The sequence below is a fragment of the Perna viridis genome, chromosome 13 (genome assembly GCF_037379345.1).
Source record: "Perna viridis isolate PV_CMFRI_1.1 ecotype Kerala chromosome 13, ASM3737934v1, whole genome shotgun sequence".
NCBI lineage: Eukaryota > Metazoa > Mollusca > Bivalvia > Mytilida > Mytilidae > Perna > Perna viridis.
This window is the reverse complement of record NC_142457.1, coordinates 3,339,767-3,454,152: the sequence shown is the minus strand read 5'-3', so window position 1 is coordinate 3,454,152 and position 114,386 is coordinate 3,339,767. Positions and strand designations below refer to the sequence as shown.

The window sequence follows — 114,386 nt, the reverse complement described above, 5'->3', positions numbered from 1 at the left end:
GTATTCTATTCAATTAGTTACATGGAGCACCGAAACTTTAAAATTAAAATAGAATATATAACAGAAAAAAATAAACCCAACACAATTGACGAAGAGAAACCAATTAAAAATGAAACAAATCAATATAAACTACCAAAAAAAAAAGCAAAACAAAACATCAATTGAAAATAAAATTGTAATCAAATTCTGATTTTTGTAACAAGAGAAGTTTCTTGCCTTGTTAGTACGGTATATATATGTTCAAATTTCGGGGAGGCTCAAAATTGCGAAAATGGCAAAATTGTCGTCAGAACTTGCTAATAACAGTTTGAAACATATATTTTCTCTTAAAAAATTAAAATTAAAAAAAAAAATTGTGGACCCAAGTGCCTGTGTTAATAATATGTGCTTTGTGTACATTGCTTTGGTGCCAACCGCCTTTATCGAATTCGTGAAGACTTTGCAATTGTACGCGGTGGTTTATGAAGTACAGTGATATACAGTGGCAGATCCAGGATTCAAGTTTAGGATGGGCGTTAATTGAATCAAATGCCGTGCAAAGCAAGGCAAAAAAATATTACGGGGTGAAACTTGTGGTGAATTTTTTTTCTTACAAATTTAGAGGGCGGACGCCCGACACGTCTGTCCTTGGATCCGCGCCTGTATATATAGCAAAACAATAACAGCTAAATATTCTTCTTTCTTCAATAAAATGACTTATCATCCAATATCAGAAAATTGTTACTGACTTTCCGTGCGACTCTCCGTAAAAGATATGCACACTACCCTTTATATACTTCTTTCAAGATCAAGCCGCAATACTTGATATATTCAAACCATTGTAGACAGTGTTTTTTTTTCAGTACGCTATTATCATTTCCTTGACTCTGCACTGATATTTCGTGGGAATACTTTAGATTTGGTGAGTTGGATCAATTATATTATGCTCAATTTTATTGCCTTGGAACGAAATAATGTTATCATTATGCGAGTCACGCATTTTTGATAAATTCAACTTGACATTAATCGTAGATATGAACAATTTTGCGTTATAAACCCCATCTTTCTTGATACGTTTTAGCCACGTGACTGTCATGTGATCAGTGTGCTTTTTATAGCCGTCAATAGTATGGCCTATTTACTCAATATTTGGCTTCAAACGATTCAGTGATAGTTTTAAGGGTTTTCTAAAGGAGATTTATATTTCTTTGGTGTTATATATTATATTATCTAAGATGCCTGACAAAGTAAAACTAACAGTTGGCGGTAAGGACCACAGTTTAATTTATACAAATCAATATTCAATTAAAATATCAAAATCAACTCGATCAAAGTCATTATCAATCAATATCAAATATCTACAAATCGCAAGATGAAAATGTCCAAATGGTTACCGCAAAATGCTGGTACGGCAACCAATTCAAATAAATATTGATCACCAAAAATCCTGGTAATGTGCAAATAAGATTTTGATCACTGTGGGAAACACAGGTGAGATATCTTATCACCATGGGAAACACAGGTGAGATATCCAAACCCCTTACACAAGCTGTTAGCACAGCACGAAGTCTATAACATGCAGCAAATGTGCCAAATTGACAGCAACATACTATGTTGTAGCTGTCAACCGCCATAAAATGGGGGTTTGCTGCATGCCCTATGGATCCTTACCATCCAAAAATACTAAAATCTAAATTAAAAAGCGAAAACATATATACAATAGAATAATGAATACAAATGCAATTGTGTCAATGATATAAGTCAAATCGACTGAATGTTATTTAATATTGATCTGGAAAAGTGACGGACATATTAAGAAGACTGTAACTTCTTTGAAATGTTTCAATAGCTCCCTGAATGTTATTCAAAAACAATTCATTGCCCAAATCAGTTAAATGGACACCGTCGTCCTTAAATAGAGCAGGATGTGTTAGTTCCGGATGTCGGATATAACAACCCCCAGTTTTCAGAATAAATGATGCAATACAGTCTACATCTTTCCATCGCTTCGACATTGTCTGAATACCTCCAAGAAAAGCAAGGTAAAATTTGGGACCAAACAAGTACTGTATGTGACATAATTCTTAAAAGGCCACGTAATATAAATTTTATTTCATTTCTTAAATAACCGACCTTTTTATTGTCAAGATAATTGACACCTACATGAATAACCAGGTATTTAGGTGGATCCCAAATCTCAAGCATGGAGTGGGTATGACCTGTAAAGTGATGTACTACCATGCCACTCCGCCCGTTCCACCAAACTTTTAAGTTTCTCCTGTCCAGTCCAAGATGAACCCCACCAGGACGGTCCCTCGATTGGTAATATGCATACTTAACTAAGGAGCTACCAACAATCAAAACCTGCTCCAAACCACCTACAGATATACAAGATGAAGTAGTACTACTTAAGTTACCAAGATAAGGGTCTGATATAAGAATTTGATTTCCATCGACCGAGCAACATTATATCAGAATCAGACACGCCCTCTGCCGACAAATCTGTTGCCCTACCAATACGAAATGAATGAGAGCCGTAAGATGTTGAGTCTAAACCCGATACGGGCAAAGCTTTCTTTAATACAGAGGTAAACTGATAACGAGTTAAAGGGGACCCATCAAAATGACAAAAAAATTGACCAGTAAATTTCGATCTTTGATTCTTAAATGCAAGGTTATTAAGAAAAGGACATATTTCGACCTCTAATTGACTAGTAATTATAACATCAGTCCCTCTACCATTTTGATCAGTTTTTGAGCAAGAAAGGTGTACTTTTAGAAACTTTTTACCAAAGTCAATGTCATAAAATGAAACAACATGTTTATCCGAATTAGAAATAGCTATTTCACTAATTCTAAACAAGCCAAAATAAGTTAACGAAAAGGCGGCACAGAATAGCAAAACTTTATATCTGGTACAACACACTGTGTGTAGCCGACTTAATACAATTTCTAACAATTTTTTCGTTAGTGGTAAACGTGGATCTTTTGTTATCGTTCGGGAGCGTTTAACACCTTCTAGCATTTTCCTAACCACAAATTTTTGTGTTGGATCGTCTATGTTATTGATTTTACAATAAAAATTGACGCCCGATAAATAACAATTGATCGAGGAATGTGAAAAATGGGCCTCGAAAAGATAAGCAATAAAATTACAAATATCAGCTAAGGGTATTGGCCAGATTTCATGCAATCCATGTCTCTGTCTAAATTCATTAAACGCAATTAACCCTCTTTGATACGTTTGATTTGTGCTAGGGGCCACTGATTTGAACAACAGATTATTTGTGGTATTGTCGAAATCAAGTCCAGAAAATCGGATGGAATTTGAGCTGGGTTCTTGTCTGCATCCGGAACCAAAGCACGGAATCTGTTTTCCTGCAAACGTGAGAGAGCATCAGAAATACAATTAAATGCAGTCGGGATAAAAATGGCCTTAAATTGAACATTATGAACCATGTTTGTTAAAACAAATGGTCGGACAAGTTTTATGACATATTTGTCTTTAGAAGACTTTTTATTCAATATACTAACAAGAGCTTGATCATCAATATGAAAAATAACTTTTTTATTGTCAAGCAGGTGGACCCATAAATAAGTCACAAGAACAACCGGAACTAGCTCTAGAAAGGCAATGTTTTTCATTAACTCAGTTTTTGTCCAATGCTGTGGCCATCTTAATTGAAACCATTTCCCAGACATGTAGGCCCCGCATCCCAATTCTGGGTTTCCAGAACTATCAGTAAAAAGTTTTAAAATTTCAGTTGATGTCCAAAGTTGTTCCGGGAAAAATATTTTGCCATTGAATTTATCTATAAATTCTAACCACAATCTGATGTCTGCTTTAACTTCACATTTTAAACGAATTCTATGAAAAGGTTGTCTCACCTGCGACATTAGTTCATAAAAACGCATTAAAAAATGCTCTGGAAGAGGGGATGGCCCTTGCACAAAAAGACATCAAGCCTACAACCGATTGTAAATTCTTCAACATTACTTTTTTTCAATTTCATTAAGCATTTTAATTGTTTGTGCAATTTCTTGAGTTTTTCTTGGGGTATGATAACCATCATTAATTCAGTATCAATAATAAATCCTAAAAACGTTCAAACAGTAGTGGGACCAGAGGTTTTATCATGAGCTATAGGGACACCAAGCTTGTTACAAGTATCCTCAAACATATACATCAGGTACTCGCAGTCCCCGATATTACTTCCCCCTATGAAAATAAAATTCAAAACCTTTATAAAGCTCTCTTGCTTCTAAATGATTCGGATAATTTTCCAAAAACTCCTTCAATTTAATCAATTTAATAGGAGTTTTGCCTATTTGCCGCAATACCCCACGAAGCTCTTGGTGTTGGGAATCGTTGCTGCTGAACCCTAGAATTTGATGAAAGAGAAGTGGTATTGACAGCATGTCTTAAGTGTGTATGTTGTGGTTGGAATGGTTGATAAAATCTTGTATTTGAATTAGTAATATTTGTATTTTTTGGTTTTACTTTGCATTGTGTGATTGGATGACCTCCATTGCAAAATAAACAACAATGTACAAATTGACATGGAACTCTATAGCAGGTATCTTGATAATTAAATGTATGATACTTTAATCTTGAATTATTCGAATTTGGGGTGCTTTTTAACTCAACCATATTAGTCCTAGACATATACACTAACCATAGCTCAGTGTCAAATGTATCCCAAGAACTATTTGGATCTGTAGCTTTGCGTAACCTATATTGCTCATCATAGAGCTTCCAGCTCATACCATGACATCTGTGAGTTCCCAAACGAACATTTGTCATATATTTTAAAAGTTCCTGGAAACGAAGTGGGTGGACTGAACAAAATATACTTGTAAAAAATAATGAACGCATTGGTCCACTGTTCAATCGATGCAATTTTTATTGAACTACTTTGATCATACTGCAAGACCAGTTGGCCACCTTCTAACGAGAGTTTCTGTGTTTTTGATTTATGCTGGTTGTTTGACAATAGGGTACTTAGATCAATATCATCGCCCCTTTGAATTTTTTCCTTGATATTTTGAGGTACATGAATATTTAAATTTGAATAAACACTTGGTATTTGAGCAGGATTTAGTTCAGGATGTGTGTTTGATATGGGTAGGGAATTATTAACCACGCTATTACCTGAAGGCCTGAATACTTGATGACAGAATCAGAACTGTAGGATTAGGCGTCACCGACTGGTAGGCCAAAGTTGCTAGTACTGTGACTGTAGGCTCACTAGGATATGTCACTGGTAAAGGAGCCGTCATCGGCATGGCTGCTGTGGCATACGATACTTGTATGGATTGTTGAGTTACAGGTAAAATCGGTGCAGATGATGATGGAACCATTTCATCCACGTAACGTCTTGTAGTTGATTTTGGCTGCTTTTTTCGAGATGAAACACTGGATAAAGCCAATGAAGTAGACGTTCTCTTACGTTTTGACACCCGGTACATTTTGATGTAAGATGAATCACAGCTGCTTCAAGCGGTGATGTCGATAGATTCGACTTCAAAAATCGTCAGACCAACACTATCTTTTTGATCAGGAAATTGAATTTAAGCTAAATCTTAAATTCTATTATATTCAAGATATAGAAAAAATTAGCTTGTTGTATTTTCGAAAACGCTTTCATCTTTCACAATATTCTACGGCTATCAAAAAAAAAAAAAAATAACAAATTATCAACCACAATTAATGTCATTTAAAACAGAATTTAAAGCTCTCTATCGAACGTCGGTTACAAGACTATTTCAGAGACAGGGTGATGACCCATACAGCATTCATATTTTGGGCCAACGTTGGTTCAACGGAGTCATTTACGTATGGGTACCCAATGTTGGCCCAACGTTGTGCAAAGAGAGACAACGTTGGCCCAACGGAGGCAAACAATAGTTGGCCCAACGTATTGCCAACATTGACCCAACGAATTCCCAATGTTAGCCCAACATAAGCCCAACATTAACCCAATTATGATAATTGTATTCCTTAAAATATTAGAACATACTTTTATAATGTATTTCCTGGCGTCGTTTTCACAAAAAGTCGTAAGTGTGAAATTGATCGTAAATCATGACGTCACGATGCTGTTTTAGTTTATGACGTCATTACTTACGATCAACTTCACACTTACGAATTTTTGTGAAATCGAGACCTGGGCCTGCCATAGAGTGCTGATGCTGTGCACTCCTTCTGAGTAAGCGCTCAAATTTTCCCTAAGTTTATCATATAAATTCTTTACAATGACAAGCTGGTTGTAGGTTACAAGATTAAAACAAGAAAATCTACTATATCATTAGCAGATGAACATTGGTATACTGGATATTGGTATACTGGATATTGAAAATTAACATTTTTTTGCATTGAATAGACATATCATAATACCTGTCATAGTTTTGTGTTTAGGTTGAATTTACATTGAAAATATATATACATTTGTTAAAAATGATATACAGCTTTTGTTTTGTAAAAGGTGTATTAATATGCTCCCAGTTACAAAGCTACATAAGGGGGATATAATCGTGCACACTTTTGTTATTATAAATTAGATTTGGTTATTCATAATATTTTTTGTGTTATTAAGTTCTGAATATTAAACGCGAATACTATTAAGTTCTGAATATTAAACGCGAATACTATTAAGTTCTGAATATTAAACGTGCAGTTAACAGAACTAGTGAAAATGGCCAACAATACTGTTTTGAAAGAATTAAAATATAAATTAAAAAAATATATATTTTGGTGTTTCAACGTTTGGCCAACGTTGGCCCAACTTAATATCGCAGTTTAGATGCAACACAATATTTGCTTTCATACATCCGGATTTGCTTCCTAGTTTTACTTTTCTTGAGACAGACATACAGTTTTGTGTCAAGAATAAAATTAAATCTTTTTTAACATGTTTGTTACCAAAGTCGTTTCGACGTTGGTTCAATGTTGGTTCAGTGTTGGCTCACGGTATGCTCCGGATTGAACAAATGTAGAATAATGCAAATCATGTAATTATGGTTTTCATTTAAACATTAAAATTTAACAATACTCTCACGTAGAATTCGCTTCTAAAACAAGTTATTTAAGAGAAACATGAAATGAAATGGCTGTTGTGAATATAGTAGGGCCAACGTTGGACCAACGTTGGGCCAACATAGAACCGTTTCATAATATGAAAGTATTTAAAATTTCAAAATGTCGTGTTTAACCATTTGGTTGTCAAGTAAAAACAGTTTTTGGTCAAAAATAAATCAAGAAGAAATATTTCCATAACTACGGACTACTACATTGGGCTAACGTTGTCTTGCCAACGCCAACTAAAATCCAACGAACCAACCATCAGCCAACATTGGCCCAACGGAGGCATGCTGTCTGGGGAATAGCTCTCTGTGAACCGTCGACTTAAAAAGTACATGCATACCACCAATGCAATATTTTTTTATACTATCCGAAATTAAGGGAAAACTAAATATGTAATACGCGATATTTGATAATCAGACGTATATTTGTCAAATACTACATGTAGTACGATGACTCAAAAGAGCCATACTATCACGTTTTCAATATTTGATGACTAATTTTATATCCTCATAAATGATATCATCATGCCGCCTCAATTTGTTGCTGGATTCCACAAATCTCCGACATTAAACAACCTTTGGACAATAAATGGAAATTATCACCATCCAACGTTAATTAACAATTTAGCATTCGCCTCCTTCCCATCAAAACAATTTACTGTCTACAACTGAACTGAACACAATAGACATTACTTGATACATGTAAAAACATTTATTCTTTCTGTCGAAAATTAAAAGGTCAAGAACTAAAAAGGTCTGTTTGATTGATCAAAGGTTTTCAACCTTAAAAAAAACATTTTGTATTTGCTACTGGGTTTGACACAAATAAAACTATTTAACCTTATCATCACAATACGAAAATGCAATAACTATAACAACAAAATCTTGTAGAAACTTAATTTTTAGTTATACATCCGTTACATTGGATGTTAATATTAAAGGTAATACTCCTTTATCATCAGACTCTACAACGTCAAACTCAGATAATTCCTGTGACCATGTTGTTAACGGTTATTTTAACATCGCCGAAGACAGAGAGGTTATATTTTGTTTGAAAAGGGAACTAAATATCGTCCACCTTCAAAAATAGACTGGGCGGAGTGTCAACATGTCATATATGACTCTTTTTTTATCTTATTGTAAAAATTGCGAGAGAAAGTGCAGTGCGTTATGGTAGTGTAGCATATCGTACAATGTAACTGCCGATTTTTATCAGATTGAATTGTTATGAAGCCAGACATAATAAAGATCCTTTCAAATCAAAACAAATTTGATGATTCTTATCACTACCGTGGTGATAATTGTACGCTGAATAGGCGAGCGCCAATTTGGACAAAAAGCCTCCAGTTAAGGTTTATAATGCACCTACCTAACATATGGCTAATTTTGGTATTGATTGATTGATTGATTGATTATTGGGGTATAACGTCCGGGCAGCAATATTTCAGCTATATTCAGACGATGAACATGAAATGACGATGAAATGAAAAATGGAATGGGACACAAGGACAGTAGGGTCGACAAATTTTGATTGCCACTAGAAAAAGGAAGGGATGGGTAAGGTCGGGCAATTAAGCCTCCTGTGGCGGAGCGCAATGGTTCCTACTCCTATCGAATACCACAGGAGGGTTCTTTAACGTGCTTATTTCGATTACATTTAAGCGATTTATTCACTTAATGTAAATCGATGATGCTACTTAATATTTTTACAAGCCTCTAAAATAAATAGCCGTGGAGCCGTCTTCCGGATTGTTTTTCGTGTTTATCCCGGCCTCGTTTTATTCATTGTGTAAATTGAAATATTCCTTAAAAAGACAGAATATTTGCGTATCATGATCGAGTTTCAGTCCCGTTGAATGCATACCTTGCCTCTGAGACGTATACAAGCCAATAAATTGGCATCGTTGTATTATATGCCAAACTGTCATACAGCAGAAACTAACCGCTGATCAACCGATGAAACATTTCCGACTTTTATAAATGCTTTAAGGCAGAAAGGTGATGTATATAGAATGTTACTTATTGAATTTGATCCATTCGATGACATTCCTTCAAACAAAATTGGGCATCACAAAAGTTATTACCAGACTCATACAAGTAAAAGACACCTTACATTCTTTGTTGTGATTTTCTGTTTTCCATATCTGGTCTGTGTCCCTGGAATACATTCTTTTGATTATATCTCTTTGCAATTGCACTATATCGAAGGTCATGATATTCAATTGAGCACTTATACTTTCATAGATTCCTTGCTTCATACTACGAGGTTTGATTGTACATTGTAGCTGACAACCTTTGCATGCTTAATATATACCTACTGTTTTCTGCCATTACGATATCAAAGTTGGCATGAATGCTGAAACAGTAGATGGAACGGATCATTTTTATTCAATACATGTAGGTAGTGCCGCATTTCATCTTTGTGAGGAGGTAAGGGGCAATAAAAATTGAATACTTGGCAACACAATCAGAGAATCAAAAGCCCAGCCAATAGGCTTTTTATACTGGTGCAACTAAAGCATAGAGCTGATACTGTTCAGAACAACTATGCTTTTTCTAAGCTATTTGAATGTTTCCTTTCCATGCCGAAACCTCTCATTACTTAGTACTTCTTTAGAAATTTACCCCGTACTATTGTTGAGCTACCATGAAAATTGCCTAAAATTGACAGACAGCATATTCTTTTGTTTACTATGTTCAACAAGCAGAAATACAATATCAGTGGTGTGCTGATATATGTGAGCAGACATATCGACCATTTTCTGTGCATACCTGAGCGTCTGTTTCCAGTTACACATTCTGCGGTTTGATGGCGTTTATACTCTGTCGTGTTTTAACTCATCATTAGGAAAAATATTGGGAAATGGGAGTCTTTGATATCTGTTGGTAGATACAGATTTATACGCAGTCACTCCTATTTACAAAATGCTTTCGGGAAAACAACGCAACTGTGCCGTACGAAATTTCATACTTCTGTGTAAGACATATAGGTTGTATTAGGTAACAAGAATGTCTCGAAATACCTAAAGTGTTTTGGCATGCCGCATACAACATTTGACAGTTTTATGAGCCGCTCTCTCACATTGGGCAATCATCAAAATTAAAATCATCAAAAAGCAATAAAAGTAACCTCGGGTAAAAAATGAAGAAATTTTACGAATGGGCATTTATAATTAGCCTCCAACTTCTTAAAGCTTCATACGTTTTGCTAATTGATAGTGAAGAGTGAAAAAGATGTATGGCTTTCATTTGCCTTCATTATTCTCATTGTTGCCTTACTTTTCTGTCTCTAATAAAATATACCTCTCAGGCCCATAATGGCCCGTGTCGTGTTACACAACATGCTTATTGCGTTTAGCAAGCACGCTCACAATACCTAACACGAAAACATTTGCACGCTTAAGTACATTGTTTCCTTTACATATACGGTCCCCACTGACCAATGAACGTGAAAATAAACGTCTAAGATAATATTGTTACTAATCATTCACTAAAGTTTGAAGTAAATCGGTAAAAAAACGGAGGCGTTACCTAGGCAACAAGACGGTATGACGGACGTACGGACAGACAGACGGACGCAAGGACACAGATACTTGAACGGACCAAAACATCAAATATCCGCAAATTTTCGTTGCATGTTAACGCTTTAAAACCTTTTCCTGCGTTTTTGCGTTTTTGCCTTTTTTGTTTTGTTTTTTTAATAAAAAACAGCATTTCGAGAAATAAAGGGGCGAATAAACCACGATCTTAGGTTTACAGAAATAGATAAATATGTTCTTGTGACGAAAACATAAGTTTTTTTTTATGTTTATTAGGCAAGAAAAAAAATGCCTGTCGTTTAACAGGGAAACCCCAAACAATTTTGTTTTTGTACAAAATAATGCATTTTTTCCTAATTTCTAAAGAATTACTAGAAGGTAATTTAAAAATGAATAAAGCTAAGATTTAAATTGATTAAAAAACAATTTTGATATAATTCTAAAATATGGTTTATTTTAAACGACGTTTTTTATTTAAATGTTATATGATTTTGAAATATTCTTTTTTTGCTGTTTTTGCAGTTAAAAAAATTTGTGACCACTTCCCATTTTTACGACCAAGCAGTTCAAGCAATTCTGAAAGTACGATTAAAGGCCTTTCCAAAGATATATAATATAGCCGTGTGTTTGGTAGGTGCATTAAAAACCTCAAAATCCCTTGTTCGGTACTCGCCTAGAATAATCATTACTTTTTCATATACACTGTTGAAATTTACCCGAAGAAATTGACTTTAAATAAAGCCAATAAGGACATATTTTATAAACGCAATACTCAAATGGAAAAAAAAAAATCAAGACTGACAATGTAGTCTATAACTGATTCTAAATAGTAAATAAAGTTAAGTTAGTGTGTTGTTTGAATCACCTTCTGTCTGATTTTTATACAAACTGCTATTTAAGGCTTATAGACATGTAAAGTATCAGTGATATCTACTTTTCTCTGAAAATAATATTTTATTCGTCCCATCTTGTTAAGTAAAATTTATCTAAACACACCATTTCTTGATTGGGTGTTATGATCAATTTAAGCAGGCTGACATAAACAGTCTGCCGATAAAAGGGGTTACATACATGTATGTTTCTGGGTTAGAGTTCACTTCAACCATTGATTTACAATTTTATTGATCCTTTAAAGAATTTTGTTCAACAATCCACACAAGATATGACGTCTAAAGATGCATTTGCCTCGTAACAATATTTCATTCGGGAAAAATAAATTCTTATCTATGTAACACAAGGAGTAATCAATGGAACCAAATGGAATCAAAATTGTTTTTTAATCAATTTAAGTCTTAGCTTTATTTATTTTTAAATTTACCTTCTAGTAATTGTTTAGAATTTAGGAAAAAATGAATTATTTTGTACAAAAACAAATTTTTTGGGGTTTCCATATTAAACGAACGGCATTTTTTTCTTGCCTTATAAACATAAAAAACTTTCGTCACAAGAACATATTTATCTATTTCTGTAAACCTAAGATCGTGGTTGATTCGCCCCTTTATTTCTCGAAATGCTGTTTTTTATTAAAAAAACAAAACAAAACAAAACAAAAAAGGCAAAAACGCAAAAACGCAGGAAAAGGTTTTAAAGCGTTAACATGCAACGAAAATTTGCGGATATTTGATGTTTTGGTCCGTTCAAGTATCTGTGTCCTTGCGTCCGTCTGTCTGTCCGTACGTCCGTCATACCGTCTTGTTGCCTAGGTAACGCCTCCGTTTTTTTACCGATTTACTTCAAACTTTAGTGAATGATTAGTAACAATGTTATTACGGTCCAGTCACTCGATCGTCATTCAAAAATCATCGTTTACATGTATACTTTTTTTACATTCTGTCATACACATGTGATATTAATTAAATTCAATTTAATTATAAAATTATAGGTCTTTGTTTCCGTTTTAAGTGTAAAAGTGGTAATCGATGACTTTCAGATGTTTGGTAATTCTCAAAAAGTTCAAGATTGACAGAGTACTTTTTGATTGAAAGCTAATTTTAATGATATTAGGGTCACAAATAATTCTGAAAAATGTTAAAATTGACAATTTTTGCAGTAAATGGGTGACTGATACCTAAATATTTCGGTCAAAATTCTTGGCAATGCCACTTTTAGCAACGAATATGAGTGTGAACACTTCATATATTTACCTACATGGTTTCATATGTGGAAAAATGTAGAAATCATTATGTTAGTTTCATATTAGGGACTGTGATACCTCTATTTAAGTATAAATTCTAAACATTCTGCAAAATGTATGAGAGTGAGCAGTTTTATTTTTCAAAATGGTCTAAAACTAAAATGCTTATTGTTTCAATATAACTTTCATGTGGGTGACTGTGACACATATACTTCTGTCAAAATTCTTCAAAAATGTCATATTGCAGCATATATTAGGGGGCCTACACTTTTAATTTTTATGATGGTCTAAAATTAATTGTCTAAAATGCCAAATTTTTAAATATAAGTATCATGTGGTGACTGCGACACATTAGTTTGAGTTAAACTTCTTTATAAATATCATATTCTTGCAAAATGTATGGGTGCAAGCACTTTCAACTTCCAGGAGAGTCTGAATTTAATGACTAAAATGCTAAATATTTAAATATAATATCATTCGGTGGCTGCGACACATTAGTTTGAGTCAGAATTCTTCATACATATCATATTCTTGCAAAATGTATTAGTGCGAGCACTTTGAATTTCCATGAAAGTCTAAAATTAATGACTAAAATGCTAAATTTTTCAATAAAACTATCATATAGTGGCTGTGACATATCAATTTTAGTCAACATCTTTCCACAATGTCATATTCGTGCGAAATCTATGAGTGTGAGCACTTTTAATTTCCATGAGGGTCTTAAATTAATGACTAAAATGCTATTTTTTCAATATAACCATCATATTGTGGCTGTGACATATCAATTTAAGTCACAATTCTTCAAAAATGTCATATTCTTGCAAAATGTATGAGTGCGAGCACTTTTGATTTCCATGAGATTCTAAAATATCACTAAAATGCTATTTTCTTGTAATATAACTACCGTGTGGGTGACTGTGAATTATATATTTAAGTCAAAATTCTTCAAAGAGGTATATATATATATGCACAAGTCAAAATTCTTCAAAAATGTCATATTCTTTCAAACTGTATGAGTGTGAACACTTTGTATTTCCATAAAGGTTTAAAATTCTGTATAAACTGTTTAAAATTGTCAATATATATATGTACTCTGTATCATACTGGTGTCTCGATCTACAACCAAAAGAATTCAGTGTAATATATTTCAAGTCAAGGGCGTGGCAGGTACGCCAGACAATAATTTTTGTTGGTACTGCATGCCATACATAAAAGTCGGGTAAAAAATTAAAAATAAAATCAAGTATAAACATTGCAAGGCTTCCTTCCCGTCGTTCGAATCGGGATTCGGGTGCTACACCTTTTTTCGGAATCATGTACATTTACTGTATGTAATTCAGTCACAGAAGTATTCTCGAGCTAATGACTGTCAGAAACTGACAGGAGAGTGTCAGGACCCGTGATAGATTATGACAGAGCTTGTCCAGAGCCCTGACAGACTCTGACAAGGTGGGTCGCGGGTCAGAAGAGTTTCCGACAGTTTAGAACTGTTCAATGACAGCGAATCCTGACAGGTACGAAGAGATGTTAGAGCTGAGTAATCGGCAACTGTATGTTGTGAAAATACACGCAGTATGTGCGATTAATAACTAACAAACTGTCAGAATGTTAATTATTGGAGGTGAAGAGTTATAAGTCATAATGTGGGTGTACACTATCTGTTGTTTATATATTAAGTATTGTCATGTTTAAATAATTGAAAATATATTAATGACTAGAGGTGAATCACAAGAAAAAGGCGCAGCCGCCATTTTCGTCTTTTAAGATACAATAAATCATACAGGTTATAAGAGCTTTATTTACTTTTGTTTCTTTGTGCATGCTATGGTCGTCATAATAAACTCGTGGATCTTTAGGGACCAGGCAATATTTATCATCTAGGTGGGACCGGTACAAATGGACATGGGACAACATTTTGTGTTCATGACTATGGGACGCGTACTTGTTTTAATTGTATTTGTGTATGCTATTCACTCTGTATAGAGATGTATGAATAAGAAGAAAAATGTTAAGGGGTGTTAATACCATACATGGCATATGATCAAAGTGGCACTAGTGGCCTATTATAATTACTTTTTTATTTGTATTTAAAATGTTGCATTTATATTGTTGCGTTTTGTTGTGTTTTTTTTTTAACGTCTGTCTTACTCTCTTTCCTTGATACATCATATACCAGTAGAAAAATGTGCATTACTGCAACAATTTTAAAAGAATCCTATCCAAATATTCTGTAATAAATACCAGGAATAGACTATAGAGTAAAACCATTTTATTTTCTAAATTTGAAAAAATGAACATTATGATAATATGAGATGTATGTTATATTAATCGCCATCTCACATCACTAACTAGCACATTTGTTTTCCTATCTTTTTATGTGACGTGGATCGTGGATGTGAATTTACAAATTACAATGGCATTGCAACAACTAACAAGATGACGAATAGGAACATGTAACAAGATGACGAATAGGAACATGTAACAAGAGCAAACATATATAATATGTTATCAAGGAGTGGGGTTTGTATTATTGGCCTTCATCTTGAGAGTTGTTGGGAGACATTTATTATGTTCTAAATTCACTTGTTCAACCGAACACAAATTAGTTATGTGCACAACTACTATTCAAACCCAAGTTACGTCTCTATCACTTTTAATAAAATAACAAAACACATTTCTGATTTCGTCAGGTACGGTGACCATGTCGATGCACAGAGAAAGCAGCGATTATAAACCAAAATTTTGTGTAACAGATAAACGTTTTTTTCAAACCTTCAAACGTAACCATCTTTTGCCTGGTCGGATTTCCAACGACCGTGTATCTTAAAAAGCCTGTCTGATATACCATTTCTAGCTGCCATAGTCGCTCCACCTAAACGAAAGCTATGTAAGACGAAATCTTTTCCGCAACATCCTATATTATGAAGAGCCTCTCTTATCACTTCTCTGGCTCGTGTATATGATAATTTGTCATTCTTAGAGCGTAATAAATATGAATTTGATTTTCTAAGAAATGTTAAAGACCTAACATGTACATATCAGAACTCGTATCTATCTTTGCTTCTGCTAAAATAAGACTGTAAAATGTTTACGGGACACATAGGACTATCTAATCTAGAAGTATAAACATCTTTCTCTTTTCTTTAACAATCAATCTTACTCTTTTCAATAAAAAATGATTGCATTTTCATCAGTGAAAGAAATATTTTTAGCCTTTATATTACATAATTCATTATATCTGAGAAACCTGGTGAAAGTTAAATCACGCATACAATGGAGATGCAAATCTTTTAAAGACCTAGTATTTCCATTATATAACTTAAAAATTTTCTCATTACATCTGGATCTACTGGTCTCTTTTTCTAAATCGGTCTAGATAGTTTACGTTTAGATGCTTCAAGTACACTCTTTACAATATCTGATTCGCATGGATTCTTCACACCATGATGCGCCCTCCTGACGACGTAAAATGCTGCTTCAACAAACACTGAAATGACTACTCGTATCCAATAGATATTGCAAATATAAGCTAACGTATAACTCATTACAAGGTAGTATCGAAGTTATCACTGAATAAGTTCTTGTCCATTGTATAAATCTTTTAAAATACCCGATGTATTTTGACACTGTCGATTTAGCTCTCGAACCTAATTTAAGTAATTAAATTCAGACTCTCCTGGAAGTTGAAAGTGCTTGCACTCATACATTTTGCAAGAATATGATATTTGTAAAGAATTTTGACTCAAACTAATGTGTCGCAGCCACCACATGATAATTATATTTAAAAATGTTGCATTTTATACAATTAATTTTAGACCATAATAGAAATTAAAAGTGTAGGCACTCATACATATGCTGCAATATGACATTTTTGAAGAGTTTTGACAGAAGTATATGTGTCACAGTCACCCACATGATAGTTATATTGAAACAATAAGCATTTTAGTTTTAGACCATTTTGAAAAATAAAACTGCTCGCACTCATACATTTTGCAGAATGTTTAGAATTTATACTTAAATAGAGGTATCACAGTCCCTAATATGAAACTAACATAATGATTTTTAAATTTTTCCACATATAAAACCATGTAGGTAAATATATGAAGTGTTCACACTCATATTCGTTGCTAAAAGTGGCATTGCGAAATATTTAGGTATCAGTCACCCATTTATTACAAAAATTGTCAATTTTAACATTTTTCAGAATGATTTGTGACCCCAATTTCATTTAAATTAGCTTTCAATCAAAAAGTACTCTGTCAATCTTGAACTTCGTGAGAATTACCAAACATCTGAAAGTTATCGATTACCACTTTTAAACTTAAAACGGAAACAAAGACCTATAATTTTATAATTAAATTGACTTTAATTAATATCACATGTGTATGACAGAATGTAAAAAAAGTATACATGTAAACGATGATTTTTGAACGACGATCGAGTGACTGGACCGTGATCGACGAAAATTTGAACATGAACGTACAATGATCGAGTGATTGTGGGATGATGATCATGATGAGCTCTACATACATTATATATACAATTGGAAATTCAAGACTTTTTTTCCATATCGGATTAGGTTATTTACATTAGTCACTCAGTTTCATTTATTAATCGCGGACTTCCTGTTCTAAATTATGTCACACAGAATAGAAAGATTTAGTGTCAGGAACTGTCCAGGGGTATGACACTTTAGAACAGCTTTAGGTATTTTCTTTGTCACGACCCACGACAGTTTCTGTCAGGACCTGTCAGGGAATAGGGCAAAATGTGTCCTAACCTAGGATAGCTTCTGTCAGGATCTATCAGGATTTCTGTTCTATCTGCTGTGGTGGAAAAGAAATCCTGACAGACAGATTCTGACAGAATCTAAGAGATGTTAGAAGTGATCGCAAGTGTACGTATAACCAATTATCAGACAAGGACATTGCTTATGTTGTAAGTTTAGCGACCTTATAAAGAAATATAATAGCATCTGCCTGAATAACATGTTGAGTTGGACGGAATTGAAAGCAGTATTGAGTGAATTTTATTATGTTTTTCTTTGTTGCTCCATTTCGTTTTTGAAGTTAGATTTAAAAAAGATTTAGGGATGCCTAAAGCATTGTAAAACTTGTTTCAATTAACTGCAGGTTTCATGTGCCTGTAAACGGCCAGTGATTATTCATTCGTAGAACACGTCCTAGAGGTTCCAAAGAAGTCTTTTATTGCTGGAAAAAATAGTAACAGGATGAATGGAATATTTAAAATATTTTTCATTAATCAACGCTATTTATTGATTTTAACATTTGTTATACTTATATAGTTGTATGTAGTAGAAACCCCGACTCAAAAGCAATACATGTATGGTTGTTACTATAAGAAAAACTAGATACAAATACGTAAAACTTAATAAAAATTCTCCATACTTTGTAAAAACAAAATAGAATCCAAATCATCTTCAAATTATACATCGTTAAGGATAATAATGAGTACGAAGATCCGGGGACAAAGACGAGACATGAAAACAGAAACACGTAACAAAGACCATAAAATAACTAAAATAATACGTAAAATGCAACAAAAGTATATGAGCAACCTAGACTCCACTAAAACCTGGGAGCATGGACCAAGTACACCTTTTTTAGAAACAGTCGTCTAGCTACTCATAAAAAAAGTCATGTTCCGAATTTCCGAAGCATTTTATAGACGAAAGAGGATATTAAACTATGACACTTTGAACAAATCAGTTTTCATAGTGCAGATGGATACAAAGTAATGATCCACGAGTTCATGATGACGACCATCAAAAATATGTAGTGATGTATTCAAGATCGTAGGAACATAACGTTGTTCCAGGAGCCTAATGGTAAGAAGTCTAGCGCAGTGCAAAAACGTCTGCATAGATACGGCAAGATCTCGCATAACGTAATTTGTGATATGAAAGCATCATACTCAGGTGCTGAAGGGACTTCACAGTGTAGATGCTATGTATAAATTCCCCGAATGTAGGATTGTTTAATGATAATATGTCATTATGTTATATGTATAGCGTAAACTGCGATAAGAGTAATCAAGGGAACCAAGGTTATAGCGGTAATCAAAAGAATGTAACCCGGGGACAAAGACCAGACATATAAGACAGACATACACAACAAAGAACATAAAGTAACTAAAATCATACATACAAAGTAACAAAAACAAATAAGCAACTCGGACTCCACTGAAAACTGGGAGCATGGACCAGGTGCACCGGTAGGGTAAGCGTCCTCTGAAACACCCGCCGAGTTGCTCATGAAAAGTAAAGTCGGGGAAGACAAACGAGGCAAGGAAAACTATGACCCGTTGAATAAATCAGTTTTCATGGTGCAGATGGATACACCATAGCGATCCACGAGTTCATGATGACGACCATAAAACTTCTGTAGTGATGACTTCAATCTTGTAGCAACATAACCCTGTTCCAGAAGCCTATATGTTAGAGTTCTAGCGCGATACAAAAAGTCTGCTTGGTTTCGGAAAGCTCTGGTATAAAGTATGAGTTGTGATATGAACACTTCATACGCAGGTGCTGAAGGGATGTTGCTACAGATGAAAGGAACGTTGACAATACTGAATGAAAAGTCATCACGTTTGTCGTAAAGTTTGGTCAATAGTTTTCCTTTACCGTCGATTTCTAAATGTAGGTCAAGATATGTGGCTGACTTCACAGTGTCTGTAATATCCTTTATCTCAAGTTCTTTTGGGTAGATGCGATGTATCAAATCCCCGAAATTAGGATTAATTGAAGATATTACGTCATTTATATAGCGGAAACTGAGATTGAAGGATCTAGCTAAACGATATTTGTTGTTTTTGATCAGATCAGCTATAAAGTCAGCCTCATAAGAGTGAAGGAATAGGTCAGCAAGTAAAGGAGCACAATTTGTTCCCATGGGAATGCCGACCGTTTGTTGGAAAACACGTCCACCACACTGGACAAATATGTTGTTGATTGAAAATTCCAGCATTTTGTAAACATCTTCCTCTGTATATTTGGAAGATGATTTGGAATTATTTCTTACAAAGTATGAGGAATCTCTACCAAGAACTACATATTTGTATCTAGGTAAACGTTGTTCCTTCTGTTCGATTAGATCATCTATAAATTCAGCCTCAACGAGTAGGTCAACGAGTAAAGGAGTACAATTCTTTATCTCAAGTTCTCTGGGATAGATGCAATGTATCAAATCCTCGAAATTAGGATTGTTTAAAGATAATATGTCATCTATATAGCAGAAACTGAGATTAAAGGATCTAGCTAAACATTATTCTTTATTTTGGATCAGATCAGCTATAAAGTCAGCCTCAAAAGAGTGAAGGAAAAGGTCAGCAAGTAAAGGAGCACAATTTCTTCCCATTGGAATGCCGACCTTTGTTGAAAAACGCGTCCACCACACTTGAAAGAAGTATTGTCGATTTAAGATTTTAGCATTTTGAAAATATTTTCTACGGTGTATTTGAAAGATGATTTCGATTTTTTACAGCTATATCTGTATCTAGGTGTACCGTCTTTTTGGAGAAACAACGATGTATATTTTTGAGTTTCAGTTGACATATTGAGTATGGGATTTAGAAGTAAAATAATGCTAAAAATCATGGGTTTTAATGACAATAATCTTGAATTGGGGGTTTTGAGAAGATCTTTCGATTTATTTAAGAATCCACATTGAATAGCAACCGCTAAAGGAGTAACCGGTGCCGTGGTAGGACTGTAGACCAACTTTTACAGCTGTAAATAAAGTAATCAAATATCTTGAAAGCGGTTTGATGGTACAGTTTGCAGATCCAGCTATGTAGCGTTGTTTGTATGGATTTGTGTAGAGTTTAGGAATCCAGTACATAGACGGTAGACCTTAATCATCGTCTTTGAGACCGATAGAAAGCAGTAAAGAATTATGGTTTTCTACTATCTCTTCTTTGGAAAGTGTGGTAGCAGTCTTGTTACTTCTATTATTTTTACGCCTACCCTGGAAATAAACATTGAATGTAATGTGTTTTTCGGACAAAAAAACAATAGCGTTTTGGGTTTTGTCTGTTGGTACGACAACATATTTTTCATGTGCAAGAGACAATGCTTTGATACGTCAAGGTCTTTGAAAACTGATGCAGCATTAAAACTTTTTGACGTACTTAAAACTTTCATACGTTTCAAAATAAAAGACCTCACAGCCTTTACCCACTCTGACAGTGAATCGTTGTCTTCTAAATCTCGTTTTATCCTTTTTTTTGCACAAGGCATATCCCAAGGCATTGATCACAGCTTCCAATATAGAAATGGCGTTTTGTCGTAAAATAATTATAAAGTCGAAGTTTTTATACAATACATCTACTTGGGATAAAGGACCTTACAGACACAAAAAAGTCAGCCACTTATCTTCACCTTGAGGAAACACTAATGACCTAACAATACAACAGTTGCCATGACGCCTCATTATGTACTCTTTTATTTTCTGTTGATATGTTGCAAAATCACATGGGATATTGTGTATTGAACTTTCATACAGCAGCTCATACGTAATAACGGAGCTTTAAACCTTACTAGACTCCTTATAATTCTAGGCTTCTGGAAATGGCATTTTCTTTGCTATATTATTAGAGTCATCACTACAAAAGTTTTTTAGGTCGTCAGCATGAACTCGTGGATCGTTTTCCCATTAAATTTCAAGTACGGGGTAGACGAAAGAGGAAAAGAAACGTATGACACTTTGAACAAATTAGCATTCATAGTGCACTTCGTAACGATGCACGAGTTCATAAAGACGACCATAAAACTTCCGTAGTGAACACATTAATCTTGTAGGAACATACTCCTGTTCCAAAAGTCTTTTTGTAAGAAATCTAGCCCAGTACAAAATAGTCTGTGGCATAAGGAATGAGTTTTGGTAGGCACACTCCATATGCAGGTGCCTAAGGTATGTTGCCACAGAAGAAAGGAATGAAAAGTCGATAGTTTTCCTTTACCATCGATCTCTAGGTGTTGGTCAAGATATGAGGAGGACTTCACTTATCAACTGTTCTAAATCAATTCAGTTATGAAAATAATTCACTCGAACTAGTCCAATACAGTAAGATCTTGAAAATTACATCTTCAGCTATGTTTTCTTGGAACTTATCTGGTTTTTTAATTTTGCATTATTTATGTTCATCCACTGATTATTACGTCCATCATAAGACAATTTACTGTATTATAAAAAGTTCGTTCAACAATAATAAAAAGACCATGATCATATATGTTATATTTTTGAAGTTCAGATGATTTCATATTCGTGATGCATAACCTTTTTAATGTCATTTTGTTGTAAAAGTGAACAATTTTATTTGCTTGTTTATTTCTCATCTGGGTTATTTATCTCTTGGTACTCTGAAATCATTAACGTCAATCGGTCCTCAGTCCGCAATTCAAATAGTTCCAAACTAGATAAGACATTGATGCATCTTAAATTTGACTTAGACTAGTTATGCCTGTGTTCAAAAACCCTAGGCATTTCCTCAATGTGCTCCATATTGTCCATGAAAGTTTATTTTTTATGGCTGAAGCAAATTTGAATTTCTCAAGTAAACAATTTTCCATCTTGGAATATATGTCTGGTCTTGGTTCCTTGATTACTTTCTTTTGATTACCGCTATATCCTTGGTTCCCTTGGTTACTCTTTCAATAATAGCCACACGAGTTTAGGTGTAGGTTTATGTTGTGTAATCAGGTGTCAGAATTGGTAAACAGTACTCAACTGTTGCCTATCCCTAGTTATGAAACTTTTGCAGCACCCACTATAATATCAGTGAATTTAGAATTTACCAAAGAAATATTGTCGATATATATGTCGCATGGATCAAAGGATCAAAAGAAGTGTAGCCCTTTTGCTTTCTTAAATAACAGAATCATCTATGAAACGCTACCTTCACGTTCATCATTAGCGATGTACATGTGTTTTTATCACGTGGACTTTGCGAAGCTAGAAAACAATCCTGTTTAGAACATATCAAAAATCAAAATACAGAACAATGCATGTCAACATGTAACCACCAAAACAAATCCTGAATGCAATCTGAAATTAGATATTATTTTACACTTACAAGTATATATATATATGTTTATTATTCCTATGTAAATGGGTAAAATCTGGAACGTAGCATTATATAGTAAATTCTATCATTAAATAAATATAAAGATATAGCAAAACCCTATCTGTATTTCAAAATTAATTATTTGACAATACAGCAAAGTGCTGAACATAAAACCTACACATACATTACTGATTTTTTTTGCAAATTTGTAATAATTGGCCTCATTACGCCTCTTCAATATTAATCAGAAGATCACTTGGAATCAGTATTCTGCGGCATTTAACGACCTTGACGTGCCTTTAATAACATTGTTCTATAACCTTGGTTACTCATAAAAGACCTGCAAGGGCCTTTAACGACCTTCATGTATTTTACAGTTATCATTACTATCCTACATTTAACAGTTTTAGGAATAAAGTTATTAAACGAATGTAATGCCCACACAAACCATACCGTATAACTGTATTAGAAATGTAGAATACGTTAACAATCACCACTTAACAATTGGTTCAAAGACTTTTCCTTTTTCTATTTTTCAAATCATAAGAAAATACGAACAAGCTCGTTCACAATATTATGGTTATATTGAAAAAATAGCATTTTAGTCATTAATTTAAGACCCTCATGGAAATTAAAAGTATGTGCACTCATAGATTTAACAAGAATATGACATTTTAAAAGAATGTTTACTTAAACTAATGTGTCGCAGCCACCACATGATAGCTATATTGAAAAAAAAATAGCATTTTAGTTATTAATTTAACACCTGCATGGAAATTAAAAGTGCTCACACTCATAGATTTTGCACGAATATGACATTTTTGAAAAAATTGACTCAAATTGATATGTCAGAGCCACTATATGACAGTTATATTGAAAAAAAACAGCATTTTAGTTATTAATTTTAGACTTTCATGGAAATTCAAAGTGCTCGCACTTTAACATTTTGCAAGAATATGATATGTATAAAGAATTTTGACTCAAACTAATGTGTCGCAGCCACCACATGATAATTATATTTAAAAATTTAGCATTTTAGTCAATTAATTTTAGACCATCATAGAAATTAAAAGTGTAGGCACTCATACATATTCTGCAATATAATATTTTTGAAGATTTTTGACAGAAGTATATGTGTCACAGTCACCCACATGATAGTTATATTGAAACAATAAGCATTTTAGTTTTAGACCATTTTGAAAAATAAAACTGCTCACTCTCATACATTTTGCAGAATGTTTAGAATTTATACTTAAATAGAGGTATCACAGTCCCTAATATGAAACTAACATAATGATTTCTACATTTTGCCACATATGAAACCATGTAGGTATATATATGAAGTGTTCGCACTCATATTCGTTGCTAAAATTGGCATTGCGAAGAATTTTGACCGAAATATTTAGGTATCAGTCACCCATTTACTGCGAAAATTGTCATCTTTAACATTTTTTAGAATTATTTGTGACCCTAATTTCATGAAAAGTAGCTTTCAATCAAAAAGTACTCTGTCAATCTTGAACTTCGTAAGAATTACCAAACACCTGAAAGTTATCGATTACCACTTTTACACTTAAAGCGGAAACAAAGACCTATAATTTTATAATTAAATTGAATTTAATTAATATCACATGTGTATGACAGAATGTAAAAAAGTATACATATAAGAGTAATCAATGGAACGAAAGTTATAGCGGTAATCAAAAGAATGTAATCCAGAGACAAAGACCAGACATGGAAAACAGACACACACAACAAAGAACAAATTTGTTCCCATTGGAATGCCGACCGTTTGTTGAAAAACACGTCCACCACACTGGACAAATATGTTGTCGATTAAAAATTCCAGCATTGTGTAAGATAAGATGACCATGAAATGATGATGAAATGAAAAAGGGATGGGACACAAGGACAATGGGGTCGACAAATTTTGATTGCCACTGGGAATAGGGAGAGGTGGGTAGGGTTGGGCAATTTAGACTCCTGTGGCGGAGCCCTATGATTCCTACTCCGGGAGATTACCACAGTAGGGTTCTTTAACGTGCAAGAAACCTGGCATCTTTCCCAACACGGTGCACCACTATGGTTTGCAGTCAGGTTTTCCGCATTATAGCCTGACAACCCCAGCATGTAACACGCCAGGGGTACCCCATTCCACCACCTGGGGCACACATCCCAGTTGCTCTGTGGGCAGAGCGTCCTAGCCCCCGGCTAGGGTTCTGAGCACTATTTAATCGCCTTTTACGACAAGCTTAGCGCTGCTGCAGGCCTATTCTTGTTACACCCGGACCTGCACGGGGGTAAAAGTATGAGGAATCTCTACCAAGAACTATATATTTATATCTAGGTGTACCATCTTTTTTGGAAAAAACAACGATGTATAATGTTTTTAAGTCGGGATTTTAACTGAGTATGGGGAATACAAATATACAGTGTTGAAAAATCATAGGTTTTAATGCTATTATATTCAGATAATAGTCTTGAACTGATTGTCTCCAAAAGATCTTTCGACTTTTTCTGGATCCACATTGAATTAATACTACTACGGGAGTAACAAGTATTGTGGTAGGACTGTAGACCCTCTTTGACAGTTGTGAGTATAGAAGTTAAAAGTTTTGAAAGAGGTTTGGTGGTACATTTTGGAGATTCAGATATGAAACGTTGTTTGTATGGATTCTTGTGAAGTTTAGGAATCTAGTACATAGACGGTAAATCACAATCATCGTCCATGGTAGGGAGACCAAAAGAGGATAGAACAAATTTATGGTTTTCCACAATCTCTTCTTTGGAAAGAGTGGTAGCAGTGTAGGTCTTATCACTGCTATTATTTTCTACGTCTACCTCTGATAATAAACATTGGATATAAAACGATTTGCAGACAAAAACAATGTTGTTTTAGGCTTTGTCTGCTGGTACGACAACATACTTGTCATGTATAGTAGACAATGTTTTTGCTACATCGGGGTCTTTGAAAACTGATGTAGCCTTGGCACACATTGACCTACTTAAAACTTACATTCGTTTCAAAATTAAAGACCTCACGGGCTTCAACCACTTTGACAGAGAATCAATGTCTTCTTGTTCTCGTTTTATCCATTTTCTTGCATAGTCCTCGACGGCATCCATAAGAACTTTTAAGTTATAATTCCATTTTATTGAGCGTGGTTAACGGTACTTTGGACCTTTAGAAAGGATATTACGCAGAGATTCGTTTTCGATAATGGTTAAATCTCCCGTAACGACGTGACCAGAAGGACCATACTTGAATGGAGAAGTTTTACAAGAAACGTCAGGTGGTTTAGCCTTGAAATCCTGAATCTCGAGGTTCTGCAATAGCTTTTTATAATTGAAAATTTTGGATGCGATGGGTGAAGTATAGGAATATGAAATAATTGGTATGGATTTATCTTTGAAATGTGGGGGAATTTTGTTGGTAACGTTTTTGTGATGGAGGTTGTTAGCCAAATTAATTGCATCTATACCTTTGTTGACAAACGGTAGTGGAAGAAATGATCGTTCTTCTTCATCTTGACTTTTCACACAAACTGGTTTAAAGAGTCTGTGGAATCCAATATCCAAAATGATGGCAACAAGTCTGTATAATGATGAGATGGGGTCAGAAACAGGAGTGTCAGGACTTGTTTTGTGAAGGGAGTGTAGTAGATTGAGAGGTATAAAATAAAGTTTGGTTCTAATGTGATGAAGTTCAAGAGGTTTTTGTATGAAAGGAAGGAGACCATCTATGGAGACATCATGTAACTTAGGTGACGTATAGTGGCGATGGCCATGACTCGTTTCCCGTTTTGGATTTTTGTCAAAGGTTTCCTATACTTTTAATGTTGTCGTTGCATCCGTAAGGTATTGCAGTACCTAGTCTGCGTATCCAGTACTCCTCTCTTTCCCTACGATAGTTTTTTGCTTAGAACGGGACTGTTTGTAGGATGGTAATTTCTTTTATTTAATCGTTCTTGTGTTTCTCCGACATATATTAAACCACATAAGTTGCATTCTAATCCATATATCAAGTTTGTTGATTTGCAACTTAAGTCATCGTGACTTCTTGTATGGAAGGTTTTGTTTGTAAGGGAACTGGAGAAGTAAGGGTCGGTTATAAGAATGTTGCATGTTTTGCAATTTTTTATACCACATTTTGATATGGTGCAATGTGGTTCATCATCGTTGTAGTCAAATATATCGTTTAAAGTGATGGAACATGGTTAGATAACTTTAAAATAGTCAAAATTGTTTGTACTGGAATAGATGGTCTGCAGCCTGAACGTGTGATTGGGTACTTTTAGTTGAATTGGTCGGTGCACTTTCCATACCAGATGTGAGTGTGCTAAGATTCCCATCTGGGGACACCACATACTTACAACACAACAGAGTGTCCGATCTGCTGTCAGGTTCGGACCTTTTTATACTGGGCGACGTCCGAGCCAGTTTTTCTTTCATTCCTCTTGTTAAAACCATTAATTTTAAAAATTGTATTACTGGGTTGATGATACCCTCGGGGACAACATCCACCAGTAGAGGTATCGACCCAGTGGTGTGAAAGAGTAATCAAGGAAACCAAGGTTATAGCGGTAATCAAAAGAATGTAATCCAGGGACAAAGACCAGACATGGAAAACAGACATACACAACAAAGAACATAAAGTAACTAAAATCATACATACAAAGTAACAAAAGCAAATGAGCATCTCGGACTCCACTGAAAACTGGGAGCATGGACCAGGTGCACCGGTAGGGTAAGCGTCCTCTGCTTTTCTAGAAAAACCCACCGAGTTGCTCATAAAAAGTCAAGTCCGGGGTAGACAAACGAGGAAAGGAAAACTATGACCCGTTGAATAAATCAGTTTTCATGGTGCAGATGGATACACCATAGCGATCCACGAGTTCATGATGACGACCATAAAACTTCTGTAGTGATGACTTCAATCTTGTAGCAACATAACCCTGTTCCAGAAGCCTATTTGTTAGAGTTCTAGCGCGATACAAAAAGTCTGCGTAGTTTCGGAAAGCTCTGGCATAACGTATGAGTTGTGATATGAACACTCCATACGCAAGGGCTGAAGGGATGTTGCCACAGATGAAAGGAAAGTTGACAATTCTGAATGAAAATTCATCACGTAAAGTTTGGTCAATAGTTTTCCTAGAACATCGATTTCTAGGTGTAGGTCAAGATATGAGGCTGACTTCACAGTGTCTGTACTATCCTTTATCTCAAGTTCTTTTGGGTAGATGCGATGTATCAAATCCCCGAAATTAGGATTGTTTAAAGATAACACGTCATCTATATAGCGTAAACTGAGATTAAAGGATCTAGACAACTGATAATCTTTCTTTCTGATCAGATCAGCTATAAAGTCAGCCTTATAAGGGTGAAGGAATAGGTCAGAAAGTAAAGGAGCACAATTTGTTCCCTTTGGAATGCCGACCACACTGGACAAATATGTTGTCGATTGAAATTTCAGCATTTTATAAACATCTTCCTCTGTATAGTGGAAGATGATTTGGAATTATTTCTTTAGTATTAGGAATCTCTACCAAGAGTATGCATTGTCACTTCAACGCTCAACTATCTGGAACATTTAATTTTTAAAGTTCTAAAACGTTTTTAACTGATTGAAATGCTGCATTTATAGATATGCTTATCCTACCGGTGCACCTGGTCCATGCTCCCAGTTTTTAGTGAAGTCCGAGTTGCTCATTTACTTTTGTTACTTTGTATGTATGATTTTAGTTACTTTATGTTCTTTGTTGTGTATGTCTATTTTCCATATCTGGTCTTTGTCCCTGGATTACATTCTTTTGATTACCGCTATAACCTTGGTTCCCTTGATTACTCTTTGGTAATATTTGCATAGTACAAATTATTGTATCGTTACAAATAAAGTAGGTATCACAATTGACACGTACAACTAATGATTATTGTAAAAACACAAGAACAAGGTAAAATAAATGCAACAATCTTATATCTTTCATGGATGTTTAAATTTTAAGTAGCAATCTTTGTAAGAATCATGCAAAATCTGTAAAATGTGATACACCCTAAAAAAGGCAACACATTTTTACTTTTGAATTAAGTTGTGTTATGGGTCTTCATTATGAAATGTGTAATTATTCACTCCAATCTGTCAGTTCTTAGAAGATAATCAACATCGAAAATCCAATAGATGCTTTTTGAGTGTCATTTGCAGAGTTATATCCCTTAATTTCGAAATCTACAATGCATTCTTTATAAGTGTTATCTCCTAAGAACACGAGTTTTATGAAAAACTGAATGTTTATTTTTGTTTACTATGGCCATTTAATAACAAACAAAATATCAAAAATAAAGATTTGTAGGCTTTTCACCCATGAATCGCATTTTGCATGATTCTTCGGTTGAGTTCTGCTTAAATGTTTAAAATTTAAAACTGCGATTATTCTCCGGTATCCGTTGTAAAAGGTCACCAAGGTCACCTCTCCTGATATGACATAAAGTAATATGTAAAACACGAAACGAATAACATGGCATTGTTGTCATTTGTCTCCTGTTCAGGATTTGGTCACAAATTTATAAATGTTTTAACTAAAATATTATGAAATGAATGTCATTCATAGGAAATCTCCCCTTCGATGTTCTTTAAATACCACGTACATAAAACATGTAAGTGATATTTTAACGTTTTTGGATTAGGTTGTTACTGTGTACACTCGTTATTGCAGACTGGCATGTAATCATTCATAGTTTTTGCACTATTCATGTCATTGATAATGACTGTCAGCCAATGCGTTGACTTAGACATTTATTTATTGTTGTATATTGTATTTATTGTATTGTATGTGGGAAAGTTGTTTAGAGCATCTTTCGTCCTAACTGTTTTTCATACCCTGCTTTAGTTCGGCCCGATTCCTATTTCTTGACCCCTCATATTTCTTTATACGCTGGCAATAAGGGATTTATTTTTACCCTTGTACCTACTAAATGTGTTGAGGCCCTTTACCCCTATTCATAGTAGTAGTTATTTAGTTTATTTACATTCAGCGCCAATTATCCGAATACCGGAAGTGAAATCCATAGTGTTCGGCCCTGTAATCAAACAAATGTTTACTCAGCCAATCAATGATACGCCATCACACCACAGTGAAGGTATGGAATCTCATATAAATAAGGTTTACGCCGACAAAAGAGGGATTGATCAGGATTCGATCACCAAGGAACCATACCGTGTCTGGTCGTTGTCCCTGGATTACATTCTTTTGATTACCGCTATAACCTTGGTTTCATCCGTACCTGTGTGCACCCCAGTGAATTATCGTGTTTAGATGTCCGCCCACTGATTTACATATATTGATGATTCCATAACGTAGTAACCTGAATATTAACCTTACTACTAAAAAAGTTTGCAGAATATTTGACTTCATCACCAGAAGAGTTTCCGGTGTATTGTTTTACTCTGTAAGAAGGACCATCATAGCAACTGATACTACACGGTGTCCATCTACTCATGTTGAAAAACGACAGACGAAAGACTTTACAATTCTGGGGATTGGTACGGGAAACAAATTATTGGTAAGGTCAAAAATTTTAAAAAAACTCGAAATGCTCACAAAAATCGACCCTATACATCCACACAATTTTGGGGTAATAATAATTGTCGAAAACAATTAATGTTCACCAATTTTCGGTCAGTTATCATAGCAGACTGGAAGGTAAGTGTATTATGATGAACTAACTGGTACACATGCGAGCTTGTAAAGGTTACAAAAGTGTGATGCAAAAATTATCCCCCCGCCAAGCATCTTTTGCTACAAGAGTTCTAACTTTCATCATTTTGTCATTGAAACACGACATTGTAGATGTGACTTATTATGTTCTTTTAATCAGGTTAATGAACTTTTAATTTTTTTGTAGTGGAACCAGCTTCAGATTTGAATAAACGACGATTGGATTCTAATTAATAAACCATTTTTTTCATATGTTGATTACGATGATTTTCCTAAATCATTTGTACACTTCGTAACTCAAGAACCATTAGGTACCACGCAATGAAGTGTTATGATGATATGTCTAATCTGATCAATTCAATTTAAACAGGAGAATATGATGCTTAAATGAAATTGTAAATCAGGTGCATAAATTGAAAACTTTCAAGCATTCAAGCACAATTGCTAAATTTAAAAAAAAAACATCTCAGCTGCAAAAACATAGAACAGAAAAAAAAATGTTGTGTGATATATCTTACATTTTAAAAACGTACTAATCAAAAAAGTAAATGCGTTTTTGCCTGGTTGTTGTGTTTCTGCACCTGGCGTTTTCTTATGCATTAAAAAATAAGTTGTTGTTCCAGTAATGACTGTGGCCATTAGCACAGCAACAAAATATATCAAAACTACACGAACATATCTTTTATCTGTTCGAGTTGGGACTTTTAGTTCATTTGTAAATGGTTCAAATCGTTGTTGATTCGACTGATGCTTTCCAATGGCTTCATATTCAGTTGTTTGGTGAACAGAATCACTTAGGACATCATCAATATGAGTTCAATGAGTGTGCTAATTCATCCGAACCCGCACATAAACTCCTATCAAAACTGTTATTCGTATAAACATTTGAATGTGCAGTTGCCATTTTGAAGATTTTAATAAGTTTAATAGCGATGCGCACGCACACTAAAACTCACGTTGACTTCGAAAAGATATAACATTATAGGCATATTAGCAAAGAAAGTCATATTTAAAAGGATCACTCCCGCCAAGTTGTTAGACGTCAGGCGCGAAAATATTATTATTTTTAAAGTTACATAAAGAATGTTCAATTCCTTGTAAAAGGACAAATGCTATTTAAAGGTTCTGCAATAAAGCTCCCTTTTCCGTAGAATCATTTGGTGGCATTTGTTTGGAGTCAAAGTGCCGTGATTGGAGGATTGGATGGGTTAAATGTGTTATTTTTTAAATAGGGTAATAATGTCAACAAATCTATTAATTTTGTATCTTTTACTTGTATCTAATTATTTTCATCTTGAACTTGACACATCTTTCCAACAAAGTACAAGGCTTATTTTTATGTTGTTGTCTTCTTTGTTGACTTTTATTTTAATTGTATTTAGATATTGCTATTTTCATTTATGAATTGGGCACATCGTCTGTACTGATTTGACTAATGGCTTTACCGATTTGACCGATGACAGTTTTATGCGCTCTATGCTACTTATCTTTAATACAGAATACAGTAATAGAAGCGGGAGGTTTGAAGTGCTATAAAATCAAGTTTAACCCGTCATTTCTATCTGATATGCCTGTACTAAGTCAGGATCATTGTAGAAGATTTCAACTTTCCCGCTTTTATTTGTTTTTTTTTTACTTTGTTTTTGATTATTCAATTTGACTACTGCCTAGATTTTATCATTTCTGTTATTTTGTTGTTACCTTTCATAGATGCTTGAGTTATTTATTATTACTTTTTTTTTTATTTTTAAAGAAAGCCTTTATTTGTTCTATGGTTTCAATTTGTTGGACGACGCAAAAATGTACTAAATGAAATTATTATTCACAAAATCTTAAACGGTCGGCATTCCAAAGGGAACAAATTGTGCTCCTTTATTTGCTGACCTATTCCTTCACTCTTATGAGGCTGACTTTATAGCTGATCTGATCAGAAAGAAAGACTATCGTTTGGCTAGATCCTTGAATCTCAGTTTCCGCTATATAGATGACGTATTATCTTTAAACAAACCTAATTTCGGGGATTTGATACATCGCATCTACCCAAAACTAGAGATAAAGGACATTTGAAGTTAGCCTCATATCTTGACCTACACTTAGAAATCGATGGTAAAGGAAAACTATTGACCAAACTTTACGACAAACATGATGACTTTTCATTCAGAATTGTCAACTTTCCTTTCATCTGTGGCAATATCCCTTCGGCACCTTCGTATGGAGTGTTCATATCACAACTCATACTTTATGCCAGAGCTTGCCGAAACTACCCAGACTTTTTGTATTGCGCTAGATCTGTAACAAATAGACTTCTGGAACAGGGTTATGTTGCTACAAGATTGAAATCACCACTACAGAAGATTTATGGTCGTCATCATGAACTCGTGGATCGTTATGGTGTATCCATCTACACCATGAAAACTGATTTATTCAACGGGTAATTGTTTTCCTTCCCTCGTTTGTGTACCCCGGACTTGACTTTTTATGAGGAACTCGGCGGGTGTTTCTAGAAAAGCAGAGGACGCTTACCCTACCGGTGTACCTGGTCTATGCTCCCAGATTTTAGTGGAGTCCGAGTTGCTCATGTACTTTTGTTACTTTGTATGTATGATTTTAGTTTATGTTCTTTGTTGTGTATGTCTGTTTTACATATCTGGTCTTTGTCCCTGGATTACATTCTTTTGATTACCGCTATAATCTTGGTTCCCTTGATTATTTTTTAAAGTACCAATCGATATACAATTCAGACACTGGCAATTGTATAGTGATTCATGGTGTAGAAAAACCCGGCGAACAAACGATGGTTTTTCAGTGTGCATATGTTTCATTTTTGCATAAAAATAATCATTTCCATATTCAGATCTGCACTTTTGAGAAAATCATACATTCAACTCCAACTAAAATGGAACCAAATCAAGAACGACAACTCTTGTAAAGTTTTAATTTTATGTACAATACATATAATTTTTTCCTCAAACGCGCAACAACCAAATGAAAAACTAAGACTGCTTATGTTACCAGTAACTGTTTCTGAACAAGAAATAAAACTGAACTTGGTGGGTTTTTGACATGCATTATGGCCGCTATATATATATACCATACATCGTGTACTAAGTTACAGCCCTAGATTAATCCTACGAGGAGGAATGACCCGGCCAGCAAAAGCTGTATTTTATATAGCCTAGCTGGCCGAGTGGTCTAGGGCGCTGGACTTTGTGCAGGCGGTGTTGCCATAGATGTCACAGCGATACGAGTTCGAGTCCCGCGGAGGGAACGACCAAAAATTTGCTTAGCAAATTTGACAGTTGTAACATCGTTGGGAATTTTTCAGACCCTTCTATAAGTTAACGTCATCTTCCCTGTATCAATTTGATCCGATGGAGCAGTGTAGCGAATGGAGGCGTCACATTCTGAGACTATATATATATATATATATATTATTTCATACATAATGCTAAGGCTTTTCTGGTCGTACATCAAACATCAAGTCTTTGCTTCGTTATCAGACCATGTGGCCGTGTGTTCTTGTAATTATTGTTTTGAGAAGAACACCATTTAAACGTATATTCTACAGTCATTCTTATTTATAAACTATATTAACAAATTACAAAAATGCTACATACCAGGAAGATCACTATATCACTATAACACAAATGTTAATAACGAACTTCAAATGAAAACCACATTTAGAATGCCTCCTGCCAGATGTTTAGTACGATTATGTAAGACGTGAATTTAACGTTTTCACAATATCGGGAATATGAACACACTGAGCACAATTGTTCTTTCATAAACCGTTTTTGTATGGTGATTTGTTCTGTTTATATCCGATGATATATTCACAAAGGTAATTTGAAGACGAATTGTTTGTCCTGATTTAACTACAATTTATAGGGAAATAAAGAAAGATATACGTAGATTCTAAAAATAAATCTTTAATTTGAACATGTATGTTCAAGCTTTAATTTGTTGAATTAACGATTGTGTGACTTAAGTGCCACGAATTCACAAAATAATGTTTTGACTAGTCACACTTAATCATTTAAATATAATATATTGATTCAAGAGTACCTACGTCATTTAAAAAAAAAAACGATAGGCTATCTATAATATACCAAAGTTTTTTTTTGTCATAGATTATTTAAGAAAAAAAACTAAGTTCAAGTATTCTTGTTTTTACCCAATGGGTTCTTGTTTTAGTTCGATGATTGTGAATGTTTAAATATGACATAATATCAGAAAGTGATATTTTTGTTTGTTTTAATAATCCGTAATTTACGTCAAATGTTTATTTCATATAAGCTTTTCATTTCTTATGAATATCCATACTTGTCCAGAACAACGATTTCTCTTCATGGACAAAACTATATAGTATTGACACAAATCAGTAAAATATATTGAAGGCACTACATTCTCCGTCAGTTGTACAATAAAATGCTAACAGATACATAAAGAAACCAATTTAATATCATTTCCACATACCATTGTTTTACACGTCACAAATAAAAACTCAAGCGGTCATTGTCGATTTAGTAAGTGCGAATCTCGTTCCCCGCCATCCAAACTGCAAATGTTCCAGAGATTAGAAAAGTGTCTGATCTTGAACTTTAATATAATCCAATCTAGCAAATTTTACTATTTTCTAACATTTATCCTTTCTGCTTGAGAATTTGAGAGCTTAATAAAAAAAAAAAACAAAAACAAAAAACAAAAAACAAAAAAAAAAAAAAAAAAAAAACGATTCTCTAGTTCTTCTGTACATGACATAATTTTTCGACTTTTCTATCCCAACGAATTTGAGATGCTTTAAATCAAGATGTTTCGTATTAAAATGAATTGCTACGGGCTTCATGCACGATTTTCCTTTTCTAATAACAGTCAGATTACAGAACCATGTGATGGCACTACCATCGTTTGTCTAAGATACAACAGATTTCCTAAACAAGATAGAAACGATATTAAATTCTCTAATTTAGTCATCTCTATTCACCTTACTAAGATATTGTAGTGAAGGATGGTCAGCAAACTAGTTGCAATGCCACCCACTCTCGTAATGGCATTATTCATATGAGGATACTTAAAAATTCTTAAGATTTACTTCAAAACCTAAAACCCGGCAACTTTTCGGAAATTAATGCTCTCTAAACTGTTGACTTCTCAACTCTTTACACTAAGTGGCCACATGATAAATAGAAATCTCGTTTGAAAGGACTCATTCGTAAATCTGTTGCTGATTCTAAAAACTATAATGTCCCTCGTTACAAATCCACATATTTTTCTAAACACCGTAGAAGGGTAAAGTGTGCTACACAGAAAAACAGGTCTGTGACATACTTGATTTCCTCATTGATAATATTTTTGTCTAATTTGGAGGTGATATTTTTCAACAACAATTTATTTTCATCGTCTACATATGGTGTTTACATTTCACATTTGTTCGCTACGCTGGAGCAAGCACTTACTACTCTAATTTCCGGGAACGCCATAAATATCAGCGTAACAGACTACTGAATCAGGGTTTGAAGGAAAAGCGTCTCAAAAGATTTTACCAAATTCTGTTTTTTAGATATTAGCTCTTGGTTGAAAAATACTAAATTTCTTCTAAAGTAATGAGTAAAGATTGTTTTTTGTCAATTGTTATTTGGGCTAACGTGACCGCTGATTTACCGATTATGATGCAATAGCATGCAAATGTTTTTTAGTCACCACCGGTATATTGACACCGCAATGGAGGAGGGAAATTTAGTGCGATATAAAACCTAGATTTTACCATACATTTCGTTTGAAATGCCTGTACCAAGTCAGGAACATTGCGGTACAAGCTACGTTGGTGTTGTAATATCTATTTTGCCAGATTTATTTTAGACTTGACTTGATGATGGATCGGTTAAGTGTTCGGTTATTTTGTTGTTACCGTTATTTACTATTAAACGAAGTATGTTTACTTCCAAAAGAAATTTAATCACAGACATTGTGAAACTAGTCATTTTTTGGTTTATTGTTACATTATTAACTCAACTGGCTGAAATAGGAACACATCGGATGAAACAAGAACAAAATATTTCTTCATCGGGAAAATCCGACAACAGATGTTAACGTCTTCTATGGTGAAGAACTTCAAAATGGTTCTTTCGTTTACACACCGACGTATTGCTAAATGAATTGTAAAACAAAATTGAACTATTTGGAAGATAACATGATAGTTATTGCATCAAATGGACAAAAAAAATCATCGTACAAAACAGAACAAATAATAGTACAAAAACGGCTGATTGAAGACCAATATCTACAATTTCTACCTTCATTTAAATGTTTTAAGGTTTAAATTTTCTACCAAGGAGTTAATATTTAATGAGCAATTCGATGGGTGTTTCTAGAAAAAACATAGGCCCGTGCTCCCAGTTTTAGTGGAGAATTTATATTGATTGTGTGGTCAAATAAGATTTAAAAAACCGGGCTTCATTAAATAGCGTATGAAAATAAGTTACCTGAACTTGAGATCCTATCTGGTTTGCAATTGATATGTTAAAGATGAAATGGATACTAGTAATTGTATGTTAACTTGTTGGGTTTATTTACAAAATATGATATGATTGACTTTGTTTTGAAGATAAACACACACCCTTAAATATCGTGTAACCTTTTATGAGTCACTTTGCGGCTAAGTCTAGAAATGCAGAGGACGCTTAACCTATCGATGTACATGGCGTCTGCTCTCGGCTTTTAGTAAACTACAAGTTGCTCATTTTCTTTGTTTCTATGTATGTGATATATTGACTATTTAATTTTCTTTTTTGTTGTGTATCAATTTACTCTCTGGTCGTTATGCCTTAAATATGTTCATTTTGATTATCTAAACCTGCATTCCTTGATTTTCCTTTATACTTATACGTATCTCCTTCATGTCAGTTGTGATATATTGTGAGTGTACATGCAAAAACCGGGCAGTGGGTGGTACATTGCAAATTTTTATTTTCAAAAATAGTTTATCCCTTTCATACCACAAATGCATCCTTTCTCAAAGTTGAATGTTTGTTTGTTGAAATAAATTACATAGAATATATTGAAATTCATTGAAAAAAGGGGGAAAACTCTTTAATTTGAACAAAATTTGTTTGCTTAGTTAAGGAATTTTAAAATCATTTTCTGAGACACCCATTGTCGGTCTGAAACAATCTAAATGTTATCTGACATACATATTATACACATGTTCACCATTTCCATCCTCGTTATAAATATTATATATACATTCGTTGGGACACAAAATTCAGTGTGCGACCTATATCATAAGATCTGCCTAATCTTTACATAAACAACCTCTTTATACTCACACATTTGAAACAGATTCATTGCCCCAAAACCACCTTGGAAGAATATATTTCCTTAAGACCCCATTGCACATTTGTTACTTGATGATTTTAATTATGTTTAATTTATTAAGATATCATGTATATGGATACAAAAGTGTTTTATAATTAATCTCGTTCATATCTTCCGCCCTTCTACATTTCACAATAACCCTTCTAAATTCCCAATGCTAAACATGCAATTTCAAAATGTAAGAATTTATAATGTATGAGTAAACTCTAATATTTCATTTCTTTTACATCAACTAGTCGATGTGCCTATCTAGTGTAGAATGCCAACAAATGTGATTGTTTACTGTTGTGTATACCTAAATAATGTTAAAACTGTACGGTTACAGTTTTAATGATCGGTTTAGAATAATGTGTCCCATTGTGGTGACATGGATACCTGCGGACTATTGCTTCTTTGAACTAGCACAAGAAATACCCAACTTAACTCCGCATATCTGACTAATAAAAAAATAGGTCAACTAGATTGGGAAAACATTTTTGCCCTGAAATACATGAGTTGTGGGCAACTAGACATGAACCCTCAAAAATGAATTAATTAACAAAATCAATGTATCTTAAAACTGTGGTTTTTTAATAATATGAATTACACATGTATGGTTTTCTTATTTACATATGTGTACTAGTTATAATGATATGATATTTCATACTGCTTACGAAAACTGATTACGTAATACTTCATGACCGTAAATACAAGTACAAATAAAGCCTAAGGCAATTTTAAACAGGTAGAGTAGTACATAATAATTTTAAAGTATTTAAACAATAAAAAATAATGATAACGTGACAGTATAATAAAAGAAATAACAGCAGGTGAGTTTTGAAATATCGTAAATTTGACGACCAATACTAGTTAAAAATGTCTTCTATTTTAAGAACAGTTTTGGAACAGGAAATGTCATCTAACAATAGTAAGCCGTTTGTTTGGCATTTTTTTAAATCTTTACGTATTTTTTTTCCATTTGTTTTTGTATTTATACATTGGGTTAAAACAACATGTCTTTACACGATTTTATGGCATTAACATAATGAAATCCGCATAGTTTTTGGGCGTAATATTGTTAAAATTTTGTTTTGTATTGCTTTTTAGGTTTTTTTCCATTAAAAGTACCTCATTCAACGTACAATAACGAATAGATGACAGGTTCGCTTATATATATATATATCTACAGTATAACATAAACGAATTTCAATAGATAGAATGACTAGAGTTCCTGCATGTTTATTGCCATCTGTTATGACCTAATACCCGGAGTCCAAAATTAAGTCGTCAATATCATAATCGACACTTCTTTTGACGTTCGTGTAGGTAGATTGTGTATTTCGGAAGTCAACACCGGAACTCACGAATGGATGAATAATAAGGAACTTATTACTGTATAAAAAGATGGGATGTTCTTTTTTCTTTACTAATTTGTTTTGCAGCCTACGAAGATCTACCCGAAATGAAAATGCAGACCTTTCTTGCCACCGTTTTCGTTACATGCATTGTAATGTCATCTGCTTTGCCATATGGATTCAATAACTTCCGGTCATACAGAGGAGGATACGGCTTTGGAGACATTGGAGGAGCATATAGTCAGTTTCCCGGATTTGGAGGAGCAGTATCAGCTTTTCCCACATACCATCCTGTGCAACAATCAGTGAATTATCATCATCATGTCCGTCCATATGGTTACAGTGGTAGAGGATTTCTCGACAATCTTCTTTCTGGGTCTACTTTACCATCATGTAAGTGAATTATCATCTAAAATCATTATTGTATGCATTGAATTTTTATGACAATTGATATCATAATCTAATAAACTTCTATTAAATCACCGGTTGCAGTTTTATGCTGACCGTTTTGTGCTGAATTATACCGGTAACAATGAACCGTAATTGAAGGACGTTCAGCGCTATAACCCACCATTCCTATCGGAAATGCCTGTACCAAGTCAGTACTAATGATTTTCAACCCTCCAGTTTTTAACCTTAAAATTGCAATTTGTTATACGGACTTTCCTTTGACTATTTCCTAATTTTTATCAGTAGTTCGGTGATTTTGTTATTACTCATCATAAATAATTTCAAAGGTAAAGGTATCTTTGCCTAAACTTCAAATAACTTGAAACAAACAGCTATTTTCCCATATTTCTATTGACCATATGGTGTAGATATATGTTGTTTCTACAATGTGTTAAACACCTATACGCAGCTAATGAAAGGTCTTAAACATGTGGTATGTTTATAAGCATATCATGTATATATCTATTTTACTTTATCACAAACAATGATCGACCCAGGGATCTCGTTTGGTAAGTGTTATGACAAACACACGTAATACATTTTACTTGTTTAATATAACCACTTTTTATTAACCTTTTTATTCACCTGCTAACAGTGAGTGGTGCCGTATTTAATATATTCTAATGTTTTAGTCCTGGAAATATCAAAGAATTTCTACGAATGAAAATACTCAGGGCGGCTACTTACTATTTGTTTTTATTTTTTGATAAATGTTAATAATCATGTTGTAACTGTAGCAATCCAAAAAAGGCTAAGATATTCTGTTGTTCTGTGAAAAAGGAGATGACGATAGATTCATTGCCTACATGTATATTGTTTTCACCACGGTTGTTACGAGATATTTCTAACATGTGACTTTTATAGTTAATAATTATTGTCTTGTTTGTTTTTAGTGGCTCTAGGATTCCTGGTAGGAAACGCTATCTAAGTTTGCTTTAAATTTTGAAGTAACATGTAGTAGCAATAGTTTCAAGAAAGTGACGTAACATAACGATAACAGTGACGACGACGATGATAATGACAACGACTACTATACTTACAATAGAGACGAAAAATCATTCACGTTGTGGATAAATATGTAACTGAAAATGAACAGAATTTAATAGATGACGGATGTAAAAAAGAGGTTTAAATAAAAATATGCCAAAGAATGTGTTTGTCCTTATTCAATGCACTAAGCAAAACATATGATTGTATCTTTATACAGTATGGAATGATAATTGCATGTCCAAAACAAAATACTTAAGCCTGTGCATTTGTATGCACAAAATCAAACGTATTAACTACAAACATAAGTATAGTAATATCAAGGTATTCGTACAATATTTATTGTTTACGTACTTTATAATGTTATAAATAACACCACAGATTAATGCAAACTACCATTTTATACATTGATCATGATGTTCCTTAGACTGTCCATCCGTCCGTTTTGAATTTAAGGGCATTATAAGTGGAACATTGACACGCAGTTATCACAAGTTGACGTGGTGTTCAAATTTAATTTCAACTCTTCAATAAAAACTACGGTGATGTTTTTGAAACTTTCTTAAATTGTTCTAGATAATATCAATTGACACAAGGTGTTTATTTTCCAAAGTACTTTTTTTTTCAAATTACAAAAGCATAATATGTATTGACCTTGACGAATAAAAGGGTGTTCATTGTATAGCACACCTCCACATTAACCACGTGATGAATATTTATGAATCTTTCAAGGATTGATCTGAAATGCCACTGTACACCTGCATTTTTTTTTATTTTTGCTCTGAATGAATTCGGGTTTCCATTCGCTTGCTGCGTTTATTTTTTTTCTCAAATCTACTCTTTTGCAGACACTTATCATTCAATGCAGAAGATTTAAGTTTTCGTTCAGTTGTGTATATATATAAATGTTTAATGAAATATTTGACAACATTTCAAAAGTTATATGTTCAACACCTTTCATTACAATAAAAGACTCTCATTGTCAAGATGAGATTACAAAAATGATAATGAACGAATGCAAACAAATCATATTATTCAAATGTCGATGTGTTGTAAAAAGGAAAATACCGAGACTTATTACAATTTACTTATTACAAACAAAAATGTTTTCCCATGGTTTGTGGTAACGGTATTCATACATCAGACTTGACAGAAGTGATACAAGCGACATCTCACTAATACATATTTATCTTTTCTTTTCTTTTCGTTTTTTTTTTTTTTTTTTTTTTTTTTTTTTTTTTTTTTTTTTTTTTTTGGGGGGGGGGCACATGGATGTACTTTCAGTCTAGCCATGTTTAGATACCTAATTATTTTCAATGATAATACATTATTTAATGGAATTTTTTTTTCCTGGCAGAATCACAACAAAGTCTTTAAAACTTTTTTTCTCCGCAAAACCACACATATAAGAAATTATGCAACAACTGGTTGCCTCGTGGTCAATATAATATGTTGATTTTCCTGCCTAAAGGCTATCGAGTCTGTTAGCTGGCATGTTTAAAATCCTGTCAAGCGTGTCGGCTTAGATCAAAGATATTTCTGAGCGATTGACAAAAATTCAAATTGTCCTTAAATACATGAACAATATGTTCCATATGAGGCAAAACTATAATTTATCAACATAGCAACACCAAATGATTTTTTAATAAAAAATGATTTTTGTTGTTTTTTGTTTGTCGTTATTTTTTTTCTGATTACCCAATAGTTAAGAAATTATATTAGAGATTATTTTGTAGTGTTTTCTTGTGAAAGATTATTTTTGCTGAGATACTTAATTGGTCAATCTCATATGCCAACGCATTTTTATAATGAGTTATCATTTTCCACTCTGTATTGTTTTTAAATTTCATAAACAGAAATGAAGTCTTGAAACTTTCACAGGTGAAAGTTGACAGTTTGTGTTTTTTTTTCTCACGGCAACGGCAAAAGACAAACAAAATGGCTTCCCGTTCTTCTATTTTGCCTCTTATTGCATATGTACAGTTTACTAAGCAACTACAAAATTTAACCACAAATTTTCATTCCACCATGCATACAATATCACTGAACAAAAAAATATACACGTTTTGTCTTGACGATTACCTAACCATTAATTGAACTTTAATGTGATAAATATCAGTTATCACATTCATATCGAGTTGTTTTTGTTTATGTCTGTATTCAATTTAACAAACTATGCTAAAGATAAAGTCTTGATATATAGAATCGATGTAATTTTATTTAAAATGCCATTTTTAAGCATTTGAGATATGATATTGTGCCCATGATTCAAACGAATCGTCATGATTCATTTTATATACATATTTTCAAATTGACTCATTTAACATGCAAAATTTTCTAAGAACCAGCAAATATCCTTATATCAAGATTTTTTAAAATGAGACAAGGTACTTGTTTGAAAAATTTGGTATGTTATTTAGTTTTCGAAACGTTCTTTTAATAAATCAAGCATTTTAGATGTGTTAAGGGTTTAAACAAATGAAGGGATGTTTAAAGGGTAAGCTATTTTGCTTATCAAATGAAAAAAAAATGTATCCAGGTTAGTTCGCGTTCTCGTCAAACGGAGAAATGTGTTAGGGTAGGCTTGCTTGCTCACCAAATGAAGAAACGTTATAGGGTCAGTTCACTTCCTCATCAAATGAAGAAATGGCTTAGGGTAAGCTTGATTTTTTGCTAAATGAAGAAATATTATAAGGTCAGTTCACTTCCTTACCAAATGAAGGATGTTTTAGGCAGCTTGCTTGCCTATGAAATGAAGGAATATCAACTTAGTGAGAAAATCGAAAATAAATGAGAGACGCCAATAAGGGTAAACCCAAGGACAAAACACATCAGATGAGCTTGATACAAGAACAAAAGAACTTAAAACATGAAAACTTACGAAAAGAGCACCACGTACCCAACAACTCTTCATGGTTAATGCGTGTGTTCCGTAATGGACACCCTCAGTCCTCGCCGATGAATTGTATATCCACTTACATGGAACAAACTCGAGTAAATATGTTGCATTAGATTTTCCGGAATCATATACTCTAAAACTACCGACTAAGCTATGGTGACGACAACTTTGTCCGAATTGCTGATCACCAAACTGGTTTGCCTGCGTCATTCATTTGTTGCACATTAGACAAGTGAGAAAGATTTAACCTGGAAGCCCAGGTAATATTTTTGTTCCACAAGTTTCTCTCAAATATAACCCCGGGTCACCAGTGACATCGCAGGGGGGTTCGGGAAAATTCCGGAAAAAAATATGATGGAATTTACGGATCACTTTAAACCTCTCTTATTTCTTCTACATGATAAATATGTTTCAGTAAAAGTTATGATGTAAGAAAACAAGCGATCAAAAATACTTTATTTATCGTTTCTATATTTAGAATCGAAAGTAAGCATGTAAAATGACACTTAAAGACATATGGACGAACTTCACATAAAACCGAAAAGTCCTGCGTGATAATCCCAACAGATCCATATAACCAATACCTTAAAAAATGCGGCGTTAAATGTAGTTTTTGAATAGTGCTATGCCAACGATTATTACAAGCTTTAATATTTTAGTTCACTGAAAAAAATCGAAAATTTTTACTTTCCCGCTGTTCAATTCGCTCTGCAAACTTCATACTTGGTTGATTTTTGAAACACGAGGAAGGAGTTAATCTGTAGGTTTACTACCCAGGACTTTTTACTTTTATGCATCAAGGTGGCAAAAAAAATCGTCCCTCCATATTTTACCAAGCGCACAGGTGATCAGTTTCTAATATCGGATCTCGTTATGGAATAACTACGGTACATGACACAGTAGCATATCCGGCGTATTTCTTCAATATGTTGAAATAAATGTTCACTTTTTTAAATACCTAATTTTTAATACAAACTCATTAAAACACGAAGGCAGAAATGGGTAATAATTAAGTTCTTACTGAAATCAAAGTACTCATGTACTGAATCAACTTATGTTGAAAATTTAATTTAGAATAAAAAGGGGATAAGATATACATAAAAAGCCGGGATCAACAAATCAAAACGCAAATTTGTTGTATTAATTCATTAACATTAAACCCACTATTTAAATTTCACCATGATGCTCAGCAAAAATGACACTAATTTAGTCTTTAAAATAGTACGCAAAAAGTTCACGTGGCATCGAAACAGTGCACAAATTTGTGTTTTATTCAATTTCGAGATTTTTTTTTTGCAATTTGAAATTCAGTTTCGCAAACAACAAGTCGAGACTGCAGGTACACATACAGCCCTATGAAAACAAACAAGCACGAGTACTATATAACTCGTCACTGTGATTTAATTGTGATTATCAAAGTCCCCAGACCTCCGGCGGATTAGGTTTAATTGTCCCCCTTAGAAAAATCCTGTGCTCTGGTCTGAATTATATGTCAATGCAATCAAACTTGAGCAGCAATTTTTGAAATCAACCCTAGCCTAAGATACATTTACCACATAATATTTATATGTCATCTCTCAGTTGATAATACATACATACAGAGCTCAAATGCTACAAATTGGCACAACATACCCGAAGTCTTACAATATGATTTCAACAACAGGGTCAGATGAAGGAAACACAAGTTATACATTTTAAATCTCTTTACACACGTGTACAGCTCTATTATCACATATAATCCAAGTCACACCTAGTTTTGAAATAACATAACGTTTCTTAAAATGTGGCCAAATAACGAAATAGAATCATAATAGTTACAAATTACAATAACACAAGACCGCAGACTTACACAATTCGTGGAAAAAATGCATTATTAAAATAACCAAGCCACTCGTTTTATTATTTTTAAATGAATATCATTATGCTGGTGTATTGATGAAATTTTTCTCTCTACAAAAACTCAAGACAGTCTGTATGGTTATAGGTGAGCTTTGTCGTAAAACGACATACATTTTTTATAATCCAACATTATGATAAGGGTTGGGTACTAGATCTGACAGCTACTCACCACTACATGAATTTATGAACCAAAGTAACTCCAAGAAATATGTTTCATGGGTTTCATGTTTTTCTAAATAGTTGAATTTTACTCTACGAAAATTACAAATGTATTCACATTCATATTTACATATTTGTTAAAACATTTCTATTACGAGTTACATGTATACTGTACATGATCATACACTGCAAACAGCAAACTAGTTTGCAATACATGCTCATGCAATACATACATGTAGAACAAACCTTTTATTTAATCTAAGATATATATGAAATTTCATTGAAACAACAAAACAGAGAGGTCCTATGGAACACTATTTAGTCATCAACATAAAACATGACTCGCACTGAAGTCCCAATAAAAAGGGTTTTAAAGGCTGGGCGAAAAGTCAACAGAAAACACAGAAACATGAAATTACAAAGAAGAACAAGACTAAGTTTGATTTCTTCATAGTCTGTGTGAACCATATCTTTAGTTAATTAGAAACATTCACGTAGTATTATGGACTTGTATATTCCATTTTTGCAGGGCACTGTTAGCATGCTTACCTAGTAACATGTATAATTTGTACAGTTACTGTAACTACTGTTCCCTTTTACATTTACATACATACATGTAACTATTAAACCAACTAATGACCATTACATGCCATCCTTGAGCATCTGACAATTATATGGAGAGAAAACGGCTTTATTAATTTGTAGTGGTAATAGTGATTGAACAAGTATACAAATAAAAAAGGTCATACATCATGTACATAGAAAATTAAAATAAATTAGTTCATCATTATAACTTAGCTATACGTGTATATAAAGGAATCATACATATACATCTGAACTTATTCAAGAAGTACAAAGTACTATAACAAAGAACTTATGTTTTTTGCACAAGTGCAAAGTTAAGTCCTTTTTTTAAAGCTAGCACTAAAATATATGAATATGTTTATGATAAATTAGTATACAATATATACTAATACATATACGGGTATATGTATATGATAAAGTAGTATGCAATAATGATATTACTTCTGGAAATCTTTCCTGTACTTGTTTGACCTCTAGTAAATCTTTCTTTTGCCCAATTGTTTATTTTGTTTGTTTGTTGGGGTTTAACGTCCGAGCAGCAATATTTCAGCTATATTCAGACGATGAACATGAAATTGATGAGAAAATGATCATGCAATGATGAAATGAAAAGGGGATGGGACAAAAGGACAATGGGGTCGACAATTGCCACTGGAAATAGGGAGAGGTGGGTAGGGTCGGGCAATTTAGCCTCCTTTGGCGGAGCCCTATGGTTCCTACTCCGGGAGAATACCACAGTAGGGTTCTTTAACGTGCGAGGAACGTGGCATCTTTCCCAACACGGTGCACCACTATGGTTTGCGGTCAGGTTTTCCGTATTATAGCCTGACAACCCCAGCATGTAACACGTCAGGGGTACCCCATTCCACCATCTGAGGCACACATCCCAGTTGTTCTGTGGGCAGAGCGCCCCAACCCCCGGCTAGGGTTCTGAGCACTATTTAGTCGCCTTTTACCACAAGCTTAGTGCTGCTGCAGGCCTATTCTTTTAACACCCGGGCCTGCACGGGGCTTGCCCAATTGTAAGACACACATTCTGTTTTTTTTTTTGTTTTTTTGTAAGTACACGCAGTGAATTAGACATAATTGTGTTGTTGTCTATAAACAAGTGCACGTGTCTTCTCTAAAATTGCCTCTTTAAGCTTCATTCCTCCTCATACTTTGTTCTATTATCAAAACATGAAAATTTCACTTCCTGTTCATCAACAAACAACACTTTGAAAATTATCTAGCATCTTTTGTTACATTAATTTATACATGTATATATATATACATATTTGCATATATATTCCTAATACCATGTTATTCCATGTGGCCAAGACAGCTCTCCAGAGTCAATGTAAGCAAATTGTTATTTTATTGACGTATTCAACATCATTGCATGACATAATAAATGGTACGAGGTATCAGCTTGACCTCAACAATTTACTTTGGTGCATCCTGAAATATATAAATATACACAATATTGTTATATATCTATACCATACTTTAACTGTACTGGATTACATGTTATGATTGGCATGTCATCTAATATACATCTTATTACAAGACACCTAATATCAGGGTCCCCAATAGGTCATTACAATCCTTATATAAAGATATTAACTATTTTCACTTCATAAACCCATGTCCATCATAATAAGAAAATGGAAAAAAATATTAAACACATCATGTTATAACTATGGACCAAATATGTAACAATAAGTCAAGCTAAGAAAATTGCAAGCAACACTATTACTAGTCAGAAAAGATGATTGTGATTGTGCTTGTATATTTGTAAGACGGGTATACATGCCTTATAAACGTGGTAGCCAGTACATCACACTATTTACAGATTTGCTAAAATTAAAAATGAAACAATTGAAGGCACAGCTAACAATTTAAAAAAAAATCATTGTATATTTCTTCATCAGGTATTTATATGTACATTGTACATGTTAGTTGTAGTCTCAGTTACTACTGGTACTTAGATACATGTATTAGGAAGACAATTCATCATCACCCATATGCACTTGTGTGTGTCAATGTACATTTGTACTTTGAAGTATGAAATATATTAAATCACCTGGTTGTACTGGCAAATGTCTTTCATATTTGGTCATCTTCTACATCACATGGATAATACATACATACACACATACATACATTTATGTATATTAAATACATGTACATATTTAGGTTACAGACCACCAATGCAACCAATGAGCATTTGGAACGTACGCAAAAATAGTCTTACGCAGAAAATTACCCATGTTCCTCATAGTGCTGTGAAAAAAGTTCTCATTTTATTTAAAACATTTAAACAGTTTCTGAAAGGGAAAAAAATCTGTACATTTTATAGGTGCGTTTTGCTCCTTGTGATGTGAAGCCTAATCTCCATAATGATTTCTAAATATACCCCTATCTTGTGAAATCACAGGGATTTTCCATGCTATTTATAGACCTTTCACTTCCTGTGACCAGTACTGCACTGCAAGTCTGCTAACCCCACATGCCATTCTGAGGATTGTGAGCTGACATATGTAGAATCAGGTTGATATATAGTCCTCTGCAGTTTAAAGTTAAGGTAAAGTTCAGAGAAGCCATTGAATATTGTGAAATTAGCATAGAAGCCTATGGGAAGTGGAATTAGTGGTTTCTAGTCTATAATCCTTGTTCAAACTGTTCAGGTAGGAAGAAGAGAGAGTCCTAAAATTATAAATGCAAACTGAGTCCCATGTGTTTCTTTAAATTTTATATTTGTGAACTGATTATACAATTTGCTGGTAAATAACAAAAATGTATGAAATGGGTTTTCATAGTATTATCTTGTGTTCACAACAGTTATGTTTTGGTAAAAATCATGCAGACATATTGCTCTTTTGACCAGAAATGATTTTTACCAAAATATAACTGTTGTGAATACAAGAGTTTTTTTGGTCAAAAGTTTTAATGCCTTTGTAATTATAAGAAATCATTTAAAAAGAAAATACACTCCTGATGCTAAAAAATTATTATGAAATCTCATAGTGCATTTATTCCTGAATTCATACACATACATGTACTGCTCAATTACCCATTTAATCTAAACTGCTGTTCAGTGCAGAATGAAATTATATTCATTTTAGATGCAAAATATTGTAAGAATTTTCCCAAAGTTTCAAAACCATTGGTAGTGAAATTTCAATTTCACAGGCAATATCCTGTAACTATGATTAAGGGTTTTCATACTAAAGAGTTTTTAGTCTGCATGTTTCCATGTATGTATCAGATCACTAGCAGATCAAACACCAATGTCAAAAATTACTATTATAGACTAGCGCTGAGTTGTACACAAGTAATAGTCACAGAGAACAAATCAGAATGCAGCGTGACACAAGGATATACATGTATGTGTGTCATACATGTTATCCTAAATACCATATTTCTATGATAATTTCGAATATGGAAATAACTTTGACTATAAACTACAAAGATATGCATGGTTATAATCAATTTCGACTCTAGTGGCAAACCTTGATATTGAAAATGAAAATATTGGAAAAAACGTAACATTACGTTCTGTAACGTAATTTTCTTCTCGCTAGTTGAAAGAATGTGCGATCAGCTGACAGAAATAATATCTCAAGCTTCTCAGTAACGTCGTTTCCATATAAGGTAAAAAGCTCCGCCCACGACTAATGATATGCACATTCACAAAATGACATATTTCCTCTAATAAATATTGTGTTCTATCGTCTTGCAATACAATTTTGAGGGAAAACATTTATTTCTTCCTCATACAAGCATAATCTGTGTACGTTTTTAATACGATTGATGTATGAGGAACATGAATATATCTTTCCATTGAAAACAGAAATGACCATCATTACGTAAAACAATTTTGACGAAAACATTATTCATACGGTGGATGTTCTTTAACTTGTATAACCTCTTACATAAGTAGTGTTCTTTAATGTTGAGAAAACCACACTTTAACCTCCCTATAACATCAACCAAATCAAATCAAATTGCAAACGCTAACTCTTGCATAGTGCCAATTTCATAAACAATCTACATTTTTCTCTCAAAAGCACAACACCCGAATGAAAACCCTAAAGAAAAGTAGTTCAATCGCGAAAACCTGGATTGATAAGTTGTTCTATTTAACTAATACTTACGAATCTTATTAATCGAATCCGATTTACACCTCTCCTTTGATGGAACTATACTTACCAATATTCTGTATATGAAAAAAAATGCGTCTTTTTCAACTTTAAGTGTTGAAAACCAAATATTAGGTACAATCAGTAGACCATGTTTCTAATAAATTCGAACCAAAGGACGTATTTTATCATCTAGAACTAAAAAAGCTTGTAAAACGTTGACGTGATCATAAGTTACTTCTATACTAGACTACGGAAATTCCGTATTATATTTTTTTTATTTTTGGCTCCTTAAGTTGCAAGTCGACAAAGATAATATACGGAAAAGAATGCAACTTATAAATCTGGTATATATCGGTGAAACACAAGAATGATTATACAAACACACGTGCGGTCATTGTACGGAATTATTACCACAAAATTTCCGAGAATTTATCAGTATGTTAATCAACAGGATCATCCAATCCTCTCGATGAAGGCTTGTATTCTTAATAAAATTTATCATCCAAGGAACACTCCTGTCCGAATAAAACCTATCGTATAGAATGACAGGTCAAACAGGAGAACTGCCTCCGCTCAACTTAACAAATGTGATGAATATAAATTACATAAACCCTCTTTCTGACCTGAAGGTATCTTCATGAAGAATTGGCTTCCTTGGGATGTTTTTTCGAAATGAAAAATTAGGACATGAATAACTACACAGATATACAGTAACTAGACAATGAAACTTAATATTGCTTGTTGGAACTGTAAAGGCATTATGTCAGCTGTTCCCTATCTTTTAAACTTTTTACAGAAGAACAACATTGATAGTATCGCATTGTCCGAACACTGGTTACGTAAATCACAATTTCATTTTCTTGCGACTATTGACAGTCGTCGTTATAAAGCTATGGGAAAGGCGTTGATGATTTTTTTCCCGAGAATTATAGATGCAATGCCCGTAGTGGAGTGAGTTTTCTAGTTTAAAAACATTTATGTCCTTTTATATACGACACAGAAATAGACAGTAGCAGAATATGTGATATAGAACTGAAAATTCCAAATGAACCAAGCATTGTCTTTTTGTCTGTGTACCTACCTGCTGTCACTCAACCACATGATCTATTTATCCGCGAACTCGAATACCTTTTCGATATTTACAGTACATTCTGTAATCATGGGACAGTTTTCATTCTTGGCGATTTCAATTGTAAAGTGTCTTGGCACCGTATATCATCTTTTTCTCCAGACAAACGGAGCAGCCTATTAGATGAGTTATTGCTTCAAAACAATTGAGTGTCCCTTATGCATTTTTATTTTTTATGCAAATTTATGGTGTGTTCAAGCTCCAGCTCTGCTTCCCCGGATGATATAGAGGTGTACTATAAAACTATAGTTGACGCAATCGAGTCCGCTGATAACGACACTCTGCCTTATTCAACATTATACTTGAATCATGCTATATTCCCTTGTACTGGAATACTAGTGCAGTTATTCCACTTTTTAAACGCGGTATTAAAAAGAAAAGCGATCCAATTCGTACCCTGGAATATCATAATATGCTCAAAAGTTTTTGAAAAAGCCGTAGTAACACATCTTAATTCTCTGAAAAGAAACTTTCCACACCCTTCACTAATAGCTTACCAGAAACGACTTTCAAGTATGTTTGCTTCTTTCAACTTATAAGAGGTCGTTTATCACTACATCGAATGTCATAGTAAAGTTTTTGTCGTCCTCCTAGATGGCATAAAAGCATTTGACACAGTGTGGCACTCCGCCTTGTTACTGAAACTTTATAGACATGGTATACACGGGAACATGTGGACTTTGATCGATAGCGTGTACAGTGGCATGAACAGTTGTGTGCTGTTTCAAAACAACATGTCTTTTTGCTTTCCTCTTGAACGTGGTGTACGACAAAGCGTTGTTTTGTTAGCTCTATTTTACCTTGTTTACATTAATGGTCTACTTTATGGTATTAAATTTGGCTAACATCCTCCATCACAAAAACGTTACCAACAAAATTCCCCCATATTTCAAAGACAAATCCATACCAATTATTTCATATTCCTATACTTCACCCATTGCATCCAAACTTTTCAATTATAAAAGGCTATTGCATTCAAGTATGGTCCTTCTGGTCACGTCGTTACGGGAGATTTAACCATTATCGAAAACGAATCTCTACGTAATATCCTTTCTAAAGGTCCCAAGTACCGTGAACCACGCTCCACAAAATGGAATTATAACATTAAAGTTCTGATGGATGCTGTCGAGGACTATGCAAGAAAATGGATAGAACGAGATCAAGAAGACATTGATTCTCTGTCAGAGTGGTTAAAGGCCGTGAGGTTTTTAATTTTGAAACGAATGAAAGCTTTAAGTAGGTCAATGAGTGCCAAGGCTACATCAGTTTTCAAAGACCCCGATGTAGCACAAACATTGTCAACTATATGTGACAAATATGTGGTCGTACCAGCAGACAAAGCCCAAAACAACATTGTTTTTGTCTGCAAAACGTTTTACACCCAATGTTTATTATCAGAGGTAGACGTATAAAATAATAGCAGTGATGCGACCTATACTGCTACCACCCTCTCCAAAGAAGAGATTGTGGAAAACCATAAATCTGTGCTATCCCCTTTTGGTCTCTACCAAGGACGATGATTGTGATTTACCGTCTATGTACTGGATTCCTAAACTTCACAAGAATCCATACAAACAACGTTTCATAGCTGGATCTGCAAAATGTACCACCAAACCTCTTTCAACACTTTTAACTTCTATACTCACAACTGTCAAAGAGGGTCTGCAGTTCTACCACAACACTTGTTACTTCCGTAGTGGTATTAATTCAATGTGGATCCTGAAAATTTCGAAAGATCTTTTGGAGACAATCAGTTCAAGACTATCATCTGAATATAATAGCATTAAAACCTATGATTTTTCAACACTGTATACTTCTATTCCCCATACTCAGTTAAAATACCGATTTAAAAACATTATACATCGTTGTTTTTCCAAAAAAGATGGTACACCTAGATACAAATATATAGTTCTTGGTAGAGATTCCTCATACTTGAAGATGTTTACAAAATGCTGGAATTTTTAATCGACAACATATTTGTCCAGTGTGGTGGACGTGTTTTTCACCAAACGGTCGGCATTCTAATGGGAACAAATTGTGCTCCTTTACTTGCTGGCCTATTTCTTCACTCTTATGAGGCTGACTTTATAGCTGATTTGATCAGAAAAAAGAATATCGTTTGGCTAGATCCTTGAATCTCAGTTTCCGCTATATATATGACGTATTATCTTTAAACAATCCTAATTTCGGGGATTTGATACATCGCATCTACCCAAAAGAACTTGAGATAAGGGATACTACAGACACTGTGAAATTATCCTCATATCTTGACCTACAATTAGAAATCGATGGTAAGGGAAAACTATTGACCAAACTTTACGACAAACGTGATGACTTTTCATTCAGAATTGTAAACTTTCCTTTCATCTGTGGCAACATCCCTTCGGCTCCTGCGTATGGAGTGTTCATGTCACAACTCATACGTCATGCCAGAGTTTGCCGAAACTACGCAGACTTTTTGTATCGCGCTAGAACTCTAACAAATAGGCTTCTGGAACAGGGTTATACTGCTACAAGATTGAAGTCATCACTACAGAAGTTTTATGGTTGTCATAATGAACTCGTGGATCGTTATGATGTATCCATCAGCACCATGAAAACTGATTTATTCAACGGGTCATAGTTCACCTTTCCTCGTTTGTCTACCCCGGACATGACTTTTTATGAGCAACTCGGCGGGTGTTTCTAGAAAAGCAGAGGACGCTTACCCTACCTGTGCACCTGGTCCATGCTCCCAGTTTTTAGTGGAGTCCGAGTTGCTCATTTACTTTTGTTACTTTGTATGTATGATTTTAGTTACTTAATGTTCTTTATTGTGTATGTCTGTTTTCCATGTCTGGTCTTTGTCCCTCGATTACATTCTTTTGATTACCGCTATAACCTAGGTTTCCTTGATTACTTTCATGATATTGACCGGTCAAAAAGCGGTGCTATGTTACTCGACATTTGTGTCAGCACCCTATAGCTCTGTAATCATCAAATGAATACGAAATGCAAAATCTCATAGATTTATGTGAACATTATAGCACCTCATGGGCGTTTAAATTCTATCCCTCGAGAAGTCAAGTTTTAAATTATGGTGTTAATCCCCGCAATGCTTCAAACAAACTAACATTGCATGGCGACACAATACCCTAAGTTACTTCTTCTAAACATGGTGGGATACTTTTGGAGAGTTCTTTAAAATCAACGAACAAAACTTTCAATGCCTGTCGGTCTTTACGCTCATCCTTGTTGTCTGTTATAAACTCTGGAATTCACCTGTCAATTTGTAAACCCACTGATTTGTTCAAAGACAGTACAACAGTTGTGTAACACAAAAGCCCTGTATGGTTGTGAACTTTGGAGTAGCTGAAACTGAGATGCTTGAACGGTCACATAAATTCGCATGTAAAACTTTACAAGGACTACCGAAACAAACACGTTTGGACAAGTGTACAAGTCTGTTAGGTTGATTCAGCATCGAGTTTTACATTGATAAATGCAAGCTATTATTCTTTGGCAGAATATGTAGACTAAACTCGAGTGCATTGCCTAGAAGGATTATGGTGACTAGGCTATTCGAATTCAAATATAAATGCTCTAAAACTCAATTTGGTTTTATTCCTGACGTGTTTAGACTAGCTTATCAATACGAGATGACAGATCACCTTTTTACATTTATGGACTCTGGTAAATTTCCATCAAAGAAAGCATGGTCAGCTATTGTCAGGGGTCAGTTAAAAGAGACATTCTGAATGGTATTCGAGGCTATCAAGCGGCGAGGATTTTAACCTATTCATACGTATACACAGGATAATTAAACCACACCGTGCCTGGACTATAGCAAAAGTTCACCCAGAACTACGAGAATCAGCTAAATATGTTATTGACTTATGTTCCGTTATTAAACAAGACGATAGCGCATTACTATGTGATCGATGTTGGATGTTCTTTTCAAATATCGTAGAGCACATCTTAGTCTCATGTAGTACATTGAAAGACGAACGTGATGATCTTTGGAAAGACATTACTAACATTCATCCAACTCAGTTTAGCGTATACCTAGACAGTCTAGCACCTATTAACTTTACTGTTACTGTCTTATCATGCAATACTGATTTCGAACTAGGAAGTGATGAACTCGACTTTTTCAGTAAAATTTGCATACAGTATACCTTCAGTATGTGCAAAACTTTTCATAAAAGGACATTGTTGACCACCTGCTGTGTAACTTTCAGCGATTCTTTTTTCTGATAATGAGTACATTGTTATGTAATTCATATAATAATAATCGCTTTTCTCTTTCATTATACATGTGAAAATCTCTGCATAAGACGAAATAAACTAAATGCATATTTTTAATGTATAAATTTGCTTATTAATATATAATTTAAGCTTTTTTTGCCTCATTTTTTATTAATTAATTTATATGTTTTTCATACCTTTTGTCAAATATAAATCTTATTTCAAATAGTTTCAGTCAATCTAAAACTGATTTAAAATTCACTACATTGTAGGTTTACGTAATATTCATCGACATATTCAATACATTTTAATAATTTAACTTTTTTTTGCCTCCGGTAAAAAGTTGTACTTATTGTGGCTTTTCATTTGTTTATTTTCAATTTTTATACGATTAATGATTATTACCTATGTAATTGTGCTCAACATTATATATATTTGAAATATATTCATCTTTATATATTGAAATATTGTGAATGCAATTGTATATGTTTTAACATGTTAAGCGCTTAGAGTAATTGTATGATTAGATAATGCGCTATACAAATGTTATATAATAATAAAAATACTCACTGAGTGTTTACCACCTAGTTTACAGAATGAAGAGAAAAACAGATGGCACACTAGTCTTCGCAAATAAATCTGTATCTAATTGATAAAGTTTCCTTTTTGAAAGTTACTTTCAGACGAATAATTTTGTTCTTCTAATTCATTTTTTTTAATCATCCTATCTTGTAAAATATTTTTTTTTTTAATTTAGGCATAAATTTTGCATTCAGAAGACGATGGGTAACGGGTTAGTAAAAACAAATGTAATGTTGTCTTATTTTTGACCCAAAGTCAATTATATATGTATTTATATGTAGTGAATAAAAGATATAAATATGATTAAAATTATGTAAATCCAAAATAACTCTTAACTTCTTGGGAAAGAAGCGCGTCAAATTTAAAATGAAAATGCAAATTTAAAATTTAAAAAAAATGAAAAAAATCTCTATCTTTCCTTCATCCTTCTTTTCTACAGATAGGGATTAAGAAGGAGGAATAGGGTGTATTGTTTGTATTTGTTCTCTACTCTCCTTCCTAATTTTTTTTTTTATATTTCTGTTACTCCCCCTCCCCATACTTGACATTTTCCCTACAAACAAACTTTAGATCTTTCCCCCAGCTTCTCCATGCTTGCAGTTTTTGTGTTGAGAGTTTTTTTTAAGAAAAGCCTGCTACATTCTTGACACATGCATCCAAAATTAGAGTGCTGCTCATCCATGTGTCGCCCCACCTTAAATGGTCTGTCAAAGTCATGGTTGAGACATAGCCCACACCTATATAAAGTTACCTACAAGAACAATTATCAAACCATATAATTTAGCAATTACTTATTGTTATTGTTTAACGGGTTAATGCTGCTGTGCAATCTCAATGCATTGTAATATTTTTTTTTTATTTTATAAATACTGCTAACTCTATATTCTAACCCTGGATGGTTCCCCAACATATGATTTTAATCGATCATGGTGAAAAATTTTAATTGTGGACCTGAGGCCTTTTCTTATTTTATGAATAACATCATTTATTCTCTCCAAGACTTCAAAAGGTCCTTGCCACGGTCTCTGCAAATTAGGATTCAACCCTCTTGTTCGAGCTGGACTATACAGCCAAACAGATTCTCCGGCATTATATCTTTTAAAATTCATACTCCTGTCATATAAACGCTTCATATTATTGCTTAAAAGCATTATATGTTCTCTGGCAAATTTATGAATTTTCTCTACTTTCTGAGAAAGCTCATAAGCATATTCACTATGTAATTACTGATACATATAATTATTTTCAGGGTGTCCTATCAAATCAATAGGTAATTTCATATTGCGACCAAACATCATTTCATAAGGGGAGACTTTGGTGGTCTCATTGGCAGAAGCTCTATACGCCATTATTAATAGATAAATATATTATTCCCAATCCTTTTGGTTTTCAGCAACAAAGCTTGCCAACATATTTAAAATTGTAGAATTTACTTTTTCAACCATACCATCACTTTGAGGTCTTAGTCCCGTGGTTCTGGTTTTATGCAAACTTAAAAGTTTACACATTTCTTTAAAGACTTGTGATTCAAAATTTGTTCCCTGATCAGAATGAATCTCCATTGGGACTCCTAATATAGTTATGACCCTCTCAACTAGTTTATTTGCAACTGTTTGTGCTTCTTGATCCCTAATGGAAATTGCATCAGCCCATTTTGAAAAATAATCACCTACAACCAGCAAATATTTATTCCCTTTGTTTGATCTTGGGAGGGGACCCAAAATATCAACTGCAATTCGTTCAAGGGGAGCCCCAACATTATATTGCTGTAGAGGTGCTTCCAGCTTCTTAATTAGAGGTTTCTTCGAAGCACATATATCACATTGCCTACACCAAGTTTCCATATCATCTCGCTGTTTATAACAGGAATATCTTTCCCTAACTTTAATAAGGTTTTCTTAACCCCTAAATATCCCCCAGTAATGCTATTATGTAAATGTGTTAAAACCAAATTTCTCAAATTGCTGAGCAAAACAATTAAAAACTTCCTTCCACATCCATTGATGGTCTCCCATCTATAATATAAAATTCCTTGCTTTATACACAAAGAATCCCAGCGAGTCCAATAACATTTTATGGCAGCACTACAAGGAGATACAATTTCCCAAGGGGGGGTTTTCTCCCCTTCTCCAGCCATAATAACAATAAACTGATTTCAAAATCATTCTTTTGACTTTTCATTAAATCATGATTATCTTCAGAAGTTGCAGGAAAGCTTTGCAAATCTAAAGATTCCTGATTACTAAAAGAAGAAGATTCCCCCAAAATCTTTCCAGATCGGGTAGTTATCTTAACAGCAACTATTTCTTCTTTTGAGAAACTTTTTGATAATTTTTTTTGAGTTATTCCCCTTAATCTCTTTACAAATATTGACATCAGCTGTTTCACAGTGTTGGTTTTCACATTTTTGTTCATAACGATTACAATGACTACAACTATCATTGCAGGGACGTCGTGATAAAGCGTCAGCATTAGAGTGAGATCGACCTGCTCGGTGCTCAATTTCAAAGTCTTATGCTTATAATATTTCAAACCAGCGAGCTATATGACCTGATCTGGATTTTTAAAATTTAATAACCAGCGTAAAGCACCATGATCACTGCGAACAATAAAGTGTCGACCATTTAAATAATGATGAAAGCGTTTTATAGAAGTTACCACCGCCAATACTTCTCTGCGAGTAACACAATATTTTCTTTCTACTCTGCTAAAAAATTTGCTAAAGTAAGCAATAACTTGTTCTTCCCCTCTTGGATTTTGGGGAGTGCAGATCTTTGACATGTATTGCTTGCATCTGTATCAATTATGAATAAACCCTCATTTTTAGGGTAAAATGGGTGCATTTATTAAGTGCTACTTTAGAGTATGTTATTTTGACGATTGGTTTTTCTCTGTTAATTTGTGCAACTCTCTCGCAATATCTGCAAAAGGAAAAATATATTTGCGATAATAAGAGCAAAGGCCTAAAAATGATCTGATTTCTTAAACATTCTTAGGAACCGCCACTCTGAAACAGCTTTTGTCTTTTCCGGATCTGTAGCCACCCCATTTTTACTAACAACATGACCCAGAAAGGTAACACATTTTTTGAAAGAAATGGCATTTCTTAGGATTTAAACTTGCCCCTTTTAATCGATCAAGGACCTCATCAAAAATTTTGGAGAAAACAATTATGTCATCCATATATACTAAGCGGATTTTTCAAGTAAGCCCGCTTAAAATCTTCAGCATTAATCGTTCAAAGACTGCAGGAGCATTACATAATCCAAAAGCTAAAATTGCCACAAACCGCTACAGGGTAAGAGAAAGCTGTTTTTGGTATATCTTCTGGTGCAATAGCTACCTGGTATCATCTATCCGGGGTAAAGGGTGTGAATCTTTATCTGTATAGTGATTCAACATCCTATAATCAATAACAAAACGGATAGACCCATCCTTTTTGCGTAATATTACAACTGGTGAGCACCAAGAACTAATACAAGGCTCTATAATATTTTGAGCTGCATTTTCTCAATTTCAGCATCTGCTTCTTGAATTTTAGCTAAAGGCACCTGTCAAGGCTGTTGTCGTATTGGAGGAGTTTTTCCTGTATTGATAGTATGTTCAATCAATTCTGAACGACCAATATCAGTAGCTGATTTTGAAAAAGAATTCTGATATCTGACAAATATTTTTAAACTGTAATTTTTCATCCTCTGACAACTCCTTATTATTTTTATCAAATACAGTTTGAACATGTTCAGGCAAAACATTCATAGAATTTTGAGCACAATTAACTGCATTTACTGTTTGATATTCCTGAACTGTTTTAGTATCAATAGGTTCCAAAATGGCAGCCAATGTGTTTTTTTCTGCAAGACATGTTCTCGGTCAGTGACATTTAAACTTTTCACCCCACCCACCCCCGCAAAAATACAAACAAACAAACAAACAAACAAAAACCAAACAATTCTTTACACTTAAAGATAAAAAAAATCATTGTGCGGTTGCATTTTCTACATTTTGAATCTCCTTTGACAATAACAGATTTTGAATTTTGTATGGATTTGTACAAATTACATGAAGGAAAAAAACATAAGCAAACCTAAAACAGAACAAAACAAAAGATGAACCAGAGTAATCAATGGAACCAACGTTTTAGTGGTAATCAAAACTGGGGCCAGGTTCACCGGTAGGGTAAGCGTCCTCTACTTTTCTAGAAACACCCGCCGAGTTGCTCATAAAAAGTCAAGTCCGGGTTAGACGAAAGAGTAAAGGAAAACAATGAGTTGTTGTGAAAGCGACAACGACCCACTGAGACAAAAAATGTCAGCTCCAAATCAATATTATACACAGGTACAGCGAAAAAGCTTATTTTATAGACTCCAGCATCATAAAACAAAACTGAAAGGCAAAACGAAACAAGACAAACACAGGCCAGTAATTCATTACCTGGGACAGGCTAAAAAAATGCAGCGGGTTTCAGTACATTACAACCCTCCCCTTTTCTAAACCTTTTAATATTATACAATTAAACATACCTAAAAATCAGTTCAAAAAGGTATGAGTCCCTTCTTAAAAAAGAAATAAACAAACTATAAGTTAAACAAACTTATAAGTTACACAAATGCACAAACAAAGGACTACTAGCAGTTAAATGATATGCCAGGTATAGACCAGTTTAAACACACAAAAAGTTATGACCTCATCGAATGCAACATCAATCCGAATTATAGTATAAAAACAAATTTATTTAAGATTATTATTTAAATAAAAATACCAGTTATTAGTTTTTTCTCCAAATAAGTAAATTGACAATTTAACAATGGTGTTATAAAAATTCGTTGTTTCGTGTCTTAGTAACACATCCAATTCTCTCCGTGGTATTCCTCAACATGCATGCACCATTTGGATAAAATGAAATACCATTTAAACGAAAACACGTATATACTGGAAACTGGACCAGAATATATTGATGAATGACAACACCATAAAAACACCAGCATTATAAATAATCTGTTACTAGAATTCCAGTGGACTGGATTTTAAGTGGTAACGAGAATTACCTAAATAGGCAAGTTAATATGTAGTGCAATACTAAAATAATGACTTAGGTTTTGTGCAGGGATGCAACTAGGGGTCGAATAATTCTATTCACGAAAACAACGTTAAAATAATAGATAATAAGGTACGAACGCTCTACTACCCATAATCAATATTCCGACCATTTTTCAATTTTTATTTTATATTGGTTCAACTAAGTTAGATCGCATCTGTATAGTGTATCCTTAAAAAAACGTTGGTTTCTTTTTGAAAAATCAATTTTGTTTTCAATGTAAGGTGCAAAATATATATACCTGTCATAAAGTTGTAGTCTTTTAATAGGTCACTGCAAGTCAGTCTATGCCAATTATAAATTGGTAATTATAAAACTATATCAATATACTCAAAAGGCAAATCCAATAATTTGTTCCTATAATAAGAAAACGTTGTGGAGATCACTGAAAATGACACATTTTGTCAAAAAAAAACAAAAAAACTGTAGTTTGTTAATTTGATACGAAAACAGTGTTTAAGACAAAATGTGGTTGCCTAAACAGAGTAAAATATCAAAAGACAGGTTTTCTGAAATATAAGGCTCTTTAAAATTGACATTATATTATTAATAAAAAGCAAAAAAGAAAAAAAGAAAAAAGAAAAATTGTACCGGTTTCTGCTAATTTTTTCATCGTTTTATTCATAAAAGTTATGCACTTTTAAGAAAAAGTCAGCGAGTATAGAGGAGGGAACCAAATACATTGAGGACCTGACTTTGTCCCAGATATCTTTAAGTATGCATTTCACACATGTAGAAATGGTCTGTTTCTCACAATCAATATAATATGTCCTTTATTTCATTAAACCGGGTCAAATTTGAGTACGAAACAGTGCATGATAATCGCATGTGTATAGTTAAACCTGAAGGAACTTTAAAATGTGTCTGGTGTATGCAGGTGTTCGCACCTGGAAAATTAAAATTAAAATGGAAATAGTTTGTTGTTAAGAAGCAGTCCTTGTAAGAATCATACAAATTCTGTAATATGTGATACACCCTCAAAATGGCTACACATTTTTTTTTGTTATTACTTGCTTTATAGGTCTGTACGATGAAGTGTATAATCAGTCATTCCAATCTGTCTGCTCTTAGGAGAGTATATCTTATATAATTAAGAACAAGGGATACATGGAAAGCAATATGTTACTTTCAGTTACTTTCTGTTTACTATAACATTTCAAAAAAAATATATCAAAAACACTAACTGTACACGCTAAACAATCAGGTTATCAAGCATGTTTATATTTGGGTTATCGTTTGGAAATATCTGCTTAAACCGGAATCCAGGTGAAAGATATAGGTAAAAAGACAAATAAAATATGCTAGTACCATTAAGACCCAGCTAGAAACAAGCATCAGAATGTTGCATTGAACCGATGAAGTGAGTCAATAACTATGATAATTGAAGACGATTAAAAAGTATAAAGGCAATGTTTTTACATCTATTTACTTGGTTATGCGACTGTGAGGGACTTTGATAGAGACAAGTCCATTTTTTATTGGCATGTTGTTGCAGGGCAGGGAAAGACAATTACATTGTCTACAACATTGTTTCTGTGTATGTCATTTTTACAGAATCCCTTTGATATTTCGCAAATATACTAATTTATCAATGAAAATTCTGTCGTAAGGATTATTTTTGACAGTGAATGATTTCCTATACTATGATCGCCACTTCCTGCAATGTTTCATTCTGTGAGAATAACGTGTGAGACTTTCTTCTGGTAAGCGTAATACATTTCCAAATTATTATTAAATAAATAAATAAATATATGATCTTATCGATCGACGTTTAGAAGACGAAACAGCACCTTTGCAATAATTCCGCAATCGTCTACTTCCGTATAGAAGTGTTATTTTTACTATGATATTTTACTTCAAATAGATGTGAATGGCTTTTAATTAAAAATTTCAACTTTAAAATGGAAAAACTCAAATCCATATTCAAAGTATTGAAAACCATGATTTTAAAAAATATATGCTAAAAAAGAGAAACTCAAATGTCACAGAGTTTAAGTTGGGAACGAGTTTCTGCGCAAGAGATGTACACATTCGAAACTGCGCTTCCGGTCAGATCCTTTATTTAAACCTATTGGCCTTAAAAAACAATTTCCTCCGCAGACCTATAACCGCTTAAATTCCTGATTTACTACGTATCAATACGCTAGCTTATAGGCTCTGCTGTACAGGATGTGATTTTTTACAAAACATGATACTACTCTTTACCTATACGCAAAGCTGTTGTACTGTACATTTTTACGTAAAGAGGCGGGCTTTAGTGCTGACTGTAGCAAAGGTATAAACGCCTTGAAATTACGTATATAGGCTTTGTGCAGGAGATTAGAAGAACTGCTGGTTCTATCTTGAGGTTATTTTTCTCATCTTTAAGCAATGTTCTGGCACTGAGTTCTTAAATAAGTCATTTTTAGGCAACGTTAGCAACAAATAAAATATTTTGAAGCAAATTTCTATGCCGAGCCTAAATTTAATTTTCATAGTATAATAAGGAATGTATCGAAAGAGTAATCAAGGGAACCAAGGTTATAGCGGTAATCAACAGAATGTAATCCAGGGGCAAAGACCAGACATGGGAAACAGACATACATAAACATAAAGAACATAAAGTAACTAAAATCATACATACAAAGTAACAAAAATAAATGACCAACTCGGACTCTACTAAAAACTGGGAGCATGGACCAGGTGCACCGGTAGGGTAAGCGTCCTCTGCTTTTCCAGAAACACCCGCCGAGTTGCTCATAAAAAGTCAAGTCCGGGGTAGACAAATGAGGAAAGGAAAACTGTGATCTGTTGAATAAATCAGTGTTCATGGTGCAGATGGATACACCATAACGATCCACGAGTTCATGATGACGACCATAAAACTTTTGAGTTCTAGGGCGATACAAAAAGCAAATGTAGTACATAAAACAATGGATTTCCTCAATCTACGCATGTCAATTGTTTATTTCAATGAGGTACTATTCAAATCGCTTTAGCGTATAGTGATTTCATTTCAAGCTCATACATTTTGTAAAAAAATGTCAGTATGCATAGTTTCTAATATGGTCTAAACGGCTTGCACAGAAACTATTAAACAATGGTATGTTTTTCAAAGACGTGGATAATCGCTCCCAACGCTCTACGATCGACCACAAAATCAATTTAAAATGTATGGCCTGTCTGTTTTAGGAATGGCAAATTATCTACATTTGTCAATATTTGTTTTCCCCTTCACAGGAAATGACATTCATAGGGTATCACTGTTGGTGTCGTGTAGGAAGCAGCCGCCCTTTTTGAACACATGTGTTCACACTGACTATTTTGATGGGACTCCTGCTGTTCGTCTCTGTGTGATTGTTATGGTTGTCTCTCTTGTTCCGTGCCCTTAACAGTTTATATATCCCTGAGTGCATTTTGTCCATTGATTAAGCCTCTATGAAATCTTCCATTTTTTTCACACTTCCTTATTTCTTATTTGTCTTTCTTAGGTTGCACTATACAAATGGAATTTAGGTGCACTGTTTCGTACACAAAATTGGCCCGGTCTAATTTTGTAAAACTTAAAAATAAGAGGTGAAACTTGCTGGAAATATTGATTGTGGGTAGTGGAGCAATCGTACATAAATAGATGCAAAACTTGTGAAGGTAAAGAGGTGTAAAATGCATGCTTTAAGCTATCCGGAAAGATTCAGGTCCTCACCGGATTGGATTCTTTTCCCTGCACCGACAGGCTGTTTTTCAAAATTGCAAAATTTCGCACGAACTCTAAGAATTAAAATCATGAACAAATGAGCAGAAAAAGGTACATTTTTTAAACTGTTTATTTGTTACAATAATACTATGCTAACTTACTTTTTCTGGCAGTTTTTAACCGCCTGATACTTTAGAAAAACCTTTTTTTTTTAATTTTGGGAAGGCACCCAAAAGTTGTAATGAAAACTGATGTATATTTTTATTCTGATACCATGGCTACAGATTTTCATAACAAAATAGAAAAGAATATCTTTTTTTATGGATCTCCATAATGTAAGGTTTTGAAAAATATATACATTTTACAGGAAAAAAGGCTTGGATTTGCTTGTTTAAGTGCCTCAATATAGCTTTATTTTCACAAATTGTTATATAATTATCTGCAGTGACCTATCTATATAATGGAACCTTAGAACTGATTTCTCTTTTTCCGACGCTGTCGGTACAATGTATAGTTCCGCTTTTCACCATTTCACCTTAAAGACGCTCTTCCATGGAAACGCAAGTCACCTGTTTCCCGATTGGCCAAATATTCTTTGTTTAGTGGCGTTCGAAAAAAAAAAAGCTGTATCGAAAAATTAAATTGCGTGGCATGTATTATTTTCCTGAATGAAATTTAGAAAATTTTAAGTAAAAAGAACAAACATTTTACTTAGTCGGCTATCTTTTTTTAAAGATAGTAAAGATAGTACTTGTTTCTCATACCGTTCCTTTACATATCTATCAACACAATGAAGTTGCTTCACAATCAATTGCATGATCGTGCGTTTTTTTCCAGATTTTGTTAAGTACGATTTGTTTTAATACGCATCGCATCATATTAAAGATTGGTCAATGACGAACCTTTGAAAGTTCTTTTTTTTTTACCAATGATCGAAATATTGATATACAAAATATACTACATCCGACACTAAAGTAATTCATAAATCATGGCGACGTCTGTATATCATCCGTCAGCATACGTTTTCTTTAAATCATGATTTTTGTGTTTCTTTTCTTTCCTTTATTATTATTTTTTTGGTTTTTTATTTTTGTTTTTTGTTTTGTTTTTTATTTTGGTTTGTTTTATTTTTGTTTTTGTTTTGTTTTGTTAAGTTTTGTTTTGTTTCCTTTTGTTTTAATATTACTGAATTGAAAATATTGTATGAAAATGCAACATGGCATATCAATCACATGAATTGAAATCATGGTTCCTGCTGTTCTCAAGTATCAATCATCTATCTCCTACTCTGTGTGTGAGGGGTGTATGGGTTTGTGTATGTGTGGTGAAGATAAGTAAAGGTTGTGTGTTTGGGGGGTGTATGGGTATGTGTATGTGTGGTGAAGATAAGTAAAGGTTGTCTGTGTGTGGGGGTGTATGGGTATGTGTATGTGTGGTGAAGATAAGTAAAGGTTGTGAGTGATGGGTGTATGGGTATGTGTATGTGTGGTGAAGAGAGTAAAAATTGTGTGTATGGGTATGTGTATGGGTGGTGACGATAAGTAAATGTTGTGTGTGAGGGGTGTATGGGTATGTGTGGTGAAGATAAGTAAACGTTGCTTATTCGCATCTTTTCAAAGTGTATATTCTGTCTTCTTTTTTTTTGTATTTATAATGTTTAAGTAACGTCTTTTTCTGTTTCTTTCCATTGATAAAGACATGTAGATATATCACACATAAAAAAAACCAGATAATGAAAAGAGTTTTTATAATCTTTAATCAACATCTGTCTGAGACGAACATAATCATATGTTTATTAAGCTTTGCTCAAACCATTGATGGATACTATATAAAAGTGCTAAATAATGGGGGCACAACATTTCATGTGTGTTATATACAGACTTCGGAATTCGGATTCGAGCAATACATAGACATTAACATTCCAATAAATGTTATATCACAGATAATTTGTGATCGACGATTCATGCCTCTCTGTAGCATTTAATCCGAGATGGCATTTCGATTAACAGGGAAAGAAATAATTTAACAGTTTACTTAGATGTTTAAGAAAAATGATCAATAATGTTGTCGTTTGGTCCGCTGACTAAAAGCAATAAATAAAAAGATATCAAAGCATTCAATGCACTAAAGTAAAAAAAAAATATGCACCAAATTTCCTATAAACCAATAAGATGTATATGTACCATAAACAAAATAGCACAATTCTAAAATACAGTAGCACATATTTTGGTATTACCCCAAAAAAAGTAATATCAAGTATTATTATATTTATCAAAGATTCTACAAAACAAACAAGCACTATATTGCACTAATTAAAAATGGCACAGTACAATTTAAAGAAGACAAAACAATCACTTCCTGCCTTGCAAGCATTGATAAGCAAACCATTAAGCTAAATAATGTTTAGGATGCATTGACACAACCTGTGAAAGAAATTCGCAATGTTTCAGTTGGGTAAGGGTAAAACAATGTCACTTAATGAATCATGATAAGTGTTATGTTCGTTTCTTAAATGCCGTTTTCAATAACATCGTTCAGGCATTTGCATGATTTTAATGTTGGAATATAAGGAGATAATACGCTACTAAATTAACTCCTCTTCATTTGTTTAAACTAAATTGAACTACATGTACATAAGGCATACATCACCGGGATAATCATTCAAGGTAGATCATGCTTATTACAAATCGGAAAACTTAACTATGAAACGATTTTAACGAAAAGAAAATGTCTGAATATTTGTAATTTTGCAGCTGTATTGCGCAATAATAAGTACAGTCTGAATTAACGGAATCGCTAGTGAACTACAGATTCATCTAATAATCATGCAGAGGGTGACACGTCCATATCTTTGTCAACTTTCCTATCAATATTTTTTTTTTCATTAAGGGGTCAGTTTGGAACAGTGATCCGTACTTCTTAATCATAATGACAAGTTTTCTTTCCTCATCTTAGATACAAATTGTTATTTGACATAAGGTTGTAGTACGTAGAAAGTTGACAATTTTCTTGCCTGATTTTTAGTTAAACATGTAGAAAAATATAAAAATGTGCTTCATAATATTTTGGTGCTACGTTGTAACTTTACTAGTAGTCTTAGTATTCTTCTTTGTAAGAATCAGGCAGTGGGTCAATAAATCAGATTGAAAAATACTACCATGACGGTTTAGTTTACTACTTACATGTATATCTTCAGTGGCAAGTATCATCTTATTATCTGAATCTTCCACAAATAAATAATATCTAAATGGTATGTACTTTTAACGAATCATTGTTTGATTTTGCTGGTTTTTCTAGAAAAACAGAGGACGCTTACCCTACCGGTGCACCTGGTCCATGCTCCTAGTTGTTAATGGAGTCCGGGTTGCTCATTTGCTTTTGTTACTTTGTATGTATGATTTTAGTTTCTTTATGTTCTTTGTTGTGTATGTCTGTTTTCCATGTCTGGTCTCTGTCCCTGGATTATATTATTTTGATTACCGCTATAACCTTGGTTCCCTTGATTGCTCTGACTTATTTTTTTTATCTATACATCATTGATGTATTAGTATGATCCGTATTGTAAATTTCAAAATGATGTTGAGATTTTATGATTTAGGTAGTTTGCCCGATTCTTACACATATTAGTATTTTTAAAATAATCGTCATTGTATAATCACAACCAAATATTAGTTAAGACTTATACTATGTAAAATAATGAATTGTAACAATTTAGATAATCACAATTTCAAAAAAAAAAAAGAAATTTAACAATTAATCAAATATTTACCACAACACCAAAAATATCTAAGGTAAAAAAAATAATTAAAATAAGAATCATTAAAATTACACCAATTGCCTATGAGTGTTGAGAATAAATACATAATTACAATATTCTTACGACATTTTTGTAAACTTCAATTAAATCTATGTACAAACACAGCAATACATATGAGAAGTGATTTGAATCTCTTCATATACATGTCACATGTTTAATTACTTCAGACATTTAATAAAAACTTTTTTTCATATTGTAACAACAGCAAAAAATAATTAGTAAAAAAGGAATGCTAAAGATTTGTAAAATAAATATCCTTATCTAGAATTCAAAATCAAATTGAACTGGACAATACATGTTTAAATATGAAATTTGTGAAGTTGCCTAAATGAGGATACTGTATATGGCCCTACATATTATGAATTGGCGTCAAATTGAAAAAAATTACAATTATAAAGCCGAATTTTCCAAATGCTTCCCAAAATATAGCTGTAAACAAGAAGTGTTATACTCATTGAAAAAAAAAAACAGACAGTGTTGACAATCACACAGAACAATTGTTTCTTGTATAAACTTTTCTGTATTTCAAAACGGATCATTTTTAATTTATGCAATACAATTCCACCATCAATAATGCGTTGTTCAAATAATTTACATCTTGATGACATGCCTAATGCATATGTAAACAAACACATATAACAGATAAAATAAATAATAGAATATTTTAATATGATTTGAATCAGAGACTAGAAAATCCAACAACAACAAAAGATAACAACAAACGTAACCATTAAAACGGTAAAGCACTTGACAAATAAGTGTCTTCAATTATAGGGGGCGCTTGAAACAAGTCCTCAAGTTTGAAAAACAACATCCGCTGGAGACCTTCACGACTGAGACTTCGAAGTTCTGCCTCTGTGCTCAGGATGTAAGAAAATAAATGGGGCTTCTTCTGGGCCTCGCTATTATAAGTACAGTGATCTCGTAAACAGTCTATGATTTTCATTTGCAATTCTTCCATTTTCTTTTGATCTTTAACCCCGTGGCGTGCTGAAAGAGAGAGTAAAGAAAAGTGACTCTTTTTAGTTTTTTTTTTTTTAATTAAAGTTACACAATCATATATAATTCTAATCTAATTAACATATGCATTATTCGTGCATTATGATTCGTTATTTATTGTTAACAACATGGCTACCATCGCTTCAACAAAAGATAGAACCGATAAAAGGTTTTATTCCATTCATTTTCGACATCTACAATTTGAAAGAATATGATTATCAGTAGCCCGTATTTACCTTAAATATTGAAAATGACAGTCGTTTGAATGGAGCCGTTTGCAATGTCAATATCGGTTGTCAATTTCATTGAATGAGAGGAATGAGAGTCTTATCAATTTATGATTTATGAATGAATGAAAACCGGACCATTTACTCACAAAATGTAAAGGTTCTTTGTGAGTGAATGGTCAAATTTAACATATCGATATTTTTTTAAGAACAGTCCATTGTTCTTTTAATGTAATAGTGTAATAATAATGCTCTTTAATCTAAAAATGTTCTTGTGGTTCGTATTACATGTAATGTGTGTTACGCGTAACTACTGTTACACGTAGTAATGTTACATACTTATAGCTGGGTTAATGATGTAGTGTAATTTAAATGTGACTAGTATGATTTCTTAATGGTAACTATGGTATATTTAACTTACACGTGACTAGTGTGATTTCTTACTGGTGTAGTGTAACTATGGTTTATTTAACTTACTTGTGACTAGTGTTAAAGCTGCCATGCAAGCTAATGAAGAGATATCAAGATTGTTCCTGTGTAAAGAAAGTCCAAAGTCCACTATAGAATCTATCCACTCCCCAAAAACGCTTCTTAGTTCTTCTCTGTGAAACACTTGTCCATTGTCAAAAATTATTTGGTCATCATTTTGGTGAACTCTGAAACACAAGCAATTTATTTGAGGATAACACTTACAGTCATTAAGGGGGAAGTGTAAGCATATTTACGTTCGTTTGATATAAAAAATAATTGAAGTCAAAATTTCTTATACTGAATTCTTTTGTTTACAGGTAGATGTATTTGTTTAGATTGGAAATGTTCAATAAAATCGAGTTTAAAGTTGAAAATTCCTGGCCATAAATATCACCCAATCAATTTAAAGTAAATTAATTCGTTAAATTTACTGCTGCTCACATTAACAGATTGCTATTTGTCTTACCTGTAGGCTATCCGAAGTACAAAAAGTTCCAGCGATGCAGATTTAAATAGAAGCTCCTGATCATCTTTGCAGAGGTCGCAAAATCCTGGTATTTTTTCTGCCCATGATTTAAGGATATCCATCGACGCTAATATAATATCATAGAAGAGCTTTATCTTTTGTTCATGGGAAGTTGGGCTTTGTGAACCGGAAGGCACTTTAAACTAAAAATAGAAGACAGTCAATCATTAGCATACATGTACCGATACATATGTATTACGTATAACAAAAAAAAATTATAATAAACTGCCTAATGTTTTCCCCCCCAAAAGCCTTTAGTCGCATTAGATATCTGAAATAATGAATATGCCTTTCCTCGAGTTTCTCTCAAATCTTCTAAATTGATTGTTCGAAATAAAAGTTGAGGAAGAAAATCCTCAAAGTGAGATCCGGCCTTGGTTGATACTGTTGCAGTAATATAGAAATGATTTGTCACATTTAAACCTTATACGCGTAGATAAAGGAATTCAAACATATGGTTCCGACACAGATTTCTTCAAGTAAACGTTTAGATTTTATCGAAAACTTAAACAGTCCTGTACAAAAAATGCACTTCGTTAGATTCTCTTACCTTACTGAAGTCTAGGTTTGGAATGTCAGGGGATGAATCAACATGTGCTCTGACTAGGGCGGTGATTAAACTGACTGGAGGACTTGGTGGTGATTCCTGGGGGCTTTTTGGCTTCGATGGTAGTCTTCCACGTCTACCTTTAAGACTGTCTGTTCTTACAACTGCAATAAAAATGGTTGATAAGTTTCTTAATCACTAGGATATTGCAGGAATTTTGTACATTTGAACTTAATGAAAGTTTAATAATAAAAAAATAGAAAAAGTAAATGGTGCATAATTTTGGTAACCGCCCAATAATTATATGGAATTGATTAACCGCTCCATTATGGGTAAACCGTCCCATAACTCATGTTTATACATAATTAACCGCTTCGTAATACATGTATAGAAATGGTTTACCGCTCCGTTACACATGGATAGATTATGGAACAAACGGAGGATTGGGACTGTATATGAGAGATTTACACATTGTTTATGTAAGGCTTACAACGTGTTTATGTAAGTTTGAAATATACCTTCTTTGACCATTCCAACAGCCAAACATTTTTGGAATCTACAAAACTGACATCTATTTCTCCGTCGTTTGTCCACGGGACAGTTCTTTTCCGCCAAACAAACGTACTTGGCATTTTTCTGTACTGTTCTCTGAAAGGCAAGAAAATGTGGTTGATGTAATGTTGATATAACCTACAAACATATACATGTATATGTACATAAAATGATATAAATAAGGTCTGTCGATGCATGTACATATTCTGTGAGTCGTAATAATTATGATCCGACGTGCAGACATCATTGTATGTCTAAACTTTATTTCAGTTTTTACAGAACTACAGTATACAGGATATTTGGTTTGCTGATAAAACGATAATTCATTACATTCAAATGTACTTAACAGTCACCTGGCCTACTCTTGATTTTCTAGGATATCTTGTTCATTACTCCATTATCATTGATTTAAATTGATATAGATTAATGAACAAAAATAATGATCATCCTTTTAAAAAAATTAAAAAAAAACAGGATTTTTCAGGATGATGGCCTATAACCACTTAATTGTAAAGGTATTTTAAACAATAATTTACCCTCCGGTTGATCAGAAATTCGTACTTTAACGGTGTCAGTTAGCCATTAATTAGTAAATGACATGCCTTGAAATAATGTATTATTCAGGTATCATGTAATTTAAAGTACATGTATTTCAACTAATAATAAAAATGTTGATACTTCAATTTAAACTCATACGCGGTTTGCAGTCCTTGTTGAAATTTGTCTTTTTCCGATTCGAATCTGAATTTCGTCCTAGTAAATATCTTCAAAGTTTTTTTTGTTTTTTTTTTTTTATTTCTTTAATACATGTAATTAGGTGTTGCAGTTCTTTAGTGCCTTCACGCATTTAGATAAAACGCTTGATGTGCAGCAAACATCTTTCCCTGGAGAACTACATACGGAGCAGTAGAGAATCTGTACATCTATACCTTGTCATTTATGTTATCGATTAAAAAATCCGTTTTATTCGTGATTGCCGAATTATTACAGTATATATAGCATAATAATACGAAAATATAGCGGTTACCATGCCAACGGATTACTCTCCAACCCAATTATACATTTATAACTACCTTGAAGAAACCTTTGCAACCTTCGCATGTCCGCACACCATAGTGTTGGCAAGCAGCGTTATCGCCACAAACTGCGCATAACAAACTTTCCTTCTGTGATTGTTCCCTACCGGGCGATGACCTCGTCGAGCTCGGCGTTGAGGGAGTGGTGGGGGATTTGATATGAAATTTTTGAATTTCCATTCTGAAAAAAAAAAAAAAACTGGAACGGTCACATAATGCAAAAAGTGAAGGCGTCAAAATATTTTTGAATAACGAATAGCTTATAAAATCTTAACTATAGCAAAGAAATAATTCTCATTTTTCTTTTTGATAGAAACAGCAAGCTGGAGTAGCAGATGACGGCGTTATAAACGCTTACAACCAACTTGCTTTAAAGCCTTTCCCAACAGTGGTCCTAGTTGAATGTTATTGCTATTGAAAAATAAATATATTGACGACAAAGTATGAAACATATATATCCTCTGTTGAATTGTTGTGTCAAAATCCTTTGGAATTTTCACGGCTTTTCAATAAAAAAAAAACTTGAATAATTCTAAAGTGATTTTATAGGAAAGTATCATTTGGCGAAATTGACTTACCCTTCTGGCGTTCCTGGTGGCATGGGTATTGTCAGTGGTGGTCTGCGCGTGAATCCTTGACGACCAGCACTGAGGTCACTTTGACGGAAATGGCCTCTATCACTAATACTCTCTGTATGAGGTATATTTCGGTTGTCATAGAAACCCTGACTGTAACTTGGGAAGCTTGATCTTTCCCGACAAAAAATGCTCGAAGCTTCACTGTAGCTAGAATGAGATGGAAACGACTGATGCTTTTGATCTAAATCTGAAAATCCTGGATGATGAGTTTGAAAAAGTTCATGAGTCGATGGATAGGTGAATTTCTGTTTACTGTCGCTACTATATCTTTGTGGTATTAGATCACATTCCTGTGCCGGAAATGCCTGAAAACTCCCTTCATATGACATCATAGCGTCAGTATATTTTGATTGTGAACCAGAAAAACTTTGACTCTCAGCTGAGTACATTGCACCAAGCTGTTTTGCGGATTCTTTTTCTACCATAAACGCTCCTTCATAACTGTACGACTCAGGATAAGTTTGTTGAATGTTCTGGAACGAGGAGGCATCAAATCCTCCCTGAAAAATGTCAGATGGGATATCGTCTGTTGAATAAGACGTGTCAGAAGGCATAGCGCCTTGAAACCCTGAACTACTTGGAAAAATTCCTATATCAGAAGTCCCGGATTGAGACCCACAGGAACCGAACGGGCCTGGAAAATCTCCAAGAAATCCAGCCGGCGAGCTGAACGCAGCCTGCAAATTAATAACGTTCTCATTAACACTGTTCATGCAAATTTAACTTAAACTAATTCTAGATTTTTTAGTAATATGAGTTTTATCGATTTTTTTTTGTTTAGTTTAGTTTAGTTTTGTTTTGTTTTGAATTCATTCGTATTTCAATAGCACACTTTAATAAAAAGGAATCGCCTTAGTGAAATACAGTTTTTAGAAAAATTATATACATATTTATATGTAATTGGTTTATTTATAAACTTTATTTTGCTGTGTTATCTTAAAGAACGTAATTAGCGTTTGAATCATTTCTGTTATTTATAATGTAGAAGCTTTGTATGTTTCACAAATTAATGAAGAACAACATAACACGTGTTTAAATGATACACTATTGTTTTAATTTGTCTCATTTGTGGTTAAAACAGAACAAACCGTTATCTCTTTTTTCACTTTTTTTATTAAAGTAAATATTGCGGTGTATTCCCAGTTTGTCACTTTTAATATTGTGAAAGTACACGTGTTATCAGAAAATGCGATCCTTATTTTATCGGATGCGCGTGCAAACACAGAAAGCGTATTAATTTATCAATTAATCTTATTGATATCATAATGTTATGATATCACTTAAATCATGTAGACGTGTGTGAGAGCTTAAACGCTAGGGTTTTTCATTTTGCACCATATGGTCACCAACCGAAATGACATTTTGGCAAAAAGCATGTTGAGTGGTTTAACAAATTATCAAAATAATATCTCAAGCATTTTAATTTTAATTTCACAGACTATTTGTAATCAAAATGTTTGACATTATTAGGAACTCAAATACTCTAATAATAACAGTCAAAATAAATCCTCGTAATTAGTTGTGTAACAAACAGTCAATGAGCTGGAACTTCTGTTTGTGTTCAGATATAAGCTCACCTGTGGCTGTAGAAGTAACATTTGTTCCGAAGTAGAAGTAATGGTTGGTGATGTTTGGTCAGAAGACACACTAGTTAGGCGGCGTGGTGCTGGGATAGACACTCTCTGGGCTGAATCTGGAACGAGAAGAATACATGTACATTTACATTAAAATCTAAATGGATCTGCCAATTGTATCAACTATCGTCTGTTTCAAAACAGGTGAATCGTTTTTACACTCTAAATCATTTGGTAGACCTATGTATACATATACAATTTGATCGACAATAATCAGTTCTAGTACCTTAATTCGTTAGCTAAAGCATGTTATTCTAGAATGTGTCTAAAGATGGTGATGGATGATAGCAGCGTGACGAATCCTAGAGAATATGGTCCAATTCGAACCAAGATTTAGAACTCTAAATGTTGTACGTTCTTTTTAGTGTATAACTGTAATTATGCTGATTGTACTACAGATATTAACTGAAAGTGATAATATTAATATTTGTCTGAAGTACAAATCGAGCCATTAACGAGAGTTAATTAACTAATTCATGCGGTTTATGTTATTATAATAAATATCCGAAACTTGTCATCGGCAGACGACTCCTAGCTATAGAGCGGACTGTTTGCACGTGCCTGCAATTCTGCTAACATATGTTACCGTTTTTATAAACTGAATTTGGCAACTAAGTTAATGTCATATTGAGGCCCAGGATTCTCTTTCTCGAAGGAACAAAAGTTATGTTTGTAATTGAACTTAAATCAATTGGTATGTTCAAATTTATAACATTTTTGCTAACAGTTTAGTTTCGATCTATTTTCAAGTAGTATCATATGTTATTGAATCATTTAATAAAGGTGCTAGATTGCTCCTCTTCAACAAAGAAAAAAAATCAAAAACAATGTTAAAAGTATAAGTTTTGAATCGGAAAAGATATGCTAACTTACCAAGATTATATAGCACTGGGCTTATATGTGGTTGTTCCTTTTTAATTATAGCCCGTCTATAATAATTCCCAATCATAACGGTATCGACTGAGACATTTGCAAAATTGATGCTTTAATTTAATGCTTAGCTTTTAAAGTAATTTCAGAATTACCAACTAAGCTCGGTGGGTTGAACAGCGATTTCTTATTGGTCAATCGCTTTGCATATATGGAACCGACCTATATTTCTTGTGGTGGCCAATGCAGAGATTCGACCTATATAGTCACAGACATGAGCAAGAGATCTAAGCGTGTTTGTTATTTGCGCATGTTTATGACAACATTTCTAACCATAAGGCTATTAACACCTAGTCTTTTTATACTAGAAATAAATCCATATGATGTATTCTTCCATAGAATCTGTTGCGAGGATACCTACGGAACACTGGTACGTAACACCTGACTACGGAAAGAATCTGTGTACCATTCATATCTAAGAGAGTGTGGCAGGGTTGTAATAGTCACCACCAACAGGACCAGCCCGATGAACAGTACATACATGTATCGTTAGACCGGTGCCAATTGAACCAAATCTCTTTAACTAAGTTTTATTTTACAACAGACTTTGAATTATGCAATAAACGAAATATCTATGTTTGGGACATGTCTAAATCTTGCAAATTATTAAAAAACTAGAGTTATCTTTCTTTATTTACTTGCAAAGAACGTCGGTTATCGAACATTTAATCATATTTATAGAGACACAGGTTTTTTTTTTACATTTAAGTACTAGTCCACATAAAATTCAGACACTGCCAATGGTAAAGTGATTCATAGTGAAGAAAAACCCACCACACAAAAGATGCTTTTTCAGCCTACATATGCTATTCTTTCACATAACAACAATCCTTCATTCAGATCTGCGTCTTTAAGAAAATCATACATTCATCTCCCACTGAAATCAACCAAATGAAGCCAAATCAAGTACATGTGCAATCTATATGATTTTTATCTCAAAGGCGCTACAACCTAATGAAAAACTAAGACTGGTTATGTGACCAATAACGGTTTCAGAACATGAAAAAGAATGAATTCAGTGGGGTTGTAACATGCATGAATCACCTTCTGTCTGAATTTTAGAAGACTGCTACTTAAATGATGAAATTATCAAATAAAAAAATCAACGCGTGTTTGTATTACTTGTTGGACTCAAAACCTCATGGAAATTGTACTAGACAAGAACACAGTGCAGGAATGCACCCCCAGTCGCCTTAATACAGAATTACATCACATAATTGACACATTTTTCACGTAGTGACCCTTTTCAAAAACACGGAATTAAATTTTCATGACATTATTGCAGAGTGTTGACAAATATATTGTTATAAATATTGCTGCTATAAGTTTATACGGAGATTAATACGGAGTTCATTTCGTCCGTTAAGTATTTTCGTCTCGGAACTTTAATTTTTACTGTCACATATCATTACCTTTAAATCTTTGAGCATTTATCTTTTTCGGTCAAATTAATGGCAAATCACACCTTAGAACTCATCAACGATGTATAATAACAGGAAAATTGTAAATATATTTCACTTTTACTAGTTGTTGCAAATGGTATACGATTGACCAATTATAAGTAATATTCTTTTTTGAGAATCAGGCAGTGGATGAATCATGGTAAAACAAATACATACAAATATTGCAGAATGAAAATATGAAAACGCAAAGAAAAAGATAGACAGGAACACCAATGACACCCTAGATATGCGAACCCGATAAGCTGTACCCTACGTGTACATTTCTTTGGGGGATGGTAGGGGTTCATTGGAGAAGGTCGTTTTCAATCGACTTGCTGCTTTTTTATTTTCAATATTCCTTATTCGGTTGTTTACCACATCATGCGTCAATGGAACTTGAAATGATAAATGATGTTCTGAAGATTCATTATCACATTCAAATCACACATTAGCCTCTAAGTGGTCAAATATTTTTGAAAATCTTATTACATGAAATGAAACACGTAACTGCCTCGAGGCCAAGGCCGTTATTTGAAGAATAAAAAATACAAATTAAGGGCTAAAATTGAAATTGATGAAGTTTGTTTCCCCTTACCCTAACTACTAACAAAAACTGGCCTCATCCCAAGAAAAAAATGTTGCTATTCCCCGACAAGATTTTTTTAACAAAGCAACATTTTTCACTTCTTTGACTATGGGTTTTTACAGAATCAGGTAAAATTAGGGGAAGATATTTTCCCTACCTACCTACCTGCCAGGGGGTAAAGTCGGGTAAGGGGATACAAATTTTATTTCAAGTGTGGCGACATGACTGAGAGGTCTTATGATGAGGTATAAAATGCAAGTAACATGTAATGTTATGAACTTAATATGTTCTTATAAACAAAGTTCACGTGTTCGATGCGAGAATTATTGTATTATTTAAAAGACGAAAAAATTTTTTTTCAGTAATTCTAGAATTCGTTAAAAATTTCCATCATTTTATTTAAATATAGACACGATCTATGAAACCTCCTGCAAGCCGATCATTAGGAAAATAAAGAAAAGTTTTTTACCCATAAACAACAAAAGCTACAATATTTATTTTATTCTTTACTGGAATAAAAAGAATACCAGAAGTCACAGATTCACTTTCGTCAAAATGAAAAAAAAAAGATAATAAAGAAATTACTCACTGATCATGGAAGAAGCATATTTTTTTTATCTATATCGGTGATAATCCAACCCCAGATCTCTTTTCAAATGTGGGGTTGGGGTGGGGTCAATACTTTCGTTTATATTAAGGGCAAAATTTAGCAAGCAATAGCCTGGATCCCCCTTTTTTCGAAACCTATCTTGAATCCCTTTTTTTTTCAAAATCTCTTAATTCTTCCCCGTCTTAAATGACACAATTTAATGGTAAGGCAGCATCTGGTCTCCTTTTAGGGGAGAATAAAAATCGGAGTACATCCTTTGATCTGTTTAATTATCATAATAAGAAGAGAATTTGTTTAAAATAGATAAATCACAGTATCTGTAATCTGGGAAAAGTTACTGTCCAATTTTATCTGGAGATAGATTTATAGATAAATTTGTACAAACGCATGTGCAATTTTCATATTCGCTTACGTCATATATATGCATTTTGCACGTGCAAATAAAAATATGCCGTCCATCTGTAGAACGTTTATTATAAACAGATACTATGCTTATCGCTAGGTATAAGATACCAAGAAATATATTAATTTGATAATTATTTTCTATACTTGCTTTTGTTTTATATCAAATGTTTATATTGTTCCTTACATTTATACTACAGTAACTGTAAAATACAAACAGAATATTTCTCTGATTTCGACATGAACCGGTCTTAATAAGGAGTCCTTTACGAAACGTTTAGATGGAAGCTCAAATAGTTTTAATGGGATAAAATACTTCATACAAAGTTACAAGATCCTAAAGACCATTTCTGAAAGACCTTAAAAATTACAAATCAAATCTTTCATTATTTACAGCTATAGAAAAAACATGAACAAAGAAGTGCTATAACTAACTAAACATTCTAAGCCCCGCCTTTATACGTATACAACTTCAAGCAGTTAATTTCTTTTGTTCAATTCTTTTCTTTTTAAATCACCATTTTAAACAATAAAGAGAAAGTCAGTCTACGGGCCATACTTAACGTTATCTTTAACGTCAATCAAAGATGAAAAAAGAGAAACTGCTTCAAAAAAATATTAAACCATTCGTTCAAAAGAATAAATTACATAAATAAGACTATAACTATAGATATAGAAATATTATTCAGATCGTTTTGTTTTCTATCTTCTTTCAGTTTAGACATTAAAAGTTTCAGCCGTACATCTATTTGCAAGTAAAAAAAAACCTAACATTTTTTTAAAAAGAATCCTTTAAAATATAATCTTCTGTCTTCTGAACTTGCATTATTATCAAGTAAATTAAATTGTTTAGGTAATATTTTTCAAAGTAAAGAATTGTACAGCATTTTCGTGAATTTCTAAACATAAGTTAAAGCACTGCGCAACTCCTACAAAATAAATACACATTTTTATCTCAAACGGCAGCGGAAGTCTCGTTAAACAATCAATAAAGATAGAAGATGAAACTTTTACCCGTCATGTGAATACAAATCCCGGATAACTTTCCTTTCCGCCCAATACATAATTTCATTATTCTGAATCCAACGCTGTACTCCCCCGTTAAATCAATAAACATGAGTTATCGTTCTTACAACATCTGGCGGGAAAGGTGAACATATCAATGTTATGGGGAAAAAATACACACGTCTACATCAACTGGGTAAATATTGAAGAAACTTTCAACAAAAAGTATTCCAAATGCAATTTTAATGCTTTCCGCACTTGTGTAGTACATGAGTAATATTGTCTGTATTTATTTAGTCTAATTATTTTCGAAATTACAGTTTTTTAGCTCGGATACCGGCCAGTTTCCTTTCAATATGTCACAAGTGACAGCCAGTTTTTTTTTGTTTTTTTTTTTCACTTTGAAAACAAATCCATATAAGGTGTCCATTGTGATAACCTACATGTATAATTGGAAGTGTGAATATAACAGGAAAATGTGGAACGAAATAATTATCACATAAGTAGCAGGAAGATCGGACAATCATCAACAATGACCAACAAATATAGGTCAGTCACGACCGTGTATAAATAGTTACACTTCTGACATTCGGACTTATTTGTATCAAAAACATAATCTGCTAGTATGAGATAACCTTTTTATTGGTAGATATTAATTTTTTGGCGATTAGTCAAATTTGTTTATCTCTTCCGAGTGTGACCATGTATAAAGGTGATAATATTGTAATAATCAATTTAAAAATACCCTCGTTTTGTAAAATTTAAATTTAAGATTAAGATAGAATAATTCATAAATTATTAAAATAAAAACTAAAATACTGAGAATTAAACACTTAATAAATTTTCGAAAGTTAGATAAATTAATGAATCAACAAGAAACATTATTCTTCATCAAAAACAATACAAATAAAGCTAACGCATGGTATATTACTAAATAAGTGTGTAATTCTTTTTACTAAAAATGCAAGAAGTCGAAGAAATCAACGACAAAAATATTGTATTTGATGTTGACCCATCAGAAGATTTAACAGTAACGTCACATGACGTAAACAAAAAATCAAAATTTCTGATGTACATATTCCTTGCCAAGTCAATGCCCATTTTAGATTTAGCAAAATATCAATGGAATTTGCCATTCAGATGTATGAATAGAACATGAATAAAATCAATACAATGGAAGACATTTCCTTGATTAGCGAAAACCTATACTGTTGAAATATGGCTGATGCAGGGAAATGTATTTCTTTGGTTTTAAAATAAGCCACAATTTCCTATAATTTATAAAAAAAAAAGAAAAAAAGAAAGATTAAGATACAATGAAAGCTGCAGTGTCTGTCTTGTGAATCAATTTGTGTATAAGTTCTGGTTGTTAGATTGCCATGTGCTAGTTGAATGCAAAATACTAAATTATTTTTTTTTAAATTTTTTACATCAACAACCTCGATGAACATGCCGATGAATATGAAAAGAAATTATATAGTTTTAACATATAAGAGTATTGGACAAAAATGTTATTTATTCCCGTAACATATGATAAAACAACGAAATAAAATTTATATTATACATGTAGGACAAACACAATCAGAGTCTGTCAAATAAATATACACAAATACATACAAATAACAAATGAACAATATCAATTCGACTGTCGTAAACAAATAATTTTTATATATTAGGAATATATTTAGACAGTCAACCCTTACCATAAACCATAGTTTAGCGGGGGGGGGGGTGGGGGGCATTTAATCAAAGAAGTGAGAGTGTGATAATCTTCATTGATGGGTACATGTATGTGTATAAGATTTTAACATTTGAGTGTTATATTAAGGCACACGGTTATTAATACAAACCTATTTTATCCTATTTCCAACATTTACAAACAACGAAAATAAAACTGTTAAATGATTTTCTCAGATTAGAAAATGGATACGTAAATATCATGAAATTTCACACTATCTTAAAAGATTCTCAATATTACCCTGGTGTAAATTATAGTCCATACAATAAGCTGCAGGTAGCCTGCATACTCCAAAACGAATCACCGTAGTTCATCTTTGGAAGATGTGGACAGTATTACTCACTAATATTTCATCATTTTAATTGTTGGTCAAAATTGACATTGAAACCAAAAATCAAAAACACTGAAACACTTGACACTATGTTGTTATCCTATACCACTGGATGTAAAGGACATAATGTGTATGTAAAAACTATGACAAAGTAGCGACAATACAAACTATGTGAGAAAATATAAACTAAATGTGATAAAAAATGAAACTTCATATAATCAATTATCATGCAATAGTAAATGACATTTAACTTCATACAATTTATTTAAATGTTTGATGAAACATTTAAAATGCATACCCGTAACAACAGTTTGTCTCTTTGAGCTGTTCAAATGACCACAGACATGTGTGAATAGATAGGGTATATATTTATTGGTTAGTAAAATATGTTACATTTTGAAGTATATGTGCACATGCAAAGCGGTATTCCATACGCCCAATAAAGCATTAAAAGAAAACTTTTTAAATTAAGTAAGAAGGTGCAAAACGAAGTTATAAACAATACATTTGTGAATTAATTTCCTCGAGACGACAACGTTCGTATAAGGCGATAAACAAATACTGTAAACAAGCTTTTTTCTGGCAATTTCCGAAATTTCTTTGCGTTTTTTCACTAGTACTTATGTTGTTAAGTTCAACAAAAATAAAATATAAAAGCGCCTTACCTTGAGATGAATTCTGCTGATTATTATCCGATGTAGTAATTGCAGGTAGATTCCCAATAAAACCTCGGAAATACTCCAGATTGTTATGTGCAAGTCCAGTCCTTCATAGAATATACCCTCCATGCAACAAGAACTCTCTAACAATAATGAGAACTGGGCCAGTGTATGTATATATTTCAACATCATCGTAGCAAGGTCTTGGGGAACAACCAGTGACGTCACCAGCATCTGAATATACGTCATCACCATTCAATACACATTCCAGGTAATTGGCATCGATGTAACAGGACCTGCGATTGGTCGATCGTTAATATTCTACATGGTTGGTTAGAGGTTGTTGATGTCAGTAGAAGCTGTGTGAAGCTCATTAAGCGATCGATACAGCCTCTGACGCAGACGAATCTATCTATAGAACCGAACGTACATATTAAACAATAATAAACTACACAGCCTAACCTATAGGACTCGTGATACCGGTATTCTTTAATCATTTAACTATAGTAGCGAACTCAGAATGCTTACGTTTATCATAATCTCTTTTTCGCAAGCAATGATGCTAAAAATAGAATCAATGAAGCAATTATAGAAAAGGAGGTTTCTCCATTATGACTGCGGAATATTGATGGATTTTGGATCGATCAGGGGTGATATTATACGTTTTAAGATGTAAAACGGCCTTATTTGGATGTAGTAGGAATAAATTGTCAAAAATCTTACTGATATGTGGTATTTTTAGCGCATGAATGGCCACCGATAATGTATTTCTGTTATAGTGCGGTAAAATGGGTCACAGAATATGTTAACTAAAAAGGGGGGAATTCTAAGCGGCAATTACAATGGAATATTGTTCTTTAAGTTTCAAGTGCAATCAGGAATGAAAAATGAATTCACTGGGTAATATGGATGGGAGTCACTTAGATTTAAATCATTCAAACAGATAAACGTTAATGATCAGAAGAACACAAATGTTTAAAGTGCATATAAATTGCATTTCAAAATTAATACGTATTACGAAAAATGGCTGTTGTTTGCAAATGAACTCGATTATTTTCTAATCATATTAAACAAACAAGATGTTGCTTTGAACATTGTCGATTTATATTATGCAATATTGCAAGCCCTGTAAGGCTAAAAGTATATTAAAAACAACATGATATACAAATTTGTAAAGCGAAAACACCGAGTGTTGAACATTTATTTGGACAGAAAAATGCTGACTTAGAATTTACATTAATCTATTGATGTGCATCCTTTCATTATTAATTATGGCGCAAGCTATGAAAACAGTTTAGTTATAAAAATTTTTAATTTCCAAATACACAAATACATATGTCACAATGTGTTTACCAGAATAAGCATGTAAAATGTTAGTAAATAAAACTTTTATCTATTTTTAACATGTACCTTTTGCCCTCGGCATAGTTTGTCAACGATAAATACGCTGTAGACGGTCACGTGACAGCTTTCACTGCGACAAGGTTAGTGGCCTCACCTGAGGATAGAGAAATGATAAATTTCGTTATTCGGAGTGATGAAAATCAGGCTAGAGATTAATGTTATTACAATATATTCACTACAGTGAATCGGTACAAATTATTTAAACCGAGACGTAGCAAGCTGTATGTCTGGTTTACCGTTTATAATAATGTCTACAGGAAAAAATATTTCAAAATTTTAATGATAGTACTTAAAGAAGAGGGACTTATAATAACCTGCTTAATTTGAAAGTTGCCAATAGTCTAAAAATGATATTTTTCGTTACATATCTTAACAATGGATTTCATTTACAAAAAGTAATGAGATACTACTATAAATTTTCAGTTGTAAAATAAAGAATTCAAAGATTAATATTTTACTATTAAAGACTTCCACTAAACATTTAATGGTTTAAAATGCGCTACCCCTCGAAACAGATATATGTTTCACCAAGAGACGGTACCAATAGAAGACATTTATAAATAAATTTGAGAAAAAAAAACAAAGCGTCCCCAATTAATTGAACGCATAGTTTCTATTGATGCTTTACTATTTCATTGAATCGGTACAAATTACCTGGTCTATGTCCCTGGATTATATTCTTTTGATTACCGCTATAATCTTGGTTCCCTTGACTATTCTTTTTTAAAAGGGAGCATTTGCTTTTTGAAATTCTATTTGCAACCAAACATTTGCTATCTCTCGAATACATTGGCCATAAGACATTTCTACGCATGTTGTATGCAGGTAAGTTTACCTATGTATTTACACTATGTGGAAAGAACCTATTTCTGATATCCGTTCTTGGAAAGTAAAAGTACTTAACAGAGAGTAGTGCTCGCATTATCTTGCAGTTGATAGAACCATGACATAGTTATGTAACTTAACACGAGGACGATCAATTCCGTGAAGTTTGAATTCAAAAGCAAAGATTTCTAAGAAAGAACATTTAAATGAATGGAACGAATAAGATAGATGATGATGGAAACTGTGAAATGCAAGGAACTAAAACTCATAGACTTTGATATAATATATATCCTAACATTCTACGAAATAAAAGACTCACAATTAGAATTCTAAGAAGTTGCTCATATGAACATGTATAAATGTACAATCGAAAGACATAAAACATGATTTATTGTTAGGGTTCTGTATATACATCACACTAGAAGTTTATTTGAATTGTTTTGTGACGTGTGAGGTACTTCAGTATATGTTTGAAACAAATCTAAATATTTCTAGTCATAATGTTAAATAAAAGCATGTGTAATGAATTATCACTGTTCAAATATTACGTGAGTTGCATGGTTGATGTTAAACTGGTAGACAATTTCCAGTATTAACAACTGATTCTTTATTAAGTGAAGACAGGAGTTTTTCAACGTCAGCTAAAAAGAGATTTAAGAAAAGTTAAACGAGTTTCATTACGGATAAATCGTTTAAGTAAACAAGACATAAGGAAATTAGCCATATAATACAACGAAAGCGAAAATAATTAAACAAACAAAACGATGCTAAAGAACTTCACACGAATATTGATTCCTCTCGGGAACGCCAAGTACACTGTTATATATTTACAGGAAAACTGAACTTTAAGACCGGACAATTCAGAAAAAACTTGTATCAAAAGACATATGCATTGTCAAAGCGTTGAAACGTGAAACAGAGACTATCCGCATACACAATATATACAACAGAATAGATTACAAAAACATGTCAGAACTAAAGATAAGAAAAATATGACAGCGCATAAAAGCTTAAACACGGGAAATATGAATTCCCACAAAAGTTAAATTGACATAACGTGCTCCGAAAGCTTAAGCAAAGTTTGACAGTTGTATTACAAATAAGTAAAAGCTGGTAGTAGTGAGATAGAATCTTCAAGTCGCGAAATAGAGTTGCGATGACGACCTTTCAACAATTGTAATGGTTAAATAAATTAAGAGTTTAGGAATCGTAACTTTTCTTAACACAAAACCAGAATAATTCGAGAAAAAAAGCTATGATTAATCTATAGATAATATGAATAAAGATGCATCTATCTAAATGTGGTGGGATTAGGAAAAAGGTCTAAGATCGAAAATCAAAAGACAAAAATCAAAAAATGAAACAGAAACACTTAGAACAGACAGCTGCAATTACAACAGAGACAACAACCAGCTGAAATAACACAGGAACAGCAATGAGCTGCGATGGCAGCAAAAACAACAACCAGCTGCAATTACAACAGAGACAACAACCAGCTGCAATAACAACATAAACAACAACCAAATACCATGGCAACAAAAACAACAACCAACTACAATGACAACAGAGACAACAACCAGCTGTAATAACATTAACAACAACTAATAAAACAATAAAAAACAACAACCATCTACAATGAATACAGAAATAAAAATCAGCTCAATGACAACGAAAGTAACACACATTTTCCACTAAAATATTTCCCCTATAAAATAAAACAATAGCCAGCTGCCATGACAAAAGAAATAAGTTCAATAGTTTCAATAACAATAGAGATCACAACTAGCTCCCAGAAAACAGAAAAAAATTATCATTTTAATAACAATAGAAACTGCAACCAGCTTCTAACAAAATAGAAACACCAACTAACAAACGAAGACAACAAATATCCTAATCAGCTTGCATTAGAAGACTTCTACGTATGAATTCTAATTGTGTCATTCTATCATTAACAGAAAAGTACATGTATTACACATGTTCAAGATGGTACTTAAATATGCCTTAAATAATTTATAGTAAACTATATTTCGTAGTTTTGCATCTTTGTTTATATCTTGTTAAAAGCTCATGCAGCATGTTTTAAATCCCTAGTATTACCCACATGTTTTTAAAACTACGGATATTAGTTAAATTTTGTAAACTACGTGTAAACTTCGATTTGGTCTCAAACAAACATTCTATTTCACTGGTCAGACCGTTGTTGTTTATAGTGCACTTATAAATGACCTTGACTTCTATTTTGATCTTAATGACATTTAATTTTGTAGTTAAATGGACAAAAATAGAAATACCTTCAATAAAAAAATACAAAGGAAGAAATTATAGGTTTTTTTTATTTATTTATTTATTTTTAGAATCCCAGTGGTGAGGAAACAAGTAGATCAGATCAATATAAATTCTAAGAAAGATTAATTGGAGATTTTGCGCATGCGTACCCGTTTAAGTAATCTATATATTACACACAAGAGACGGCTGTTGCGTCAATATCAGTCGCAAAAGGTGTTATTGATTGTTTAATGAAGAAAATGAAGACGTCATAACAGTTTGATATCATAGGGGCTTTGACGTCAATTCGAACCACCATATATGGAAGAAAAGAGTTTTGTCAGAGGGGTTTTGACGTCAGTATCGGACTGACGTAACAAAATAATGCCTTATTTGGAGTCTTAACTATTTTTGAAGACAAAACATCATCAGATGTGACTTTCACGCAGAAACGGTCAATGGCTTAAGGGAACAGAATATACATTAAAGACTCTTGAGAGTATAATTAGTAGCACATCACAGTTTGCATTCAATCTCTTCATCTTGGTTGACCAAACAGGATATAAGCAACTTCAGAAAGGTATTTAGAATCAATATGGATGTTCATTGCTGAGAAACAAATTCTAAATTGTTAAACCATTAATATGAAGGTTACAATGATTGTGATTATAAATACTATTCTTTTTACAAAAGCGCTGAGCTTAACCTTCAATCGGCACCATTTTTTTTCTTTCGTACAATTTTATATGTTAAAGGGTAATTAAAGGAACTAAATTAAAGGATTCTAGCGGAAATGAAACAAAATGTAATCTAGGGACAGATACAATACATTGGAAATAGACACACACAACAAAGAATATAAAATAACCAAAATAGTAAGTACAAAGCAACAAAAGTAAAGAGGTGAGTCATTTCCTGCTATTGCATGGTCATTGCTTGTCTTATATATTTGGTGCCAGTCCATATAAAATTCAGACAATTCCTAAGGTAAGGTGATTCATCGTGTAGCGCGTAGAAAAACCCAACGAACAATGTATTTTTTTCTGTCTTCAGATTCTATATTTTAAGATGAAATTAGTCTTTTCTGTATTCAGATCTGCACTTTTGAGAAAATCATACATTCATCTCGCATTAAAATCAAACAAATCAAGACCGATAACTCTTGCAAGGTGCTAATTACATGGCCAATCTATATAAATTTTATCTCAAAAGCGCAACATCCATATGAAAAACCTGGTTATGTGGTATATAACTGATTCTAAAAAGGAAATACAAGAAATGTTGGTGGGTTTTTTGACATGCATGAATTACTTCCTGCCTGATTTTTATAACGAGTGCTACTCAAGTTGTTATTTTGATTTATTTTTGACATTTCATGTTTTCCACGGCCAAGAACAGTCAAGAACAGTCAAGAGCAGACAGTCATTTCTGGACAAGTGATAATCATGTTTGTTTCTTCATATCCTTAAATTGAATCCGACTGTTTATCAGATGGTGATGGCAAAAGCATTTTGAACTTTGGCATACTCTCAACATAATCTTGTATGCTAGTGTATGGATGAAGAATGTTTTAACACTAAACACGACCTCAACAAAATACAAGCCATGACAAAGCATGGTTTGTATCAGCTTTGAACACCAAAATATAATGTCTTCAGAATTTAGCGTTAGAAAGTTATGTTGCAAATGTATTCGTACGTCAAACATGTGTCTAAAGAATATATCATGAAATTATTTACTACAGAATCGAACGGTTTAGCCGAATCCATATGCTCTTCTCAAATGTAACAACATAGCAGTCTATGGCTGCAAACAAATTTGAATATCTCTATGATCATCAAAGAAACTTAGAATTCAATATTCCATACTTCTTTCTCATTCCACATGCAGAGGTATTTTCTTTTTCTTTTTCTAGACTACTAAAGTAGCAGTCCGTACAACAATCAGACAGGGAGAATTTAATTTATGCTAAAACTCACCGAATTCATTTTTATTTCTTATTCAGAAACAGAAAAGTCTAAGCTTGCTATTTGGTTTTTATACCTTCGAGATAAAAATATATATTTATATAAATTGTGTATGAAATTCGCGCTTTGCAAGAGTTTTCATTTGTGATTTGCTTAGATTTGATTGTCTTAAGTGGGAGATGAAAGTATGGTAGTCTCAAAAGTACAGATCTGAATGCAAAAAAGAATATCTTACGAAAGTATAGTATATCTAGACCAAAAAAGCATCGTTTGCTCGAAGAGTGTTTCTCATCATAAATCACATCTATCATTAGCAGTGTCTGAGTTTTAAATATAAGAAATGTAAAAGTGAAATCAAGGAATCTACGATTCTACCGGAAATCAAAATTATGTAATCTAGAGACAGAGACCAGATTTGGGAAACACCACAACGAACATGAAATAACCAATACAGTGCGTACAACGGAACTAAAAGGAAGACGTGAGTCATATCCTGGACTTGTACTTAAGTGTTTAAATAAGTGATGTACATGTACACTGTATAGAATTTCGCTGTGTACAGAAACTTCTGAAACAAATATCGTCTGTTGGTTGCAAATTGTGGTTTAATAGTTCAGTAAAATCACAAAATTACGTTCCCATAAGCTGAACAATTTGCTTAGTATGTTCTTTCCTGACATTCACGAATAGGCATTCAAAATCAACAATCACGATCATTGATGCCCAAGAATAAAGTAGTAACCGATATAAGGCACATAAACCTAAAAGCGACTTTTCAAATCAAACTTTTATTATGCTTTGTTTCTGTACAAGGTAGACAGCACATTCTTATTATTAGTATGTGTTTTGATAAACTTTTAATAATAAAGATAATTATATTTTTTTTCCTTTTTAGCATGTTTGGTCGATATCAGTAGAAACAAAACAAACTTTGCATCAAATTTCATATCAAACTATGACGTAACAAAATTAAACCCCTTGAAGCCTTTTCTCGGAACGAAAACTACTTCCATTTCAAGATGTAGGATGAATAAACCTTTCTGTCATTCAATTTGTTCCTTGTCTTTTGGAAAATAAAAAAATAAACATATACACCTAGATGACGTGAATCATTGTCCTAAAATGGGGATAACTTGATAATTTGTGACCTTGGAATACAAGTGCGTTTTCATTTGATGGATTTGTTTAATTGTAATGTATGTATGCAAATAGGCGGAGGTCAATAGACCATGATGTTTGATAGGTGTGCATAGGTAATTATTTCCTTTACACTAAAACTACACTCTTTAAAAGGCGTTCCCAGGTCTATTTATTTCCGCTAAATCTGTAACAATTATTTTGATTAGTTTGCGTAGTTAATTTCCAAGAAATGTCTCCAGCTGGATACTGATTTGATTGGTTGATATATTTGAAATGACAGATCATTGGTGAACTATTAACAATGTACTTTTAGCTGAATTTGCATAAAATAAACATGTCAAGTTGACATGACATGACAAATGTATCAATGAGGTCTTCATTTTTGCATTTCAAAGTGTGTTATTACACAATACGCGTAGCACATATATTTTCATTGAACCAATCCAATTCATTTAAACATTTGTAACGGAAACATAAGACTTTGGTGGATAAAATATTTTTTTTTTAAATATGGAAATTCCGAAGGAAACTTCTTTTGTCTATCAGATTTAGATTGGTCCTAATGGTATTTTGACAATAGTTAAAACGAAGTAGGCGTCATATATTTTAAATGATAATTTGGAAATAACTCATATTTTTAATAAAATATGATTATCTTTTGTTGATATAATTAAAATTTCTTTTTGTTGATATTATTAAAAATTATTTCCCGGAAAGGATATAAGGTGTGTAACTACTGTTTTTATTTTACTTGTAACTTGTATTTTAGTGGGAAAAACGTTTTTGATAGTCACGAAATTGTAAGGCTAGTTATGTAATGTTGTTTGTTTTGTTTAATAATTAAAAGAAAAAATGATCTAAAATAAATGAAACTGAATTATATATAAGAATAAAATAGAATTAAAATGGAATAAAATGCATTTAGAGCCTCGTCAGTTCTTTGTATATCTCTGTTTATCAATGATCAGCCTTAAAAAGTGAATATATCTATACTCGGCGTCACAGAAATAACATACTGTTAAAATTTGAATAAAAATATTTTCTACGACTTTATTGACACCTACCGTCGTTTAAATTGTCTTAAATGACTTGCTCATTCGTTTAGCCAAACGGCTTCTCCCTAAACATTGAATCGTTAAATTCCGGTCAGATTTTAATTCTAGGTGGCAATATTTACATTGTAAAAAGTCGGCCATGTTTACAGTGATCGGGTTGCTAGGAGATGTTGTTTACGTTTAAATGGTTTGTCCAAAAACCGAAGAACCCAGAATGCAATTCGGCGTTATTTCGGATATCTCGGATTTATTTTACGCGAACAACGTATAATACCGAGAAGTTGATCAAGCAGACGATTGTCACCGGAGTTCGACGGGAACTTACGCACTTCGTTTGTAAACAAATCGTCCCGTAAAAACCAACATGGCGGATATTAGTATGGGATTTTCCCGTAAGGATTTGTTACGCATGATTTAAGCTAATAAGCGACTTGTTTTTGAGAAGCTGTTTGGCTAAACGAATGAGCAAGTCATTTAAGACAATTTAAACGACGGTTGGTGTCAATAAAGTCGAAGAAAATATTTTTATTCAAATTTTAACAGTATGTTATTTATGTGACGCCGAGTATAAGTGAAATGACAAATTTAAAAAGCTTTCAATGAGTGTAGCTATTGGAAGATATTATAGTAGTTATCATCCCCAGTGTTCTGATCCCATTAAAATATAGTAGTTATCATCCCCAGTGTTCTGATCCCATTAAAATATAGTAGTTATCATCCCCAGTGTTCTGATCCCATTAAAATATAGTAGTTATCATCCCCAGTGTTCTGATCCCATTAAAATATAGTAGTTATCATCCCCAGTGTTCTGATCCCATTAAAATATAGTAGTTATCATCCCCAGTGTTCTGATCCCATTAAAATATAGTAGTTATCATCCCCAGTGTTCTGATCCCATTAAAATATAGTAGTTATCATCCCCAGTGTTCTGATCCCATTAAAATATAGTAGTTATCATCCCCAGTGTTCTGATCCCATTAAAATATAGTAGTTATCATCCCCAGTGTTCTGATCCCATTAAAATACAAGTTATCATCCCCAGTGTTCTGATCCCATTAAAATACAAGTTCTGTTTAATTACTAAAAGAAAAAATGAATGATTTCATTTTTTCTTTTACGTTTTCCCCACTAAAATACAAGTCTCATTTTTTTCTTTTAATAATTAAACAAAACAAACATTACATAACTAGCCTTACTATTTCGTGAGTATCAAAAACGTTTTTTCCCACTAAAATACAAGTTACAAGTAAAATAAAAACAGTAGTTACGCACTTTATATACTTTCCGGGAAATAAATTTTAATTATATCAACAAAAGATAATCACAAATAAAAATGCGACACAACACTCAGGAGACTTTTATAAATGTCAATGCTCTGTAATTTCAATGAACATACCGACACAAAACGTATATAGTATAGTGAAATAAAATTTAAAAAGCGCCTTTTAGTTTTCAAAAAGTGTAGCTATTGGAAGGTATTATCCAATACAATATGGTAGTTATCATCCCCACTGTTCTTATCCAATTATATTCCTTTTTTGATAATTATATTATTCAAGGAAAAATATATACTTAAATTAATATTGTGAACAATAATACATAAGTGTATTTAATAAATTCTGTTTTGACAAAAATTACAAATATGTTTTTTTAATTTTCAAAATTTAATTACAAAAAGTACTTTTTATTACTCGCCCTATCGGACTAATACATGCAAATGATTCATTTATATTGGTACCCATTATTAGACAAATGCGACACAACACTCAGAAGACTTTTATAAATTTCAATGCTCTGTAATTTCAATGAACATACCGACACAAAACATATATAGAAAGACTAGTACTTTCCAAGCTAAGGTTAAGTTACAATATTAAATTATTACGTGAATTCACGACAATGTTAAATGCTAATCTTTGTAAGAATCGGGCATTGGGTAAATCGTGATGAAAAAACACACGCATACAAGTCTTCCATGAAATATTAATCAAACTTTTATCAGAAATGTAAATTCATTTCGTTTGTTAGAGTTAATAATTCGAGGTATAAGTCATATAAAATGAATTGGAATTTAATCATCAAAGGGAGATAATTAACTTATCCCCTATCGTTTTTGTAATTTTGAATTCAATTTGCTGCATTCTATGAAACTTCTCAGACGAAAATTCGTCTTCAATAAACCTTACACTATGTACCAAATTGTCAATTTTTATTTATCTTCTGACTGATAATACTTTTTTTTTCAATGTTGCTGAATATTTTGCAAATTCCTGTACTTACAAAACACGCGATATTCAGATAGTCGCACAATCATCGGTCAGTTTCATGAAATCACAAATTCATGAAGCAACAAGAAGATAATTTAGATATATACGGAACATTGTATACATCAATTATGAAACTTGATTTTATTTCATAAACAATCCATATACAAGATGCGCTGTCCATTGGAATGGAAGTTTCGGATGGGACGATGAGATTTTTAATTAACGCAAAAGAAGACATTTTGTTTAACAATTTTAGTATTCATTTAAATTTCAAGCAAGCTCAAAGTAGAGTGATTTGTTTAGTTGAAACATGTAACTAAATGATATACTAATGCAATATACAATAATGAATTCGTAGCATTTTGGGTATTGAACGATGGCAAAAAAGGGTGAATGGTGTGTTATGTGAATTGACATTTATACAAGGCATACTAAAGCTATTTATACTACTGAGAATAAACAATAGGATTCAGATTGAAGGGCGCCATATATGAATATATGAAATTCAGGACAAATCAAATAGGTTTTACTTTAAAGACTACGTGCTATCCGGTGAACAACTTTATTATACTGAAGACGTATAAAACGAAAGAATTTTGGATTTTGGTTCCTGGAACCAAAACAAAGTTGGGAGTGTTTTCTATCATATTACATTTCTAACATTTACAGGAATATTTCAAGGATTTCTTGAATGAGATTTAATAAAGTTAGTCCAACTCTTCCTCCTTGGAAGCCTGAAGAGTGAAGCGGTCGTAAAAAATTGAATTAAGGCATGAGTACGGTAAGCTAATAAAAACTCGGAAAGGGTTTTCACGAGTTTAGATTGGATTGTTCCTAATAGAATACGTAAAAGATATAATAGGTTATGTAGACGAGGAGTAAAAAATATCTCACTGCTTTTTACTGAATGATCTCATTGTATCATGAAATGGGCAGTTATGGCATCGAAAGCTGATTTTTATGAAAACCATTAGATTCTGTTGTTCTTCGTCATTTAAGTACTTATCATAGAATGGTAACATCTTTATTTTTTATGGCTGGTGTTGCTTCACAATATTTCAGGTAAGACACTTAATTATATCCAATATGTGTGTATATTTTCACTTTATATGTCTTACGGGTACATGCATCGAAAGGTTGTTTGTTTGTTTGGTTGGTTTTCTTTTCGTTTGGTTTGTCCCCACTTTCTCAACTGTATATCTAGTGCAGGGCCTAACTCTCATATAGCTAATGTTTTACTTTTCTAAGAAATTCTTGTATATTTAAACTAAGAAAATCATTAGGACACTATATAAAAAACAACTTTTTAGCAATATTTCAAGTAAGGATATTCATTATTTTGTCAAAGAGTAATCAAGGGAACCAAGGTTATAGCGGTAATCAAAAGAATGTAATCCAGGAACAAAGACCAGACATGGAAAACAGACATACACAACAAAGAACATAAAGTAACTAAAATCATACATATAAAGTACAAAAGTAAATGAGCAACTCGGACTCCACAAAAACTGGGAGCATGGACGAAGTGCACCGGTAGGGTACGCGTCCTCTGCTTTTCCAGAAACACCCGCCGAGTTGCTCATAAAAAGTCGAGCAAGTCCGGGGTAGACAAACGAGGAAAGGAAAACTATGACCCGTTGAATAAATCAGTTTTCATGGTGCTGATGGATACACCATAACGATCCACTAATCAAATAATGACACATAATCAGATCTGAAAACATCGCAAAGTGATGACAATGTCTTGTTCTCCTTTTTTCGCAGTACGATGATAAGACCCATAAAAAATTATCTTACAAATGTATCTGTATAAATAATAATGCCACATTTATCAAGGCAATATAGACAAGATACTTTATAATCCTTAAACACATATATGTACGTGTACCATATGGTATCAACGATATACAAACACAAGAAATCAATAGCAACAGTGTAATTAAATTACATTCCAATAAGGTCAATCAAGCATTTTACTATACAATACTAAGCCGCATGATTTTCATTCACAAGAATATAAACACATGGTTGGATTATCAGTAATTAATATTCTCATAATGTGTTTAATAAAACTTACTCTTGAATAAAGTTTGACACAACAGTAAAAAGGCATATATCTTTTCTTCTAGGGATGAATTGATTTCTCAACTCAAAGTTTTTCAGGCTAAACGGAATTCATATCATATATGATTTTGTATCTAATGTCAACAGAGACACATTAATATGCATTTTGCAGGTTTTTTGTGTGAACATTTTTGCGATTACAACACTTTTGCAATTGAATAAAATTGAATTGAAATCTGAAAATTACACTCGGCTGCATCTTTGTGTTCGTTGCATATTTAATTAGTAAATATCATTTGTATTAGAAGAATATGGACGTATATGATATTTCTGAAGGCCGTCTAAACAGTATAGCTATTACAATTACTGTTATGGCTCTCCATAGACCTCTGCATTTACTAGGCCTATTTCTATTTGCTTGATGTTCTATATTACTATAGTTTGCATAATATATTTTCGATGACATATGTGTGACTTCTGTCTTTACAATAAGACCTAGTAAAATGGTTTCGCCCTTCTGTTAAGTGTATATTGCATATGGTCCTCAAATGATAGTGTTCGACATAATAACCCGATATATTTCCCATATGTAACAGAACCATATGGTCTAAATTTAGTAATAACGACTCTTAATGTCAACAATTACTTGCAACCCACTAAAACACCACGGGAAAGACAAGCGATGGTGAGATTCATACGGTCCTTTCCGATACCGGATTTTCTTTGTCCAAATCAGGGGAGTAAATTTGAAATGCTTATTAGTAAAAATCTGCCCCAGCGAGCGTGAGGACATAATATGCATATCAGGAATAGCAATAGATATCCCGCTTTACCTGTGTTTAATGTTGTTTTTGGGCCAATTGCGGCCTTCCAAGTGGTGTGAGGTTTTCTTCGCCGTTCATTGAAGACCCCTTTGTAGTTTTTAGCTGACATTTTTCGTTCCGGTGGGTTTGTTATCTCCTCGACATTTTCACTATATCCATTCTTATTATTGTAAAAGAATTTACTCTTTTGATACTAAGGACTTTGATAGTTTTACAATAATACAAAACAGATATTTAAATTATTGGACCTATTTCTGCCCACTGTGATGATAACAGATGAAATTGAGCCTACGTTATAAAACAAAATAGAATTGTGTTATGATTGATAAAGTAACGCAGGAAATAATGTAAATAAAGCAGAAAATATTGTTTGATTGATTTGTTGTAATGGAAATCTATTCTTAACGGAACGGAACAACTTGGAAAAATTGCATTAATGTAAAGTCAATATTGAGATTACTGACGCGACTTTTCTTTCGGTTGTTATAACTGAACTAATATTTGGTCTTACTTTAAAATTAATTAAGTTCGGCATAATATACTGAGTCATAGATCACAATTCAATCACCCATATCAACTTCACCTACAAATTACGAAGACAACAGTTTCTTCTAACCTCATGTCTATTTGCATCTGTTTAGAAAGATAGTCACTTGCTATATTGTTAAGTTACGGGGTGGGGCATGGTAAAGTATAAATTGGACATGGAACACAGCGATGGGTCCATTAGGTGGTTCCTGTATTTGAACTACCCCCTTATTTCAGAAAAAATTGTTAATTTCGAGGGAAGTGTGCGCAAAATGATCAAATAGTAACTTAGATACTAGAATCGGATCCTGGAATAACCTGGTGGTGACGACGGGTTTTGTTATTAAACAGTAGATTGAATAACTAATTACCAACTACCATCATTTAAAAAAATATATATCTATGCAATTTACTTTACTTTGTGGTTTTGTGTAGGTTCTTTTGTTTGCATGTTTATATCTCTCCTTAGTGTTATCAATAAAAGAATCTCCGCTTCTTCCGAAGATGTTTCATTGTGTATACACTGAACTTTATTCCTACCATGCAAATAGAAAAACATGCCAACAATTAAATCATTAGAACGCATAACAATTCTCTCTCTGATAACTAGGACATTGGACCACATGCATATGCACATCGTTAAGTAGAATATTACATGTTTGTCATATTTCATCAAAACTAACTAGGACAAGTGGATCATGATACTACACAATAAAAAGATGAAGTATAGTCGAAGAGAACGGTTTTTAATTCTTTCCATTTTATACAATGTGATACCACCGTTTATGGTAGTACGATTGACGTGAAGTCAGCTTAATGTTTATATTGGAATTTTGTTATACTCACCATATTTAACAGTTCAGCACAACAAATGAGTAGAAGTGGAAAATTAACTAGTGATATCCCATTACATGTTTTATCCTTGGGTCCCTCAACATGTTTTGAAAAGGTGCAAATACCTTTATGGCTATTTTTAGAACATATACATGATAATTTCACAAATGTCAACGGGTTATTATCACATTTTCCTTGAATTTTATAATATATCATTCCTTCTATACCAGAGCTTTATCACATTATTCCGTCTAGAAATTCCTTTGCAGCATCTTAGTCTATCCATGACTATTCGGAAATCGGTTATATATATATATACATATACAGACTTCAAAAGGAATAAGACATTCAATTGAATTGTATTGAATAATGTACGTGTGTTTCTGAAAAGATTTATTTTGGAAAAGTTTCATTGATAAAACGTTAATCTTTATATATAGCAAAACCGTTACGTAAAAGAAACAATTACTTTTCAGTCTGCTTACACACAAACGAATTACTATGACGCACGAAATGACAGCATCGTTACTTAGCAACGCCGCCATTCCAGAGCCTATTACGTTTCTTCTATCGATTCGAAGGAAAACACAGGAAATTGCTTTGCCGTGAACACTTCGTTTGATGTTTTAAATATAGCATCGATCGGCTGCTATCTTTAGCAGTTTTTCGTCAGCAGACGATGATGATAGGAAAAGCTATGACGTAGAAGAAACTGTTATAAATAGCGCCATTAAGTACTTGAACGTAAAGGCATTAATTGAGGTCAGAATACAAAACCGTAACGACCTGGTTGAGGAAAGCATGAGTACACCCACCCTACGGTCGTTGTGGTAATGATAAAGTATGTTGTGTGCCTAATAATTTATTTTGAATTTAATTATAACGAATGATAAAGACCTTACTCTATAATCATTGAATAATAAGTCTTTATCGAACTAGCCTTAGCAGATAGCCAACACGTGATTAAAATCGCTTAAAACAAAGGACTAAAAATTTACACTTTGTTAATGTTTTATACCTTCAGGTCATGATAAATTTGAAACACAATAAAACTTTGCATTTACTTAAGTTCTGTTTTACTTTAATATACTAAAATAAAACGAACAAGATTGATATCGCAATAAGTACATTTATTGTTTTCGTTGAATTCACGATTCGTAAGAAATAGATTCAGTTTAAGTGTATGCCTTAAAATATAAGGTATTCAAAAATTTGTAATTATATTCTTTTCCAGTATCGTTCACATATACAATTATAGATCTTAATTAACATCTACTAAATGTATTCTATATAGCTGCCCATATAGTCTTGTATTGGACTGCTTCCGTAATGTACTTCCCGACATCCGTTTTGTCTCTGTAATATAGAAAATTTATCTCAGATGTTTTTTTTATTTTTTATAGTGATTTGACTAATATAAGAATCTATTTTGTAATAATAGTAGGATTGAGTATAGTAACAAGTGTTTAAGAACAAAAATACTGAGTTTTCGGTTGAAAAATAATCAAATACAACTTCGTGTGACGCGATCAAGTCCGGTAACTCCACCGATTCTTCATCAATGCTTTTAAAATAAAGAATTATATCTTCCTTTCTAAATAGGCTTAAATCATTGTAATATTTTTTTCAGTACAAACATATAGCATTATATGTAAAAGATTAATATTTCGAATACATTGCATTTCCATAACACAACCTCTTGAATCCTTAGTAGCGAGAGCATGTAAACTTTCAAATTGTATTGTAGGATGACGTCAAACTGAGTTGACACTTACACGACAACATTTTTAATTAACGATTTAGAAAAATATCTATATACATTAAATTATATCAAATTCAATTCAGATTAATAGTTCAATTATTGAAGAATTCATAATAATATGGATTATTTATTGCCTATAAGCAAGCACAGCATTTCTTCTTAATAAGTATAAGGTTTTACTGTAAATTGCAAATACTTGAAAGCAAATGCATGTGCAGATCATGCACTTATAATACAGAGAATGTTGATAATTCAGGCATATTTATTTGAAATACACTTGTCATTAAAATATATGAATTATTATCAACATATATAAAATATTAAAATAAAGGTACTTGATGCGTTTGTTCATTTACCTAAAATTCTGTTATATTAATATTTGTTTTCGGAACTGAGTTTAGGAACGAATGACATCGACAACATTATCACGTCCTCATAATGTTAACATTGTACGTACTACGATCCAACCCGCCTATGCTTATATTTTTTTTGTGGACACATATTGTTATTTTACATTCATTCCGCAACATATCACTTCCAGACGATAATTATTTGTTCTTTGGTCTTATCATTCTGTAGCCCGCGAACTTGCACGTGAATGTTACCTTAGAGCTCTCTGCTCTCGTTGCAATGCTCACTAAAACAATTAAATTTATTTGAAAACATAATATATACATGCAATGTGCATTTTATCGGACGTGGTGATTTTTCTATGAAAAATGGGAAATTATCCACGAAGTATGGAGATGGGGTCAATAGGACATATGAGATGGTATATTGTGTCAATCAAAAAAATTCAAGAAATTAAAATTTCTGAAGAATTAACTCCACCTTTCCCAACAAGACGTCGACCTATTCAACGATTATTATATCTTACATATGTCTTCAAACATCCCTATTTTCTAGGCTGAATATACATATATCGATAACTTAAATGATTTTCCTATGATAATTGGCATATTTCAAAACAAATATGTATGTAAAGAAAAAAAAAACATCAGTAAGATGCAGATTTAAAAATAGTAAAACTAAACATATGTCTGATTGCTATTTTTGTGTGTTTCTTACGTGCTTGTGTGAATAATAAACACAAATCTATAAAAGTTACCGAGTATGTAAAGCTTGTAAAATTAGATGTGACCTAAGAGTTTTACACTGTAGACATTTTAACCGAAGAGGCAGGGTTTAGTGCATGTAGTTATATGATTATAATCCGGGTTATCATTTGCGTTATAAACATTCGGTATTATTTGTGTATAAGTCCTTCTTTTGACTATAGGTGCATTATTGTTCCAAGATTATTTTCGGATTATAGTCACTTGCAATATGGCGGATGTCTCTGGTAGATCAGGACACATGCTTACCCTTCCGGAGCACCTGATGTCAATCTAGGTTTTTTGTGGCAGTTCATATTGCTGGTGGCTAATATTGTGCTTCCCTTGTCTTCAGTTCGTATGTGTAATTTTATTTATCAAATTCGCTATATGCGTATGATGATGATGTTGATGGTGATAATAATAATAATAATAATAATGATAATAATAATAATAATAATAATAATAATAATAATAAATTATTTTATTAAAGTGTCACGCATTGATCTTACAGAACACTCATTCATATACAATCACATAAAATAAAAGATCAACACCCAGCCTACGAACACTTATGAGGCACTTCTAGGCTTCTGGAACAGGGTTATGTTGCTACAAGAAGTAATCACTACAGACGTTTTATGGTCGTCATCATGAACTCGTGGATCGTTATGGTGTATCCAACCACACCATGAAAACTGATTTATTCAACGGGTCATAGTTTTCCTTTCCTTGTTTGTCTACCCCGGACTTGACCTTTTATGAGCAACTCGGCGGGTGTTTCTAGAAAAGCAGAGGACGCTTACCCTACCGGTGCACCTGGTCCATGCTCCCAGTTTTTAGTGGAGTCCGAGTTGCTCATTTACTTTTGTTACTTTGTATGTATGATTTTAGTTACTTTATGTTCTTTGTTGTGTATGTCTGTTTTCCATGTCTGGTCTTTGTCCCTGGATTACATTCTTTTGATAACCGCTATAACCTTGGTTCACTTGATTACTCTTTTATATATATTTAAAAATTCATCCATACCAACAATATGACAATATATAAAGCGTTAAAGGCGATGGATCCTGTAATAATGTGAACTTTAAATAAAATAAATAAATTTATGTATAAGTTAACAAAAATCATATTTAGATAAAATACTTTACTTGAATTAGAATTATTAATGTGTTTAATAAGGTCTCACTAACCACTTCTAACGTTTCCATTATGTTAAAAAGTAATTTTCAAAGTCTTACTGTGAATTCCCAGGACAAATGACATCTTAAAGTTGCATACCGTTGCGAAGCTTGGAAAATAAGGCTTCCAAAATCATTATGCTAATGGTACGATGATAGTAGAAATTCTTCACAAAATTTACTTGAATAAATAATACTGAAAATCCACATTTTTACCTGTTCTGCTAACTGACAGCATGGAGGCAAATTACTCAAACATGTAAACAATATTCATACACTTTTGTAGTTAATTACATATATGATTTTAAAGTACACATTCTCAGCTTCATTTTGACTACTTTTAATCATAATACACACAAATAATGCACTTACAATGCATATGTCTAGGTTCAGTGTGTTTTTGGTACTACATAGTGGGGTGGCCATCTTATTCTAAGATAAAGACAGACGAAATAGAATGTTTTGCTTTTCTAGAAACACCCACTGAGTTACTCGTTAAAGGTCACGTCCGGGCTGAGCGAAAGAGGAAATGTAAACTATGATACGGTCGTGGTGCTAGTAGATACACCATAACGATCCATGCCGGGCGTACAATTTATTTTATAAGCCCTTGTGCGGGTGTGTTTTTTTTTAAAGAAGAGGACACTAACCTTACGATGATCCTGGTCCATTGTCGTTAGTGGAGTTCGGGTAGCTCATTTTGGCACTTTTATGTTCTTTGTTGTGTGGGCCTTATTTCCTGTCTAGTTTTTATACTTTGTTAATATATCTTTGATTATAGAACGAAGTTTGGTCCCCTCGATTATCCTATCATATAGAATTTCGCTTTCAATATTTTGTTGTATGCTACGTATTCGATTCTTCTGTAGATATAAGTGGGATACATGCTCGATTTTAGCTCGTTGGAAATATCACTTCTTCATCTGACATATTTTTTATTGAAATCGCTCCACTCAATTCGTTATGGTCTAAGAGAGTCTTTAGATCAATGATGCTTTCCGCATGTTCACAGATGACATTTTATAAACATTTTAGTAAACAGAACGATGATCATGGAACAGGAACAAAAACAAAGAAAGCCCAGATTGAAACATAAATGCAATTTTAAAAAAATGCAAGAACGAAAAAAAAAAAAGAATTAAAACTCACATATCGTATCATTAGCATCTGCGTTACATCCCATTGTTGTATTCAAAACGTATCAACAAACAGTTCTTTTCCTCTACACATCTAGCTGGGGATCCCCGTTACAACACAACTTATAACAATATTGAAGTTTCAGGCGTTTGTTTCACCAAAAGTCGTAAGTGTGAAATTGATCGTAAATCATGACGTCAGAATGCTATTTTAGTTTATGACGTCATTACTTACGATCAACTTTACACTTACGACTTTTTTGTGAAATCGAGACCTGAGTTGTCTCAAGTATTTGAGATGTCATAAAATATCATGTCTTGCAGTTCCAAGGTCGTTCAGAATATTCACAGACTAAAGTGCAATTTAGGTGTTATGATGTCGGGACTGTTTTCGGACGAATTTACGTGTCATATAGTATATATTTGATTTAAAATTGTATGTATACTTTATAGTCTTTAATTATGTTTTCTTTCTTCTTTCAATTCATTTAGAGTTGCTTTATATAACAGTCCATTGCATAATCTTATTTATGAAGAAATTGGTATACGAATGAATGAACGTATGTATGGACTATCTAAGAATTCTTTTACGCAATAACATTGTGCGACAATCTTAGTTGTATAAAAATAATGTGTACATATATGGGTACAGGTAATGTATTACTATTGTTTTAGAATCGAAATTGAAATAAAGCAAAAACACTAAATAGAATAGCTTATATATCTTAACTATAAATATCGTGGCAACAAAAAAAATACAAAAAAGTCTTTGATCTTATGTTGAAGTTAGCATTTAATTTCAATACAACCCTAATTTTCTATTTAATCTTGATTTTACAGTGATTTTGTATCATTGTAGCTTTTTATGTAAACAATGAAAATTATCAACATTAAACAACCGAAACATCAGTCGATACAACAATAAGAATTAACTTTATTTAATGCTTTAAATTAGCCACTACATACACACTAGACATGTATCTCTACATACACATATTAAATGTATTAAAATAAAAGGCAGCCAACAAGGAGTTTCATGTAAGTACTTTTCCATCTAAGAATCATGTATAATGTGTGGCACATGAAGAAAATATACACAGAGATTTTATTGCATTATCCAAGTATTTATACCTCATAATATCAAGAAATTTATAAAGTTTACCTTTTGAAGATAGTGATTGGTCGAATTTAGTTGAAATGCAATATGAAAAAATGGCGGGAAAATTTTTTCCTTACATAAGCAGTTAAAAAATATATATGTCACCAATGCTTCAGTATAAATCTAAATAGCATTTCAGTTTTCTAGATGTATTGAATATATTTGTGGCCAAAAAAAAAATATGAGAAATTGTGAAGTGCCACCAATTGCCTGATTATTACACATAATGGTACTTAAGATCACATTATATACCAATGTTAAAGAAACTGTGCACACCATTCCAGTGTAATTATTTCGACACGGCAGAATTTTCGTTGAAAATTTAAACAAATTGATGTCTTTTTCCTAAAAAAAACATTCCAATTCAAGTTTTAGATGATTGGGGATCGAAAAAAAACTCTTTCTTAACAAAGAAAGAAAAAAAATGAATTCACATATCTGATCTATAAAACAAGAGTACATTTTCAAATATCGGATTGTGATTATGATCCCCGACGAAAACGTTTGATCTTCATTCCATGTTTATTAATTTGGCAATAATGTCGACTTTTTCAGGTTTTAAGGTGAAAAAAGTGTTGTTTTTTAATCTTAGAAATTGGACTTTTACCGAAAAATGATCTACACTATTGCCTTGGCACTGTGTAAAAATGCAAATATCTGCAATTTTTAGGATTGTATGCGCTTTAAAGTTTTGAAGTTTTGTTACTATTGAGTTTAAACGGGAATGCAAAATTTCGTTTTTTATTAGTATATAAAAATAGAAGTGGTGTGTTTGCCAATGAGATAGTCATCCCCCAAATGCCATGCAACGAACAATGGAACTTCTGCTGGTCACCGCACGGTCTTCTATGTGGGGCAAAACCCATACCATAAAGCAAGCTGTAAAAGATCCCACAGTATGTGAAACTTTTCATAATAGAACAAAAATCGACCTAGTCTATATAAAAATACCATAGTTTGCAAAACAATGATGTCAATATATCATGACTATGGTTCTCTTAAGATTATTCTCTAGTTTTGAATTTTGATATATTCTTTATTTAAGGAGGTAGACCTATGATAAGGGATATAACTCTTGAAATCAGTGATATGTTTGTATCATATTCAATATCACCAAAGCCTCTCAAGATTTCGTTTGAAGCTGAATAAAATCAAAGTTAATTAGATGTTTGCATAATATTGATATAAAATACTGAATACAAACGTTCCAATTATTTGTAGGAGTTGTGTCCCTTACCCTAGGTCTACCTCCTAAGACTTCGAAAACACAACAGGAGACTCCTCCGTGTTATTTCTGGTAGTGTTCTAATACTTGTCGCTTCCTGGAAGGTATCATATATTTTTTTTTATTTGAGGGTCAAAACCTCCGGCTTTTAAAAATTTCTTTATTTATCATTTCAAGAATTCAATAAAGATATCCCTTAAATTTCGACTACTGATTCTGAATACAGTTTCCTACGCATAAAGATAATATTTCATTTTTTTAAAGAAAAACCTTATGTTTTTGCTTCTGGACTGAGTATTCTATGTATAAAAATGATTCATATTTATAGAAAAATCTATTTCTTTTTATGTTTTGCTTCTGGATACAGTATTCTACACATATTTTTTTAAGTTTCTATGAAAAACCATCTTTTAAAAACAAATTGCAACAAACACGTGGAAACATTAAGTCTTACATATTTTTTTCTGAAAATGCAAATATTATATCGTTTATATCTTGTGCGATGAAAGCTTCAGCTATATTTTATTACCGACTTTGATATTTTTTTTATTATTAATTGTGTTGCTATTTAGCTTGAACACATAATAAGATATCTTAATTTACATTAACTTAAAGAAAAGACAATGTGTTCAACTGAAACAATGTCACTTATCTGGGTTTATTTTTTACAGCTGCAGACTTATTTCAAAATATTTTGTTTATAACTTGGGTTAAGTATAGAAGGTATAACACATTTCCTAGAAATATGGCATGTACTTTTGTGGAAAAAGGAAGAATATTGGAAAAGGCAACAAATACACCAGTGTATATCCTAAATCCAAAATTGATTACCAAAAGGCTTCAAACAAGTGAAAATAACTCGAAGTAAGCTTTGGAAGGCCATGGCAACAAAAGTAATAAAATCCGCGGTACAGAACGATGCTTATTCTTTAAAATAAAATTAAGAAGAAATATGGCGGAACAAAGTCACATTAATGACCAAACATCTCCCTATTGTGGACAGGTACATGAAATCTGTGATGGTGCTAAACTAGCTTTATTAGTCTTCAGCCCCCCCCCCCCTTAAATGTGAGGTCAAAATTGAAATTAAACACACACATCCACTACATAATACAATTCATTCTCTTCATGGAATACCACAACATTGAAGAGATAGATTAGAACATATTATAGGGGGACACAATCATCTATACTACCAGCATCAGAATTAATAGGTCAGTACACACTCAGTGGAATGGAAAAGAATTAGCAAGAGCAAGCGCCAAGTATGCATGCACGAGTCAGTGTAGTGTAATGGTCCAAAGCAAAGCTTCAGAGCTATATTTAAAAAATAATTAAAAATTATGACTAAAGAAATTTGAACAAAAACAACATAAGAAATGTCTAAATTGTTTTGCCTTCTCTTGAATTTAATCAATATCATATAACATGGCTTTTACAAAGAACCTGATTGCATTCAAAACAAACCCAAACAAAAACAAACAAACAAACAACAAAACGAAACAAAACGAAATCATCAGTACCAGATGTCAAAGAACGCCAGAAAAATTGTACAGTGTAAATACAAAACATTTTGTTGAAGATAAATGTTCCCGATAAATTTATATACTTGTTTTTGGAATTGTAAATGAAGGTTACTTCATCCAGTATTAAAATTTGATTAAAATGTTACTATTTCTTCTTAAGACAGACGAGATACTATTGAAATATTTAACACAAATAACTATATAAATATTCATGTTTGTACCGATAGTGTATAATGCATTTTGACACGAATCAGCATTGGTGGCATTAATATCTACCTGATATTGTCCTTATTTTATATATTTTGGGCGGAAGAGCTGACTCTTTTGTCGAATATTTATATCCACCAGATTATTATCCTGATTTCATATTTTGGGAGAAGTAGTTGACTCTGTCGAATATTTATATCCATCTAGTATAATCCTTTCTTTATATTTTGGGAGGAAGAGTTGACTTTTTAGATATTTTAATCCACCTAATATTTCCCTTACTTTATATTTTGGGAGGATGAGCTGATTTTGACTAATATTTATTTCCACCTGATATCATCCTTACTTTATATTTTGGAAGGAAGAGTTGACTACGTCGAATATTTATATCCACCTGATATAATTCTTTCTTTATTTTGGGAGGAAGAGCTGATTCGTAATATATTTTAATCCATCTGATATTTTCCTTACTTTATATTTTGGGAGGAAGAAGAGTTGACTACGTCGAATATATATATCCACCTGATCTTATTCTTTCTTTATATTTTGTGAGGAAGGGCTGACTCTTAATATATTTTATTCCACCTAATATTTTCCTTACTTTATATTTTGGGAGAAAGAGTTGACTTTGACGAATATTTATATCCACCAGATATCATCACTACTTTCCAAACACATTTTAGAGGTATTTTTCATATCTATATTGTATAGTTTTGTTTTAATTATGAATTCATACACATATTCAAATTAAAGAACTCGCTCTTTGGTTGCTTTGTTCATAGTTTTGACTTTATGACTTTCATGACTATATGCTTGTTGCCATCTACAACATGGTAAGTTTTGTATAGCAAACTGGAATATGTTGTACATGTTGCGCTGTTCGTTGAAAACTTACATGGTACCATCACATTTATTAGTTTTAGACTGAGATTCGTTGAAAACTTACATGGTACCATCACATTTATTAGTTTTAGACTGAGATCCGGACCTTTGTTTATTTTAAATGCAATGTTTCTTCGGCATGTTCGGTTTTTACAATACATGCATTTTACCGAACCATCACCCTACATGTAATTTCAATCAATATAAACTGTCGACCAGGTAAAACATTATACATTGAATTAAAACCTGATGTTTTAACTTCATGACATGTAAATATACGTAAACAATAAACACAACAATACTGGGTTCGATTTTGAATGTAATTGACACGGAAACTCGCGTCAATTCATTATAAATGAGGTGAAAACAACTCCATCAGAGACCCAACCCGTTACATCTGGTCCCGAGAAATTTTTTTCTTTATCCCGGGACATGAACAATAGAAACACATGTTTGCCCACAAGTCCAATTTTGTATACAAAGATTACACTATGAAATATGATTTTTAATTACGTCTATATATGTAATTTGACCTGATATTGTGTTTCAAGTCTCTGGTGGGCTTTTCATCAGGTATACATTATAAAACTATCCTTATCTAGTTGTGACGTCAGTGAGGGGGTTAATTCCCCTGTTATTATACTTTACTAATTGCATTTTATTTTCAACAATGTGTAAACACTTTGTTTCAGCAAAAATATTAAATATAAAGAGAATGGTATGGTTAATGTGTCAAAGAAGTAACAAACCCCATCGCGATAGAAAATGTCAGCTAGTTCCTTTGTACGCTAATAAAAACGCAGTACCTTTCTTTTTCGCCAACAATTTGTTTATGATACAAGATGAGCATGCTAGTACTTTGTAAAAACTTTTTAGTGTCTTATCTCCAATCCTAAAATCAGCAGTTCAAAACGTATTTGTGTTATTCAATTAGCCAACAGTGCACAATTTTTATTCTTTAATGTATTTACATGTGCAGGCCATCGTCACATAAAACTTGATAAAGCCTTAATTGAAATTAATTGTCGACGAGCAATCTTTTACAAGTCTTTCTTAACTACAATATATAGCCACAGGGACTGATATCAATCTATCATTTCCATATTAACTTATTGTAATTATCTACGCTATATTCATCAAAAGTTCGAGAAATGAGGTGTATGTTAACCAAACTAAACTTAAAAGAATTTGTTGTTATACGTCTTAAATGTTACTCTAAAATATTGACCTGAGATGAATCCAGGGGAAAAATTGCAGGATTTATCACCCCTCCTTTTTGTTATTTTTTTTCTTTCATTTGACAAAAAATGGCAAATAATATCGTAGCACCCCCTTTTCTGTGGAACCCCGGCTGGCACCTCTCCTTTTCCAAGTGTCTCGATCCACTTCTGTTGATGTAGATTATGTACTATCAGAATCTACTTGGTGTTACAATATTATTATTCGTTCGTACAGTGTAGTTGTGAACAATAATCGATACGACAATGCGATACATTTTAAAGATGTATTTATCATCCTTTCACCTTGATTTTCATCAAGGTCACTTTGGAATGGTTTTGTAACTGTAAACGTATCATTTCATGTTCATTTTATCATCCACTTTATGTCCATCGCCTGAATATAGCTGAAATATTACTGCTCGGGCGTTAAACCACAACAAACAAACAAACAAACTAACCGCAAACTTTGATTCTCACTAAAGTAACTTTAGAATGGTTTTCTAACCCTAAACTTTGATTCTCACTAAGGTAACTTTAGGGTGGTTCTATTTCCATTAACTTTGAGAGCATTGTTTATTGTCGTTAAAGAATTCAACAAATAGCAAACCAAATTGATAAGGTGATAATTAATGGCCCATTTCTAATCCTGTAAATTTCACAACAACTGGAGTCAAAGTAGTGAGAATTATTTTCTGAGACTTTTTCACACAATTTAAGACCTAAGTTTTAGTACACTCCAGAAAACCAAGGTTATGACAACAAATGGTTATAATATTCCAAACGTTTAATCCACTTTGGCCATGTATCCCTGTTAACTTGGGGTACATTGTAACTCCTTTTATCCACACGGAGAGACAATTAGGGAAGACATAAGTTATTTTAAGATATCCAGAATAATCACTGTTGCTCGTGTATTTGAAGTAAAGTTGGCACCTCTATTAATTCCAAAGCAAAACAACGGCAAATCACAACATTCCATTTTTTAGCCGAAAATTTCTCTGAGGGCAAAGATAATTTTTTATTTAAATTTGCTGATAGCCCATCAATGATTGAATTCATCAGGAACGAGACAGAAATGAAATACAACTAAAACAGTACAGAACTCGAGCCTGGCTTTTATACAAAGATGAGAAGAATTTTGACATTTTGGGGAACATGTTTCCAAATAACGTGACCTTATACTTTGAGTAAAGATTACTTGGCAGACTGATAGAGAAAGGTTACCGTGTATTGAACCAGAGCCTGACATTCAGAATTCTGTGTGTTTGAAATATCATGACCTTTTCTGCAATAGTTCTGTGCGGGACGTTATCGAGGTTACGTGATGTTGAATAATTGTACGGAAAGATTGGGACAGGGGATCAGGAGTTATGCAGTAGTTTCGCTACTCACCGTTTTACTGTAAATACTCTTCTATTTGACTGATATCATTCGGAAGTCGACTGATATCATTCGGGTTTGGTTCGGTCTCGCGTATTTTGAATTGTGTATGTATTTGAATTCCAATAAATTGAATCTATTGTTATTATAACAAATAATAGAATAAGAAATTACATCATGTTGAAAATTGTATTATTTTTAAATTTGAAAAGAAGGATGTGGCATGTATGCTAAAAAGTACACGTACATGTGTCATCCCTGTTTTTTCTCTGTTTCATTTATAGTGCTTGACGAAAAAACACGATGACTTCTTTCATATAAAAATATGACTTCTCCACTAGTACAAAATACAGTAATTTATTTCGAGGAATGTCATGAATTTTCGTGCAGAATGCTGTGATTTCTTCTGCAGGATGCCATTACTTCATGTGCAGAATGCTGTGGATTCTCATGTAGTAGAAAATGTCATAATTTGTCATGTAGAGGTCTTGACACATGTTTGTTCTAAAATAGTATACTAGTAACTAAAACATGGTTTGTCCCATTCTAAACGAATGAATAAATCAATATTTGATTATCACCAACAAAAGGCAGATTTTCAAATGAAAATACATAATGTATTTAGCCAATAGAAAATTTAGAACCAGTCTGCGGCGGTTCGATTCCCCTTTCCACCTGATATTCTGCAAAGACGGTTGCAAAAAATGTACTATATTCAATGAACAGTGAATAAATAAGAACGGGCTCAAAAACTCTTTTCATTTAGTAGCATAGATAAATCACACATGCTCTACGAAATGAGAAATTGAACGAATATCTGCAGGTTGCATTATCTGTTGTGATTGATTGTCTCACTTAAAGTGTGTGCATAACTTTTACAATTGACTACGTACATGTATGTTCATGCATTCAAAAAAGACATGTTACATTTACATGTATGCTGATACATATCATCTGAAAAAAATCTAATATTTCTATAACAATGTCATGTAACCCATCATCTACGTATATTTGGTAAGTTGAATGGAATTTTGATAAATGTGTAAAAACACAGATCTGAAGCAAATGACAAATGATAGATTCAATTAATCTGTTGAAATAATACCTGTGGCAGTCTTTGTAAAAAAAAAATCAGGCAAGTGTTGTCAACAAGGTCATCTTTTGCATGTAGAGAGGTTGACACATAATTTGAAGACCAACTAGCAAATATTTCTAAAACACTCCGCTACATACTCGTATCTTAAATTCGACCTAAAGACTACGTTTTGTTAATTTCTAAGATTTCTCTGATCTGAGTTGGAATGACTACGGAAAAACTTGTGTATGCGCCGAATTATTTGTTCCTTATTCAATGATTTCCCAAAAGGAGAGCACCCCGTGTTTATCACACGTAAGTAAATATGATACATGTACTTTTGTAAAAGGACCGTGACAATTGTGTCAATAACATGTATGATTTATATATGTATGACCTTTGATTTTAATTATCACCGGCTGACAGTAAGACCACATGAAGAGAAACCGTCCGGTGATATCAGGCACATCGTCGTAATGAATAAAGATAACGCTTATGCACACATATACGCTAGTCAAGTGGGTCATTTTGTTGTGAGTCAGACGTGCTTCTCGGGGGGGGGGGCAATTTTGTGTTAGTCTAGTCCGATTGTCGGAGATCCATTTTATTGTAACTCTGACACGCTTCTTAGGGGATTTTTTGTTGTTAGTCTGACATACTGATGGAGCAGACATTCTTTTGTAAGTCTGACAGGCTTGTCGGGGAAGTTATTACTGTTAGTCTAACACGCTAGTCTGGGTAGCCATTTTGTTGCTATTCTTATATGCTTGTCGGGTTATCCATTTTGTTGTTATCTAACATGCTTGTCGGGGGAACCTTTTTCGTGATCGTTTAGATCTGATACGCTAGTTTGGGAGCCTTTTCGTTGTTAGTTTGACATGCTTGTCGATGTAGCCATTTTGTTGTCAGTTTGACACGTTTGCCGGGGTAATCATTTTAGTCAGTTAGTTCTCCAGCATGTACTTATCCATGTTACATGTAGGCTATAATGTTATCTGGGTTGTTTTGTTCTTTCGCTTAATTTTTTGCTATTTTTTATTCCTTTCTGTCTAAACCTGCTCAAAATGCTCAAAGCGATATTACACAAGAGGAAATTGTTAATTTCAATATTAATACAATAAAAAGGATAATGAATGTATCCAATTTTCGAATAAACGCTTTCAATTGTCCAATAACCACAAATTACTCTATTATCGTATTAATATTACATTTCATTTGGTAAATTAGAGTCAATCATCGTATTGACACTTAGACATTTAGACAAAATGTCACACGATCAACCGGGGACCCTAGCCAACATTATTGTAATAAGCTAAAACAATGAAATCTCCCCTGTGAAAATTTGGCAGTTTTCGTATTAAACGAATAATTTGTCTAAATAGCTTCCAACACATACAGTATGCATGCATCCGCCGTGATCAGGAGAGAGATAAGTGTATGAAGTGTTAGGAATAAACCATAATGACAGATGTTAAGCCTGGTGTGTTATGTGGCCCCGTTTCGTCAAGTAGCAATTAGCTTTAAATGAGTCAGTCCCAAATAAAAATATAATGTAACTCATTACGGTAATTATAATACATGTAATTTATGGTAGCTACAGAAATGATAATAAAAATGATAATATTACAGATTCTAATTGGTATTAAATGGCACAAATAAAATAAGTACACATGTACCACTCTTTATATTCTATGGTCTCTTTTCAAAAAGAAAATAAAAAGAAAATAAATTTTATTATGGTTTTTAGCCACCATTTAAAAAAAAAAACTAAGTTGTCAGCTTCATGTAGTCAATTTACGTAAAACACATTTTCTCGAATTTTCCTAAAATTCTGATAACATCATATGCAGTGATCATATCAAAAGCATTAGTATCAACCTATTAAATGCAGATGTCCACCCTATTAAAAATATGGCAGACAGTAGAAATCGCATCAACTACACTCAGGTATTTTGGGGGTATAATTAATGAACGGTGAACAATAATCTACAAAAAATTCTTTCAAATTTGATTGATCAGCTTCTGTCTACCTAGCGTCTCATTTACATGTACAAAATATAGTTACCCGACAAAATATATTTATATACATGTAAATAAACATTGTGAGTACTGCATTGGCTAGG

At 33.0% G+C, this 114,386-nt stretch overlaps 2 protein-coding genes and 1 long non-coding RNA gene across 7 annotated transcripts; 1 reads left to right on the top strand and 2 right to left on the bottom strand.

The window, feature by feature from the left end:
- Positions 1 to 20,343: 20,343 nt before the first annotated feature.
- Positions 20,344 to 34,431, bottom strand: LOC148599267 (uncharacterized). The gene is made up of 2 exons (XR_015917828.1): positions 34,151 to 34,431; positions 20,344 to 20,723 (listed from the first exon to the last, which is right to left on the bottom strand). It is a non-coding gene; the product is annotated as an uncharacterized LOC148599267 (long non-coding RNA).
- Positions 34,432 to 39,348: 4,917 nt separating this feature from the next.
- On the top strand, positions 39,349 to 40,798 carry LOC148599266 (uncharacterized). The gene is made up of 2 exons (XM_088558430.1): positions 39,349 to 39,634; positions 40,585 to 40,798. Exons 1-2 carry the CDS (start codon positions 39,349 to 39,351, stop codon positions 40,617 to 40,619), a joined length of 321 nt encoding a protein of 106 aa, XP_088414556.1. The 3' UTR covers positions 40,620 to 40,798.
- A 25,994-nt stretch (positions 40,799 to 66,792) lies between these two features.
- Positions 66,793 to 98,865, bottom strand: LOC148599265 (putative nuclear hormone receptor HR38). Of its 5 annotated transcripts, XM_088557650.1 has the most exons (11): positions 98,429 to 98,865; positions 84,654 to 84,741; positions 83,250 to 83,655; positions 75,484 to 75,599; positions 73,847 to 74,583; positions 73,266 to 73,449; positions 72,159 to 72,288; positions 71,644 to 71,804; positions 71,034 to 71,236; positions 70,574 to 70,752; positions 66,793 to 69,860 (listed from the first exon to the last, which is right to left on the bottom strand). In XM_088557650.1, exons 4-11 carry the CDS (start codon positions 75,502 to 75,504, stop codon positions 69,601 to 69,603), a joined length of 1,875 nt encoding a protein of 624 aa, XP_088413776.1. In that variant the 5' UTR covers positions 75,505 to 75,599; positions 83,250 to 83,655; positions 84,654 to 84,741; positions 98,429 to 98,865; the 3' UTR covers positions 66,793 to 69,600. The 5 variants fall into 5 exon arrangements, with proteins under 5 accessions (XP_088413776.1, XP_088413775.1, XP_088413773.1 ...); XM_088557649.1 differs by lacking the exons at positions 83,250 to 83,655; positions 84,654 to 84,741; positions 98,429 to 98,865 and adding an exon at positions 82,494 to 82,643; XM_088557647.1 differs by lacking the exons at positions 83,250 to 83,655; positions 84,654 to 84,741; positions 98,429 to 98,865 and adding an exon at positions 80,525 to 80,622.
- Positions 98,866 to 114,386: the final 15,521 nt, after the last annotated feature.

Excerpts from the sequence above, each read along its gene's own strand:
- LOC148599265 (XM_088557648.1), bottom strand. The coding sequence starts at position 76,489 with ATGATTGGGAATTATTATAGACGGGCTATAATTAAAAAGGAACAACCA. Across the intron at positions 74,584-75,483 it reads TGTTACTTCTACAGCCACAG|GCTGCGTTCAGCTCGCCGGC; the intron begins GTGAGCTTATAT and ends ATTAATTTGCAG. Across the intron at positions 72,289-73,265 it reads GTTGCAAAGGTTTCTTCAAG|AGAACAGTACAGAAAAATGC; the intron begins GTAGTTATAAAT and ends CTTGCCTTTCAG.
- LOC148599266 (XM_088558430.1), top strand. The coding sequence starts at position 39,349 with ATGAAAATGCAGACCTTTCTTGCCACCGTTTTCGTTACATGCATTGTA. Across the intron at positions 39,635-40,584 it reads TGGGTCTACTTTACCATCAT|TGGCTCTAGGATTCCTGGTA; the intron begins GTAAGTGAATTA and ends GTTTGTTTTTAG.